The sequence below is a fragment of the Vicugna pacos genome, chromosome 11 (assembly GCF_048564905.1).
Source record: "Vicugna pacos chromosome 11, VicPac4, whole genome shotgun sequence".
In the NCBI taxonomy this organism is placed as follows: domain Eukaryota; kingdom Metazoa; phylum Chordata; class Mammalia; order Artiodactyla; family Camelidae; genus Vicugna; species Vicugna pacos.
The window spans coordinates 7,956,509-8,093,207 of NC_132997.1; the positions used below are offsets into that span (position 1 = coordinate 7,956,509).

Consider the following 136,699-nt stretch of genomic DNA (forward strand, 5'->3'; position numbering starts at 1 on the left):
TATAGCCCTCCTTGCCCTTACCTTGAGCCTTCTGTGATGTCAGCTGGTATTTGTGTAGTTCATTTCAGTGTGTCTATCTGTGTCCCCACTGAGACCATGAACTCCCGAAGCCCTGGCTGGAGTCCAGGCAGACGTGCACTACAGGAACCATTAAATAAACTCAAATGAGGAAGGCAGTGGGTCACTTTGGTGGAGTACAGGCATCAGAGGCAGACCTGGCTTCTAAATCTAGCTCTGTCACTTGCTGTGTGACCATGGGAAAATTACCTAACTTCTCTGAGCCTCACTTTCCTCATCTCTAAGGGTGATGGTGGTACTCGTTGGTTGTAAGGTTACTATAAGGATTATCACAAAATAATACCCACAGTGTGTAGCTTAATGCCTGGCACATAGTCAGTGCTTCAAAATGTTGCCTCCGAAGTGGCAAGAAGCTATGTGGGCAGTGCCTGAATTTCCCTGGTGAAGACAGATGAGAGAACAAAGCCTAGGAAAGGAAGGGTGAATGTTGCCCAGGCCACTCCACATAGTTCCCGTGGGTGGGAGCAGACTCGTGACTCTCTTAGAAACAGGTGGGAACTGACTCACACTAACCAAACTCATGAGAGACTGAGTTTTGGCTGAATACATGCCAGGCCAGCATATTAATTCACGGGGAGAAACCACTGCCTGGGCTCTCACATGCTCCTCCAATGAGAAATCCCAGTCCAGGAGTTCAATTTCAGCCAGCTTCTCTGTGAGCCAAGTGATTGGGAGCTTCCCACATCCATCGCTACAGGGGTGACCTTACTGGGTGGGCTTAAGGAGACTTCTTGATCACTGTTTGGAGCCTGCTCTGGAAAGAGGTCAGGGCTTGACCTCTCGCTGGCCTCCTCTGCTCTCTGTGCTTCCTTACTGGCCTCTGATTTCCATTCTCTCCTTCCTCTTGCCTTTGCCTCCCTTTCTCTCTTCTCATCCCCTCCCCTATAGGTGCCCCCACCCACAGATGTACACCATTAGGGAAGCAGCTCCAGCTGGACTCCACGCTTGATGAAGTGAGTTTGAAAAAAATTTACTGTATTTTCTGATTTGAAACTTTCAGATTTCTTCCCTGATGTCAGTAGTGCCCCTGGTTTTCTTCTAAATGAGTATTTTGTGTTTATATACTTTTCTATATAATTATAGATTTATATGATTTCATATTCTTTAATGATTCAAAAACATTTCATCTACTGCACACAGATACTTTGCAGACACAGATGAGGAAGGATGGGCACTAGACCATCCTCAGCAAACGGGCAGTTGCAGATTTATGACAGAGAGGAGGGAAAAAGACTGCGGAGGTCCTGGAGTAGCCAGAACTGTCTTTATACTTTTGGGGTAAACTGCTGAGATGACAGCTTGCAAAGAGGTCAGCTTGGGCATCTGCCCTGGGCAGGGCTGGCCTCATCAAGGAAGTGAATCCACATTCTTACGTGTTCTCTTACGTCTTTGCGGGTGTAGCTGTGGGGTACCCGTGACAGACTCCCCTTGTCTGGTCTGGCACCTGTCAGCACTCCCCTGCAGGAGGCCACAACGGCACCGTTTCCTCATCGGAGTATCTCACTCTCTTTTTCTTTGAAATCGAACCATTACTCAGTCATGAAACTTAGCATTACTTTCTGTGCACAGACTTGTCCTTAGAGTGTGTCTTTTTGATTTCTACTCTCAGTTCTTTGTTCAGTTCCAGGAACTCTTCTGCTGGGCTTCTGAAGATAGAGATGATCTGCTGTTTCTCGTGTCTTCTTTGGGGATAAGAGCCCCTGCAATGGGCTTCTTCCAGCATTTCCTCCTATATACTTGTCATCTTCCCCACTCATTTACTCTGTATCCTGGATATGCGTGGTAGACTGTCCTGTTGTTCAAAATCTCCTCTATGGGAGGATTTATTGGCTGCTCTGATGATGTCATTCCTGGTCACGTGACTTGCTTGGCCCAATGAGATAGGGGTGGGCATGACATAAGCCTCTTCTGAAGGGAAGCTTTAGGGGCCATCACGTGATTCTGGCATGTTTGTTGTTCTCTCTGCCGTGAGAGAGGAGAGTCGCTCCCTCAGCCGGGATCAAGAGAGCTGCAGCCAACCTGCAATACACATGCAGTGTGAGGGGAAAATAACCTTTTGTTGATTTAAGCCTCTGAGATTTTGGGGTCACTTGTTCTGACAGCACATCAACTTAAACTGACTAATACAATACTAACACCAATGTTTCTCAAGTGTGTTTTTTGTTTCACTGGTACAATTTTTTTGGTAGTGCCAATTATGTTTTTCACTGCTTCCAACAGTGGTTTTATTAGAATCACAGACATTAATTCTATTCTGAACCCTAGTTTTCAGTTGATGTAACATGTATATTTGTTTCTCTCTTCGAACACAACTGGTAGCATTTTTGGGAAAATCTTCTTGTGCTCTATGTATGAATCTATTTTAGGGTTGGCCATGACTCTGCTTTTTTTTTTTTTTTTACTTGGATTGAAGAGATTTTATTTTTTTTTTTAAAACTATTTACTCATCTTTACCTTTTTCTGTTGTTCCTTCCTGTTTTGCTGAGGAACCAGTAGACTCCTTGGGGTAGGAAGCTGCATTGTCAGGCTGGAGGGGGACACCCACCCCAGGACCTCGGTTGGCAGTTAAAGTGTGTGATTTGAGGCTGGGCCTGTTTTTCACTCACGGCTTTTGGTCTCCCAGTGATGCTCTTTCTCAGTGATTGCAGACGGTTTTAATTGGATCAGAGGGAGAAAGCCCTTGGCACTGCTCCCCCGCCCTTTGTTTTCCTGGAGATAATCCCTTTAGCTGCCTGGAGCCGGCTCTTATGCCACCTTCTCACCTGGCCTGCCTCTTCCCAGGGTCCCTCTGGTCCCCTCAGCCATGCCCCCTGGTGAGCGTCTGTGTCCTCTACACCTGGCCTGGTTGTCCCCTTCCAGGCCTTCCCCATAGCACCACTGTCCCTACTGAATTACAGCCCAGGGTGGAACTCAGCTCTCAGTTGATGTCTGGCCCGTTCCCTCCTTATCCTGGGTGTCCCACTGTTAATTCACCCAGCGATGGCCGCATCAGTCTGTTGACTCAAATTCAGCTTAAAGGTGGCTGAACCCAAATCTTTCTTTCACAAGCTTCTCACTGTGTCTTCACCTCTTTTTATGCCTTTGGCCTTCAAAACCTCCAGGCCTCGATCTGTGTCTGTTTGGCTGAATATGGTCCATTGCTCCTTATAACTGAGACCATTTTGGTGCCCAAACACTTCTGTTTGATATTGTAATGATCTCTTCAGAGAGATCAGTAGCAAACAATGTCCTCTGCCACATCATTCATAAAAATGTTGAACAGACAAGTCTTAGGACTGAGCCCTCAGGCACATCACTAGAGACCCTTTGCTGGTTGTTATGAACCATCCTACTTTGGATCTGGTTAGTTTCATCTCTGAATCCACCTAATGGTACTGGCATCTGGCCCACCTCAGTGGACTGTGGAATGCTTCGCTGAAATCCAACCCTACGTCAAAGGCTAAAGGTGTAGACTCTCCAGGTGAGGTCAGTGTTGGGCAAGAAACAGATCTAACATTCCCAAGGGTCATTGGGCAGAGGTGAATGAAGAGGAGCCAGCCAGGGATAAGGAAGCACTCAGGGACTGGCGGTTGCAGGGAGCTGCCCCATCTCTGGGCCTGAAGGGGTGGGGGCAGGGCAGTGTGTGACTGAGCCTGAGAGAAGGAGGCCACAGGGAGAGAGGGGCTGCCCAGGGGGAGCTATGTCCCAGATGGTGGAACACAGGTGCTGCAAATCCCGCTCCACCTCAGCCCTCTGATCGCCTGCTCATGCCTCCCAGCAGCTAAAGCTGAGTAGAAGCCAGGAACCAAGGAAGCCCAGGAGTGGAGTCCCCGGAGGCCAGGCTCACAGGGCACACAGCAGGTGGATCGGGAGGTGCGTGCAGAATAAGCAGCTCACCAGGTCAGGCGGTGCCCGTGTGCGCCTCCACAGCAGTGCAACTAAGCTCCATCTGGTGCAACACACAGTTACTTATAAACATCCCGGACAATCTCGTGAGTCACATGTTTGTTTGGGGGCTGATCCCCCGCAATGGAGAGAGGGCTTCTCTGCCTGTCATCACTTGTGGACTCTCTTGCCAACAAGGTGAATTTAATTGCAGTTGCGGAGATGTGTTGACATTTACATCATTTGGCAAATTAAATGCCTGTGGGAGCTAGCTGGACTGTTCTGAGCCCCTGCTTGGGCCAGACACGGTGGCCTCAGGCTGCCGAGACGGGGAAGAAGAGCAGGCAGAGCCCCCCGGAGTGGGAGGGGCTGGATGGGAGATCATGGAGTTGTCCCTCTGCCCAGGACTGTTCTGAGCAAGACATACAGACATGGTTCACATCCACACATCTGTGGGGCTGGGAGAACCATGTCTGCTTCTGGACAATTTCTGGAGCTGGACAGTTTCTGTTCCATGCCTACTTTCGAAGGAAAGGCAAGGGCGGGTTGTGATCTGAACGATCCTGGTTTCCTCTCTGGGAGCTTTAGTTACTGGCTGTCCTGTACATCCTAGGGGAGATGATAGAGTGGTTAGGGGTGTATAGAATGTAAGGAGCTGAAATGGAGTATGTGTTGGGTGGGCAGAGGAGGTGAGGGCCGTGGGACGCCCCTCAAGTTGTCTGCCAACCTGCCAACGCAGCCCAGCACAGGTGAGCAGACGTGGGCAGCCTCTCCAGCTGCCGTGTCCAGGGCCTCTGCCCAACAGGACCAAATTGAACTCCTATAGGCATGGTGCTGAGGATACCCCAGGACTCCTGGGGGCAATGCAGGACCCCTCTGAGGCCCAAGGCTGGCACTGGTGAAGAAAGCTGGTGACAGCAGGAGAAGGAGGGCCTCCTGAGCCAAGAGTGCTCAAGCCTATCCAGGTGTGCACACGGGTGCAAGGGAGCTCAGCCAAGGCACCCCAGGGTGCAGAGGCCAGGGCAGGTGTCCCTGAAGGAGCTGATGTGTTTGTGTGGGATTAACCTAAGCTGTGAAGCGAGTAGATAATTTGTACTAATCATTAATTTTAAAGTATAAATGCAGTATAATTATACGGCAGAGCTTTTGAAATAGGAAGGCAAGAGAAGACAGATTCTTACCATACAGCCTAACCCCACCAGCTTACATTTGGGCTTATTTCCTTCCAGGCCTTTCTCAGGTAATTGCAATTTCTCAGGGAGCAGAGGGCAGGGGTCACAGGGGGGTGACACTTATGTGAGTGGAGGGCCCACGGAGCAGGAGAGAAGCTGGCTACCAAGGACAGGCCTGGCCTTGGGCGTTGGGGGCCAGGCTCAAGCAGAACTTGTCCACAGTGGGTTCCCTCACGTGGCCCACCCTGGGAGCTGGTCCTTATCTGCATCCTTGAGGATCCCTCCTCCCCACCCCCCCATCAATGCAGGTGGCTGTCGATGAGGCAATGAGCCACAGCTAAGCATGTACAACCAGCGTGGGTCCCTCTGCAGCCCAGGCATTCCTGGCTGGGGTGGTGCAGCAGGTGTGGGTCTGGCCAGTGGTTCCCTGGGCAGTTTTGTGGCCTAGGTGGGGCCTGTCGGACATCAGACAGGTGGTGGCCAGTCTCAGGTGCTGGGTGGCTCTGCCGGCAGCACAGCTGGGGCCTCATTGGGCCCTGTCTTCCCTTCCCAAGAAGCACACAGCCCAGAACATGGCTCTCAGCTGCAGCTGCATGTTAGAGTCACCTGGGAACTTGTCAAATCAGTGACCCCCGGGTCCTCCATGCTGGGGGTGCAACCTGGCTGTCAGGGTTTTTGCAAGCTCCCAAAGGTGATTCTAAAGAACAGCCATTGTGGTTCTCAGATTTCATGTGCATCAGAATCATCTGGAAATCTTGCTAAAAACACAAATTACAGGGCCCCACTTCAAAAGTTTTGTTTCATCAGATTTGGGTCGGGCTAAGAATTTACAAGCAGTTGAACTTTGACAAGTTTCCAGGAAATACTGAAGCTGTTGATCTGGGGACCATACTTTGAGAACTGCTGGCTTAGAGGAAGGTGACTGCTGGAAGTCCTGGTATTTCTGGGTGGTGAGGGTAGGTATCACCCCTCCTGGGTGGTGAGGGCAGGTGTTGGCTGCCATGGAGAGGTGGTGAGAGAAGATGTTTGTCAAAGATGGGGAGGGAAGAGGTTGGCTGTCACAGGTGGTGAGGGAAGTAAGCAGGAAATGTGTTTGCCGTGACACGCAGGGAGGTGGTGCAGGAAGGTGTTGGCTGACACAGGGAGCAGAGGAGGGTGCTGGCTGGTATCAGGTGAGGAAAGCTGTAGGTAGCTGTAGGTATAGGAGGCAAAGAGCAGTGCTGGCTGTGACAGGGGGTGAAGGAAGGTGTCAGCATTAGTGAATGATGGATGAGGAAAGCTGGTGGCTTTCTGTAGAGCTGGCGAGGGCGGCACTGCTGTTGTGGGTAGAGAGGGAAGGTATTGGGTCACCAGGTGGTGAGGAAGGTGCTGGTGTCACACATGTGACACGAGGGAACTGCTGTCAGTTACAGGTGGAGAGGAAGGTGCTGGCCTAGAAGGCAGTGGACCTCCGAGGCCTCCAGTAGGAAGGGTGCATTTGGAGGGAGAGTTGTGACAGTTGGGTGGGAGATGGCAGTGAGTGTGGGGCTCTGTGGTGCTTTGCACAATAGTCCGCTGCCCGTAAATAATGCATCGTCCACCAAAGGCTGGCCCCAGGAAGCATAACTTCCTGGCACACATGCAGGGGGCACATTTCAATGCAGAAACCACATGAAGAGCACGTCCTTAGCTCTGTCTTTTATCATCATTTTCCAATCGAGAATCACAGCAGCCTGGGTCCTGGGGCTCCAGCCTGGTGTCTTTGGGGGAAACAATTTTCCCAGGAGCAGGCGGCAAAGATGCCAGATTTGGAGCCCGGTCTTTGGAGATGGCAACACGCAGATGAACCATTCTTGGGGGAAAAGACAGAGCTGTCAGCCGGGCTGAGTCTGATGGCTCTTGTTTCTATAGCTACAGTAAATGTAATCACCAAAGAGTAACCCTTTGCGGATTCCCTCGTAACCTCAGATAGTTAATGACATTTACTGGGTCTAGCAATCTGGGACAAAATGCTCATTTTGAATTTAACATGAGTAATGCCATTTTCCGTCTTAGTCAAGTACTTTGTGTCATAAAAGAGTTATCTGCACAGAGCCCCCAGCCCTTTCAGTAAGCACATCACAAACACCATCACCACTTATTTTCAGGATGAAAGATGTGGTAAAGCCCAGAGAAGCAGTTCTCCTTCACATTTACGATGCTTCTCGGAGACTCAGCAAACTCGATGTGAGATCATCACGGAGGTGATTCTGACCGCGCACGGATATCTCACACGTAGCTGGAGGCCCCCCAGCTCCGGAGATGGTGATGTTATCTCAGGCAGCACAAATTGTTTACATACATCCTTCCACCACCCAGCCACATGTCAGACGGTGTCACTTGGCTACCAGCACAGATGACGGATGCTGCGTGTCTTTGGTCCAGGAAAATGGAAGTCACTGACTGCAGCTTGTTAGTGGGGAGACGTGTTTCCTCTCTGTTCCTGGAGACATTAAGCATTTGCACACCAAATTGGAGTTGGTGCCAAAACACATGTGCGTTTGTTCATCCATTTTTTCATGCCGCATCAATAATCCTGTGTGTGCAGTGTGGTGGGGGCTCTGATGGAGGGGTCCCAGGAGTGCTGGGGCCAGAGCTAACATGAGATGAGGGAGACACCTGGAGTGCCTGGCAGAGGGCTGGGGTCCAGGCAGGTCCTTGGGGAAGGTGTCATTCAACCAGGGGCTGAGTGGATGTGAAGGAGCTGGGCTGCCGGGGGCTGATGGAAGACACTCCAGACTGAGCAGGCTAGTGGTGCTTTTCTTGGCCAAGTCTAAGGTCTCTGGCTGGAAGGAAGACCGACATCTCCCTGCCTGCCCTTGGGCTCATCACTACTTTAGAGGCCAGTGGGATGGAGGGAAGAGCCCCAGTGGGCCTGGGCTCTACACCCGACTCTGCCCCTCAGTAGCAGGGTCACTTCAGGTCAGGCCAGAGTCTCAGTGTCCCCAGGGATAAAGTACAGACACTCAGATCTACCTCCTGGAGCGGTAGTGACGATGACATGGAACAGCACACCGAGATGCAGGTGCCACTTCAGGTCTTGTTCAAGGTACCTCATTTAGGCAGTGGGAGCACCCATCAGGATGTGCACCGGGGAAGTTTGTGCTCTCAGAGCTTCCAGGACAGACCTTGGCCTAGCTGGACCTAGAGAAGCCTCAGCAGGTGCCTGGCCTTGAGCCGCCTCCCAGCTGCGGAGGTGTGTGGAAGACTTGAGTCCGTGCCAGGTGTCTGTGCTACCTTGATCCCTGGTGATACCTTGAGGGACCACGGCAGCTGCTGGGTGACTGAGGCCTGTTTCACTCTAGCTGCTGCCCCGTCCTGGCTCTGACTCTTGCAGGCAATGATTGGCAGACAAATTCCAAATTGCACCTTTGGGGAAGGTGCTCCTGGCTCCTGGATTGAGCAGATTTAGGTGACAGTGCCCACCCCTGACTCCAGACCTGCAGGCCAATCCATCTGGGGCCTGACATGCTGGGGAGCTGAGCAGAAGGATGCAAATCTAGGATTTTCTAAGGACAACTGGGTGGTGGCCCTGCAAGGCTTGGAGGTACCCGCTCCTGGCAAAGGTTAGGGGCCTGTGAGCTGCAGGTGTGGGGACTGGCTGCAGCCATGAAGCTGTGTAATTTGGTGTAATTTTGTCCTATTGTATATAAAAGTTTCTAAGGATTCTTGTTTTAATTCAAGTATAGTTGATTGACATTATGTTAGCTTCAGGCGTACAGCACAGTAACTCAATATTTTTATAGATTATATTCTATTTGAAGTTATTATAAAATATTGGCTATCTTCCCTATGCTGTACAGTATGTCCTTATGACTTATTTCATGCATAGTAGTTTGTGCCTCCTAATCCTTCACCCCTATATTGACCTCCCCTTCTCTCTCTTCATTGGCAACCACTCGTTTGTTCTCTATATCTGTAAAGTACACACGATTTTTAAACGATCCTTGGACAAGCCTGCTGAGTGTCCTGAGGGGGAGCTGAGAGGCAGCACATTTGCATAAGGAGCTGGATCTGTAGAGAAAGTCGGAGGCTCGGTGCCCCCGCGCTGCTCACTGAGAGCATTTCCCTTTGCCCACAAGACACCCCAATGCCAAGGGCTCCCCACACCACTCTTCTTCGGGAAGGCTGTGCACTGAGAACGTAACCGTGGAAACAAAGGGGCTGCTCAAGCAGCAGGAGGGAAAGCTTAATGCTGGAGGGATGCTGGAGAGGTCACCTCGTCCACCCCTGTGCCTCTGCCCTGCATGCCCTCAACAGAGAGAAATGCACCATATTTGCAGCTTGGTGGAGCTTTGTCTGCCGTGGAGGGAATCTTGGCCCTGGGAGAGAGTGTCCGTATTGGCTCCTGCCCTTGCATCTTCTTCATGTGGTATTCTTGTTGGACCTCTTCATCCATCCATTCAGGCCATCATTCATTCATCCATTTTTGCATTTATTCATTCATTCATTCATTCATCCATGCATCCTTTCGTGCAGTCATTCATTCATCCGTATGTTCATGCATTCATTCATCAAACACTGATGAGGCTCTCTGTGAGCCCCATCTGGTAACTGGGGATTGGAAGGATCTAGTATGGGAAGACAGACATACAAGCAAACATGCATAAGAGGACCTGGAGGCCTGGTGATTGGGTGGCAATTGGAGACTTTCTCAAGGAGCACATGCTTGGGTTGAGTCTGGAATTAAAGGCCGATTTATCACTGCAAAGCGGTGGTTGAGGTGAAGGAGTTCCAGGCAGAGGGGACCGCCTGGGCTAATGCCTTGGGTTCTGGAACAGCTTTCTCCTCTCCTTGTGGGGAGGAGGAGGAGGTGGGTGGAGAAATGTAGGTGAGTCGGGATCAGTGGGGGACAGATGGAGGTAGAGGGCAGTGGGAGGAGAGGCAGGGTGGTTGGCAAGATCCTCAACAAAGGTGTTAGCTATTGACCTTTTGGCCTGAGGGCTAAGCAGGGGGCACAGTCAGATCAGTGTTCAGTTACTTCTGTCTGATGTCAGAGACTGGAGAGGGTGGGAGGCATAGGGATGGGGGAGGATCTGACTCAAGGCCAGAGGAGGGGGCCTTAAAGGTCAGGCCTGCGGTGACCCCAGCTGGCCTGTAGTGGCCTAATGCTGGGCCCTCTCCTGCCTTCCAGTCCCATCCCCAGTGCACAGGTCCTACTGTCAGGCAGGGGCCCCCTGGGGACTCCCCTCCCCACCTCCTAAGGAATAGGGGAGGCCTTAGTAGGGGACCCTCTCTTCATCTGGTGACATCGTGGTAGTCAGAAGAGGAAGGTATTTGGGGACAGGAGGGTTTTCTGGGGGCCCTGTGTCAGGCCTTAGGCCCCTTGAGGTCTCGGCCCCTCCTGCAGAGCTGGGCAGGTGTCAGGGAGACCAGAGCCTTCCCCTGAGGAGGTGAGGGTGGGTGTGACTTCATTTCCTCGTTCCTGCAAACTGCCTCGGCCTGCGAGCTGATGGGATTGCTCTGCCTCCTTCAGTCCTGACAGCAGCTGGAGAGTGGGGACTGTCACACCCGGAGACAATCCGATTGAGATGCTGATTTATCCCAGGTTATAGGACCCGCAAAGAAGGTAAAGATTTCTTCCAAGTCTGCTAATTCCAAACAAAGCCCATGGGTGTTTTTGGGTGATTCCTGTAATATTGTTGTTTTAGCCCAGGCAGCATCCCCTCCCCTGCTGCCCTCCTCCCAGTTTGGTTCCGCAGATCTGCCTGAATATGGCCGCCTGTCTGAGGTGAGGCAACCTCCGGCCTCCTGGAGGGGGTGGGGGTGAAGGTGGGGGAAGGTGACTTTGGCAGAAGCCACCTCATTAGACAGCGCCTTTGCAGCTGAAGCTACTCCTTCTGTGCCGCCTCTATGCTTTGCTCATGGGTTTTGGGGAAGGAGTTTAATAAGCAAGGATGGGGATTCTGTTCATTCTTGGGGAAGTGGGAGACTGTGTGAGGGGTGGGAAGCCCCCTCTATTTGTGGTCCCTGGGTCCAAATATTCATTACTCAGGTTCTAGAAATGGGGTCCAAATTGAGGCCTGAGTCTCCTCAGACTCCTGTTCTGCTCAAAGGAGGAGGTCCAGCTCTGCCCAGCTCTGCCACCTGCTCCCTGGCCAAGCTAGCACTGACCTCACCTGGGCTCTGGGCCAATGCCTGTCCACTGCCCAGCCAAGCCGCGGCCTCTGGGGCAGGACTTGTTGATTGATCACCCATCTCTGCAGAGCTTGTGGTTGGCTGTCAGAGTGGTCAGAACCACATCCCAGACTTGCCCAGAGGGCCTTGTGACCAACAGACACAGCTACCAACTCATGCTCGGTGTTCAGAGGGCCTGGCATCGGGCCCACATTGGTCCTTTCAGACTCTGCCCGGCCCCCTCGAGGGGGGAGTTTGGCCCCATCCCAATTCTCCAGCTTATGGCTTGGTGCTCCTGGGGCCTCCTGGGGCCCAGCCTGTGTTGGTCTCTGCTCTGCCTGATGCCACTTATCCGTTCGCTCTCTGTCCCCTCCCCTTCTCCACCTCAGACTCCAGCTCCTGTGTCTCCCATCATGATCCTCCCACTTTGGAGAGACCCTCAGGGACCAGGCCTGACTGTCCAGGCCCCTTATGGATGGGCCTCTTTTCCTGGCCTGGTGCCCTTGGAGACAGTGTCCAGCCAACCCTTTGGATTTGGGGGCTGGTTGGAGTCTCTTTTTGGTAATTAGTTTGAGTTTATCTGTTCATCCCTCTGTCTGCTTGTCCATCTCTCTATTCTTACATCCTTCCACCCACTCATCCATCTGTCTATCTCTCCATCCATCCATCCATCCATCCATCCAGTCATCCACACAAGTATTTATTGATCCCCACAGGGTTCCAGGCACAGTGCCAGGCACCAGGGACTCTAAAGTAGTTGGGGCCTGTCTACATTGAAGAGGTGAGCCCTTTCCTTGTCTGTGCAGAGGGGCCATCAGTTACCCTCGGGGGCTGTTGAGAGGCCTTATTTAGTGACCCAAGGTTGTCACGGGCTTGATCAGAACTGCTGTCCCAGGGTTCTGAACAGGTGGGCTCATCACACTGGTTACTACTGGAGGCCGTGTGAGCTGGGCATGGAGGGTGGGGCACAGCTCTGGAGAGGTGGTCCCGGTGAGGACACCAAAGCCTGGAATAAGCTTTTGGGTGGTGTCAGGAGGACAAGTGGGTGCTCTGTGCAAGGTGCATGGGGTGGACAGGAGCTCTGGGCAGTGGTGACCCAGCACCCCTGGGAGGAGGGACAGGCCTGGGGGAGGCAGGGGCAGTGGGCTGGTGTGAAGGGCGCTGGGTGGCTGGTGCTGTGGGGGATGTCAGCTAGGGGGACCCTGGGCTCTGAGGCCTTGTGTGGCTGGGAGGACTCAGGTTCCTCCCAGGGTCACACTCCACCATCCTGTGAGCTGGGCCACAGGTGGCCACATTTGACGCACTGTAAGCCAGCAAGGGTCATGGTCAGGAGCGCCCCTCTTGTTCCTTCTGGGGGTGGCTGCAGCTCAGACAGGCCAGGGCTTCTCTCAGTTTCCAAACACACCATCCCTGTCACCAGACAGGCCCCAGGAGAGCAAGGGGACGTAGTCACATCAGGCCTTTAGGAAGCCCAGTTGGTCCAGGAAGCTTCCCTGGGGTCTTTGGCTTTGCCTGAGTGGCCCTGGTCAGAGAGGGTCAGGAAGCATCAGGGCCAGTGAGGAGAGGTGAGGGTAGAGCATCTTCTGACCCTCAGGCTGACCCTGAGCCAAAGCCAGAGAGACGAGGGGTGGGATGGTTCTAGCCAGTCCCGATCTCCAGTGGTGTGCCTTAAGCATCTGATACATGTTAGCTGTGAGTAATAGAGTAAAGCTGATGATAACAGGAGTCATGATAGTGTAATAATGACCCTCGGGAATAGTTGACCATCTGAGGGGAGGGATGGGTGCTGGGATGTGAGCACCTGGGTCGGTAGCATCTTGACCTCCCAGGACAGTCATCCATGTCCTGGGCCCCCTTGCCTGAGGGTTGTCTGTGCCAGCTCCACTGCTGGCAGGTGGATAACATCTCCTGCTCCCTCCCTGGGTGGAGTCAGTCCCGAGAGCCTGGGAGAGGAGCTTCCAGGTGTTGGGAGCTGAACACAAGCCCGTTGGTCAGCCAGGAACCCCTGGCTCTTTGCCAGGCCAGGTTCCTAGTGCCTAAGGTGCCTGCCGTTGCCTTGCGAAGAGAAAGGGAACAATGAAAATGCTGAATCCATGAGACAGGGGACTAATTACCTTGGGTAGCATCAAGCTTCCAATTTTGGGCACGGGTACTCCCTGTAATTTGGGGTATTTAAATATTTATCTGAAACTGAGGGGAAAAAATCTTTTGGGCTGCAAGGCTATTCTGGTAGCAGTGCACTGCGAAATTCATTAAACCATAGTTAATTAGGGGATGAAAGATACATATATAGGTCATTAGTTCAACCCACATAATTTACATCTCTGAGGATATTCTAGTACTAGCTCAGCTCAGGCTCTCAGAAATGCTGTCTTGAAACACAGCCTCTCACTATGGCTGCCTCTGGGATGGTGGGACTAGGGAGGGGGCCATGGCTGCCCTCTGTCTGTCTGTCCGTCCAAGAGAGGGAGGAGGTGCCGTGGGCCTCGCTGCCCCTCCTGTTTCCCACCGGAGCAGGTGTTGGCCTGGCTGGCAGTGCCTCTGCTGCCAGGGATGATAAACGAAGCAGCGCAGCCACCTCACAAGCCACACTGCTTAGCATAATGGTGTGATGTCTGAGCAGATTATAAGCTGTATCGAATCTGGTTCTGAGATCGGGGACATTATTCCCAATTTAATCTGTGGCAGTCAGGAATCAGGGCTGCAGCGTCCAATCCCTGTGTCTCTTCAACAGACTAATAGTGTTTGTTCTGGGGCCTGCCTGGGCCTCTGAGGGGCTGGGGGCTCCCTTGGCCTTGCTGAGCCCCGAGCCCAGCCTTGGACATGCAGCTGATCCCTGCATGGAGGAGAAGAGTCTGCTCTTCCCTGAGACCCCTCCTACAAGTCTGAGGCTACGATGGGATTACTGACATTGCGGAGGGTTCCCATTTAGTCAGCTATCTCTGGTGGGGAGCTGGGAGAAGGTGGTGTTGGTAGAAAGTGAGGTTGGTTCAGAAAAATGTCCTGTCTTGGTGGCACCACCCAGTGCTCACCCTGATTATGTCTGCAAGTTGGGAATAGAGACATGGAGAGAAAGGGAGGAGCCGTGAGTATGTCTGTGCTCATGTGCAGAGGGATGGCCGTGAGGGAAGGTGTGGCCCCTGTTCCACCCTGGCATCTGCCCGCGTTGTGCCAGGGGCCATGAGTGAAAGGAGAGTGATGGTCATCAGACTTGAGGGTGGGAATCCCGCATCAGCTAGCCAATGGCTGTGTATTTTTGGTAGGTAACTCTCACCTACAAGCCTTGGATTCCACATCTGCAAACTGGTAGCAATATCCTTAATTCAGAGGCTACATTTGAGAATTAAGGGAGATAATGCATTCAAAGCTCTTTCTCCATAGCCTAGCATAGAGCAACTGCTCAACAGTGTTAGCTCTTTTCATCATTATTTTGTGTTACCTGACCTCTCTGAGCCTCAGGTCCGTCATCTGCTAAATGAGGTTAACGCTACCTGGCTCACAGGGTGGTGTGCAGAGCTGAGCACCCACCGATGCCTGGCACACAGGACCCAGCAGGCCTGGTGGCCTGGGGGCCATGTGGATGGAAGTGGAACGGTGGGTGAAGGCCAGCAGTGTTTGGTTCCCCAGCCTGTGGTGGGGCTCTGGAGTGACTGAACCCCTAAAGGGTCCACCTGAGGACACCTGACTCCATCTCAGCCTCCCCCAGTGGAGACCTGCCCCACTGAGCTGTGGTCTTTCAAGCCAGACCTCCTCTTCTTCCTTGGGGGTGGTGCCTGTTCCTGACAGCACTACATCTGTGCTGGGTCTTTTGCTACAGACCACAAGCTCCACCATAGCAGCGCTGGCACCAAGAGTGACAGGTGACATGCACTGTGCTTGTGCCCTGTGATGGGCACTGTTCCTGGGACTGACATCCTCACCTTCACCCTGGGAAGTGGGCACCCATAAGACCTCTGTTTTACAGTTGAGGTCCAAGGAGCTTGAGCCTGGCCCCAGGCCATGCCAGTGGTGGGGAGAGCATGTGCAGGACTGGGTGAAAGGCCGTGTCCAGCTGTCCATTGACTATCAGGGTCAGATCCCCACCCTGCCACTTATCACTGTGACTATGGGCAAGTCATCTGTGCCTGAGCTTGCTTATCTGTGACCTGGGGTGTCATCATTTGGAGAGGATGGGGTGAGTTCACCCAGGTAAAACACCCACATCAGGCTCACGGAGAGCTCTGGTTATTGGTGGGGGTAGGGGATGGGCAAGTTTGTTCCTGGCGAAGGCCTCTCAGAAGAGGGGGCCTGGAGCTGGTGCTGAGGTCTTGGGGCAGCATGGGCTGCCTCCATCACTGAGGAGCCTCCCAGGCACCAGCCCTGCTCTCTGTCAGCTGTCTTCCCCATACGTACCTGTGGAAGTGATCCAAGGAGGACTGAACCAGGGCCTGCAGTGGGAGGCTTCCCACGAGGCGTCCCTCCTCTGACAGGCGGGCAGGCAGCTCCAGGACTGCCCTTCTCCCCCCACCCCCCACTCCCTCCTGGAAGTGGAAGTGTGCTGGGCCTCTGCTTGGCTGACCAGCAGCCTGGCTCCCTGGGGCCCTCAGGGACCATGTTGGGGTGGGGAGGAAGTCTCCTGTCCCTTTATGCCCTTCTCGGTGTCATGTGGGTTCTTGCCTCAAACACTCCCTCTGTGACCCACAAACTAACTGCAATTCCCTGGCCCGCCACTGTATTCCTGGCTCCGGGGCCTTGCACACGCTCTTCCTTCTGCCTGGATTTCTGATTCTGTTCTTTACTTGGTGAATAGAGCTCAGCTTTCAGAGCTCAGATCTTGCTTTTAGAAACCCCCAGCCCCCGCCAGGCAGGGTCATTGCCTACATCAGACTCCAGCGTGTATCCAGAACCTGGCACAGGGCTTGGCACATAGTAGATGCTCAACAAAGATTTGTGCAATTGAATTAGTGCACACTGTTCACTGAGTCACTTCTCTGTTGGCTCCATGTGAGCCCCTGAGGCAGATTCCCTTCCTTGAGGGTGGGGGCTGCCTGATCCCCCTGTCCAGGGATCTAGCATGGGCATCAGCACATGAGAAGCACTTCCTGAAGATCTCTGCAACCCAGCAAGGGACCACCCCCCAGGCTCTGGCCAGACTGGGCCACGTGTCCTCAAGCTCCTGGAAGGACATCTGCCTGCTGGTGCTGGCTTCCCCAGGGCAGTGGCCAGGGGTTGGCACCAGCAAGACTTTGAGTAGGAACTTGCATTTAAACACTCACAACTAATTAATTATATTGTGGACTTGAGACTCATTCCCGTTACTCACTGATGAGAAAATTAAAGACCTACTGATACTGTGATAATCAATTGAAAAAAAACTGGAAATAACTATGCAAGCTCTCTCTGGGGTTAAGTTGGTGCTGTTAACTCCCCAATAGTTAGATTGTAATGAAGAGCCCTGAGGAAGGGGACTGAGGGCTAGCCAAGGCCTGGGGACCCTGGTTGTCCATCAAGGATCCCCCCTTGCAGGCTGGTGATGGTAGTTTTTCTGGTCCTGTTGCCTGGACTTCAGCATCAGACTGTCTCCTCACGTGGATCTGTAAGATATGGTATCCACTCAGGCTGCAGGAATTCAGGGACCCGAGGGGCCTGACTTCGCCTGGCAAGTGGTGTTTGGAGGTGCTCAGTGGAAGGAAGGACACCTTCCATGCCTTTCCACGTGGTGCGATGCTGCTTTGCACCTGGCCCTCCTGCCGCTCTGTGCTTTGGGCTCCCGGAGGCTGGTCTGGGGCTCTCATCTTCTTGCTTCTGAAGCATGAAGGCCTGGGGAGGGGCACAGGTGAGCCACAGCTTGGTGGCGGGCTTGATGCTGTGGCTGGGATGTCGGAACACTCTGGTTGCTGCCCTGATGTGTCCTGCCAGGTGGGGAACCCCGGGCCAGCATGACCCTGGAGCTGGAGGGAGCCACGATTACCTCCTTGACTTCTAGGCCCATGTGCAACCCCCTTAAAGGCCTCACTGATGACCTCAGAACCCCAAGAAATCTTTGGGAGCCATACCTTGCTACCTCAGGTGGTGCCTTTAGGTGTTCTTTACGCCCAGGCAAGAGACCTGAGGACACATTTGGGGTCTTCATCTCCAGAGGGCCCTTTTGCCTGTGTCCAGACTCACTGACCAGCTACAAAAAGAAAGAAACTGATTCACAAAGAATAATTGTGATCTGAGGACAAACCCCAGACCCAGAGTCCAAGGCAGAGTCAGGACTTGAACTTCCCAGATGAGCCAGGTAGTCCAGATGTCAGTGAGTAACAGCTCACATTTGTCCAGCCCTCACTCTGAGCTGGGCACTGTGTAAGCACCTTAACTGCACCAGCTCACTTCATCATTAATAGGGCAACCCTTCGAGATGGGTTCATGCTATCCTTGTTTTACAGACAAGAAAATTATGGCTCAGAGAATTAAAGGGACTTGTTCCAGGCCATATGGCTGGTGAGTAGGGGGTTGGCCAGGTCTGATTCCCAAAGCCCAGGTGTCACAGCTCTGCTCACAGCCTCACGGTCTTCATGGTAAAGCTGTGGGGAGCGAACACTGCAGGTAGACTCTTTTCTTGATGCATAAGAACTTACTGAAGCATTGTTAGTAACAGCAGACATTGCCAACAACTTAAATGTCCCTCCCTTAGCAGATTGGTTACATATATTAGGATACATACATTTAATGGAAAATTGTGGTTCTTCATGTATTAAGAGGCCATAGTTCCAACACACGGTACTGTTAGCTCACGAAAGCAAAGCGAGAACAGTGACATGAGTATTGCTCTGTGTAAAAGCAAGCTCAGCCGTGTGTATTTGAGTACACACACACAGACCTAAGGAAGCGCTGTGCTAGGGAGGGAGGCACAATGACTTGAGACAAGGATGGAGATATATTTTTCACTGCAGATTTCTAAATACCTCTTAAGTTTTGTGTCAAGTGCAAAGAAAGAAGTAAATAAAAAAGGAAATGTGAGTTTTCATCCTTTCCTACTTACTGCCCATGCTGACTTCTCTGAGCTTCTGCTTCCTCATCTAAGGAACAGGGATGGTCTTTTCTGAGCTGCAGAGTAAAACCCTGCAGAGTTCCTGGCACATGGCAAGTAGTCTCTATGATAATAACAAATCACACTAGGCCAGGGAGGAGGCTGGGCAAGGGAGCGAGGGAGGGGCACGCGGGGCGCGGACACTCACCACATCATGCCGGAGGAGTCCTCGCCCGTGAGGTTGCTGGAGCGCGGCCCCGCGGCGACCAGCTCGGGGCCCGCGCCTGCCGCCGCCGCAGCCGCCGCCGCCGCGCGCGCTGAGCTCAATGTTTCGCGGCCGCCGCTCGGCCCGCGCTGGGCCTCCCGGAGGGACCGCGCGGCCGCAGCCGCTGCAGCCGCCGCCTCGGGAGAGCTGCTGAGCGGCGGAACCGCCCGCCGCTCGGACCAACTGCCAGCAGCCGCTCGCCTGCCTGGCCAACGGAGGGCGGGTGGCGGAGGGAGGGGCCCGGCCTAGGAAGGCTCCGGGGCGGGGCCGGGCAGCGAGCGCGCCGATTGGCTCCTGTGGCCCAGGGGCGGGGCTGCGCCCTTAGGATAGACACGTGTGTGAACTGGTGTCCACATAATTTGCATTCTTTTTTTTCTGTTAGGAATAATTTTGCTGTGAACATGTGTATACCAGTTTTGTGAGGATCTATATTTTCATTTCTCACAGCTATCTGCCTGAGATTGTCACGGCTGGGTTATAAGGAAACTCTATGGCCTTTTTAGAAACTGCCCGTTTCCCAAGTGGCTGCACGATTTTATATATTTCCACTAGTAGACTATGAGGGTTTCAGGTTATCTCTAAATTATAGCCAACATCTGTTACCATCTGTCTTTTGATGACAGTCATCCTCATGGTTGTAAAGTGGCATCTCCTTTTGGTTTTGGATTGTGCTTCCCTGATACTGAGCTTCTCTCATATGCTTTTTAGCCATTAGTTTTGTCTTCTTTGGAGCAACATGTATTAGCAATTTTATATTCTACACAAAAGACTTTTCAGAAATATGATTTGTAAAAAATATTCTCTCATTCTGTGGGGTGTCCATTACTTTCTTGAGAATGTCCTTTGAAGCAGAAAAATCATTTAATTTTGGTAAAGTTAATTTCTTTTTTCTATTCTTGCTTGTGTTTTCGTGTCATAGCTAAAGCTATGTTGACTTCCAAGTTCACATTTTGGCTCTTTTTACCTTCTAGCCTGGCACTGCCTCTTCCCCTCTCCAACCTGCTTGCCTTCCTGAATCAAAACTAACCATACCTTAATTGATCCATCCTAGCTCCAAAGTGGAAGCACATGATAAGGGTTTAAGCGTCAGCCCTTCCTACAGAATTTGTGTGTTAATGGCAATTACTGGCCTGATGCTGAAAGGATAAACCTGAGCAGGTGGAACGAGACTATCAGTCAGCAGGTGGGAGAGGATTTGGGCAAGGAAGGGGCAGGCCCAGGCTGCGGGGGGAGGACAGGGGGGAATAGCACTCCCACCTCCCTCTTTCCCTTCACCTTCGTTGACCTTGAGGTTCTGCATCCGTAATGGGATAATACAACCCAATCTGGCAAGGTGGTGATGACACTTTACTCATGTCATTTATGAGCAACTTCTTGATACTAAGTAGTGGTCGGTTAATTGTGACTTTTCATCTTGGTGTGGCTGATAACTGAAGTGGGCACCCCCTTAGCATGAGATTGAACCCCCTTTTAACTCAGTCTTCTTAGCCTTTCCACATGCTCTAGGATGCCCTGGTCCTGTCATGAGACAGAGAGCTTCATCTTCAAGATCTAAAGTTGTATGAAAAGTGTATCCAGGAGTTGGTTGTGAGGTAAGAGCCTTGTCAAAGCTGGCCACCATGATGGAGGGGAAGTGCCCTGTGTGGGTCGCTGTGGCACAGGAAGGGCAACAGTTTGGAGCTAGGCCCTTCTGAGTAAGATGCACTGTCCCCTGCTTGCTGGCACCTGAAGACCTTAATTAGCACTTCTAAGACCCAGGATTCTCTCTTGTAGAATGGGCTCAGAAAGAAACCCTGCTTCACTGTGAGGCATAAAAGAAATGACAGTTCAGAAAGGTTTTGCATAGAGTTTGTGTTCAATAAATGCATCCTCTTCTCCTTGTCAAACATACAAGTGTGAAGGGCTATTGTTTTAAGAATTCTTCTCAATACTTTTGGCTTCTGGCCTTGGCAATTCAAGACGGCAGCCTGTGCCCCAGCTGGACTTGTTACTGTCATTGTGTTTTCCTTCCTGCCCATCAGAAGAAACTAGTTCAAACTTCCACACCCCTGACAGCAGTCAGGGAGGGGAGGGTCAGATGAGGACCATCTGCTCCTTGTTCTCCTGCAGAAGGGCACTGGCCAGCCATGTTTAGTGTTCAAGTCTCCCCCTGTCAGGTCTTTCGGGCTTAGATCTCACATCCTGATGCTTTCAGAGGGGGCGGGGTAGAAAAGCTGGATCCCGCAGCAGTGTCACTTGAGCCCAGCACTTACCAGGTTTCACAGGTGAAACTGGAGAGGAGCCTGGGCCCTGCTCTCATGCCTGAGCTCATGTCCCAAGCTCAGTGACTTTAGACAAATTGCCTAAGCTCCCTGTGTCTCAGCTCACTCATCTTTAAAACAGAAGTCACAGAGATGAAAGTAACTCCCTCATACAATTTTTTTTTATGAAGACTGAGTTATGCAGGCAAAGTGCTTCATCTGGTGCCCAGAACATGGTCAATAGTTAATAAATGTTAGCTGTTTTCTTATGTTACTCATATCATCATCCTTGATCCATGCAAGCTGCCCAGGGCTTAAGCAGGCCATATGTGATGTATTCCTTTTCTAGAAAAGTAAACTGAGGCTGCAAGTTTCATGGCCAGGGAGCCCACAGGAACGAGTGGCCGAGCCTGGATCCCTGCAAGATACTGCATGACAACAGTGTCCACACCACTACTTGATCATGCCCAAACACTGTTTCACAGGCCTGCCTGCATGGGAAAATGCAGATGCCTGGGCTACTCCTCAGATCTACTGAGGAGCCAGAGCCTGGAAATCTGTCTTTGTAAAGTGCCTCTCAAGGAATCCCAATGCCTAGCTGCTGTTGGGGTCGCCATCTTCATCCCCGAGCACAATGCTCATGGGTCAGTGCAGGGCAGGGGGACAGGACAGGCACTCCTGAAATAACAAACAGCTTCACAGCCAGCAGCCCAGGTGGACAGTGCTGCCTGCACAATAAGTAGGAGCTTACCGAGTTGTCGGGGAGGGAGATGGTCACTTTAATGCACACCAATTTTCTTCCAGGTCAATGACTTCTTTCTAGATTAAATAATTTCATTGCATCCTGTGGCTTTGTAGAGAAAGTCTATTTGCATTGAATTGGAACATTCTTTGTCAAGATATTATATTTGCCCTGGACACGGCTAATTGCAAGGAGGTAGCCAAAACAAATGTGGCCCCTTGCAAGGGGCCCCTGGGGACACAGGTGATCCAAAAATGGCACTGTACCTGCCCTCCACAGGCATTGCTCCTGTAAAGGTGGAGGCGAATCTCCCCAGAGGGAAATGGCATTCACCCCACACTTGCTCTGACTTTGATCTGACCTACTTATAGAGAGGCCTGGACCCTTGGGCGCTTCTAGAAACACAAGGGCCCAAAGTCAGAGGGTGGCTCTGATTTTGAAGAGCTACACTTACCACAAAGTAACCTCGTGTACCAGAATGCTAAGGAAACACATTATGGCTCATTAGTATCCTTCTTCCATCACCCACAGCTAGGAGATGATTCTCCAAAGACACACCCTCAGGAAAGTCATCAGGTGTAGAGGGTCTGGCAGCTGAGGAAGGTGCCTATGTATGATGACCTGCTGTGGGGACAGATTCAGGAGAGTCCCTGTTTCAAATACATTTTCAGACCTGCCCTATTTTCCCTCATTCAGCAAAGCGAGCATGTCTTCTTGGCGATCTGCTTGGCATGACACCTTTAATACGCTCAAAACCTCGGCGAGGACTCCGCTCCCACGTGGCTGAGCATAGGTTATAATATAGCACAGGGAAGGCTGTTGTAGGCAAAGGATCAGGTAATGAAAGTCATAACCTGTCCCACTCCCATGGATCCTATCATCACTGTTCTTTATTCTGACCCTGATGCTCCTTAAGGATACACAGGATTTTAGCAGAGCTCCCCAGGGGAAAGCAGAATCAGTGCTCTGAAGATACAAGACAGTGTGGACCCACCTTGGCTGTGCTGAGCAGAGTTTTCCTTTGAAGTGACTCCCATTGAGGCCTACTGCCCTCCTTGAATTTCCTCCTAAGGATTGAGGGACAACCCCACTGTCCTGTGAGCAGAACACTTGCTCCCAAAGATCTACATCACACACACACTAAAGACAACATAATTTAAATATACCTACAACATTACACTTACCGTTAAAGTGTTTTAATTAAGTAGATACTTAGAGATGGTTGAAGGGAGAGAAAAAGGGTCAGAGGTAGACACAGATGGGGGCTGGACACAGAATTATATACTTGTATATATGTCACAAGGGCAGGGTCACAGGGAGTGTTGATGGAGGTCCTGAGCTGGGCCCTGGGTCCACAGCAGACAAGAGAGAGGAGATTGATGCCTCACAGGACCTGCAGGGAGAGAGTGGGAATGTGCTGGGGTCACTTGTCCACATCCCCACCCTGTGTGTCTGGTGCAGAGAAGTGAGTCTATCCAAACAAAGACACACATGGCCCTTTGCTGTTCACATTAACAATAAAATGTCAACACAGTTTTGAAATGTATCGCAAGTATCTTTGTCTAATTGAATCTAAAATGATGTTGAATTTGAAAAAAATGAGATGACCCTCTATTACCAGTCATTTTTTCACTTATCATGTGTAATGATCGTATCCACTGAAAATGCTAGAAAACATGACTTTCAAAAATGAATCATGTTCCTTGTCATCCCTTGTCCTTAAAGGACTTGCTTCTATTGCTCCTGCTGCCAGCTTCCTCCACAGCCATGTCTTCTTCATCTCTGAAAGCGGAGCCCTGTCCTGTCTTCCCCAGGCAGCTTCTAAATCTAGGATCCTTCCCTGTACTTTCTGAGCACGAGCCCTGCCCACTTTCCTAGGATGGCAGGCACTTCCCAGCATGTCTTCTCTCCTTTTGTGGATTCAGAGCTTCTCCCAGACCAGGAAGCTCCTCAATCAGTTGTCAGCCTGCTCTATGCTCAGGGCTTGACATACAGTAAATAGTCAAACAAGATTTGGACATCATTCACCTAAAGAAGTTATGCACTGTTTCTGATGTCATCCTAAAATTAGAATTAAATCCCAGAAAAGAATCAGGATGTCTTGAAGTAAAAGGGCTGGTTTGTTGTTTACAAGGTCTGCAAACCAGGAACACACAGTTTTCACCTGTAATGGACAGTATGAACCCCGGGGGTTGATGGGTTGAAGGATTGCTCAAAGCCAAACCACAGAATGCATAGGTGGGCGACTTGCAAGGGGATTGGACGGCCTGTGCAGCCTGACTACTGATCCTCACAGCTGAACCGCAAGCTTTCCATGACTGACTGACACTGGAACATCTCCTTAGAGATTTGACCAGGTGGGGCCCTTAGCAGAATCAAAGACAGGTGTTGTATGTGGTTTTCTAACAACTTGGAAGTATGTGAGTGAACCCCGGACCATCACGAACTACACAGTATCTCAAGCTTCCAAAACCTTGAAGTGGACATGGGGGGTCGTGGATTGTGTACTGAAGGCTTTTTCTCAAGGTGAATTTGGTTTTGCCTTCAGACTTGGGTGTGATCATTTCTGGCCACGTCCTACAAAGCGACACTGAGCCTGTGCTCTTAAGCATCAAGGTTGAGCCTCAGCTCAGGCAGGCATTCCCCTGGGTCCACTGATCTCTCCTTTGTCTGCTCCCAGTCGAATAAGGACTTTTATATTTCCCCCTTCAGGTAGAGCTCAGAATCTCCTCCATGTGAGGACATATGTTGCATGCATGGGGGCATCTATTTCAGGCAGAGAAAACAGAGGTCACTGAGCGTGGTCTCACTGAGTCACCTCAAAACACTGGATCCCCAGAATTTATTCTGATGGACATCATCGGTGACACCACCCCATATTTCTGGATTTGGGGGAAAGGCAGAGGTCCCTCCCCTGCAGAAGCTGAATGCATGGAAGCCGTTCCTGTAGACTGGAGAAGGGCGGGGCGGTGGGTCACTGCTGGGGGACACTGAGGGACAGGAAGGCATCTAAGCACCTCCCAGGATGCCTGGCCTGGGGACCGAAACTTCCTGCAGTTTCCCTGGCACGTGATACATTTTGCAAAGCATGTTTCTGTTCATCTGACCTCAAGTGGGTGCCACTGTTGCAAATAAATATCCCCTGAAGGGAACATATCAAAGAGCGTCCTAATCTTTAACGCAATATCCTGCCTTGATTTAAAGTTTTAGGTGTGTGAAACATAAACGAAAAAACAATGATAAACAATGTCTTCATCCATTACTGAGCCAGACACAACAGATAACAAGGAATATGTTATCACCTCAGAGAATAATCAGGAATTCTATTCACACACATGTCAGGAACAGTGGGCGTTCAGTCACTGAAAGCAGGGGAGGCAGCCAAGCCAGACTGATACTTACAGCACGTTCCTCTGCTCTGGCTCTGGCTCTGGCTCTGGCGCTGTCGCAGGCAGGAGAGCTGGAGCTGGCTCTCCACCCAGAGGGGTTTCCCCAGCGGGTTCTGGAGCTGGTGCTGTAGATCCAAGAAGGGAAACTCTCATCAATAGGACTGCTTTCCCACGTGTCTCCCAAAGCCAGGAGAGCCCTCACTGCTACACAATCAAATCTCACTTCAGGATTCCACTCCCAGGGAGTCTTCCCAGACTCTGCTCTGTGGGGTCCAGTGCCTTCCCCACCCCACCCACCAGATCCCCCACCCTGCATCTTCCTAACCATCACTGTCTGCCTCTGGGAGTTCGAGTTGCTCCAGCTGTGCCAGGAGGAGGTGGGACTGACGCTCCAGGTCTGAGCCAGGGATGCTGAGCTCGATGTAAGCAACAACAGTCTTCAGGCAGGGGAATTCTGGAGGCTGGTGGAAATAGTCTGGGTAATGGAACATCCAGCTGCCCAGGATGGAGGCCATGGTCCTGGGGGTAGTCAGGGGGACACCAGAGTCAGAGCCATGGCCGTTCCTACCACGTTGGGCTCCCAGGTTAGCCCTGCAGGGACCTGGGCCTTTTTGCCTTTGGCTCCTGCCCATCCAGAGGCCGGCTCTGCTCCATGTCCCATCTCAGCTGGCAGTGTGGGCAGAGGCGGGCTTGGACACAGAGGAGGGGCTGCTACAAGCCTTCTGAAGGGACAGCCCTGGCTCAATGGCGTGACCACCTGTCCACGACTTCAGGGACACTTGTCACACTGCTATGTCCCTCTCCCTGCCCCTCCCCACTGGATGGCACGTCTGTGAGGACAGGCAGGCTGTGTGCTCTGGCCACTGCCCACTAAGGGACACGGGAACTGCTCTATGAGTGCCTGAGCCAGGAGGGAACAGACAGGCTGTGTCGGCCATCCAGGCTGCCCACGGGCCTCCACACTTCTCAGACTATACCTCCTGCACCTGCTGGCTGCAGAATCCTCCAGGGACCCTGCCTGGGTCTCCTCATGCCCCTGCCACTCAGCATCATCAGGATGGGCTCAGCTGTCCCCTGAGGCTCCCTGGGTCCCCTGAGCACCAGCTGAGTCCCCACCATTGAGGCTCCCCTTGATGGTGGGCAGGATGCTCTCCACCCCTCGTGTTCTGTGTCTCCCAAAGGGTGTGTGGGCATGGATGGGATGGATAGGGGATGCTTGTGGGTTTTCTCCACTTTTGACTCTGTCCTCTGACCTCCCAGATGCCCCTCACAGTGCCACAGTCCCATCCACAGCTCTCTGGGTCTCGTCTCTTCTATGCCAGGGGAAGCCCTAGGACTTCTGCTCTCAAGCCAGACTCGCAGGATATGCGGGATCCAGGATTCCGCCCACCTCTGCCCAACCAGAGAGCCCAGAGTTTCACACACTATTTGGGGAAGGAGTCCTTCCCGCTTCAATCCAACAAACTCACTCTTTCAGCTGGTGCAGGGGTCCCTCATCATCTTCCGTAACAGGGAGGACGCATCCGTATCTAGAGGAGAGCAGGAAGGCGTCACATGCACTGTCCCGAGCACACTAGCTGGATGTGCTGTCTAGTGTGACAGTGTGACACCCGAGAGAATGGAAGCCCTGGAGGGCAGGGCTGATGTCTGCTCGATGCATTAAATGATGGTTGTTCCTAGAAAAGCCCCTGTCCCTGGGGGCCCTTCCTATACATTTGAGGAATGAGTGAGAGAGCCCACCTGGCCCCACGGCACATATCTGAGTGGGCCTGGGACCCCACTTGACCCTCCCAGGGATCCCTGCTCTCACTATCCCAGGACAGGGACAGCTAATGGCGTCACAGATCCCCTTTGAAATGGGAAAACAATTGCGCCCAAGGCCGAAGTCCCAGTGACACAGGAGGCAGACGCTAGCCCTTGGGCAGGAGGACAATGACAAATTTGCACAACCACAGCCCCATCAGCTGCCCTCTCCGTGAGCCAGGTCCCCGGAGAGCACCTTCCATGAAGGTCTCCGTCTGTTCCTACCCTCCTAGGGCCTGATCCACTCTTGACCCTAGTGTTCAGGGGGGACCCTGAGGCTCAGAGAGGTAGAGGAACAATGCCTCATGGCTCTGATGGTAGGTGGCCAGGTCCCCAATGTCCCATGAAGACACAGTGCTCACCTTCGGAACAGATGGTCCAGCACCTGCTGGGCAGTGGCAAAAGTTCGATAACTGCCCAGAAATGTGTTCATATAGGATGGCTGGCCACCCAGGACGGCAGGCACCAGTTTTGCCACCAGCTTCTCCAGGCTGTGTCGCCGGAGGCTCCAAGCCCTATAGGCCTCATCACTGCTCCCTGATGGTCCAGCTCACCCCTGGGGTGGAAAGAGGAGAGACATGAATCAGAGGCAGCACCGGGGACCCCCAGGCACTTCGGGCTGGAAATTAGACCGAATGCTCAAGCCTCAAGCTGTTGTGCCTGAGGTGGAACAGGGGAGCCCTGAGCAGATCCAAGGTTCTCGGCATCATCAGTACCAGGGGTGAAGGGCGATGATGAAATGCATCAGTGTCTCGGATCCCTGTGTCGGCACCGCAGTGCCGGCCCCTCCCTGCCTGCACCACTTCATCCCCGTGACTGCTGTCACAACACCCCGTTCAAGGGATGAGAACACAGCAGCTGAGCCTGGGCTGGGAGGGCTCAGGGTCTTCAGGTGAATGTGGACACTTGGGGATGGAGAAGAAACAGGACAACGTGTAGAAAAATGCAGAAATACCCTTGACTTTACGTATACTGAAGTTCTGTCCGAGTCTCTTTCTGAGATTCGGACTCATACGTGGGCACTGACTTTGCGTCTGGCCAAGGCAGGTCCTGGGTTGTGACGGCAGATGGGGGAGACGGGGCATCAGATCCCTTTGCCAGCAGCTCTCTTAAGAGGCAGCCCAGGGGAGAAGTGGGGCAGCAGCGGGGCCCGGGGCTTCCTGGGTGTGGAGTCTCCTCGCTCACACTCACCCTGAGCGCGTCCTGGGCTCTGCTGCTGTCGTGGGGCACCTGCGCCTCCTGCAGGGAGGTGGAGCGGGGATCTCCGTGGACCAGGTCCTGTCCCGTCCCGTGTGTGGAGTCCTGTAAATACAGTGCCCAGAGGCCAGGCAGGAGCCTCAGAGCCCTGTCTGCTTCTCCGACCCATAAGACATCTGCAGTCGTGACACACATCCACCACTGTCTGCACAGACCTCCTTCAGGGGCAGAAAAGCTGACAGAGTGGGAGCCTTGTATTCCCACTGACACAGAGAAGATGCCCCCCAGGGGTCCTCTATCCCCCTTATCAGCCCTGTCCTTGGGTGCGGCCATGACAGGACCCCCAGGTCACCAAGTGTTCAACAAGCCATTCCTGCCCAGAGGGGACACCTCCTCTCAAGTCCCCCTTCAGCGACATGGAGATGAGGGAAAGCGGGCCTGCCCAGGGAGGGCCCCCAATGGAGGCCGGTCCCAGACTGGCCTTCTCCAGGCCACCCAGCGTTACCTTAGGTGACCTCCTCAAAATAGGCCACAGGCGCCTGGGTGGAGGGTTCCACAGACGCCTGCAGCCACCGAAGAACCTCGCAGTCCAGGGTTTCCTGGCGGAGAAGCCCCGGGAGACCGGGAAACAAGAGGAGAACATCCTGTGTCTTCAACTGTCTCCAGCCAAGTGCACTGGCTCTGGAGCCGTCGTTAGAATGTGGGTGCCTGGTAACCAGGTTCCATTTCGGTTGGGGTCTGTTAAGGATGTGATGTCACTTCCTGGGGTCCACTTCCTGGAACCCCCTCCTCAGACAACACCTCCACACACAGCCCTCTGGGCTGCTGCCTGCTCACGCCCTTCTCCACGCGAACCCGCACCTTGCACAGTTAGAGCAGCCCCGCCGTCTCTATAGCTGCCGGGGAGGGTCTGCATGCAGCTTTGAGGAGACGCCCTGGCTTCCAGAATCCACTCCTCATCCTTACCTGTTCTCCATCCTGGGGAAGCCCTGGTGTGTGTCCAGGCCAGTGTGTCTCCCTAGCTGCCCAGTGGGAATGATTCTAGAAAGTACTTCTAGGGATGTCCTCAGGTGCAAGTGGAATAAGGCCTAAAAAATTGGAGAGTCATGTCACCTGTAGGTGTTGCCTGCGACCCAACTTATCTTCCTCTGACTTCCTCCTCCGTGTCTGTTCCTCTTATGATGGGACGCGATAATTCTTATTCAATGTCATTGTACACGGGTGTCAATGTGAGTGTCTTTGTGTGTGTGTGTGTGTGTGTGTGTGTGTGTGTGTGTATGTGTGTGTAAACCAGTGCTCACACTCTGTGTCGCCAGTAGGAAACAGTCCCCACACAGGAGAAATGGGCAATAGCATCCTGAGGTCTGAGGGTTTCGGTTCTCTAAGGCAAACCGAGTGAGAAAGCCTGAGGCCCTTGCTGGAAGGTTAGAGCTCATGAGTCAAGGTCACGCAGGTAGCAGGGCTGGAACTGGGATTAGAGACAGCCTGTGTCCACTGTGCACACTCAGTAGCACAGTCCTGGGAGCAGGAAAACTGTCCACTTGTCTGATTACACAGTCTGGCAGGCTGAACTTCTCCAGCTGGATATGCAGTGACCCAGGGACAGATGGGCAGATGGTGGCTCACATCAGTAGAGTGACGTGACCATCTCATAGGCTGCTTCCACGCATTCAGGGAGCTTCCGTCCAGGTAGGAGGAAGGCCAGCGAGTAAACTGAATGACAAGGAAGGATGTGATCAGGAAGTAATAATTGTTCTGATGGACTACAATGGGGACGTGAGAGAGAGCAAGGCCACGGGCAGCATGGCATGGAGGAAATGGCAGTAGGGGCCTCATGACCCGGGGGCCCAAGATTCTCAACTCGGCATCAGAGATAGCAAGGTCAGGGCGAGAGGGGGTGCCCACCCACAGGGAGCTGGCCTCTACCTCTAGCTCCGTGTGGCGGTCTGGCCTAGCTGCTTACCAAGGTCACGTCCTCCTGTTCGTGGGCACAGATGCAGCTGGACTCCATTTCCCGGCCTCCCTCGCAGTCGGGCATGCTCAGCTGTTGAGGTCTGACGGTGGCATGTGAACTTCAGCACAGCCCATGAAAATCTCCCACACGTTCTCCTTCACGTCCTTGAGACCTGAGAAGCCATATGTCGAAATGATAGATTCAGTGGATAAAATGAACCTGGATCCCTGAACTCTGGCTAGGAGAAGAGCTACCCACCAAGGAAGATAAACCCCTTTTGGACATTACGCAAGTGAAGAAAAGCCCGGGATTGTATTAAGCCACTGAGATAGTGGGGGTTCCATGTTCAGGCAGCTCACACGAGACTGATTCACGGAAGTCACTGTGTCATTGTCACGGCTGCTCATTTGGCCCGTTCTCAGCCTTATCATATTACCACTTACCTTTGTACTTTCAGGGCACTTTTCCTTCCTATAGGTCCCACTCCCTCAACTGGGATGGCAACAGGGCAGTCAGAGTTTTGCCCTTGTAAGGTGAGTGCTCTCTCTGGTCTCTGCTCCTTAGAGTGGATTCTGCCTTCACTGCTGTAGCATGTCAATGGATGCTCTTAGGGCCCTTGAAGCCATTTGTACTTTTCGGTGCTTTCTCTTTCAGCTCGCTTAGACGACTTGCTTTCTAGACTAGCACGAATACAGTCCTTATCTCAGTCCTTCCCCGAATTGTGATCATGTCTGAACTAGCGGGGCCCGGCTGAGTAGGACAGAACTGCCCAGACGCTGCTGTAGCTGCTTATTTCCATGTCCGACTGTACGCTTTTTCAGGAGAAGGAGTATTTCTTGGGCACCAGGCACAGTATCAGGCACACAGGAGGCGTTCAACGAATGCTCGCTGAAGGAACGAGTAGGGTCACTCCATGTGCTCAAACACACCGGGATGCTATGGAAAGAATCCGCAGCTTTTTCTTTCCCCCTCCCCTTTTTGGTATTTTATTTAAAAAGGTTGATTTATATAGACAGGTATTTGGGCAATTAATTAATCTTTCTTTATCATTTGGTCAATTTTCCGTGGAGAGCACAATGTTTCAGTGATACATGAACATACATATATTCTTTGGAAAATGTCTTTGGCTGTGAGCTACCACAAGATCTCGTATGTATTTCCCTGTGCTATACAGTATAATCTTGTTCATCTATTCTGCATCTGCCTGTCAGTATCTGCACATTCCAACTCCCAGGTTGTCCCGTCCCACGCCCCTCCCCCTTGGCAGCCACAAGTTTGTTTTCTATTTCTATGAGTGTGTCTGTTTTGTATTTATGCTGTTTTCTGTTTTTCCTTTTTTTTTTTTTTTTCCATCCAAACCATCTTTAAAGCGACAGCCTAGGGAAGCCTGCTCCCAAGATGTCGAAGGCGTGGCCTGGGCCGCGCGCGGAATTGGGGCGGGGCGGGGAGGGGCGGTATGAGCTGTGCCTGGAGGGCCAGAACAGGAGGGGAGAAATCTGCAGTGGAGGGGCAGGGGAAGGGGTGGGCCAGGAGCGGGGAGCCCGGTTGGGGCGGTCTAGGCTGGGCTGGGTGAGCCAGGGCGGCGGGCGGAGGCGGCTGCTGCGCAGGGAGCCTGGGGCTGGGTTCGTTCTCGGCCATGCCAGGCGAGCCTGGGCTTGGGGCGGGGGGCGATCTCGGCTGCAGCCGGACAGCTGGTGTGGGGGGCGGCCTTGGCCGCGCGGGGAGAGCCGGGACGCGGGGAGAGCCGGGGCCGGGGTCGTTCTCGGCCGCGCCGGGAGAGCCTGGGCATGGGGCGGGGGGCGATCACGGCTGCGGCGGGACAGCTGGGGCGGGGGTCGTTCTCGGCCGCGACGGGAAAGCCGCTGCATGCGGCGGGGGGCGATCTCGGCTGCAGCGGGACAGCTGGTGTTGGGGGCGGCCTTGGTCGCGCGGGGGGAGCCGCGGCGCAGGGACAGCTGGGGTGGGGGGCGTCCTCGGCCGCGCGGGGAGAGCCAAGGCAGGGAGCGGCCTCGGCCGGGCGTGGAGAGCCAGTGCGGGAGTCGTTCTCGGGCGCGCATGGAAAGCCGGGGCTGGGGCGGGGGGCGATCTCGGCTGCGGCTGTACAGTGTAGTACGGAGGTGGCCTCTGCCGCGCGGGCAGACCCTGGCCGCGTGGAGAGCAGGGGCGCGGGCGGCCTCCGCCGCGCCGGGGGAGCTGGGGCATGGGGCGGGGGCCGATCTCGGCTGCGGCGTGAGAGATGTGGTGGGAGGCGGCCTTGGCCGCGCGTGGAGAGCCCGGGCGCGGGGAGAGCCGGGGTCGGGGTCGTTCTCGGCCTCGCCGGGAGAGCCTGGGCATGGGGCGGGGGGCGATCACGCCTGCAGCGGGACAGCTGGGGCGGGGGTCGGTCTCGGCCGCGCCGGGAAAGCCATTGTGTGGGACGGGGCGATCTCGTCTGCGGCTGTACACTCTGGTCCGGGGGTGTCCTCTGCCGCGCAGGAATAGCCGGGGCGCGGGGAGAGCCGGGGCGCGGGGAGAGCCGGGCCGGGGGTCGTTCTCGGCCGCGCCGGGAAAGCCGGGGCATGGGGCGATGGGCGATTATGGCTGCGGCGGGACAGCTGGGGTGGGGGGCGGCCTTGTCGGCGCGGGGAGAGCCGGGGCGCCTGGAGAGCCGGGGCGGGGGTCAGTCTCCGCTGCGCAGATCATGGCGGGTTGGGCCTGCGGGCGGGATCCTGTGGGCAGAGCTGAGCTGCCTGCCGAGACTGTTGAGAGGCGCGGGACTCCCGGATGCTTGGCCTGAGGTGGCGGCTGGGGGCTCGGTGCCTGCCTGGAGGCCGCAGGGAGAAGGCGGGCCTGGGGCTGGGGCTGGGGCTGGGGCTGGCGTCCCTCCAGCTCCGAGAAGGGACCCGCGCCCGCGCACTACCAGCTAGTCTTCACCTGCAATGTATGTGGGACTGGGTCCTCCAAGCATATCTCCAAGCTTGCCTATCACCAGGGTGTGGTCATTGTGACCTGTCCTGCCTGCCAGACCCACCACACCATCCCCGACAACCTGGGGTGCTTCTCGGACCTGGATGGGAAGAGGAATATTAAAGAAATCCTGGCAGCCAGAAGGGAGAAGGTATGACAAGTGGCTGGCAAGGGGGTCCAGGAGCTTGTTTTAGAGGCTGCGGGGTCCCCCAAGCCACCAGTGCCGTGGCAGGTGCTGAGGACCAGGATCCCACCCAACCTGGCAAGAAGGAGGCCAGCTGACTCAACTTCTGCCTTCAAGAAGGATACTCTGGCCCTGGGCCGCTCTGGACGTGCCTATTTTTTTGTTGTTGTTTTTGTTATCAGTAGCTATCAGTTGCAGATGTGGGGCGTGGGGGTCTCCTGCTCTCCCTGGTTCTGGAGTCAAAACGACTCCCGAGAACCCTCTGTGGGCTGCAGCTGGGGCCTTCTGCAGCTACAGGCCATGTCCCAGTGGGAAGGGGCTGGACATGGAGTCTGAGTCCTTCCTGGCTGCGGCTGTGTGGCCTTGGGCAGGTCACTGTGCCCCTGTGAGCCTCTGTCTTCCTGTCTCCAGATGAGAATGCGCAGAGCGCCACCTTGTCAGGAGGACAGGCAGAAAGACAAGACTCAGGACAGACATGGGGTGGCTCAGTCCTGTCCCAAATGTCAAGGCGCCCATCTTGCTGGCTCTCAGGGATTCCAGGAAAGGACGGCCAGTTAGCCAGTGTACTTCCTGGGTGCAGGATCAGCACCCCCACACCCCTCTGCAGATCTTGTCCCTCTGGCCAGACACAAGGAGCCCCCACAGATCCTTCTGTGGCACCTGCTGTCCCCTGGACAGCACTGGTGGACAAGTGCCAACCTCAGCCCTGACTTTTGGCCACTGGCCAAGCGGTCAGGAAACCAGGCCACTCGCCGTCTCCACTGACAGGCCAGGCAGCCGTGGTGACAAAGGGAGTGGGTGCGAGGGGTGCTGTCTGACGGTTGGTGGGCCGCGTGCCGCGTGCCCTGCATTTGTCTCCCAGCCTTGTTTGACTGTTTCTCAGGAAGTTCCTGTGTTTATGAGAGCGTGTTTATTTCCAGAAGCCTTCTGGGCAGTGTGAGCGTCAGCATTAAACAGCAGCCACCATCTTACAGGATCCCGGCAGGATGCGCGCTCCCAGTTGCCGACCCCGACGGCCCTGGCCTCAGCATGGTTCTCCAGGCACTGGCAGTCTGTGCTCTGACTCGGTTACCCCCGTCCTTCCCGTGGCGAACAAGCCTGCATTATTCCAGCCCAGAGCCCCCCGTTCCATTTGTGAAGTCCAACCTGGAGGCTGAGCCAGCAGCCCCACCACGGCCTGCTCTCCCACAGAGGCCCCAGGCGACCCACTGGCCTTGAAATGCCTGAGCTGCAGGGCTGGGTAGTGGTGTGGCTGCCTAGCTGAGCCCAGACGCTTAGGACCAGAATTTGGGGAGGTCCTGGGAGCTGGCTGGACTCTGAGAGTGCAGGGCTGGGCCTTGGAGGGCCACTGAGACCAATCCCGCCCTCCACGGATGTGGAAACGGAGGCCTGTGGTTTGGACATGTATGCTAGCCGTTTTTTATTGTCTGTTTTCTGACACTTTGACACCTGGGTCCCACTGAGCCTGGAGGGGCTGCCCCTCCCAGGGCTAGTCAGTTCCTAGAGACAGTAGAAGATGCCAGTGAGCACACCCAGGGCGGGGACAGACAAGTAGGGGCAGCCCCTCCACCCAGAGATGCTTGAGTCCTCCCACCTGCTAGTCCTGCCTCCCTGTTGATCCCCATGGAAACCACAGGAGAGGCTCTTGCCCACTTTTCCCCTCCCCTGCCTCCTGACCCGCGAGGGCCCTGCTGATGCCCCTCCAAGGGCAGTGCCCCATCTGCACGGATGCTTCTCAGACCAGCCAGGGCCCGGCGGTCCAAGTGAGCCTACTTTGTGCGAGGCCAGGCTGCCACTGACTTCAAGACTTCAGAATGACATCTCAGATGCGAAGGGACACATCACAGGAATGTCCATCTAGTTTTCCTTCTAAGCCATGACTCAGGAGTAAAAGCAAAATATCATTGTGTTCAGATCCAAGAGACTCAGAGAGTTTGCCGCTGTCAGGCTGTCACTGAGAGTGAGAACGGGTGGATTGAAAAAAGAAGCGAATGAATCCCAGAAGGATCGAGTGGAGAGTGAGACACGGGGTGGGGGGAATGGGTGAGTGCAGGTCTGTCTGACAGTCATGACTGTGTAAATCAAGCATCAGGGGTTACTAAGAACAATTATCATGACTAATGAGAAGGCAAAACCCTCTGTGGTTCAGTGTTGTGTCCTGGCCACCACCAGCCACCCTACCAGGGCGCAGGAAGCCTGAGCTGAGGTAGAAAGGGCAGAAAAAAATCTATAAACTTGTCATTCGTACCCATCTGTGTAAGAAGAACTGCACACCATGAGCAAGTGGGATTGATTCCTGGAATGCAGGATGGCTTCACCTTAGAAAAATGCATGACTGTACTCCATTCCATTAACAGTGTGAGGAGAAAACACAGGACCATCTCAACGAATGCCGAGAAAGAAATGGGTGAGTTCACCACCATCTTCTGAATTTCCTGGAAACATGAGAAATTTCAAGAGTCATATTGAAATTCAAGGGTCACAAGGTTATTTTTTTTTCAATTACCCTAGCCCAACTGGATAATAACAATTTTTAGAAGTATCACAGCATTATATACTGCGTTATAGCACAATATCACTTCACTCCGTTCCTCATGTAATGCGTCAGGTCTTTTAGAGCCTCATCAGAGAAATGGCTAAATTTAGTAGGGATGCTCATTGCAAGAAAAACATGCTTCTTTTATGCCATCGATTTAACATGGATTGTTGCAGAGAAACCGCCCCCCCCCCCCCGCATTATGACAGTCATGCAGAGCGGTATTTCTCCATGTGGTGACTGATTCATAAATTCAGTCCCATCGTGAAACTTCAGGTCCGTAGGATCTAATATTCTGACTTTGGATCCCTGAGGGAGTCAGAGGTGTCCCCTGAGACCTAGAGTGCAGAGCCACACAGTAGGAGAGTCAAGGGGGCCAAAATGAGAACAGAAGTGAGAGCAGATGCTGAGATGTGATGTGGGAGAGCCCTGGGATCATGTGGGTCCTGGCTGAGGGGCTCTGTGGGAAGGTCTTCAGGAGTAAAGGGCCTGGCAGGGGAGGAAGGTGCCTAGGTTTGATGACTTCCTGTCAGGAAAGCTCCAGGAGAGTCCCCATTTCAAATACATTCCCCTAACCTGTCCTATCTTCCCTCCCAACTCTATTCACTCAGCAGTACACGTCCATCTTCTTGGCCAAGTGCTGGGCGAGAGACCTGTAATATGCTCAAGTCCAAGGTGTAGACTCTGCTCCCAGGTTGCTGAGCGTTCCTTATAATACAATCCAGGGAAAGCCGTTGTAGGTAGAGGAGCAGGTAATTGAAATCAAAACCTGTCCCTCTCCCACAGTTCTTATCATCACTGTTCTTTCTTCTGACACTTTAGGATACACGGGATTGTAGCAAAGCGCCCCAGGCGAAAGCAGACTCAGTGCTCTGGGGATAGAAGTCGATGAGGACCCACCTTGGCTGTGCTGAGCAGGAGACCTTCCCCGGTGAGTGACTCCCACTGAGACCTACTGCCCCGCTTCAATTGTCTCCTAGGGATTCAGGGACAACCCCACTGTCCTGTGAGCAGACCGCTTTCTACCCAAATCTACATCACACGCACACAAGGCAACATGAATTAAAATATCTCTTGTACATTGCACTGATTGTCAAAGTCTTTTATTTAAATAGATATTTACAAACGCAGACGGTTGGAGGGAGAGAGGAAGGGACAGAGGTGGACACAGATGGGGGCTGGACACAGAAGAACACACGTCTGTGTATCCCAAGTGACAACTTCCACTCAGTGGCTCAATTGCTGTTTGTGAATGAAGGTGTATTGAGATTAGACCTGAAACGAGATTGAAGGAAAAAACCAAACCTCTATAGCTTAAAGGAATCCTCACTTTCTAAAACATGTTCTGAGGAGGGCTAAATTGGGAAGGACCACTTTGGAATGGAACAGTGTTTCTCAGAAGCAGTGACATCCCTCCCTCTGGTGGCCGTATGGGGAATGGCATGTGAACCGCTGGCTCCATGGATGTCGGACAAACAGGCAACATTCACACAAACACAAAATCAGTCTCACTGCTGGGAAAAAACAAATCCTCTAAGATCAAAATTTGGGGTTGCCTTCTAAGTCCTTGTCTTGATCATGACATGGGCGGCCACTTACCAAGGGTGGGGTCTCAGGGAGTGTTGGCGGAGGCCCTGAGCTGGGCCCTGGGCCCACAGCAGACAAGAGAGAGGAGGCCGCTGCCTCACAGGACCTGCAGGGAGAGGGTGGGAATGTGCTGGGGCCACTTGGCCACATCCCCGCCCTGTGTGTCTGGTGCAGAGAAGTGAGTCTATCCAAACAGAGACATGTAGGGCACTTTGATGTTTCTATTAACAATAAAACACAGACACAACAAGCCGCAAGGAATATGTTATCACCTCTAAGAATAATCCGGAATTCTAAATCACAGACACCTCAAGGACAGTGGGCGTCCCGGCCCTGAAGGCGACGGGTGGCAGCCGAGCTGGACTGATACTTACAGCGCGTCCCTCTGCTCTGGATCTGGCTCTGGCTCTGGCTCTGGCTCTGGCGCTGTCGCAGGCGGGAGAGCTGGAGCTGGCTCTCCACCCAGAGGGGTTTCCCCAGCGGGTCCTGGAGCTGGTGCTGTAGCTCCAAGAAGGGAAACTCTCATCAGTAGGACTGCTTTCCCACGGGTCTCCCAAAGCCAGGGGAGCCCTCACTGCTACTCAGTCAAATCTCACTCCAGGATTCCACCCCCAGGGAGTCTTCCCAGACTCTGCTCTGTGGGGTCCAGTGCCTTCCCCTCCCCACCCACCAGATCCCCCACCCTGCATCCTCCTCACCATCACTGTCTGCCTCTGGGAGTTCCAGTTGCTCCAGCTGTGCCAGGAGGAGGTGGGCCTGCCGCTCCAGGTCTGAGCCAGGCATGCTGAGCTCGACGTAAGCAACAACGGTCTTCAAGCATGGGAATTCTGGAGGCTGGTGGAAATCGTCTGGGTACTGGAACATCCAGGTGCCCAGGATGGAGGCCATGGCCCTGGGGGTAGTCAGGGGGACACCAGAGTCAGAGCCTTGGCCGTTCCTACCACGTTGGGCTCCCAGGTTAGCCCTGCAGGGACCTGGGCCTTTTTGCCTTTGGCTCCTGCCCATCCAGAGGCCGGCTCTGCTCCATGTCCCATCTCAGCTGGCAGTGTGGGCAGAGGCGGGCTTGGACACAGAGGAGGGGCTGCTACAAGCCTTCTGAAGGGACAGCCCTGGCTCAATGGCGTGACCACCTGTCCACCGCTTCAGGGACACCTGTCACACTGCTATGTCCCTCTCCCTGCCCCTCCCCACTGGATGGCACGTCTGTGAGGACAGGCAGGCTGTGTGCTCTGGCCACTGCCCTCTAAGGGACACAGGAACTGCTCTATGAGTGCCTGAGCCAGGAGGGAACAGACAGGCTGTGTCGGCCATCCAGGCTGCCCACGGGCCTCCTCACTCCTCAGACTTTAGCTCCTGCACCTGCTGGCTGCAGAATCCTCCAGGGACCCTGCCTGGGTCTCCTCATGCCCCTGCCACTCAGCATCATCAGGATGGGCTCAGCTGTCCCCTGAGGCTCCCTGGGTCCCCTGAGCACCAGCTGAGTCCCCACCATTGAGGCTCCCCTAGATGGTGGGCAGGATGCTCTCCACCCCTCGTGTTCTGTGTCTCCCAAAGGGCGTGTGGGCAGGGATGGGATGGATAGGGGATGCTTGTGGGTTTTCTTCACTTTTGACTCTGTCCTCTGACCTCCCAGATGCCCCTCACAGCGCCACAGTCCCATCCACAGCTCTCTGGGTCTCGTCTCTTCTTTGCCAGGGGAAGCCCTAGGACTTCTGCTCTCAAGCCAGACTCGCAGGATATGCGGGATCCAGGATTCCGCCCACCTCTGCCCAACCAGAGAGCCCAGAGCTTCACACACTATTTGGGGAAGGAATCCTTCCCGCTTCAATCCAAGAGACTCACTCTTTCAGCTGGTGCAGGGGTCCCCCGTCCTCTTCTGTAACAGGGAGGACGCATCCGTATCTAGAGGAGAGCAGGAAGGCGTCACATGCACTGTCCCGAGCACACTAGCTGGATGTGCTGTCTAGTGTGACAGTGTGACACCCGAGAGAATGGAAGCCCTGGAGGGCAGGGCTGATGTCTGCTCGATGCATTAAATGATGGTTGTTCCTAGAAAAGCCCCTGTCCCTGGGGGCCCTTCCTATACATTTGAGGAATGAGTGAGTGAGCCCACCTGGCCCCACGGCGCACATCTGAGTGGGCCTGGGACCCCACTTGTCCCTCCCAGGGATCCCTGCTCTCACTCTCCCAGGACAGGGACAGCTAATGGCATCACAGATCCCCTTTGAAATGGGAAAACAGTTGCGCCCAAGGCCGAAGTCCCAGTGACACAGGAGGCAGACGCTAGCCCTTGGGCAGGAGGACAATGACAAATTCGCACAACCACAGCCCCGCCAGCTGCCCTTTCCGTGAGCCAGGTCCCTGGAGAGCACCTTCCATGAAGGTCTCCCTCTGTTCCTACCCTCCTAGGGCCTGATCCTCTCTTGACCCCAGTGTTCAGGGGGGACCCTGAGGCTCAGAGAGGTAGAGGAACAATGCCTCATGGCACTGCTGGTAGGTGGCCAGGTCCCCAATGTCCCATGAAGACACAGTGCTCACCTTCGGAACAGATGGTCCAGCACCTGCTGGGCGGTGGCAAAAGTTCGATAACTGCCCAGAAATGTGTTCACATAGGATGGCTGGCCGCCCAGGACGGCAGGCACCAGCTTTGCCACCAGCTTCTCCAGCCTGTGTCGCCGGAGGCTCCAAGCCCTGTAGGCCTCATCCCTGCTCCCTGATGGTCCAGCTCCCCCCTGGGGTGGAAGGAGGAGAGACATGAATCAGAGGCAGCACCGGGGACCCCCTGGCTCTTGGGGCTGGAGATTAGACCGAATGCTCAAGCCTCAAGCTGTTGTGCCTGAGGTGGAACAGGGGAGCCCTGAGCAGATCCAAGGTTCTCGGCATCATCAGTACCAGGGGTGAAGGGCGATGATGAAATGCATCAGTGTCTCGGATCCCTGTGTCGGCACCGCAGTGCCGGCCCCTCCCTGCCTGCACCACTTCATCCCCGTGACTGCTGTCACAACACCCCGTTCAAGGGATGAGAACACAGCAGCTGAGCCTGGGCTGGGAGGGCTCAGGGTCTTCAGGTGAATGTGGACACTTGGGGATGGAGAAGAAACAGGACAACGTGTAGAAAAATGCAGAAATACCCTTGACTTTACGTATACTGAAGTTCTGTCCGAGTCTCTTTCTGAGATTCGGACTCGTACGTGGGCACTGACTTTGCGTCTGGCCAAGGCAGGTCCTGGGTTGTGACGGCAGATGGGGGAGACGGGGCATCAGATCCCTTTGCCAGCAGCTCTCTTAAGAGGCAGCCCAGGGGAGAAGTGGGGCAGCAGCGGGGCCCGGGGCTTCCTGGGTGTGGAGTCTCCTCGCTCACACTCACCCTGAGCGCGTCCTGGGCTCTGCTGCTGTCGTGGGGCACCTGCGCCTCCTGCAGGGAGGTGGAGCGGGGATCTCCGTGGACCAGGTCCTGTCCCGTCCCGTGTGTGGAGTCCTGTAAATACAGTGCCCAGAGGCCAGGCAGGAGCCTCAGAGCCCTGTCTGCTTCTCCGACCCATAAGACATCTGCAGTCGTGACACACATCCACCACTGTCTGCACAGACCTCCTTCAGGGGCAGAAAAGCTGACAGAGTGGGAGCCTTGTATTCCCATTGACACAGAGAAGATGCCCCCCAGGGGTCCTCTATCCCCCTTATCAGCCCTGTCCTTGGGTGCGGCCATGACAGGACCCCCAGGTCACCAAGTGTTCAACAAGCCATTCCTGCCCAGAGGGGACACCTCCTCTCAAGTCCCCCTTCAGCGACATGGAGATGAGGGAAAGCGGGCCTGCCCAGGGAGGGCCCCCAATGGAGGCCGGTCCCAGACTGGCCTTCTCCAGGCCACCCAGCGTTACCTTAGGTGACCTCCTCAAAATAGGCCACAGGCGCCTGGGTGGAGGGTTCCACAGACGCCTGCAGCCACCGAAGAACCTCGCAGTCCAGGGTTTCCTGGCGGAGAAGCCCCGGGAGACCGGGAAACAAGAGGAGAACATCCTGTGTCTTCAACTGTCTCCAGCCAAGTGCACTGGCTCTGGAGCCGTCGTTAGAATGTGGGTGCCTGGTAACCAGGTTCCATTTCGGTTGGGGTCTGTTAAGGATGTGATGTCACTTCCTGGGGTCCACTTCCTGGAACCCCCTCCTCAGACAACACCTCCACACACAGCCCTCTGGGCTGCTGCCTGCTCACGCCCTTCTCCACGCGAACCCGCACCTTGCACAGTTAGAGCAGCCCCGCCGTCTCTATAGCTGCCGGGGAGGGTCTGCATGCAGCTTTGAGGAGACGCCCTGGCTTCCAGAATCCACTCCTCATCCTTACCTGTTCTCCATCCTGGGGAAGTCCTGGTGTGTGTCCAGGCCAGTGTGTCTCCCTAGCTGCCCAGTGGGAATGATTCTAGAAAGTACTTCTAGGGATGTCCTCAGGTGCAAGTGGAATAAGGCCTAAAAAATTGGAGAGTCATGTCACCTGTAGGTGTTGCCTGCGACCCAACTTATCTTCCTCTGACTTCCTCCTCCGTGTCTGTTCCTCTTATGATGGGACGCGATAATTCTTATTCAATGTCATTGTACACGGGTGTCAATGTGAGTGTCTTTGTGTGTGTGTGTGTGTGTGTGTGTGTGTGTGTATGTGTGTGTAAACCAGTGCTCACACTCTGTGTCGCCAGTAGGAAACAGTCCCCACACAGGAGAAATGGGCAATAGCATCCTGAGGTCTGAGGGTTTCGGTTCTCTAAGGCAAACCGAGTGAGAAAGCCTGAGGCCCTTGCTGGAAGGTTAGAGCTCATGAGTCAAGGTCACGCAGGTAGCAGGGCTGGAACTGGGATTAGAGACAGCCTGTGTCCACTGTGCACACTCAGTAGCACAGTCCTGGGAGCAGGAAAACTGTCCACTTGTCTGATTACACAGTCTGGCAGGCTGAACTTCTCCAGCTGGATATGCAGTGACCCAGGGACAGATGGGCAGATGGTGGCTCACATCAGTAGAGTGACGTGACCATCTCATAGGCTGCTTCCACGCATTCAGGGAGCTTCCGTCCAGGTAGGAGGAAGGCCAGCGAGTAAACTGAATGACAAGGAAGGATGTGATCAGGAAGTAATAATTGTTCTGATGGACTACAATGGGGACGTGAGAGAGAGCAAGGCCACGGGCAGCATGGCATGGAGGAAATGGCAGTAGGGGCCTCATGACCCGGGGGCCCAAGATTCTCAACTCGGCATCAGAGATAGCAAGGTCAGGGCGAGAGGGGGTGCCCACCCACAGGGAGCTGGCCTCTACCTCTAGCTCCGTGTGGCGGTCTGGCCTAGCTGCTTACCAAGGTCACGTCCTCCTGTTCGTGGGCACAGATGCAGCTGGACTCCATTTCCCGGCCTCCCTCGCAGTCGGGCATGCTCAGCTGTTGAGGTCTGACGGTGGCATGTGAACTTCAGCACAGCCCATGAAAATCTCCCACACGTTCTCCTTCACGTCCTTGAGACCTGAGAAGCCATATGTCGAAATGATAGATTCAGTGGATAAAATGAACCTGGATCCCTGAACTCTGGCTAGGAGAAGAGCTACCCACCAAGGAAGATAAACCCCTTTTGGACATTACGCAAGTGAAGAAAAGCCCGGGATTGTATTAAGCCACTGAGATAGTGGGGGTTCCATGTTCAGGCAGCTCACACGAGACTGATTCACGGAAGTCACTGTGTCATTGTCACGGCTGCTCATTTGGCCCGTTCTCAGCCTTATCATATTACCACTTACCTTTGTACTTTCAGGGCACTTTTCCTTCCTATAGGTCCCACTCCCTCAACTGGGATGGCAACAGGGCAGTCAGAGTTTTGCCCTTGTAAGGTGAGTGCTCTCTCTGGTCTCTGCTCCTTAGAGTGGATTCTGCCTTCACTGCTGTAGCATGTCAATGGATGCTCTTAGGGCCCTTGAAGCCATTTGTACTTTTCGGTGCTTTCTCTTTCAGCTCGCTTAGACGACTTGCTTTCTAGACTAGCACGAATACAGTCCTTATCTCAGTCCTTCCCCGAATTGTGATCATGTCTGAACTAGCGGGGCCCGGCTGAGTAGGACAGAACTGCCCAGACGCTGCTGTAGCTGCTTATTTCCATGTCCGACTGTACGCTTTTTCAGGAGAAGGAGTATTTCTTGGGCACCAGGCACAGTATCAGGCACACAGGAGGCGTTCAACGAATGCTCGCTGAAGGAACGAGTAGGGTCACTCCATGTGCTCAAACACACCGGGATGCTATGGAAAGAATCCGCAGCTTTTTCTTTCCCCCTCCCCTTTTTGGTATTTTATTTAAAAAGGTTGATTTATATAGACAGGTATTTGGGCAATTAATTAATCTTTCTTTATCATTTGGTCAATTTTCCGTGGAGAGCACAATGTTTCAGTGATACATGAACATACATATATTCTTTGGAAAATGTCTTTGGCTGTGAGCTACCACAAGATCTCGTATGTATTTCCCTGTGCTATACAGTATAATCTTGTTCATCTATTCTGCATCTGCCTGTCAGTATCTGCACATTCCAACTCCCAGGTTGTCCCGTCCCACGCCCCTCCCCCTTGGCAGCCACAAGTTTGTTTTCTATTTCTATGAGTGTGTCTGTTTTGTATTTATGCTGTTTTCTGTTTTTCCTTTTTTTTTTTTTTTTTCCATCCAAACCATCTTTAAAGCGACAGCCTAGGGAAGCCTGCTCCCAAGATGTCGAAGGCGTGGCCTGGGCCGCGCGCGGAATTGGGGCGGGGCGGGGAGGGGCGGTATGAGCTGTGCCTGGAGGGCCAGAACAGGAGGGGAGAAATCTGCAGTGGAGGGGCAGGGGAAGGGGTGGGCCAGGAGCGGGGAGCCCGGTTGGGGCGGTCTAGGCTGGGCTGGGTGAGCCAGGGCGGCGGGCGGAGGCGGCTGCTGCGCAGGGAGCCTGGGGCTGGGTTCGTTCTCGGCCATGCCAGGCGAGCCTGGGCTTGGGGCGGGGGGGCGATCTCGGCTGCAGCCGGACAGCTGGTGTGGGGGGCGGCCTTGGCCGCGCGGGGAGAGCCGGGACGCGGGGAGAGCCGGGGCCGGGGTCGTTCTCGGCCGCGCCGGGAGAGCCTGGGCATGGGGCGGGGGGCGATCACGGCTGCGGCGGGACAGCTGGGGCGGGGGTCGTTCTCGGCCGCGACGGGAAAGCCGCTGCATGCGGCGGGGGGCGATCTCGGCTGCAGCGGGACAGCTGGTGTTGGGGGCGGCCTTGGTCGCGCGGGGGGAGCCGCGGCGCAGGGACAGCTGGGGTGGGGGGCGTCCTCGGCCGCGCGGGGAGAGCCAAGGCAGGGAGCGGCCTCGGCCGGGCGTGGAGAGCCAGTGCGGGAGTCGTTCTCGGGCGCGCATGGAAAGCCGGGGCTGGGGCGGGGGGCGATCTCGGCTGCGGCTGTACAGTGTAGTACGGAGGTGGCCTCTGCCGCGCGGGCAGACCCTGGCCGCGTGGAGAGCAGGGGCGCGGGCGGCCTCCGCCGCGCCGGGGGAGCTGGGGCATGGGGCGGGGGCCGATCTCGGCTGCGGCGTGAGAGATGTGGTGGGAGGCGGCCTTGGCCGCGCGTGGAGAGCCCGGGCGCGGGGAGAGCCGGGGTCGGGGTCGTTCTCGGCCTCGCCGGGAGAGCCTGGGCATGGGGCGGGGGGCGATCACGCCTGCAGCGGGACAGCTGGGGCGGGGGTCGGTCTCGGCCGCGCCGGGAAAGCCATTGTGTGGGACGGGGCGATCTCGTCTGCGGCTGTACACTCTGGTCCGGGGGTGTCCTCTGCCGCGCAGGAATAGCCGGGGCGCGGGGAGAGCCGGGGCGCGGGGAGAGCCGGGCCGGGGGTCGTTCTCGGCCGCGCCGGGAAAGCCGGGGCATGGGGCGATGGGCGATTATGGCTGCGGCGGGACAGCTGGGGTGGGGGGCGGCCTTGTCGGCGCGGGGAGAGCCGGGGCGCCTGGAGAGCCGGGGCGGGGGTCAGTCTCCGCTGCGCAGATCATGGCGGGTTGGGCCTGCGGGCGGGATCCTGTGGGCAGAGCTGAGCTGCCTGCCGAGACTGTTGAGAGGCGCGGGACTCCCGGATGCTTGGCCTGAGGTGGCGGCTGGGGGCTCGGTGCCTGCCTGGAGGCCGCAGGGAGAAGGCGGGCCTGGGGCTGGGGCTGGGGCTGGGGCTGGCGTCCCTCCAGCTCCGAGAAGGGACCCGCGCCCGCGCACTACCAGCTAGTCTTCACCTGCAATGTATGTGGGACTGGGTCCTCCAAGCATATCTCCAAGCTTGCCTATCACCAGGGTGTGGTCATTGTGACCTGTCCTGCCTGCCAGACCCACCACACCATCCCCGACAACCTGGGGTGCTTCTCGGACCTGGATGGGAAGAGGAATATTAAAGAAATCCTGGCAGCCAGAAGGGAGAAGGTATGACAAGTGGCTGGCAAGGGGGTCCAGGAGCTTGTTTTAGAGGCTGCGGGGTCCCCCAAGCCACCAGTGCCGTGGCAGGTGCTGAGGACCAGGATCCCACCCAACCTGGCAAGAAGGAGGCCAGCTGACTCAACTTCTGCCTTCAAGAAGGATACTCTGGCCCTGGGCCGCTCTGGACGTGCCTATTTTTTTGTTGTTGTTTTTGTTATCAGTAGCTATCAGTTGCAGATGTGGGGCGTGGGGGTCTCCTGCTCTCCCTGGTTCTGGAGTCAAAACGACTCCCGAGAACCCTCTGTGGGCTGCAGCTGGGGCCTTCTGCAGCTACAGGCCATGTCCCAGTGGGAAGGGGCTGGACATGGAGTCTGAGTCCTTCCTGGCTGCGGCTGTGTGGCCTTGGGCAGGTCACTGTGCCCCTGTGAGCCTCTGTCTTCCTGTCTCCAGATGAGAATGCGCAGAGCGCCACCTTGTCAGGAGGACAGGCAGAAAGACAAGACTCAGGACAGACATGGGGTGGCTCAGTCCTGTCCCAAATGTCAAGGCGCCCATCTTGCTGGCTCTCAGGGATTCCAGGAAAGGACGGCCAGTTAGCCAGTGTACTTCCTGGGTGCAGGATCAGCACCCCCACACCCCTCTGCAGATCTTGTCCCTCTGGCCAGACACAAGGAGCCCCCACAGATCCTTCTGTGGCACCTGCTGTCCCCTGGACAGCACTGGTGGACAAGTGCCAACCTCAGCCCTGACTTTTGGCCACTGGCCAAGCGGTCAGGAAACCAGGCCACTCGCCGTCTCCACTGACAGGCCAGGCAGCCGTGGTGACAAAGGGAGTGGGTGCGAGGGGTGCTGTCTGACGGTTGGTGGGCCGCGTGCCGCGTGCCCTGCATTTGTCTCCCAGCCTTGTTTGACTGTTTCTCAGGAAGTTCCTGTGTTTATGAGAGCGTGTTTATTTCCAGAAGCCTTCTGGGCAGTGTGAGCGTCAGCATTAAACAGCAGCCACCATCTTACAGGATCCCGGCAGGATGCGCGCTCCCAGTTGCCGACCCCGACGGCCCTGGCCTCAGCATGGTTCTCCAGGCACTGGCAGTCTGTGCTCTGACTCGGTTACCCCCGTCCTTCCCGTGGCGAACAAGCCTGCATTATTCCAGCCCAGAGCCCCCCGTTCCATTTGTGAAGTCCAACCTGGAGGCTGAGCCAGCAGCCCCACCACGGCCTGCTCTCCCACAGAGGCCCCAGGCGACCCACTGGCCTTGAAATGCCTGAGCTGCAGGGCTGGGTAGTGGTGTGGCTGCCTAGCTGAGCCCAGACGCTTAGGACCAGAATTTGGGGAGGTCCTGGGAGCTGGCTGGACTCTGAGAGTGCAGGGCTGGGCCTTGGAGGGCCACTGAGACCAATCCCGCCCTCCACGGATGTGGAAACGGAGGCCTGTGGTTTGGACATGTATGCTAGCCGTTTTTTATTGTCTGTTTTCTGACACTTTGACACCTGGGTCCCACTGAGCCTGGAGGGGCTGCCCCTCCCAGGGCTAGTCAGTTCCTAGAGACAGTAGAAGATGCCAGTGAGCACACCCAGGGCGGGGACAGACAAGTAGGGGCAGCCCCTCCACCCAGAGATGCTTGAGTCCTCCCACCTGCTAGTCCTGCCTCCCTGTTGATCCCCATGGAAACCACAGGAGAGGCTCTTGCCCACTTTTCCCCTCCCCTGCCTCCTGACCCGCGAGGGCCCTGCTGATGCCCCTCCAAGGGCAGTGCCCCATCTGCACGGATGCTTCTCAGACCAGCCAGGGCCCGGCGGTCCAAGTGAGCCTACTTTGTGCGAGGCCAGGCTGCCACTGACTTCAAGACTTCAGAATGACATCTCAGATGCGAAGGGACACATCACAGGAATGTCCATCTAGTTTTCCTTCTAAGCCATGACTCAGGAGTAAAAGCAAAATATCATTGTGTTCAGATCCAAGAGACTCAGAGAGTTTGCCGCTGTCAGGCTGTCACTGAGAGTGAGAACGGGTGGATTGAAAAAAGAAGCGAATGAATCCCAGAAGGATCGAGTGGAGAGTGAGACACGGGGTGGGGGGAATGGGTGAGTGCAGGTCTGTCTGACAGTCATGACTGTGTAAATCAAGCATCAGGGGTTACTAAGAACAATTATCATGACTAATGAGAAGGCAAAACCCTCTGTGGTTCAGTGTTGTGTCCTGGCCACCACCAGCCACCCTACCAGGGCGCAGGAAGCCTGAGCTGAGGTAGAAAGGGCAGAAAAAAATCTATAAACTTGTCATTCGTACCCATCTGTGTAAGAAGAACTGCACACCATGAGCAAGTGGGATTGATTCCTGGAATGCAGGATGGCTTCACCTTAGAAAAATGCATGACTGTACTCCATTCCATTAACAGTGTGAGGAGAAAACACAGGACCATCTCAACGAATGCCGAGAAAGAAATGGGTGAGTTCACCACCATCTTCTGAATTTCCTGGAAACATGAGAAATTTCAAGAGTCATATTGAAATTCAAGGGTCACAAGGTTATTTTTTTTTCAATTACCCTAGCCCAACTGGATAATAACAATTTTTAGAAGTATCACAGCATTATATACTGCGTTATAGCACAATATCACTTCACTCCGTTCCTCATGTAATGCGTCAGGTCTTTTAGAGCCTCATCAGAGAAATGGCTAAATTTAGTAGGGATGCTCATTGCAAGAAAAACATGCTTCTTTTATGCCATCGATTTAACATGGATTGTTGCAGAGAAACCGCCCCCCCCCCCCCGCATTATGACAGTCATGCAGAGCGGTATTTCTCCATGTGGTGACTGATTCATAAATTCAGTCCCATCGTGAAACTTCAGGTCCGTAGGATCTAATATTCTGACTTTGGATCCCTGAGGGAGTCAGAGGTGTCCCCTGAGACCTAGAGTGCAGAGCCACACAGTAGGAGAGTCAAGGGGGCCAAAATGAGAACAGAAGTGAGAGCAGATGCTGAGATGTGATGTGGGAGAGCCCTGGGATCATGTGGGTCCTGGCTGAGGGGCTCTGTGGGAAGGTCTTCAGGAGTAAAGGGCCTGGCAGGGGAGGAAGGTGCCTAGGTTTGATGACTTCCTGTCAGGAAAGCTCCAGGAGAGTCCCCATTTCAAATACATTCCCCTAACCTGTCCTATCTTCCCTCCCAACTCTATTCACTCAGCAGTACACGTCCATCTTCTTGGCCAAGTGCTGGGCGAGAGACCTGTAATATGCTCAAGTCCAAGGTGTAGACTCTGCTCCCAGGTTGCTGAGCGTTCCTTATAATACAATCCAGGGAAAGCCGTTGTAGGTAGAGGAGCAGGTAATTGAAATCAAAACCTGTCCCTCTCCCACAGTTCTTATCATCACTGTTCTTTCTTCTGACACTTTAGGATACACGGGATTGTAGCAAAGCGCCCCAGGCGAAAGCAGACTCAGTGCTCTGGGGATAGAAGTCGATGAGGACCCACCTTGGCTGTGCTGAGCAGGAGACCTTCCCCGGTGAGTGACTCCCACTGAGACCTACTGCCCCGCTTCAATTGTCTCCTAGGGATTCAGGGACAACCCCACTGTCCTGTGAGCAGACCGCTTTCTACCCAAATCTACATCACACGCACACAAGGCAACATGAATTAAAATATCTCTTGTACATTGCACTGATTGTCAAAGTCTTTTATTTAAATAGATATTTACAAACGCAGACGGTTGGAGGGAGAGAGGAAGGGACAGAGGTGGACACAGATGGGGGCTGGACACAGAAGAACACACGTCTGTGTATCCCAAGTGACAACTTCCACTCAGTGGCTCAATTGCTGTTTGTGAATGAAGGTGTATTGAGATTAGACCTGAAACGAGATTGAAGGAAAAAACCAAACCTCTATAGCTTAAAGGAATCCTCACTTTCTAAAACATGTTCTGAGGAGGGCTAAATTGGGAAGGACCACTTTGGAATGGAACAGTGTTTCTCAGAAGCAGTGACATCCCTCCCTCTGGTGGCCGTATGGGGAATGGCATGTGAACCGCTGGCTCCATGGATGTCGGACAAACAGGCAACATTCACACAAACACAAAATCAGTCTCACTGCTGGGAAAAAACAAATCCTCTAAGATCAAAATTTGGGGTTGCCTTCTAAGTCCTTGTCTTGATCATGACATGGGCGGCCACTTACCAAGGGTGGGGTCTCAGGGAGTGTTGGCGGAGGCCCTGAGCTGGGCCCTGGGCCCACAGCAGACAAGAGAGAGGAGGCCGCTGCCTCACAGGACCTGCAGGGAGAGGGTGGGAATGTGCTGGGGCCACTTGGCCACATCCCCGCCCTGTGTGTCTGGTGCAGAGAAGTGAGTCTATCCAAACAGAGACATGTAGGGCACTTTGATGTTTCTATTAACAATAAAACACAGACACAACAAGCCGCAAGGAATATGTTATCACCTCTAAGAATAATCCGGAATTCTAAATCACAGACACCTCAAGGACAGTGGGCGTCCCGGCCCTGAAGGCGACGGGTGGCAGCCGAGCTGGACTGATACTTACAGCGCGTCCCTCTGCTCTGGATCTGGCTCTGGCTCTGGCTCTGGCTCTGGCGCTGTCGCAGGCGGGAGAGCTGGAGCTGGCTCTCCACCCAGAGGGGTTTCCCCAGCGGGTCCTGGAGCTGGTGCTGTAGCTCCAAGAAGGGAAACTCTCATCAGTAGGACTGCTTTCCCACGGGTCTCCCAAAGCCAGGGGAGCCCTCACTGCTACTCAGTCAAATCTCACTCCAGGATTCCACCCCCAGGGAGTCTTCCCAGACTCTGCTCTGTGGGGTCCAGTGCCTTCCCCTCCCCACCCACCAGATCCCCCACCCTGCATCCTCCTCACCATCACTGTCTGCCTCTGGGAGTTCCAGTTGCTCCAGCTGTGCCAGGAGGAGGTGGGCCTGCCGCTCCAGGTCTGAGCCAGGCATGCTGAGCTCGACGTAAGCAACAACGGTCTTCAAGCATGGGAATTCTGGAGGCTGGTGGAAATCGTCTGGGTACTGGAACATCCAGGTGCCCAGGATGGAGGCCATGGCCCTGGGGGTAGTCAGGGGGACACCAGAGTCAGAGCCTTGGCCGTTCCTACCACGTTGGGCTCCCAGGTTAGCCCTGCAGGGACCTGGGCCTTTTTGCCTTTGGCTCCTGCCCATCCAGAGGCCGGCTCTGCTCCATGTCCCATCTCAGCTGGCAGTGTGGGCAGAGGCGGGCTTGGACACAGAGGAGGGGCTGCTACAAGCCTTCTGAAGGGACAGCCCTGGCTCAATGGCGTGACCACCTGTCCACCGCTTCAGGGACACCTGTCACACTGCTATGTCCCTCTCCCTGCCCCTCCCCACTGGATGGCACGTCTGTGAGGACAGGCAGGCTGTGTGCTCTGGCCACTGCCCTCTAAGGGACACAGGAACTGCTCTATGAGTGCCTGAGCCAGGAGGGAACAGACAGGCTGTGTCGGCCATCCAGGCTGCCCACGGGCCTCCTCACTCCTCAGACTTTAGCTCCTGCACCTGCTGGCTGCAGAATCCTCCAGGGACCCTGCCTGGGTCTCCTCATGCCCCTGCCACTCAGCATCATCAGGATGGGCTCAGCTGTCCCCTGAGGCTCCCTGGGTCCCCTGAGCACCAGCTGAGTCCCCACCATTGAGGCTCCCCTAGATGGTGGGCAGGATGCTCTCCACCCCTCGTGTTCTGTGTCTCCCAAAGGGCGTGTGGGCAGGGATGGGATGGATAGGGGATGCTTGTGGGTTTTCTTCACTTTTGACTCTGTCCTCTGACCTCCCAGATGCCCCTCACAGCGCCACAGTCCCATCCACAGCTCTCTGGGTCTCGTCTCTTCTTTGCCAGGGGAAGCCCTAGGACTTCTGCTCTCAAGCCAGACTCGCAGGATATGCGGGATCCAGGATTCCGCCCACCTCTGCCCAACCAGAGAGCCCAGAGCTTCACACACTATTTGGGGAAGGAATCCTTCCCGCTTCAATCCAAGAGACTCACTCTTTCAGCTGGTGCAGGGGTCCCCCGTCCTCTTCTGTAACAGGGAGGACGCATCCGTATCTAGAGGAGAGCAGGAAGGCGTCACATGCACTGTCCCGAGCACACTAGCTGGATGTGCTGTCTAGTGTGACAGTGTGACACCCGAGAGAATGGAAGCCCTGGAGGGCAGGGCTGATGTCTGCTCGATGCATTAAATGATGGTTGTTCCTAGAAAAGCCCCTGTCCCTGGGGGCCCTTCCTATACATTTGAGGAATGAGTGAGTGAGCCCACCTGGCCCCACGGCGCACATCTGAGTGGGCCTGGGACCCCACTTGTCCCTCCCAGGGATCCCTGCTCTCACTCTCCCAGGACAGGGACAGCTAATGGCATCACAGATCCCCTTTGAAATGGGAAAACAGTTGCGCCCAAGGCCGAAGTCCCAGTGACACAGGAGGCAGACGCTAGCCCTTGGGCAGGAGGACAATGACAAATTCGCACAACCACAGCCCCGCCAGCTGCCCTTTCCGTGAGCCAGGTCCCTGGAGAGCACCTTCCATGAAGGTCTCCCTCTGTTCCTACCCTCCTAGGGCCTGATCCTCTCTTGACCCCAGTGTTCAGGGGGGACCCTGAGGCTCAGAGAGGTAGAGGAACAATGCCTCATGGCACTGCTGGTAGGTGGCCAGGTCCCCAATGTCCCATGAAGACACAGTGCTCACCTTCGGAACAGATGGTCCAGCACCTGCTGGGCGGTGGCAAAAGTTCGATAACTGCCCAGAAATGTGTTCACATAGGATGGCTGGCCGCCCAGGACGGCAGGCACCAGCTTTGCCACCAGCTTCTCCAGCCTGTGTCGCCGGAGGCTCCAAGCCCTGTAGGCCTCATCCCTGCTCCCTGATGGTCCAGCTCCCCCCTGGGGTGGAAGGAGGAGAGACATGAATCAGAGGCAGCACCGGGGACCCCCTGGCTCTTGGGGCTGGAGATTAGACCGAATGCTCAAGCCTCAAGCTGTTGTGCCTGAGGTGGAACAGGGGAGCCCTGAGCAGATCCAAGGTTCTCAGCATCATCAGTACCAGGGGTGAAGGGCGATGATGAAATGCATCAGTGTCTCGGATCCCTGTGTCGGCACCGCAGTGCCGGCCCCTCCCTGCCTGCACCACTTCATCCCCGTGACTGCTGTCACAACACCCCGTTCAAGGGATGAGAACACAGCAGCTGAGCCTGGGCTGGGAGGGCTCAGGGTCTTCAGGTGAATGTGGACACTTGGGGATGGAGAAGAAACAGGACAACGTGTAGAAAAATGCAGAAATACCCTTGACTTTACGTATACTGAAGTTCTGTCCGAGTCTCTTTCTGAGATTCGGACTCGTACGTGGGCACTGACTTTGCGTCTGGCCAAGGCAGGTCCTGGGTTGTGACGGCAGATGGGGGAGACGGGGCATCAGATCCCTTTGCCAGCAGCTCTCTTAAGAGGCAGCCCAGGGGAGAAGTGGGGCAGCAGCGGGGCCCGGGGCTTCCTGGGTGTGGAGTCTCCTCGCTCACACTCACCCTGAGCGCGTCCTGGGCTCTGCTGCTGTCGTGGGGCACCTGCGCCTCCTGCAGGGAGGTGGAGCGGGGATCTCCGTGGACCAGGTCCTGTCCCGTCCCGTGTGTGGAGTCCTGTAAATACAGTGCCCAGAGGCCAGGCAGGAGCCTCAGAGCCCTGTCTGCTTCTCCGACCCATAAGACATCTGCAGTCGTGACACACATCCACCACTGTCTGCACAGACCTCCTTCAGGGGCAGAAAAGCTGACAGAGTGGGAGCCTTGTATTCCCATTGACACAGAGAAGATGCCCCCCAGGGGTCCTCTATCCCCCTTATCAGCCCTGTCCTTGGGTGCGGCCATGACAGGACCCCCAGGTCACCAAGTGTTCAACAAGCCATTCCTGCCCAGAGGGGACACCTCCTCTCAAGTCCCCCTTCAGCGACATGGAGATGAGGGAAAGCGGGCCTGCCCAGGGAGGGCCCCCAATGGAGGCCGGTCCCAGACTGGCCTTCTCCAGGCCACCCAGCGTTACCTTAGGTGACCTCCTCAAAATAGGCCACAGGCGCCTGGGTGGAGGGTTCCACAGACGCCTGCAGCCACCGAAGAACCTCGCAGTCCAGGGTTTCCTGGCGGAGAAGCCCCGGGAGACCGGGAAACAAGAGGAGAACATCCTGTGTCTTCAACTGTCTCCAGCCAAGTGCACTGGCTCTGGAGCCGTCGTTAGAATGTGGGTGCCTGGTAACCAGGTTCCATTTCGGTTGGGGTCTGTTAAGGATGTGATGTCACTTCCTGGGGTCCACTTCCTGGAACCCCCTCCTCAGACAACACCTCCACACACAGCCCTCTGGGCTGCTGCCTGCTCACGCCCTTCTCCACGCGAACCCGCACCTTGCACAGTTAGAGCAGCCCCGCCGTCTCTATAGCTGCCGGGGAGGGTCTGCATGCAGCTTTGAGGAGACGCCCTGGCTTCCAGAATCCACTCCTCATCCTTACCTGTTCTCCATCCTGGGGAAGTCCTGGTGTGTGTCCAGGCCAGTGTGTCTCCCTAGCTGCCCAGTGGGAATGATTCTAGAAAGTACTTCTAGGGATGTCCTCAGGTGCAAGTGGAATAAGGCCTAAAAAATTGGAGAGTCATGTCACCTGTAGGTGTTGCCTGCGACCCAACTTATCTTCCTCTGACTTCCTCCTCCGTGTCTGTTCCTCTTATGATGGGACGCGATAATTCTTATTCAATGTCATTGTACACGGGTGTCAATGTGAGTGTCTTTGTGTGTGTGTGTGTGTGTGTGTGTGTGTGTGTGTGTATGTGTGTGTAAACCAGTGCTCACACTCTGTGTCGCCAGTAGGAAACAGTCCCCACACAGGAGAAATGGGCAATAGCATCCTGAGGTCTGAGGGTTTCGGTTCTCTAAGGCAAACCGAGTGAGAAAGCCTGAGGCCCTTGCTGGAAGGTTAGAGCTCATGAGTCAAGGTCACGCAGGTAGCAGGGCTGGAACTGGGATTAGAGACAGCCTGTGTCCACTGTGCACACTCAGTAGCACAGTCCTGGGAGCAGGAAAACTGTCCACTTGTCTGATTACACAGTCTGGCAGGCTGAACTTCTCCAGCTGGATATGCAGTGACCCAGGGACAGATGGGCAGATGGTGGCTCACATCAGTAGAGTGACGTGACCATCTCATAGGCTGCTTCCACGCATTCAGGGAGCTTCCGTCCAGGTAGGAGGAAGGCCAGCGAGTAAACTGAATGACAAGGAAGGATGTGATCAGGAAGTAATAATTGTTCTGATGGACTACAATGGGGACGTGAGAGAGAGCAAGGCCACGGGCAGCATGGCATGGAGGAAATGGCAGTAGGGGCCTCATGACCCGGGGGCCCAAGATTCTCAACTCGGCATCAGAGATAGCAAGGTCAGGGCGAGAGGGGGTGCCCACCCACAGGGAGCTGGCCTCTACCTCTAGCTCCGTGTGGCGGTCTGGCCTAGCTGCTTACCAAGGTCACGTCCTCCTGTTCGTGGGCACAGATGCAGCTGGACTCCATTTCCCGGCCTCCCTCGCAGTCGGGCATGCTCAGCTGTTGAGGTCTGACGGTGGCATGTGAACTTCAGCACAGCCCATGAAAATCTCCCACACGTTCTCCTTCACGTCCTTGAGACCTGAGAAGCCATATGTCGAAATGATAGATTCAGTGGATAAAATGAACCTGGATCCCTGAACTCTGGCTAGGAGAAGAGCTACCCACCAAGGAAGATAAACCCCTTTTGGACATTACGCAAGTGAAGAAAAGCCCGGGATTGTATTAAGCCACTGAGATAGTGGGGGTTCCATGTTCAGGCAGCTCACACGAGACTGATTCACGGAAGTCACTGTGTCATTGTCACGGCTGCTCATTTGGCCCGTTCTCAGCCTTATCATATTACCACTTACCTTTGTACTTTCAGGGCACTTTTCCTTCCTATAGGTCCCACTCCCTCAACTGGGATGGCAACAGGGCAGTCAGAGTTTTGCCCTTGTAAGGTGAGTGCTCTCTCTGGTCTCTGCTCCTTAGAGTGGATTCTGCCTTCACTGCTGTAGCATGTCAATGGATGCTCTTAGGGCCCTTGAAGCCATTTGTACTTTTCGGTGCTTTCTCTTTCAGCTCGCTTAGACGACTTGCTTTCTAGACTAGCACGAATACAGTCCTTATCTCAGTCCTTCCCCGAATTGTGATCATGTCTGAACTAGCGGGGCCCGGCTGAGTAGGACAGAACTGCCCAGACGCTGCTGTAGCTGCTTATTTCCATGTCCGACTGTACGCTTTTTCAGGAGAAGGAGTATTTCTTGGGCACCAGGCACAGTATCAGGCACACAGGAGGCGTTCAACGAATGCTCGCTGAAGGAACGAGTAGGGTCACTCCATGTGCTCAAACACACCGGGATGCTATGGAAAGAATCCGCAGCTTTTTCTTTCCCCCTCCCCTTTTTGGTATTTTATTTAAAAAGGTTGATTTATATAGACAGGTATTTGGGCAATTAATTAATCTTTCTTTATCATTTGGTCAATTTTCCGTGGAGAGCACAATGTTTCAGTGATACATGAACATACATATATTCTTTGGAAAATGTCTTTGGCTGTGAGCTACCACAAGATCTCGTATGTATTTCCCTGTGCTATACAGTATAATCTTGTTCATCTATTCTGCATCTGCCTGTCAGTATCTGCACATTCCAACTCCCAGGTTGTCCCGTCCCACGCCCCTCCCCCTTGGCAGCCACAAGTTTGTTTTCTATTTCTATGAGTGTGTCTGTTTTGTATTTATGCTGTTTTCTGTTTTTCCTTTTTTTTTTTTTTTCCATCCAAACCATCTTTAAAGCGACAGCCTAGGGAAGCCTGCTCCCAAGATGTCGAAGGCGTGGCCTGGGCCGCGCGCGGAATTGGGGCGGGGCGGGGAGGGGCGGTATGAGCTGTGCCTGGAGGGCCAGAACAGGAGGGGAGAAATCTGCAGTGGAGGGGCAGGGGAAGGGGTGGGCCAGGAGCGGGGAGCCCGGTTGGGGCGGTCTAGGCTGGGCTGGGTGAGCCAGGGCGGCGGGCGGAGGCGGCTGCTGCGCAGGGAGCCTGGGGCTGGGTTCGTTCTCGGCCATGCCAGGCGAGCCTGGGCTTGGGGCGGGGGGCGATCTCGGCTGCAGCCGGACAGCTGGTGTGGGGGGCGGCCTTGGCCGCGCGGGGAGAGCCGGGACGCGGGGAGAGCCGGGGCCGGGGTCGTTCTCGGCCGCGCTGGGAGAGCCTGGGCATGGGGCGGGGGGCGATCACGGCTGCGGCGGGACAGCTGGGGCGGGGGTCGTTCTCGGCCGCGACGGGAAAGCCGCTGCATGCGGCGGGGGGCGATCTCGGCTGCAGCGGGACAGCTGGTGTTGGGGGCGGCCTTGGTCGCGCGGGGGGAGCCGCGGCGCAGGGACAGCTGGGGTGGGGGGCGTCCTCGGCCGCGCGGGGAGAGCCAAGGCAGGGAGCGGCCTCGGCCGGGCGTGGAGAGCCAGTGCGGGAGTCGTTCTCGGGCGCGCATGGAAAGCCGGGGCTGGGGCGGGGGGCGATCTCGGCTGCGGCTGTACAGTGTAGTACGGAGGTGGCCTCTGCCGCGCGGGCAGACCCTGGCCGCGTGGAGAGCAGGGGCGCGGGCGGCCTCCGCCGCGCCGGGGGAGCTGGGGCATGGGGCGGGGGCCGATCTCGGCTGCGGCGTGAGAGATGTGGTGGGAGGCGGCCTTGGCCGCGCGTGGAGAGCCCGGGCGCGGGGAGAGCCGGGGTCGGGGTCGTTCTCGGCCTCGCCGGGAGAGCCTGGGCATGGGGCGGGGGGCGATCACGCCTGCAGCGGGACAGCTGGGGCGGGGGTCGGTCTCGGCCGCGCCGGGAAAGCCATTGTGTGGGACGGGGCGATCTCGTCTGCGGCTGTACACTCTGGTCCGGGGGTGTCCTCTGCCGCGCAGGAATAGCCGGGGCGCGGGGAGAGCCGGGGCGCGGGGAGAGCCGGGCCGGGGGTCGTTCTCGGCCGCGCCGGGAAAGCCGGGGCATGGGGCGATGGGCGATTATGGCTGCGGCGGGACAGCTGGGGTGGGGGGCGGCCTTGTCGGCGCGGGGAGAGCCGGGGCGCCTGGAGAGCCGGGGCGGGGGTCAGTCTCCGCTGCGCAGATCATGGCGGGTTGGGCCTGCGGGCGGGATCCTGTGGGCAGAGCTGAGCTGCCTGCCGAGACTGTTGAGAGGCGCGGGACTCCCGGATGCTTGGCCTGAGGTGGCGGCTGGGGGCTCGGTGCCTGCCTGGAGGCCGCAGGGAGAAGGCGGGCCTGGGGCTGGGGCTGGGGCTGGGGCTGGCGTCCCTCCAGCTCCGAGAAGGGACCCGCGCCCGCGCACTACCAGCTAGTCTTCACCTGCAATGTATGTGGGACTGGGTCCTCCAAGCATATCTCCAAGCTTGCCTATCACCAGGGTGTGGTCATTGTGACCTGTCCTGCCTGCCAGACCCACCACACCATCCCCGACAACCTGGGGTGCTTCTCGGACCTGGATGGGAAGAGGAATATTAAAGAAATCCTGGCAGCCAGAAGGGAGAAGGTATGACAAGTGGCTGGCAAGGGGGTCCAGGAGCTTGTTTTAGAGGCTGCGGGGTCCCCCAAGCCACCAGTGCCGTGGCAGGTGCTGAGGACCAGGATCCCACCCAACCTGGCAAGAAGGAGGCCAGCTGACTCAACTTCTGCCTTCAAGAAGGATACTCTGGCCCTGGGCCGCTCTGGACGTGCCTATTTTTTTGTTGTTGTTTTTGTTATCAGTAGCTATCAGTTGCAGATGTGGGGCGTGGGGGTCTCCTGCTCTCCCTGGTTCTGGAGTCAAAACGACTCCCGAGAACCCTCTGTGGGCTGCAGCTGGGGCCTTCTGCAGCTACAGGCCATGTCCCAGTGGGAAGGGGCTGGACATGGAGTCTGAGTCCTTCCTGGCTGCGGCTGTGTGGCCTTGGGCAGGTCACTGTGCCCCTGTGAGCCTCTGTCTTCCTGTCTCCAGATGAGAATGCGCAGAGCGCCACCTTGTCAGGAGGACAGGCAGAAAGACAAGACTCAGGACAGACATGGGGTGGCTCAGTCCTGTCCCAAATGTCAAGGCGCCCATCTTGCTGGCTCTCAGGGATTCCAGGAAAGGACGGCCAGTTAGCCAGTGTACTTCCTGGGTGCAGGATCAGCACCCCCACACCCCTCTGCAGATCTTGTCCCTCTGGCCAGACACAAGGAGCCCCCACAGATCCTTCTGTGGCACCTGCTGTCCCCTGGACAGCACTGGTGGACAAGTGCCAACCTCAGCCCTGACTTTTGGCCACTGGCCAAGCGGTCAGGAAACCAGGCCACTCGCCGTCTCCACTGACAGGCCAGGCAGCCGTGGTGACAAAGGGAGTGGGTGCGAGGGGTGCTGTCTGACGGTTGGTGGGCCGCGTGCCGCGTGCCCTGCATTTGTCTCCCAGCCTTGTTTGACTGTTTCTCAGGAAGTTCCTGTGTTTATGAGAGCGTGTTTATTTCCAGAAGCCTTCTGGGCAGTGTGAGCGTCAGCATTAAACAGCAGCCACCATCTTACAGGATCCCGGCAGGATGCGCGCTCCCAGTTGCCGACCCCGACGGCCCTGGCCTCAGCATGGTTCTCCAGGCACTGGCAGTCTGTGCTCTGACTCGGTTACCCCCGTCCTTCCCGTGGCGAACAAGCCTGCATTATTCCAGCCCAGAGCCCCCCGTTCCATTTGTGAAGTCCAACCTGGAGGCTGAGCCAGCAGCCCCACCACGGCCTGCTCTCCCACAGAGGCCCCAGGCGACCCACTGGCCTTGAAATGCCTGAGCTGCAGGGCTGGGTAGTGGTGTGGCTGCCTAGCTGAGCCCAGACGCTTAGGACCAGAATTTGGGGAGGTCCTGGGAGCTGGCTGGACTCTGAGAGTGCAGGGCTGGGCCTTGGAGGGCCACTGAGACCAATCCCGCCCTCCACGGATGTGGAAACGGAGGCCTGTGGTTTGGACATGTATGCTAGCCGTTTTTTATTGTCTGTTTTCTGACACTTTGACACCTGGGTCCCACTGAGCCTGGAGGGGCTGCCCCTCCCAGGGCTAGTCAGTTCCTAGAGACAGTAGAAGATGCCAGTGAGCACACCCAGGGCGGGGACAGACAAGTAGGGGCAGCCCCTCCACCCAGAGATGCTTGAGTCCTCCCACCTGCTAGTCCTGCCTCCCTGTTGATCCCCATGGAAACCACAGGAGAGGCTCTTGCCCACTTTTCCCCTCCCCTGCCTCCTGACCCGCGAGGGCCCTGCTGATGCCCCTCCAAGGGCAGTGCCCCATCTGCACGGATGCTTCTCAGACCAGCCAGGGCCCGGCGGTCCAAGTGAGCCTACTTTGTGCGAGGCCAGGCTGCCACTGACTTCAAGACTTCAGAATGACATCTCAGATGCGAAGGGACACATCACAGGAATGTCCATCTAGTTTTCCTTCTAAGCCATGACTCAGGAGTAAAAGCAAAATATCATTGTGTTCAGATCCAAGAGACTCAGAGAGTTTGCCGCTGTCAGGCTGTCACTGAGAGTGAGAACGGGTGGATTGAAAAAAGAAGCGAATGAATCCCAGAAGGATCGAGTGGAGAGTGAGACACGGGGTGGGGGGAATGGGTGAGTGCAGGTCTGTCTGACAGTCATGACTGTGTAAATCAAGCATCAGGGGTTACTAAGAACAATTATCATGACTAATGAGAAGGCAAAACCCTCTGTGGTTCAGTGTTGTGTCCTGGCCACCACCAGCCACCCTACCAGGGCGCAGGAAGCCTGAGCTGAGGTAGAAAGGGCAGAAAAAAATCTATAAACTTGTCATTCGTACCCATCTGTGTAAGAAGAACTGCACACCATGAGCAAGTGGGATTGATTCCTGGAATGCAGGATGGCTTCACCTTAGAAAAATGCATGACTGTACTCCATTCCATTAACAGTGTGAGGAGAAAACACAGGACCATCTCAACGAATGCCGAGAAAGAAATGGGTGAGTTCACCACCATCTTCTGAATTTCCTGGAAACATGAGAAATTTCAAGAGTCATATTGAAATTCAAGGGTCACAAGGTTATTTTTTTTTCAATTACCCTAGCCCAACTGGATAATAACAATTTTTAGAAGTATCACAGCATTATATACTGCGTTATAGCACAATATCACTTCACTCCGTTCCTCATGTAATGCGTCAGGTCTTTTAGAGCCTCATCAGAGAAATGGCTAAATTTAGTAGGGATGCTCATTGCAAGAAAAACATGCTTCTTTTATGCCATCGATTTAACATGGATTGTTGCAGAGAAACCGCCCCCCCCCCCCCGCATTATGACAGTCATGCAGAGCGGTATTTCTCCATGTGGTGACTGATTCATAAATTCAGTCCCATCGTGAAACTTCAGGTCCGTAGGATCTAATATTCTGACTTTGGATCCCTGAGGGAGTCAGAGGTGTCCCCTGAGACCTAGAGTGCAGAGCCACACAGTAGGAGAGTCAAGGGGGCCAAAATGAGAACAGAAGTGAGAGCAGATGCTGAGATGTGATGTGGGAGAGCCCTGGGATCATGTGGGTCCTGGCTGAGGGGCTCTGTGGGAAGGTCTTCAGGAGTAAAGGGCCTGGCAGGGGAGGAAGGTGCCTAGGTTTGATGACTTCCTGTCAGGAAAGCTCCAGGAGAGTCCCCATTTCAAATACATTCCCCTAACCTGTCCTATCTTCCCTCCCAACTCTATTCACTCAGCAGTACACGTCCATCTTCTTGGCCAAGTGCTGGGCGAGAGACCTGTAATATGCTCAAGTCCAAGGTGTAGACTCTGCTCCCAGGTTGCTGAGCGTTCCTTATAATACAATCCAGGGAAAGCCGTTGTAGGTAGAGGAGCAGGTAATTGAAATCAAAACCTGTCCCTCTCCCACAGTTCTTATCATCACTGTTCTTTCTTCTGACACTTTAGGATACACGGGATTGTAGCAAAGCGCCCCAGGCGAAAGCAGACTCAGTGCTCTGGGGATAGAAGTCGATGAGGACCCACCTTGGCTGTGCTGAGCAGGAGACCTTCCCCGGTGAGTGACTCCCACTGAGACCTACTGCCCCGCTTCAATTGTCTCCTAGGGATTCAGGGACAACCCCACTGTCCTGTGAGCAGACCGCTTTCTACCCAAATCTACATCACACGCACACAAGGCAACATGAATTAAAATATCTCTTGTACATTGCACTGATTGTCAAAGTCTTTTATTTAAATAGATATTTACAAACGCAGACGGTTGGAGGGAGAGAGGAAGGGACAGAGGTGGACACAGATGGGGGCTGGACACAGAAGAACACACGTCTGTGTATCCCAAGTGACAACTTCCACTCAGTGGCTCAATTGCTGTTTGTGAATGAAGGTGTATTGAGATTAGACCTGAAACGAGATTGAAGGAAAAAACCAAACCTCTATAGCTTAAAGGAATCCTCACTTTCTAAAACATGTTCTGAGGAGGGCTAAATTGGGAAGGACCACTTTGGAATGGAACAGTGTTTCTCAGAAGCAGTGACATCCCTCCCTCTGGTGGCCGTATGGGGAATGGCATGTGAACCGCTGGCTCCATGGATGTCGGACAAACAGGCAACATTCACACAAACACAAAATCAGTCTCACTGCTGGGAAAAAACAAATCCTCTAAGATCAAAATTTGGGGTTGCCTTCTAAGTCCTTGTCTTGATCATGACATGGGCGGCCACTTACCAAGGGTGGGGTCTCAGGGAGTGTTGGCGGAGGCCCTGAGCTGGGCCCTGGGCCCACAGCAGACAAGAGAGAGGAGGCCGCTGCCTCACAGGACCTGCAGGGAGAGGGTGGGAATGTGCTGGGGCCACTTGGCCACATCCCCGCCCTGTGTGTCTGGTGCAGAGAAGTGAGTCTATCCAAACAGAGACATGTAGGGCACTTTGATGTTTCTATTAACAATAAAACACAGACACAACAAGCCGCAAGGAATATGTTATCACCTCTAAGAATAATCCGGAATTCTAAATCACAGACACCTCAAGGACAGTGGGCGTCCCGGCCCTGAAGGCGACGGGTGGCAGCCGAGCTGGACTGATACTTACAGCGCGTCCCTCTGCTCTGGATCTGGCTCTGGCTCTGGCTCTGGCTCTGGCGCTGTCGCAGGCGGGAGAGCTGGAGCTGGCTCTCCACCCAGAGGGGTTTCCCCAGCGGGTCCTGGAGCTGGTGCTGTAGCTCCAAGAAGGGAAACTCTCATCAGTAGGACTGCTTTCCCACGGGTCTCCCAAAGCCAGGGGAGCCCTCACTGCTACTCAGTCAAATCTCACTCCAGGATTCCACCCCCAGGGAGTCTTCCCAGACTCTGCTCTGTGGGGTCCAGTGCCTTCCCCTCCCCACCCACCAGATCCCCCACCCTGCATCCTCCTCACCATCACTGTCTGCCTCTGGGAGTTCCAGTTGCTCCAGCTGTGCCAGGAGGAGGTGGGCCTGCCGCTCCAGGTCTGAGCCAGGCATGCTGAGCTCGACGTAAGCAACAACGGTCTTCAAGCATGGGAATTCTGGAGGCTGGTGGAAATCGTCTGGGTACTGGAACATCCAGGTGCCCAGGATGGAGGCCATGGCCCTGGGGGTAGTCAGGGGGACACCAGAGTCAGAGCCTTGGCCGTTCCTACCACGTTGGGCTCCCAGGTTAGCCCTGCAGGGACCTGGGCCTTTTTGCCTTTGGCTCCTGCCCATCCAGAGGCCGGCTCTGCTCCATGTCCCATCTCAGCTGGCAGTGTGGGCAGAGGCGGGCTTGGACACAGAGGAGGGGCTGCTACAAGCCTTCTGAAGGGACAGCCCTGGCTCAATGGCGTGACCACCTGTCCACCGCTTCAGGGACACCTGTCACACTGCTATGTCCCTCTCCCTGCCCCTCCCCACTGGATGGCACGTCTGTGAGGACAGGCAGGCTGTGTGCTCTGGCCACTGCCCTCTAAGGGACACAGGAACTGCTCTATGAGTGCCTGAGCCAGGAGGGAACAGACAGGCTGTGTCGGCCATCCAGGCTGCCCACGGGCCTCCTCACTCCTCAGACTTTAGCTCCTGCACCTGCTGGCTGCAGAATCCTCCAGGGACCCTGCCTGGGTCTCCTCATGCCCCTGCCACTCAGCATCATCAGGATGGGCTCAGCTGTCCCCTGAGGCTCCCTGGGTCCCCTGAGCACCAGCTGAGTCCCCACCATTGAGGCTCCCCTAGATGGTGGGCAGGATGCTCTCCACCCCTCGTGTTCTGTGTCTCCCAAAGGGCGTGTGGGCAGGGATGGGATGGATAGGGGATGCTTGTGGGTTTTCTTCACTTTTGACTCTGTCCTCTGACCTCCCAGATGCCCCTCACAGCGCCACAGTCCCATCCACAGCTCTCTGGGTCTCGTCTCTTCTTTGCCAGGGGAAGCCCTAGGACTTCTGCTCTCAAGCCAGACTCGCAGGATATGCGGGATCCAGGATTCCGCCCACCTCTGCCCAACCAGAGAGCCCAGAGCTTCACACACTATTTGGGGAAGGAATCCTTCCCGCTTCAATCCAAGAGACTCACTCTTTCAGCTGGTGCAGGGGTCCCCCGTCCTCTTCTGTAACAGGGAGGACGCATCCGTATCTAGAGGAGAGCAGGAAGGCGTCACATGCACTGTCCCGAGCACACTAGCTGGATGTGCTGTCTAGTGTGACAGTGTGACACCCGAGAGAATGGAAGCCCTGGAGGGCAGGGCTGATGTCTGCTCGATGCATTAAATGATGGTTGTTCCTAGAAAAGCCCCTGTCCCTGGGGGCCCTTCCTATACATTTGAGGAATGAGTGAGTGAGCCCACCTGGCCCCACGGCGCACATCTGAGTGGGCCTGGGACCCCACTTGTCCCTCCCAGGGATCCCTGCTCTCACTCTCCCAGGACAGGGACAGCTAATGGCATCACAGATCCCCTTTGAAATGGGAAAACAGTTGCGCCCAAGGCCGAAGTCCCAGTGACACAGGAGGCAGACGCTAGCCCTTGGGCAGGAGGACAATGACAAATTCGCACAACCACAGCCCCGCCAGCTGCCCTTTCCGTGAGCCAGGTCCCTGGAGAGCACCTTCCATGAAGGTCTCCCTCTGTTCCTACCCTCCTAGGGCCTGATCCTCTCTTGACCCCAGTGTTCAGGGGGGACCCTGAGGCTCAGAGAGGTAGAGGAACAATGCCTCATGGCACTGCTGGTAGGTGGCCAGGTCCCCAATGTCCCATGAAGACACAGTGCTCACCTTCGGAACAGATGGTCCAGCACCTGCTGGGCGGTGGCAAAAGTTCGATAACTGCCCAGAAATGTGTTCACATAGGATGGCTGGCCGCCCAGGACGGCAGGCACCAGCTTTGCCACCAGCTTCTCCAGCCTGTGTCGCCGGAGGCTCCAAGCCCTGTAGGCCTCATCCCTGCTCCCTGATGGTCCAGCTCCCCCCTGGGGTGGAAGGAGGAGAGACATGAATCAGAGGCAGCACCGGGGACCCCCTGGCTCTTGGGGCTGGAGATTAGACCGAATGCTCAAGCCTCAAGCTGTTGTGCCTGAGGTGGAACAGGGGAGCCCTGAGCAGATCCAAGGTTCTCGGCATCATCAGTACCAGGGGTGAAGGGCGATGATGAAATGCATCAGTGTCTCGGATCCCTGTGTCGGCACCGCAGTGCCGGCCCCTCCCTGCCTGCACCACTTCATCCCCGTGACTGCTGTCACAACACCCCGTTCAAGGGATGAGAACACAGCAGCTGAGCCTGGGCTGGGAGGGCTCAGGGTCTTCAGGTGAATGTGGACACTTGGGGATGGAGAAGAAACAGGACAACGTGTAGAAAAATGCAGAAATACCCTTGACTTTACGTATACTGAAGTTCTGTCCGAGTCTCTTTCTGAGATTCGGACTCGTACGTGGGCACTGACTTTGCGTCTGGCCAAGGCAGGTCCTGGGTTGTGACGGCAGATGGGGGAGACGGGGCATCAGATCCCTTTGCCAGCAGCTCTCTTAAGAGGCAGCCCAGGGGAGAAGTGGGGCAGCAGCGGGGCCCGGGGCTTCCTGGGTGTGGAGTCTCCTCGCTCACACTCACCCTGAGCGCGTCCTGGGCTCTGCTGCTGTCGTGGGGCACCTGCGCCTCCTGCAGGGAGGTGGAGCGGGGATCTCCGTGGACCAGGTCCTGTCCCGTCCCGTGTGTGGAGTCCTGTAAATACAGTGCCCAGAGGCCAGGCAGGAGCCTCAGAGCCCTGTCTGCTTCTCCGACCCATAAGACATCTGCAGTCGTGACACACATCCACCACTGTCTGCACAGACCTCCTTCAGGGGCAGAAAAGCTGACAGAGTGGGAGCCTTGTATTCCCATTGACACAGAGAAGATGCCCCCCAGGGGTCCTCTATCCCCCTTATCAGCCCTGTCCTTGGGTGCGGCCATGACAGGACCCCCAGGTCACCAAGTGTTCAACAAGCCATTCCTGCCCAGAGGGGACACCTCCTCTCAAGTCCCCCTTCAGCGACATGGAGATGAGGGAAAGCGGGCCTGCCCAGGGAGGGCCCCCAATGGAGGCCGGTCCCAGACTGGCCTTCTCCAGGCCACCCAGCGTTACCTTAGGTGACCTCCTCAAAATAGGCCACAGGCGCCTGGGTGGAGGGTTCCACAGACGCCTGCAGCCACCGAAGAACCTCGCAGTCCAGGGTTTCCTGGCGGAGAAGCCCCAGGAGACCGGGAAACAAGAGGAGAACATCCTGTGTCTTCAACTGTCTCCAGCCAAGTGCACTGGCTCTGGAGCCGTCGTTAGAATGTGGGTGCCTGGTAACCAGGTTCCATTTCGGTTGGGGTCTGTTAAGGATGTGATGTCACTTCCTGGGGTCCACTTCCTGGAACCCCCTCCTCAGACAACACCTCCACACACAGCCCTCTGGGCTGCTGCCTGCTCACGCCCTTCTCCACGCGAACCCGCACCTTGCACAGTTAGAGCAGCCCCGCCGTCTCTATAGCTGCCGGGGAGGGTCTGCATGCAGCTTTGAGGAGACGCCCTGGCTTCCAGAATCCACTCCTCATCCTTACCTGTTCTCCATCCTGGGGAAGTCCTGGTGTGTGTCCAGGCCAGTGTGTCTCCCTAGCTGCCCAGTGGGAATGATTCTAGAAAGTACTTCTAGGGATGTCCTCAGGTGCAAGTGGAATAAGGCCTAAAAAATTGGAGAGTCATGTCACCTGTAGGTGTTGCCTGCGACCCAACTTATCTTCCTCTGACTTCCTCCTCCGTGTCTGTTCCTCTTATGATGGGACGCGATAATTCTTATTCAATGTCATTGTACACGGGTGTCAATGTGAGTGTCTTTGTGTGTGTGTGTGTGTGTGTGTGTGTGTGTGTGTGTGTGTGTATGTGTGTGTAAACCAGTGCTCACACTCTGTGTCGCCAGTAGGAAACAGTCCCCACACAGGAGAAATGGGCAATAGCATCCTGAGGTCTGAGGGTTTCGGTTCTCTAAGGCAAACCGAGTGAGAAAGCCTGAGGCCCTTGCTGGAAGGTTAGAGCTCATGAGTCAAGGTCACGCAGGTAGCAGGGCTGGAACTGGGATTAGAGACAGCCTGTGTCCACTGTGCACACTCAGTAGCACAGTCCTGGGAGCAGGAAAACTGTCCACTTGTCTGATTACACAGTCTGGCAGGCTGAACTTCTCCAGCTGGATATGCAGTGACCCAGGGACAGATGGGCAGATGGTGGCTCACATCAGTAGAGTGACGTGACCATCTCATAGGCTGCTTCCACGCATTCAGGGAGCTTCCGTCCAGGTAGGAGGAAGGCCAGCGAGTAAACTGAATGACAAGGAAGGATGTGATCAGGAAGTAATAATTGTTCTGATGGACTACAATGGGGACGTGAGAGAGAGCAAGGCCACGGGCAGCATGGCATGGAGGAAATGGCAGTAGGGGCCTCATGACCCGGGGGCCCAAGATTCTCAACTCGGCATCAGAGATAGCAAGGTCAGGGCGAGAGGGGGTGCCCACCCACAGGGAGCTGGCCTCTACCTCTAGCTCCGTGTGGCGGTCTGGCCTAGCTGCTTACCAAGGTCACGTCCTCCTGTTCGTGGGCACAGATGCAGCTGGACTCCATTTCCCGGCCTCCCTCGCAGTCGGGCATGCTCAGCTGTTGAGGTCTGACGGTGGCATGTGAACTTCAGCACAGCCCATGAAAATCTCCCACACGTTCTCCTTCACGTCCTTGAGACCTGAGAAGCCATATGTCGAAATGATAGATTCAGTGGATAAAATGAACCTGGATCCCTGAACTCTGGCTAGGAGAAGAGCTACCCACCAAGGAAGATAAACCCCTTTTGGACATTACGCAAGTGAAGAAAAGCCCGGGATTGTATTAAGCCACTGAGATAGTGGGGGTTCCATGTTCAGGCAGCTCACACGAGACTGATTCACGGAAGTCACTGTGTCATTGTCACGGCTGCTCATTTGGCCCGTTCTCAGCCTTATCATATTACCACTTACCTTTGTACTTTCAGGGCACTTTTCCTTCCTATAGGTCCCACTCCCTCAACTGGGATGGCAACAGGGCAGTCAGAGTTTTGCCCTTGTAAGGTGAGTGCTCTCTCTGGTCTCTGCTCCTTAGAGTGGATTCTGCCTTCACTGCTGTAGCATGTCAATGGATGCTCTTAGGGCCCTTGAAGCCATTTGTACTTTTCGGTGCTTTCTCTTTCAGCTCGCTTAGACGACTTGCTTTCTAGACTAGCACGAATACAGTCCTTATCTCAGTCCTTCCCCGAATTGTGATCATGTCTGAACTAGCGGGGCCCGGCTGAGTAGGACAGAACTGCCCAGACGCTGCTGTAGCTGCTTATTTCCATGTCCGACTGTACGCTTTTTCAGGAGAAGGAGTATTTCTTGGGCACCAGGCACAGTATCAGGCACACAGGAGGCGTTCAACGAATGCTCGCTGAAGGAACGAGTAGGGTCACTCCATGTGCTCAAACACACCGGGATGCTATGGAAAGAATCCGCAGCTTTTTCTTTCCCCCTCCCCTTTTTGGTATTTTATTTAAAAAGGTTGATTTATATAGACAGGTATTTGGGCAATTAATTAATCTTTCTTTATCATTTGGTCAATTTTCCGTGGAGAGCACAATGTTTCAGTGATACATGAACATACATATATTCTTTGGAAAATGTCTTTGGCTGTGAGCTACCACAAGATCTCGTATGTATTTCCCTGTGCTATACAGTATAATCTTGTTCATCTATTCTGCATCTGCCTGTCAGTATCTGCACATTCCAACTCCCAGGTTGTCCCGTCCCACGCCCCTCCCCCTTGGCAGCCACAAGTTTGTTTTCTATTTCTATGAGTGTGTCTGTTTTGTATTTATGCTGTTTTCTGTTTTTCCTTTTTTTTTTTTTTTTCCATCCAAACCATCTTTAAAGCGACAGCCTAGGGAAGCCTGCTCCCAAGATGTCGAAGGCGTGGCCTGGGCCGCGCGCGGAATTGGGGCGGGGCGGGGAGGGGCGGTATGAGCTGTGCCTGGAGGGCCAGAACAGGAGGGGAGAAATCTGCAGTGGAGGGGCAGGGGAAGGGGTGGGCCAGGAGCGGGGAGCCCGGTTGGGGCGGTCTAGGCTGGGCTGGGTGAGCCAGGGCGGCGGGCGGAGGCGGCTGCGGCGCAGGGAGCCTGGGGCTGGGTTCGTTCTCGGCCATGCCAGGCGAGCCTGGGCTTGGGGCGGGGGGCGATCTCGGCTGCAGCCGGACAGCTGGTGTGGGGGGCGGCCTTGGCCGCGCGGGGAGAGCCGGGACGCGGGGAGAGCCGGGGCCGGGGTCGTTCTCGGCCGCGCCGGGAGAGCCTGGGCATGGGGCGGGGGGCGATCACGGCTGCGGCGGGACAGCTGGGGCGGGGGTCGTTCTCGGCCGCGACGGGAAAGCCGCTGCATGCGGCGGGGGGCGATCTCGGCTGCAGCGGGACAGCTGGTGTTGGGGGCGGCCTTGGTCGCGCGGGGGGAGCCGCGGCGCAGGGACAGCTGGGGTGGGGGGCGTCCTCGGCCGCGCGGGGAGAGCCAAGGCAGGGAGCGGCCTCGGCCGGGCGTGGAGAGCCAGTGCGGGAGTCGTTCTCGGGCGCGCATGGAAAGCCGGGGCTGGGGCGGGGGGCGATCTCGGCTGCGGCTGTACAGTGTAGTACGGAGGTGGCCTCTGCCGCGCGGGCAGACCCTGGCCGCGTGGAGAGCAGGGGCGCGGGCGGCCTCCGCCGCGCCGGGGGAGCTGGGGCATGGGGCGGGGGCCGATCTCGGCTGCGGCGTGAGAGATGTGGTGGGAGGCGGCCTTGGCCGCGCGTGGAGAGCCCGGGCGCGGGGAGAGCCGGGGTCGGGGTCGTTCTCGGCCTCGCCGGGAGAGCCTGGGCATGGGGCGGGGGGCGATCACGCCTGCAGCGGGACAGCTGGGGCGGGGGTCGGTCTCGGCCGCGCCGGGAAAGCCATTGTGTGGGACGGGGCGATCTCGTCTGCGGCTGTACACTCTGGTCCGGGGGTGTCCTCTGCCGCGCAGGAATAGCCGGGGCGCGGGGAGAGCCGGGGCGCGGGGAGAGCCGGGCCGGGGGTCGTTCTCGGCCGCGCCGGGAAAGCCGGGGCATGGGGCGATGGGCGATTATGGCTGCGGCGGGACAGCTGGGGTGGGGGGCGGCCTTGTCGGCGCGGGGAGAGCCGGGGCGCCTGGAGAGCCGGGGCGGGGGTCAGTCTCCGCTGCGCAGATCATGGCGGGTTGGGCCTGCGGGCGGGATCCTGTGGGCAGAGCTGAGCTGCCTGCCGAGACTGTTGAGAGGCGCGGGACTCCCGGATGCTTGGCCTGAGGTGGCGGCTGGGGGCTCGGTGCCTGCCTGGAGGCCGCAGGGAGAAGGCGGGCCTGGGGCTGGGGCTGGGGCTGGGGCTGGCGTCCCTCCAGCTCCGAGAAGGGACCCGCGCCCGCGCACTACCAGCTAGTCTTCACCTGCAATGTATGTGGGACTGGGTCCTCCAAGCATATCTCCAAGCTTGCCTATCACCAGGGTGTGGTCATTGTGACCTGTCCTGCCTGCCAGACCCACCACACCATCCCCGACAACCTGGGGTGCTTCTCGGACCTGGATGGGAAGAGGAATATTAAAGAAATCCTGGCAGCCAGAAGGGAGAAGGTATGACAAGTGGCTGGCAAGGGGGTCCAGGAGCTTGTTTTAGAGGCTGCGGGGTCCCCCAAGCCACCAGTGCCGTGGCAGGTGCTGAGGACCAGGATCCCACCCAACCTGGCAAGAAGGAGGCCAGCTGACTCAACTTCTGCCTTCAAGAAGGATACTCTGGCCCTGGGCCGCTCTGGACGTGCCTATTTTTTTGTTGTTGTTTTTGTTATCAGTAGCTATCAGTTGCAGATGTGGGGCGTGGGGGTCTCCTGCTCTCCCTGGTTCTGGAGTCAAAACGACTCCCGAGAACCCTCTGTGGGCTGCAGCTGGGGCCTTCTGCAGCTACAGGCCATGTCCCAGTGGGAAGGGGCTGGACATGGAGTCTGAGTCCTTCCTGGCTGCGGCTGTGTGGCCTTGGGCAGGTCACTGTGCCCCTGTGAGCCTCTGTCTTCCTGTCTCCAGATGAGAATGCGCAGAGCGCCACCTTGTCAGGAGGACAGGCAGAAAGACAAGACTCAGGACAGACATGGGGTGGCTCAGTCCTGTCCCAAATGTCAAGGCGCCCATCTTGCTGGCTCTCAGGGATTCCAGGAAAGGACGGCCAGTTAGCCAGTGTACTTCCTGGGTGCAGGATCAGCACCCCCACACCCCTCTGCAGATCTTGTCCCTCTGGCCAGACACAAGGAGCCCCCACAGATCCTTCTGTGGCACCTGCTGTCCCCTGGACAGCACTGGTGGACAAGTGCCAACCTCAGCCCTGACTTTTGGCCACTGGCCAAGCGGTCAGGAAACCAGGCCACTCGCCGTCTCCACTGACAGGCCAGGCAGCCGTGGTGACAAAGGGAGTGGGTGCGAGGGGTGCTGTCTGACGGTTGGTGGGCCGCGTGCCGCGTGCCCTGCATTTGTCTCCCAGCCTTGTTTGACTGTTTCTCAGGAAGTTCCTGTGTTTATGAGAGCGTGTTTATTTCCAGAAGCCTTCTGGGCAGTGTGAGCGTCAGCATTAAACAGCAGCCACCATCTTACAGGATCCCGGCAGGATGCGCGCTCCCAGTTGCCGACCCCGACGGCCCTGGCCTCAGCATGGTTCTCCAGGCACTGGCAGTCTGTGCTCTGACTCGGTTACCCCCGTCCTTCCCGTGGCGAACAAGCCTGCATTATTCCAGCCCAGAGCCCCCCGTTCCATTTGTGAAGTCCAACCTGGAGGCTGAGCCAGCAGCCCCACCACGGCCTGCTCTCCCACAGAGGCCCCAGGCGACCCACTGGCCTTGAAATGCCTGAGCTGCAGGGCTGGGTAGTGGTGTGGCTGCCTAGCTGAGCCCAGACGCTTAGGACCAGAATTTGGGGAGGTCCTGGGAGCTGGCTGGACTCTGAGAGTGCAGGGCTGGGCCTTGGAGGGCCACTGAGACCAATCCCGCCCTCCACGGATGTGGAAACGGAGGCCTGTGGTTTGGACATGTATGCTAGCCGTTTTTTATTGTCTGTTTTCTGACACTTTGACACCTGGGTCCCACTGAGCCTGGAGGGGCTGCCCCTCCCAGGGCTAGTCAGTTCCTAGAGACAGTAGAAGATGCCAGTGAGCACACCCAGGGCGGGGACAGACAAGTAGGGGCAGCCCCTCCACCCAGAGATGCTTGAGTCCTCCCACCTGCTAGTCCTGCCTCCCTGTTGATCCCCATGGAAACCACAGGAGAGGCTCTTGCCCACTTTTCCCCTCCCCTGCCTCCTGACCCGCGAGGGCCCTGCTGATGCCCCTCCAAGGGCAGTGCCCCATCTGCACGGATGCTTCTCAGACCAGCCAGGGCCCGGCGGTCCAAGTGAGCCTACTTTGTGCGAGGCCAGGCTGCCACTGACTTCAAGACTTCAGAATGACATCTCAGATGCGAAGGGACACATCACAGGAATGTCCATCTAGTTTTCCTTCTAAGCCATGACTCAGGAGTAAAAGCAAAATATCATTGTGTTCAGATCCAAGAGACTCAGAGAGTTTGCCGCTGTCAGGCTGTCACTGAGAGTGAGAACGGGTGGATTGAAAAAAGAAGCGAATGAATCCCAGAAGGATCGAGTGGAGAGTGAGACACGGGGTGGGGGGAATGGGTGAGTGCAGGTCTGTCTGACAGTCATGACTGTGTAAATCAAGCATCAGGGGTTACTAAGAACAATTATCATGACTAATGAGAAGGCAAAACCCTCTGTGGTTCAGTGTTGTGTCCTGGCCACCACCAGCCACCCTACCAGGGCGCAGGAAGCCTGAGCTGAGGTAGAAAGGGCAGAAAAAAATCTATAAACTTGTCATTCGTACCCATCTGTGTAAGAAGAACTGCACACCATGAGCAAGTGGGATTGATTCCTGGAATGCAGGATGGCTTCACCTTAGAAAAATGCATGACTGTACTCCATTCCATTAACAGTGTGAGGAGAAAACACAGGACCATCTCAACGAATGCCGAGAAAGAAATGGGTGAGTTCACCACCATCTTCTGAATTTCCTGGAAACATGAGAAATTTCAAGAGTCATATTGAAATTCAAGGGTCACAAGGTTATTTTTTTTTCAATTACCCTAGCCCAACTGGATAATAACAATTTTTAGAAGTATCACAGCATTATATACTGCGTTATAGCACAATATCACTTCACTCCGTTCCTCATGTAATGCGTCAGGTCTTTTAGAGCCTCATCAGAGAAATGGCTAAATTTAGTAGGGATGCTCATTGCAAGAAAAACATGCTTCTTTTATGCCATCGATTTAACATGGATTGTTGCAGAGAAACCGCCCCCCCCCCCGCATTATGACAGTCATGCAGAGCGGTATTTCTCCATGTGGTGACTGATTCATAAATTCAGTCCCATCGTGAAACTTCAGGTCCGTAGGATCTAATATTCTGACTTTGGATCCCTGAGGGAGTCAGAGGTGTCCCCTGAGACCTAGAGTGCAGAGCCACACAGTAGGAGAGTCAAGGGGGCCAAAATGAGAACAGAAGTGAGAGCAGATGCTGAGATGTGATGTGGGAGAGCCCTGGGATCATGTGGGTCCTGGCTGAGGGGCTCTGTGGGAAGGTCTTCAGGAGTAAAGGGCCTGGCAGGGGAGGAAGGTGCCTAGGTTTGATGACTTCCTGTCAGGAAAGTTCCAGGAGAGTCCCCATTTCAAATACATTCCCCTAACCTGTCCTATCTTCCCTCCCAACTCTATTCACTCAGCAGTACACGTCCATCTTCTTGGCCAAGTGCTGGGCGAGAGACCTGTAATATGCTCAAGTCCAAGGTGTAGACTCTGCTCCCAGGTTGCTGAGCGTTCCTTATAATACAATCCAGGGAAAGCCGTTGTAGGTAGAGGAGCAGGTAATTGAAATCAAAACCTGTCCCTCTCCCACAGTTCTTATCATCACTGTTCTTTCTTCTGACACTTTAGGATACACGGGATTGTAGCAAAGCGCCCCAGGCGAAAGCAGACTCAGTGCTCTGGGGATAGAAGTCGATGAGGACCCACCTTGGCTGTGCTGAGCAGGAGACCTTCCCCGGTGAGTGACTCCCACTGAGACCTACTGCCCCGCTTCAATTGTCTCCTAGGGATTCAGGGACAACCCCACTGTCCTGTGAGCAGACCGCTTTCTACCCAAATCTACATCACACGCACACAAGGCAACATGAATTAAAATATCTCTTGTACATTGCACTGATTGTCAAAGTCTTTTATTTAAATAGATATTTACAAACGCAGACGGTTGGAGGGAGAGAGGAAGGGACAGAGGTGGACACAGATGGGGACTGGACACAGAAGAACACACGTCTGTGTATCCCAAGTGACAACTTCCACTCAGTGGCTCAATTGCTGTTTGTGAATGAAGGTGTATTGAGATTAGACCTGAAACGAGATTGAAGGAAAAAACCAAACCTCTATAGCTTAAAGGAATCCTCACTTTCTAAAACATGTTCTGAGGAGGGCTAAATTGGGAAGGACCACTTTGGAATGGAACAGTGTTTCTCAGAAGCAGTGACATCCCTCCCTCTGGTGGCCGTATGGGGAATGGCATGTGAACCGCTGGCTCCATGGATGTCGGACAAACAGGCAACATTCACACAAACACAAAATCAGTCTCACTGCTGGGAAAAAACAAATCCTCTAAGATCAAAATTTGGGGTTGCCTTCTAAGTCCTTGTCTTGATCATGACATGGGCGGCCACTTACCAAGGGTGGGGTCTCAGGGAGTGTTGGCGGAGGCCCTGAGCTGGGCCCTGGGCCCACAGCAGACAAGAGAGAGGAGGCCGCTGCCTCACAGGACCTGCAGGGAGAGGGTGGGAATGTGCTGGGGCCACTTGGCCACATCCCCGCCCTGTGTGTCTGGTGCAGAGAAGTGAGTCTATCCAAACAGAGACATGTAGGGCACTTTGATGTTTCTATTAACAATAAAACACAGACACAACAAGCCGCAAGGAATATGTTATCACCTCTAAGAATAATCCGGAATTCTAAATCACAGACACCTCAAGGACAGTGGGCGTCCCGGCCCTGAAGGCGACGGGTGGCAGCCGAGCTGGACTGATACTTACAGCGCGTCCCTCTGCTCTGGATCTGGCTCTGGCTCTGGCTCTGGCTCTGGCGCTGTCGCAGGCGGGAGAGCTGGAGCTGGCTCTCCACCCAGAGGGGTTTCCCCAGCGGGTCCTGGAGCTGGTGCTGTAGCTCCAAGAAGGGAAACTCTCATCAGTAGGACTGCTTTCCCACGGGTCTCCCAAAGCCAGGGGAGCCCTCACTGCTACTCAGTCAAATCTCACTCCAGGATTCCACCCCCAGGGAGTCTTCCCAGACTCTGCTCTGTGGGGTCCAGTGCCTTCCCCTCCCCACCCACCAGATCCCCCACCCTGCATCCTCCTCACCATCACTGTCTGCCTCTGGGAGTTCCAGTTGCTCCAGCTGTGCCAGGAGGAGGTGGGCCTGCCGCTCCAGGTCTGAGCCAGGCATGCTGAGCTCGACGTAAGCAACAACGGTCTTCAAGCATGGGAATTCTGGAGGCTGGTGGAAATCGTCTGGGTACTGGAACATCCAGGTGCCCAGGATGGAGGCCATGGCCCTGGGGGTAGTCAGGGGGACACCAGAGTCAGAGCCTTGGCCGTTCCTACCACGTTGGGCTCCCAGGTTAGCCCTGCAGGGACCTGGGCCTTTTTGCCTTTGGCTCCTGCCCATCCAGAGGCCGGCTCTGCTCCATGTCCCATCTCAGCTGGCAGTGTGGGCAGAGGCGGGCTTGGACACAGAGGAGGGGCTGCTACAAGCCTTCTGAAGGGACAGCCCTGGCTCAATGGCGTGACCACCTGTCCACCGCTTCAGGGACACCTGTCACACTGCTATGTCCCTCTCCCTGCCCCTCCCCACTGGATGGCACGTCTGTGAGGACAGGCAGGCTGTGTGCTCTGGCCACTGCCCTCTAAGGGACACAGGAACTGCTCTATGAGTGCCTGAGCCAGGAGGGAACAGACAGGCTGTGTCGGCCATCCAGGCTGCCCACGGGCCTCCTCACTCCTCAGACTTTAGCTCCTGCACCTGCTGGCTGCAGAATCCTCCAGGGACCCTGCCTGGGTCTCCTCATGCCCCTGCCACTCAGCATCATCAGGATGGGCTCAGCTGTCCCCTGAGGCTCCCTGGGTCCCCTGAGCACCAGCTGAGTCCCCACCATTGAGGCTCCCCTAGATGGTGGGCAGGATGCTCTCCACCCCTCGTGTTCTGTGTCTCCCAAAGGGCGTGTGGGCAGGGATGGGATGGATAGGGGATGCTTGTGGGTTTTCTTCACTTTTGACTCTGTCCTCTGACCTCCCAGATGCCCCTCACAGCGCCACAGTCCCATCCACAGCTCTCTGGGTCTCGTCTCTTCTTTGCCAGGGGAAGCCCTAGGACTTCTGCTCTCAAGCCAGACTCGCAGGATATGCGGGATCCAGGATTCCGCCCACCTCTGCCCAACCAGAGAGCCCAGAGCTTCACACACTATTTGGGGAAGGAATCCTTCCCGCTTCAATCCAAGAGACTCACTCTTTCAGCTGGTGCAGGGGTCCCCCGTCCTCTTCTGTAACAGGGAGGACGCATCCGTATCTAGAGGAGAGCAGGAAGGCGTCACATGCACTGTCCCGAGCACACTAGCTGGATGTGCTGTCTAGTGTGACAGTGTGACACCCGAGAGAATGGAAGCCCTGGAGGGCAGGGCTGATGTCTGCTCGATGCATTAAATGATGGTTGTTCCTAGAAAAGCCCCTGTCCCTGGGGGCCCTTCCTATACATTTGAGGAATGAGTGAGTGAGCCCACCTGGCCCCACGGCGCACATCTGAGTGGGCCTGGGACCCCACTTGTCCCTCCCAGGGATCCCTGCTCTCACTCTCCCAGGACAGGGACAGCTAATGGCATCACAGATCCCCTTTGAAATGGGAAAACAGTTGCGCCCAAGGCCGAAGTCCCAGTGACACAGGAGGCAGACGCTAGCCCTTGGGCAGGAGGACAATGACAAATTCGCACAACCACAGCCCCGCCAGCTGCCCTTTCCGTGAGCCAGGTCCCTGGAGAGCACCTTCCATGAAGGTCTCCCTCTGTTCCTACCCTCCTAGGGCCTGATCCTCTCTTGACCCCAGTGTTCAGGGGGGACCCTGAGGCTCAGAGAGGTAGAGGAACAATGCCTCATGGCACTGCTGGTAGGTGGCCAGGTCCCCAATGTCCCATGAAGACACAGTGCTCACCTTCGGAACAGATGGTCCAGCACCTGCTGGGCGGTGGCAAAAGTTCGATAACTGCCCAGAAATGTGTTCACATAGGATGGCTGGCCGCCCAGGACGGCAGGCACCAGCTTTGCCACCAGCTTCTCCAGCCTGTGTCGCCGGAGGCTCCAAGCCCTGTAGGCCTCATCCCTGCTCCCTGATGGTCCAGCTCCCCCCTGGGGTGGAAGGAGGAGAGACATGAATCAGAGGCAGCACCGGGGACCCCCTGGCTCTTGGGGCTGGAGATTAGACCGAATGCTCAAGCCTCAAGCTGTTGTGCCTGAGGTGGAACAGGGGAGCCCTGAGCAGATCCAAGGTTCTCGGCATCATCAGTACCAGGGGTGAAGGGCGATGATGAAATGCATCAGTGTCTCGGATCCCTGTGTCGGCACCGCAGTGCCGGCCCCTCCCTGCCTGCACCACTTCATCCCCGTGACTGCTGTCACAACACCCCGTTCAAGGGATGAGAACACAGCAGCTGAGCCTGGGCTGGGAGGGCTCAGGGTCTTCAGGTGAATGTGGACACTTGGGGATGGAGAAGAAACAGGACAACGTGTAGAAAAATGCAGAAATACCCTTGACTTTACGTATACTGAAGTTCTGTTCGAGTCTCTTTCTGAGATTCGGACTCATACGTGGGCACTGACTTTGCGTCTGGCCAAGGCAGGTCCTGGGTTGTGACGGCAGATGGGGGAGATGGGGCATCAGATCCCTTTGCCAGCAGCTCTCTTAAGAGGCAGCCCAGGGGAGAAGTGGGGCAGCAGCGGGGCCCGGGGCTTCCTGGGTGTGGAGTCTCCTCGCTCACACTCACCCTGAGCGCGTCCTGGGCTCTGCTGCTGTCGTGGGGCACCTGCGCCTCCTGCAGGGAGGTGGAGCGGGGATCTCCGTGGACCAGGTCCTGTCCCGTCCCGTGTGTGGAGTCCTGTAAATACAGTGCCCAGAGGCCAGGCAGGAGCCTCAGAGCCCTGTCTGCTTCTCCGACCCATAAGACATCTGCAGTCGTGACACACATCCACCACTGTCTGCACAGACCTCCTTCAGGGGCAGAAAAGCTGACAGAGTGGGAGCCTTGTATTCCCATTGACACAGAGAAGATGCCCCCCAGGGGTCCTCTATCCCCCTTATCAGCCCTGTCCTTGGGTGCGGCCATGACAGGACCCCCAGGTCACCAAGTGTTCAACAAGCCATTCCTGCCCAGAGGGGACACCTCCTCTCAAGTCCCCCTTCAGCGACATGGAGATGAGGGAAAGCGGGCCTGCCCAGGGAGGGCCCCCAATGGAGGCCGGTCCCAGACTGGCCTTCTCCAGGCCACCCAGCGTTACCTTAGGTGACCTCCTCAAAATAGGCCACAGGCGCCTGGGTGGAGGGTTCCACAGACGCCTGCAGCCACCGAAGAACCTCGCAGTCCAGGGTTTCCTGGCGGAGAAGCCCCGGGAGACCGGGAAACAAGAGGAGAACATCCTGTGTCTTCAACTGTCTCCAGCCAAGTGCACTGGCTCTGGAGCCGTCGTTAGAATGTGGGTGCCTGGTAACCAGGTTCCATTTCGGTTGGGGTCTGTTAAGGATGTGATGTCACTTCCTGGGGTCCACTTCCTGGAACCCCCTCCTCAGACAACACCTCCACACACAGCCCTCTGGGCTGCTGCCTGCTCACGCCCTTCTCCACGCGAACCCGCACCTTGCACAGTTAGAGCAGCCCCGCCGTCTCTATAGCTGCCGGGGAGGGTCTGCATGCAGCTTTGAGGAGACGCCCTGGCTTCCAGAATCCACTCCTCATCCTTACCTGTTCTCCATCCTGGGGAAGTCCTGGTGTGTGTCCAGGCCAGTGTGTCTCCCTAGCTGCCCAGTGGGAATGATTCTAGAAAGTACTTCTAGGGATGTCCTCAGGTGCAAGTGGAATAAGGCCTAAAAAATTGGAGAGTCATGTCACCTGTAGGTGTTGCCTGCGACCCAACTTATCTTCCTCTGACTTCCTCCTCCGTGTCTGTTCCTCTTATGATGGGACGCGATAATTCTTATTCAATGTCATTGTACACGGGTGTCAATGTGAGTGTCTTTGTGTGTGTGTGTGTGTGTGTGTGTGTGTGTGTGTGTGTGTGTATGTGTGTGTAAACCAGTGCTCACACTCTGTGTCGCCAGTAGGAAACAGTCCCCACACAGGAGAAATGGGCAATAGCATCCTGAGGTCTGAGGGTTTCGGTTCTCTAAGGCAAACCGAGTGAGAAAGCCTGAGGCCCTTGCTGGAAGGTTAGAGCTCATGAGTCAAGGTCACGCAGGTAGCAGGGCTGGAACTGGGATTAGAGACAGCCTGTGTCCACTGTGCACACTCAGTAGCACAGTCCTGGGAGCAGGAAAACTGTCCACTTGTCTGATTACACAGTCTGGCAGGCTGAACTTCTCCAGCTGGATATGCAGTGACCCAGGGACAGATGGGCAGATGGTGGCTCACATCAGTAGAGTGACGTGACCATCTCATAGGCTGCTTCCACGCATTCAGGGAGCTTCCGTCCAGGTAGGAGGAAGGCCAGCGAGTAAACTGAATGACAAGGAAGGATGTGATCAGGAAGTAATAATTGTTCTGATGGACTACAATGGGGACGTGAGAGAGAGCAAGGCCACGGGCAGCATGGCATGGAGGAAATGGCAGTAGGGGCCTCATGACCCGGGGGCCCAAGATTCTCAACTCGGCATCAGAGATAGCAAGGTCAGGGCGAGAGGGGGTGCCCACCCACAGGGAGCTGGCCTCTACCTCTAGCTCCGTGTGGCGGTCTGGCCTAGCTGCTTACCAAGGTCACGTCCTCCTGTTCGTGGGCACAGATGCAGCTGGACTCCATTTCCCGGCCTCCCTCGCAGTCGGGCATGCTCAGCTGTTGAGGTCTGACGGTGGCATGTGAACTTCAGCACAGCCCATGAAAATCTCCCACACGTTCTCCTTCACGTCCTTGAGACCTGAGAAGCCATATGTCGAAATGATAGATTCAGTGGATAAAATGAACCTGGATCCCTGAACTCTGGCTAGGAGAAGAGCTACCCACCAAGGAAGATAAACCCCTTTTGGACATTACGCAAGTGAAGAAAAGCCCGGGATTGTATTAAGCCACTGAGATAGTGGGGGTTCCATGTTCAGGCAGCTCACACGAGACTGATTCACGGAAGTCACTGTGTCATTGTCACGGCTGCTCATTTGGCCCGTTCTCAGCCTTATCATATTACCACTTACCTTTGTACTTTCAGGGCACTTTTCCTTCCTATAGGTCCCACTCCCTCAACTGGGATGGCAACAGGGCAGTCAGAGTTTTGCCCTTGTAAGGTGAGTGCTCTCTCTGGTCTCTGCTCCTTAGAGTGGATTCTGCCTTCACTGCTGTAGCATGTCAATGGATGCTCTTAGGGCCCTTGAAGCCATTTGTACTTTTCGGTGCTTTCTCTTTCAGCTCGCTTAGACGACTTGCTTTCTAGACTAGCACGAATACAGTCCTTATCTCAGTCCTTCCCCGAATTGTGATCATGTCTGAACTAGCGGGGCCCGGCTGAGTAGGACAGAACTGCCCAGACGCTGCTGTAGCTGCTTATTTCCATGTCCGACTGTACGCTTTTTCAGGAGAAGGAGTATTTCTTGGGCACCAGGCACAGTATCAGGCACACAGGAGGCGTTCAACGAATGCTCGCTGAAGGAACGAGTAGGGTCACTCCATGTGCTCAAACACACCGGGATGCTATGGAAAGAATCCGCAGCTTTTTCTTTCCCCCTCCCCTTTTTGGTATTTTATTTAAAAAGGTTGATTTATATAGACAGGTATTTGGGCAATTAATTAATCTTTCTTTATCATTTGGTCAATTTTCCGTGGAGAGCACAATGTTTCAGTGATACATGAACATACATATATTCTTTGGAAAATGTCTTTGGCTGTGAGCTACCACAAGATCTCGTATGTATTTCCCTGTGCTATACAGTATAATCTTGTTCATCTATTCTGCATCTGCCTGTCAGTATCTGCACATTCCAACTCCCAGGTTGTCCCGTCCCACGCCCCTCCCCCTTGGCAGCCACAAGTTTGTTTTCTATTTCTATGAGTGTGTCTGTTTTGTATTTATGCTGTTTTCTGTTTTTCCTTTTTTTTTTTTTTTCCATCCAAACCATCTTTAAAGCGACAGCCTAGGGAAGCCTGCTCCCAAGATGTCGAAGGCGTGGCCTGGGCCGCGCGCGGAATTGGGGCGGGGCGGGGAGGGGCGGTATGAGCTGTGCCTGGAGGGCCAGAACAGGAGGGGAGAAATCTGCAGTGGAGGGGCAGGGGAAGGGGTGGGCCAGGAGCGGGGAGCCCGGTTGGGGCGGTCTAGGCTGGGCTGGGTGAGCCAGGGCGGCGGGCGGAGGCGGCTGCTGCGCAGGGAGCCTGGGGCTGGGTTCGTTCTCGGCCATGCCAGGCGAGCCTGGGCTTGGGGCGGGGGGCGATCTCGGCTGCAGCCGGACAGCTGGTGTGGGGGGCGGCCTTGGCCGCGCGGGGAGAGCCGGGACGCGGGGAGAGCCGGGGCCGGGGTCGTTCTCGGCCGCGCCGGGAGAGCCTGGGCATGGGGCGGGGGGCGATCACGGCTGCGGCGGGACAGCTGGGGCGGGGGTCGTTCTCGGCCGCGACGGGAAAGCCGCTGCATGCGGCGGGGGGCGATCTCGGCTGCAGCGGGACAGCTGGTGTTGGGGGCGGCCTTGGTCGCGCGGGGGGAGCCGCGGCGCAGGGACAGCTGGGGTGGGGGGCGTCCTCGGCCGCGCGGGGAGAGCCAAGGCAGGGAGCGGCCTCGGCCGGGCGTGGAGAGCCAGTGCGGGAGTCGTTCTCGGGCGCGCATGGAAAGCCGGGGCTGGGGCGGGGGGCGATCTCGGCTGCGGCTGTACAGTGTAGTACGGAGGTGGCCTCTGCCGCGCGGGCAGACCCTGGCCGCGTGGAGAGCAGGGGCGCGGGCGGCCTCCGCCGCGCCGGGGGAGCTGGGGCATGGGGCGGGGGCCGATCTCGGCTGCGGCGTGAGAGATGTGGTGGGAGGCGGCCTTGGCCGCGCGTGGAGAGCCCGGGCGCGGGGAGAGCCGGGGTCGGGGTCGTTCTCGGCCTCGCCGGGAGAGCCTGGGCATGGGGCGGGGGGCGATCACGCCTGCAGCGGGACAGCTGGGGCGGGGGTCGGTCTCGGCCGCGCCGGGAAAGCCATTGTGTGGGACGGGGCGATCTCGTCTGCGGCTGTACACTCTGGTCCGGGGGTGTCCTCTGCCGCGCAGGAATAGCCGGGGCGCGGGGAGAGCCGGGGCGCGGGGAGAGCCGGGCCGGGGGTCGTTCTCGGCCGCGCCGGGAAAGCCGGGGCATGGGGCGATGGGCGATTATGGCTGCGGCGGGACAGCTGGGGTGGGGGGCGGCCTTGTCGGCGCGGGGAGAGCCGGGGCGCCTGGAGAGCCGGGGCGGGGGTCAGTCTCCGCTGCGCAGATCATGGCGGGTTGGGCCTGCGGGCGGGATCCTGTGGGCAGAGCTGAGCTGCCTGCCGAGACTGTTGAGAGGCGCGGGACTCCCGGATGCTTGGCCTGAGGTGGCGGCTGGGGGCTCGGTGCCTGCCTGGAGGCCGCAGGGAGAAGGCGGGCCTGGGGCTGGGGCTGGGGCTGGGGCTGGCGTCCCTCCAGCTCCGAGAAGGGACCCGCGCCCGCGCACTACCAGCTAGTCTTCACCTGCAATGTATGTGGGACTGGGTCCTCCAAGCATATCTCCAAGCTTGCCTATCACCAGGGTGTGGTCATTGTGACCTGTCCTGCCTGCCAGACCCACCACACCATCCCCGACAACCTGGGGTGCTTCTCGGACCTGGATGGGAAGAGGAATATTAAAGAAATCCTGGCAGCCAGAAGGGAGAAGGTATGACAAGTGGCTGGCAAGGGGGTCCAGGAGCTTGTTTTAGAGGCTGCGGGGTCCCCCAAGCCACCAGTGCCGTGGCAGGTGCTGAGGACCAGGATCCCACCCAACCTGGCAAGAAGGAGGCCAGCTGACTCAACTTCTGCCTTCAAGAAGGATACTCTGGCCCTGGGCCGCTCTGGACGTGCCTATTTTTTTGTTGTTGTTTTTGTTATCAGTAGCTATCAGTTGCAGATGTGGGGCGTGGGGGTCTCCTGCTCTCCCTGGTTCTGGAGTCAAAACGACTCCCGAGAACCCTCTGTGGGCTGCAGCTGGGGCCTTCTGCAGCTACAGGCCATGTCCCAGTGGGAAGGGGCTGGACATGGAGTCTGAGTCCTTCCTGGCTGCGGCTGTGTGGCCTTGGGCAGGTCACTGTGCCCCTGTGAGCCTCTGTCTTCCTGTCTCCAGATGAGAATGCGCAGAGCGCCACCTTGTCAGGAGGACAGGCAGAAAGACAAGACTCAGGACAGACATGGGGTGGCTCAGTCCTGTCCCAAATGTCAAGGCGCCCATCTTGCTGGCTCTCAGGGATTCCAGGAAAGGACGGCCAGTTAGCCAGTGTACTTCCTGGGTGCAGGATCAGCACCCCCACACCCCTCTGCAGATCTTGTCCCTCTGGCCAGACACAAGGAGCCCCCACAGATCCTTCTGTGGCACCTGCTGTCCCCTGGACAGCACTGGTGGACAAGTGCCAACCTCAGCCCTGACTTTTGGCCACTGGCCAAGCGGTCAGGAAACCAGGCCACTCGCCGTCTCCACTGACAGGCCAGGCAGCCGTGGTGACAAAGGGAGTGGGTGCGAGGGGTGCTGTCTGACGGTTGGTGGGCCGCGTGCCGCGTGCCCTGCATTTGTCTCCCAGCCTTGTTTGACTGTTTCTCAGGAAGTTCCTGTGTTTATGAGAGCGTGTTTATTTCCAGAAGCCTTCTGGGCAGTGTGAGCGTCAGCATTAAACAGCAGCCACCATCTTACAGGATCCCGGCAGGATGCGCGCTCCCAGTTGCCGACCCCGACGGCCCTGGCCTCAGCATGGTTCTCCAGGCACTGGCAGTCTGTGCTCTGACTCGGTTACCCCCGTCCTTCCCGTGGCGAACAAGCCTGCATTATTCCAGCCCAGAGCCCCCCGTTCCATTTGTGAAGTCCAACCTGGAGGCTGAGCCAGCAGCCCCACCACGGCCTGCTCTCCCACAGAGGCCCCAGGCGACCCACTGGCCTTGAAATGCCTGAGCTGCAGGGCTGGGTAGTGGTGTGGCTGCCTAGCTGAGCCCAGACGCTTAGGACCAGAATTTGGGGAGGTCCTGGGAGCTGGCTGGACTCTGAGAGTGCAGGGCTGGGCCTTGGAGGGCCACTGAGACCAATCCCGCCCTCCACGGATGTGGAAACGGAGGCCTGTGGTTTGGACATGTATGCTAGCCGTTTTTTATTGTCTGTTTTCTGACACTTTGACACCTGGGTCCCACTGAGCCTGGAGGGGCTGCCCCTCCCAGGGCTAGTCAGTTCCTAGAGACAGTAGAAGATGCCAGTGAGCACACCCAGGGCGGGGACAGACAAGTAGGGGCAGCCCCTCCACCCAGAGATGCTTGAGTCCTCCCACCTGCTAGTCCTGCCTCCCTGTTGATCCCCATGGAAACCACAGGAGAGGCTCTTGCCCACTTTTCCCCTCCCCTGCCTCCTGACCCGCGAGGGCCCTGCTGATGCCCCTCCAAGGGCAGTGCCCCATCTGCACGGATGCTTCTCAGACCAGCCAGGGCCCGGCGGTCCAAGTGAGCCTACTTTGTGCGAGGCCAGGCTGCCACTGACTTCAAGACTTCAGAATGACATCTCAGATGCGAAGGGACACATCACAGGAATGTCCATCTAGTTTTCCTTCTAAGCCATGACTCAGGAGTAAAAGCAAAATATCATTGTGTTCAGATCCAAGAGACTCAGAGAGTTTGCCGCTGTCAGGCTGTCACTGAGAGTGAGAACGGGTGGATTGAAAAAAGAAGCGAATGAATCCCAGAAGGATCGAGTGGAGAGTGAGACACGGGGTGGGGGGAATGGGTGAGTGCAGGTCTGTCTGACAGTCATGACTGTGTAAATCAAGCATCAGGGGTTACTAAGAACAATTATCATGACTAATGAGAAGGCAAAACCCTCTGTGGTTCAGTGTTGTGTCCTGGCCATCACCAGCCACCCTACCAGGGCGCAGGAAGCCTGAGCTGAGGTAGAAAGGGCAGAAAAAAATCTATAAACTAGTCATTCGTACCCATCTGTGTAAGAAGAACTGCACACCATGAGCAAGTGGGATTGATTCCTGGAATGCAGGATGGCTTCACCTTAGAAAAATGCATGACTGTACTCCATTCCATTAACAGTGTGAGGAGAAAACACAGGACCATCTCAACGAATGCCGAGAAAGAAATGGGTGAGTTCACCACCATCTTCTGAATTTCCTGGAAACATGAGAAATTTCAAGAGTCATATTGAAATTCAAGGGTCACAAGGTTATTTTTTTTTCAATTACCCTAGCCCAACTGGATAATAACAATTTTTAGAAGTATCACAGCATTATATACTGCGTTATAGCACAATATCACTTCACTCCGTTCCTCATGTAATGCGTCAGGTCTTTTAGAGCCTCATCAGAGAAATGGCTAAATTTAGTAGGGATGCTCATTGCAAGAAAAACATGCTTCTTTTATGCCATCGATTTAACATGGATTGTTGCAGAGAAACCGCCCCCCCCCCCGCATTATGACAGTCATGCAGAGCGGTATTTCTCCATGTGGTGACTGATTCATAAATTCAGTCCCATCGTGAAACTTCAGGTCCGTAGGATCTAATATTCTGACTTTGGATCCCTGAGGGAGTCAGAGGTGTCCCCTGAGACCTAGAGTGCAGAGCCACACAGTAGGAGAGTCAAGGGGGCCAAAATGAGAACAGAAGTGAGAGCAGATGCTGAGATGTGATGTGGGAGAGCCCTGGGATCATGTGGGTCCTGGCTGAGGGGCTCTGTGGGAAGGTCTTCAGGAGTAAAGGGCCTGGCAGGGGAGGAAGGTGCCTAGGTTTGATGACTTCCTGTCAGGAAAGCTCCAGGAGAGTCCCCATTTCAAATACATTCCCCTAACCTGTCCTATCTTCCCTCCCAACTCTATTCACTCAGCAGTACACGTCCATCTTCTTGGCCAAGTGCTGGGCGAGAGACCTGTAATATGCTCAAGTCCAAGGTGTAGACTCTGCTCCCAGGTTGCTGAGCGTTCCTTATAATACAATCCAGGGAAAGCCGTTGTAGGTAGAGGAGCAGGTAATTGAAATCAAAACCTGTCCCTCTCCCACAGTTCTTATCATCACTGTTCTTTCTTCTGACACTTTAGGATACACGGGATTGTAGCAAAGCGCCCCAGGCGAAAGCAGACTCAGTGCTCTGGGGATAGAAGTCGATGAGGACCCACCTTGGCTGTGCTGAGCAGGAGACCTTCCCCGGTGAGTGACTCCCACTGAGACCTACTGCCCCGCTTCAATTGTCTCCTAGGGATTCAGGGACAACCCCACTGTCCTGTGAGCAGACCGCTTTCTACCCAAATCTACATCACACGCACACAAGGCAACATGAATTAAAATATCTCTTGTACATTGCACTGATTGTCAAAGTCTTTTATTTAAATAGATATTTACAAACGCAGACGGTTGGAGGGAGAGAGGAAGGGACAGAGGTGGACACAGATGGGGGCTGGACACAGAAGAACACACGTCTGTGTATCCCAAGTGACAACTTCCACTCAGTGGCTCAATTGCTGTTTGTGAATGAAGGTGTATTGAGATTAGACCTGAAACGAGATTGAAGGAAAAAACCAAACCTCTATAGCTTAAAGGAATCCTCACTTTCTAAAACATGTTCTGAGGAGGGCTAAATTGGGAAGGACCACTTTGGAATGGAACAGTGTTTCTCAGAAGCAGTGACATCCCTCCCTCTGGTGGCCGTATGGGGAATGGCATGTGAACCGCTGGCTCCATGGATGTCGGACAAACAGGCAACATTCACACAAACACAAAATCAGTCTCACTGCTGGGAAAAAACAAATCCTCTAAGATCAAAATTTGGGGTTGCCTTCTAAGTCCTTGTCTTGATCATGACATGGGCGGCCACTTACCAAGGGTGGGGTCTCAGGGAGTGTTGGCGGAGGCCCTGAGCTGGGCCCTGGGCCCACAGCAGACAAGAGAGAGGAGGCCGCTGCCTCACAGGACCTGCAGGGAGAGGGTGGGAATGTGCTGGGGCCACTTGGCCACATCCCCGCCCTGTGTGTCTGGTGCAGAGAAGTGAGTCTATCCAAACAGAGACATGTAGGGCACTTTGATGTTTCTATTAACAATAAAACACAGACACAACAAGCCGCAAGGAATATGTTATCACCTCTAAGAATAATCCGGAATTCTAAATCACAGACACCTCAAGGACAGTGGGCGTCCCGGCCCTGAAGGCGACGGGTGGCAGCCGAGCTGGACTGATACTTACAGCGCGTCCCTCTGCTCTGGATCTGGCTCTGGCTCTGGCTCTGGCTCTGGCGCTGTCGCAGGCGGGAGAGCTGGAGCTGGCTCTCCACCCAGAGGGGTTTCCCCAGCGGGTCCTGGAGCTGGTGCTGTAGCTCCAAGAAGGGAAACTCTCATCAGTAGGACTGCTTTCCCACGGGTCTCCCAAAGCCAGGGGAGCCCTCACTGCTACTCAGTCAAATCTCACTCCAGGATTCCACCCCCAGGGAGTCTTCCCAGACTCTGCTCTGTGGGGTCCAGTGCCTTCCCCTCCCCACCCACCAGATCCCCCACCCTGCATCCTCCTCACCATCACTGTCTGCCTCTGGGAGTTCCAGTTGCTCCAGCTGTGCCAGGAGGAGGTGGGCCTGCCGCTCCAGGTCTGAGCCAGGCATGCTGAGCTCGACGTAAGCAACAACGGTCTTCAAGCATGGGAATTCTGGAGGCTGGTGGAAATCGTCTGGGTACTGGAACATCCAGGTGCCCAGGATGGAGGCCATGGCCCTGGGGGTAGTCAGGGGGACACCAGAGTCAGAGCCTTGGCCGTTCCTACCACGTTGGGCTCCCAGGTTAGCCCTGCAGGGACCTGGGCCTTTTTGCCTTTGGCTCCTGCCCATCCAGAGGCCGGCTCTGCTCCATGTCCCATCTCAGCTGGCAGTGTGGGCAGAGGCGGGCTTGGACACAGAGGAGGGGCTGCTACAAGCCTTCTGAAGGGACAGCCCTGGCTCAATGGCGTGACCACCTGTCCACCGCTTCAGGGACACCTGTCACACTGCTATGTCCCTCTCCCTGCCCCTCCCCACTGGATGGCACGTCTGTGAGGACAGGCAGGCTGTGTGCTCTGGCCACTGCCCTCTAAGGGACACAGGAACTGCTCTATGAGTGCCTGAGCCAGGAGGGAACAGACAGGCTGTGTCGGCCATCCAGGCTGCCCACGGGCCTCCTCACTCCTCAGACTTTAGCTCCTGCACCTGCTGGCTGCAGAATCCTCCAGGGACCCTGCCTGGGTCTCCTCATGCCCCTGCCACTCAGCATCATCAGGATGGGCTCAGCTGTCCCCTGAGGCTCCCTGGGTCCCCTGAGCACCAGCTGAGTCCCCACCATTGAGGCTCCCCTAGATGGTGGGCAGGATGCTCTCCACCCCTCGTGTTCTGTGTCTCCCAAAGGGCGTGTGGGCAGGGATGGGATGGATAGGGGATGCTTGTGGGTTTTCTTCACTTTTGACTCTGTCCTCTGACCTCCCAGATGCCCCTCACAGCGCCACAGTCCCATCCACAGCTCTCTGGGTCTCGTCTCTTCTTTGCCAGGGGAAGCCCTAGGACTTCTGCTCTCAAGCCAGACTCGCAGGATATGCGGGATCCAGGATTCCGCCCACCTCTGCCCAACCAGAGAGCCCAGAGCTTCACACACTATTTGGGGAAGGAATCCTTCCCGCTTCAATCCAAGAGACTCACTCTTTCAGCTGGTGCAGGGGTCCCCCGTCCTCTTCTGTAACAGGGAGGACGCATCCGTATCTAGAGGAGAGCAGGAAGGCGTCACATGCACTGTCCCGAGCACACTAGCTGGATGTGCTGTCTAGTGTGACAGTGTGACACCCGAGAGAATGGAAGCCCTGGAGGGCAGGGCTGATGTCTGCTCGATGCATTAAATGATGGTTGTTCCTAGAAAAGCCCCTGTCCCTGGGGGCCCTTCCTATACATTTGAGGAATGAGTGAGTGAGCCCACCTGGCCCCACGGCGCACATCTGAGTGGGCCTGGGACCCCACTTGTCCCTCCCAGGGATCCCTGCTCTCACTCTCCCAGGACAGGGACAGCTAATGGCATCACAGATCCCCTTTGAAATGGGAAAACAGTTGCGCCCAAGGCCGAAGTCCCAGTGACACAGGAGGCAGACGCTAGCCCTTGGGCAGGAGGACAATGACAAATTCGCACAACCACAGCCCCGCCAGCTGCCCTTTCCGTGAGCCAGGTCCCTGGAGAGCACCTTCCATGAAGGTCTCCCTCTGTTCCTACCCTCCTAGGGCCTGATCCTCTCTTGACCCCAGTGTTCAGGGGGGACCCTGAGGCTCAGAGAGGTAGAGGAACAATGCCTCATGGCACTGCTGGTAGGTGGCCAGGTCCCCAATGTCCCATGAAGACACAGTGCTCACCTTCGGAACAGATGGTCCAGCACCTGCTGGGCGGTGGCAAAAGTTCGATAACTGCCCAGAAATGTGTTCACATAGGATGGCTGGCCGCCCAGGACGGCAGGCACCAGCTTTGCCACCAGCTTCTCCAGCCTGTGTCGCCGGAGGCTCCAAGCCCTGTAGGCCTCATCCCTGCTCCCTGATGGTCCAGCTCCCCCCTGGGGTGGAAGGAGGAGAGACATGAATCAGAGGCAGCACCGGGGACCCCCTGGCTCTTGGGGCTGGAGATTAGACCGAATGCTCAAGCCTCAAGCTGTTGTGCCTGAGGTGGAACAGGGGAGCCCTGAGCAGATCCAAGGTTCTCAGCATCATCAGTACCAGGGGTGAAGGGCGATGATGAAATGCATCAGTGTCTCAGATCCCTGTGTCGGCACCGCAGTGCCGGCCCCTCCCTGCCTGCACCACTTCATCCCCGTGACTGCTGTCACAACACCCCGTTCAAGGGATGAGAACACAGCAGCTGAGCCTGGGCTGGGAGGGCTCAGGGTCTTCAGGTGAATGTGGACACTTGGGGATGGAGAAGAAACAGGACAACGTGTAGAAAAATGCAGAAATACCCTTGACTTTACGTATACTGAAGTTCTGTCCGAGTCTCTTTCTGAGATTCGGACTCATACGTGGGCACTGACTTTGCGTCTGGCCAAGGCAGGTCCTGGGTTGTGACGGCAGATGGGGGAGACGGGGCATCAGATCCCTTTGCCAGCAGCTCTCTTAAGAGGCAGCCCAGGGGAGAAGTGGGGCAGCAGCGGGGCCCGGGGCTTCCTGGGTGTGGAGTCTCCTCGCTCACACTCACCCTGAGCGCGTCCTGGGCTCTGCTGCTGTCGTGGGGCACCTGCGCCTCCTGCAGGGAGGTGGAGCGGGGATCTCCGTGGACCAGGTCCTGTCCCGTCCCGTGTGTGGAGTCCTGTAAATACAGTGCCCAGAGGCCAGGCAGGAGCCTCAGAGCCCTGTCTGCTTCTCCGACCCATAAGACATCTGCAGTCGTGACACACATCCACCACTGTCTGCACAGACCTCCTTCAGGGGCAGAAAAGCTGACAGAGTGGGAGCCTTGTATTCCCATTGACACAGAGAAGATGCCCCCCAGGGGTCCTCTATCCCCCTTATCAGCCCTGTCCTTGGGTGCGGCCATGACAGGACCCCCAGGTCACCAAGTGTTCAACAAGCCATTCCTGCCCAGAGGGGACACCTCCTCTCAAGTCCCCCTTCAGCGACATGGAGATGAGGGAAAGCGGGCCTGCCCAGGGAGGGCCCCCAATGGAGGCCGGTCCCAGACTGGCCTTCTCCAGGCCACCCAGCGTTACCTTAGGTGACCTCCTCAAAATAGGCCACAGGCGCCTGGGTGGAGGGTTCCACAGACGCCTGCAGCCACCGAAGAACCTCGCAGTCCAGGGTTTCCTGGCGGAGAAGCCCCGGGAGACCGGGAAACAAGAGGAGAACATCCTGTGTCTTCAACTGTCTCCAGCCAAGTGCACTGGCTCTGGAGCTGTCGTTAGAATGTGGGTGCCTGGTAACCAGGTTCCATTTCGGTTGGGGTCTGTTAAGGATGTGATGTCACTTCCTGGGGTCCACTTCCTGGAACCCCCTCCTCAGACAACACCTCCACACACAGCCCTCTGGGCTGCTGCCTGCTCACGCCCTTCTCCACGCGAACCCGCACCTTGCACAGTTAGAGCAGCCCCGCCGTCTCTATAGCTGCCGGGGAGGGTCTGCATGCAGCTTTGAGGAGACGCCCTGGCTTCCAGAATCCACTCCTCATCCTTACCTGTTCTCCATCCTGGGGAAGTCCTGGTGTGTGTCCAGGCCAGTGTGTCTCCCTAGCTGCCCAGTGGGAATGATTCTAGAAAGTACTTCTAGGGATGTCCTCAGGTGCAAGTGGAATAAGGCCTAAAAAATTGGAGAGTCATGTCACCTGTAGGTGTTGCCTGCGACCCAACTTATCTTCCTCTGACTTCCTCCTCCGTGTCTGTTCCTCTTATGATGGGACGCGATAATTCTTATTCAATGTCATTGTACACGGGTGTCAATGTGAGTGTCTTTGTGTGTGTGTGTGTGTGTGTGTGTGTGTGTGTGTGTGTATGTGTGTGTAAACCAGTGCTCACACTCTGTGTCGCCAGTAGGAAACAGTCCCCACACAGGAGAAATGGGCAATAGCATCCTGAGGTCTGAGGGTTTCGGTTCTCTAAGGCAAACCGAGTGAGAAAGCCTGAGGCCCTTGCTGGAAGGTTAGAGCTCATGAGTCAAGGTCACGCAGGTAGCAGGGCTGGAACTGGGATTAGAGACAGCCTGTGTCCACTGTGCACACTCAGTAGCACAGTCCTGGGAGCAGGAAAACTGTCCACTTGTCTGATTACACAGTCTGGCAGGCTGAACTTCTCCAGCTGGATATGCAGTGACCCAGGGACAGATGGGCAGATGGTGGCTCACATCAGTAGAGTGACGTGACCATCTCATAGGCTGCTTCCACGCATTCAGGGAGCTTCCGTCCAGGTAGGAGGAAGGCCAGCGAGTAAACTGAATGACAAGGAAGGATGTGATCAGGAAGTAATAATTGTTCTGATGGACTACAATGGGGACGTGAGAGAGAGCAAGGCCACGGGCAGCATGGCATGGAGGAAATGGCAGTAGGGGCCTCATGACCCGGGGGCCCAAGATTCTCAACTCGGCATCAGAGATAGCAAGGTCAGGGCGAGAGGGGGTGCCCACCCACAGGGAGCTGGCCTCTACCTCTAGCTCCGTGTGGCGGTCTGGCCTAGCTGCTTACCAAGGTCACGTCCTCCTGTTCGTGGGCACAGATGCAGCTGGACTCCATTTCCCGGCCTCCCTCGCAGTCGGGCATGCTCAGCTGTTGAGGTCTGACGGTGGCATGTGAACTTCAGCACAGCCCATGAAAATCTCCCACACGTTCTCCTTCACGTCCTTGAGACCTGAGAAGCCATATGTCGAAATGATAGATTCAGTGGATAAAATGAACCTGGATCCCTGAACTCTGGCTAGGAGAAGAGCTACCCACCAAGGAAGATAAACCCCTTTTGGACATTACGCAAGTGAAGAAAAGCCCGGGATTGTATTAAGCCACTGAGATAGTGGGGGTTCCATGTTCAGGCAGCTCACACGAGACTGATTCACGGAAGTCACTGTGTCATTGTCACGGCTGCTCATTTGGCCCGTTCTCAGCCTTATCATATTACCACTTACCTTTGTACTTTCAGGGCACTTTTCCTTCCTATAGGTCCCACTCCCTCAACTGGGATGGCAACAGGGCAGTCAGAGTTTTGCCCTTGTAAGGTGAGTGCTCTCTCTGGTCTCTGCTCCTTAGAGTGGATTCTGCCTTCACTGCTGTAGCATGTCAATGGATGCTCTTAGGGCCCTTGAAGCCATTTGTACTTTTCGGTGCTTTCTCTTTCAGCTCGCTTAGACGACTTGCTTTCTAGACTAGCACGAATACAGTCCTTATCTCAGTCCTTCCCCGAATTGTGATCATGTCTGAACTAGCGGGGCCCGGCTGAGTAGGACAGAACTGCCCAGACGCTGCTGTAGCTGCTTATTTCCATGTCCGACTGTACGCTTTTTCAGGAGAAGGAGTATTTCTTGGGCACCAGGCACAGTATCAGGCACACAGGAGGCGTTCAACGAATGCTCGCTGAAGGAACGAGTAGGGTCACTCCATGTGCTCAAACACACCGGGATGCTATGGAAAGAATCCGCAGCTTTTTCTTTCCCCCTCCCCTTTTTGGTATTTTATTTAAAAAGGTTGATTTATATAGACAGGTATTTGGGCAATTAATTAATCTTTCTTTATCATTTGGTCAATTTTCCGTGGAGAGCACAATGTTTCAGTGATACATGAACATACATATATTCTTTGGAAAATGTCTTTGGCTGTGAGCTACCACAAGATCTCGTATGTATTTCCCTGTGCTATACAGTATAATCTTGTTCATCTATTCTGCATCTGCCTGTCAGTATCTGCACATTCCAACTCCCAGGTTGTCCCGTCCCACGCCCCTCCCCCTTGGCAGCCACAAGTTTGTTTTCTATTTCTATGAGTGTGTCTGTTTTGTATTTATGCTGTTTTCTGTTTTTCCTTTTTTTTTTTTTTCCATCCAAACCATCTTTAAAGCGACAGCCTAGGGAAGCCTGCTCCCAAGATGTCGAAGGCGTGGCCTGGGCCGCGCGCGGAATTGGGGCGGGGCGGGGAGGGGCGGTATGAGCTGTGCCTGGAGGGCCAGAACAGGAGGGGAGAAATCTGCAGTGGAGGGGCAGGGGAAGGGGTGGGCCAGGAGCGGGGAGCCCGGTTGGGGCGGTCTAGGCTGGGCTGGGTGAGCCAGGGCGGCGGGCGGAGGCGGCTGCTGCGCAGGGAGCCTGGGGCTGGGTTCGTTCTCGGCCATGCCAGGCGAGCCTGGGCTTGGGGCGGGGGGCGATCTCGGCTGCAGCCGGACAGCTGGTGTGGGGGGCGGCCTTGGCCGCGCGGGGAGAGCCGGGACGCGGGGAGAGCCGGGGCCGGGGTCGTTCTCGGCCGCGACGGGAAAGCCGCTGCATGCGGCGGGGGGCTATCTCGGCTGCAGCGGGACAGCTGGTGTTGGGGGCGGCCTTGGTCGCGCGGGGGGAGCCGCGGCGCAGGGACAGCTGGGGTGGGGGGCGTCCTTGGCCGCCTGGGAGAGCCAAGGCAGGGAGCAGCCTCGGCCGGGCGTGGAGAGCCAGTGCGGGAGTCGTTCTCGGGCGCGCATGGAAAGCCGGGGCTGGGGCGGGGGGCGATCTCGGCTGCGGCTGTACAGTGTAGTACGGAGGTGGCCTCTGCCGCGCGGGCAGACCCTGGCCGCGTGGAGAGCAGGGGCGCGGGCGGCCTCCGCCGCGCCGGGGGAGCTGGGGCATGGGGCGGGGGCCGATCTCGGCTGCGGCGTGAGAGATGTGGTGGGAGGCGGCCTTGGCCGCGCGTGGAGAGCCCGGGCGCGGGGAGAGCCGGGGTCGGGGTCGTTCTCGGCCTCGCCGGGAGAGCCTGGGCATGGGGCGGGGGGCGATCACGCCTGCAGCGGGACAGCTGGGGCGGGGGTCGGTCTCGGCCGCGCCGGGAAAGCCATTGTGTGGGACGGGGCGATCTCGTCTGCGGCTGTACACTCTGGTCCGGGGGTGTCCTCTGCCGCGCAGGAATAGCCGGGGCGCGGGGAGAGCCGGGGCGCGGGGAGAGCCGGGCCGGGGGTCGTTCTCGGCCGCGCCGGGAAAGCCGGGGCATGGGGCGATGGGCGATTATGGCTGCGGCGGGACAGCTGGGGTGGGGGGCGGCCTTGTCGGCGCGGGGAGAGCCGGGGCGCCTGGAGAGCCGGGGCGGGGGTCAGTCTCCGCTGCGCAGATCATGGCGGGTTGGGCCTGCGGGCGGGATCCTGTGGGCAGAGCTGAGCTGCCTGCCGAGACTGTTGAGAGGCGCGGGACTCCCGGATGCTTGGCCTGAGGTGGCGGCTGGGGGCTCGGTGCCTGCCTGGAGGCCGCAGGGAGAAGGCGGGCCTGGGGCTGGGGCTGGGGCTGGGGCTGGCGTCCCTCCAGCTCCGAGAAGGGACCCGCGCCCGCGCACTACCAGCTAGTCTTCACCTGCAATGTATGTGGGACTGGGTCCTCCAAGCATATCTCCAAGCTTGCCTATCACCAGGGTGTGGTCATTGTGACCTGTCCTGCCTGCCAGACCCACCACACCATCCCCGACAACCTGGGGTGCTTCTCGGACCTGGATGGGAAGAGGAATATTAAAGAAATCCTGGCAGCCAGAAGGGAGAAGGTATGACAAGTGGCTGGCAAGGGGGTCCAGGAGCTTGTTTTAGAGGCTGCGGGGTCCCCCAAGCCACCAGTGCCGTGGCAGGTGCTGAGGACCAGGATCCCACCCAACCTGGCAAGAAGGAGGCCAGCTGACTCAACTTCTGCCTTCAAGAAGGATACTCTGGCCCTGGGCCGCTCTGGACGTGCCTATTTTTTTGTTGTTGTTTTTGTTATCAGTAGCTATCAGTTGCAGATGTGGGGCGTGGGGGTCTCCTGCTCTCCCTGGTTCTGGAGTCAAAACGACTCCCGAGAACCCTCTGTGGGCTGCAGCTGGGGCCTTCTGCAGCTACAGGCCATGTCCCAGTGGGAAGGGGCTGGACATGGAGTCTGAGTCCTTCCTGGCTGCGGCTGTGTGGCCTTGGGCAGGTCACTGTGCCCCTGTGAGCCTCTGTCTTCCTGTCTCCAGATGAGAATGCGCAGAGCGCCACCTTGTCAGGAGGACAGGCAGAAAGACAAGACTCAGGACAGACATGGGGTGGCTCAGTCCTGTCCCAAATGTCAAGGCGCCCATCTTGCTGGCTCTCAGGGATTCCAGGAAAGGACGGCCAGTTAGCCAGTGTACTTCCTGGGTGCAGGATCAGCACCCCCACACCCCTCTGCAGATCTTGTCCCTCTGGCCAGACACAAGGAGCCCCCACAGATCCTTCTGTGGCACCTGCTGTCCCCTGGACAGCACTGGTGGACAAGTGCCAACCTCAGCCCTGACTTTTGGCCACTGGCCAAGCGGTCAGGAAACCAGGCCACTCGCCGTCTCCACTGACAGGCCAGGCAGCCGTGGTGACAAAGGGAGTGGGTGCGAGGGGTGCTGTCTGACGGTTGGTGGGCCGCGTGCCGCGTGCCCTGCATTTGTCTCCCAGCCTTGTTTGACTGTTTCTCAGGAAGTTCCTGTGTTTATGAGAGCGTGTTTATTTCCAGAAGCCTTCTGGGCAGTGTGAGCGTCAGCATTAAACAGCAGCCACCATCTTACAGGGTCCCGGCAGGATGCGCGCTCCCAGTTGCCGACCCCGACGGCCCTGGCCTCAGCATGGTTCTCCAGGCACTGGCAGTCTGTGCTCTGACTCGGTTACCCCCGTCCTTCCCGTGGCGAACAAGCCTGCATTATTCCAGCCCAGAGCCCCCCGTTCCATTTGTGAAGTCCAACCTGGAGGCTGAGCCAGCAGCCCCACCACGGCCTGCTCTCCCACAGAGGCCCCAGGCGACCCACTGGCCTTGAAATGCCTGAGCTGCAGGGCTGGGTAGTGGTGTGGCTGCCTAGCTGAGCCCAGACGCTTAGGACCAGAATTTGGGGAGGTCCTGGGAGCTGGCTGGACTCTGAGAGTGCAGGGCTGGGCCTTGGAGGGCCACTGAGACCAATCCCGCCCTCCACGGATGTGGAAACGGAGGCCTGTGGTTTGGACATGTATGCTAGCCGTTTTTTATTGTCTGTTTTCTGACACTTTGACACCTGGGTCCCACTGAGCCTGGAGGGGCTGCCCCTCCCAGGGCTAGTCAGTTCCTAGAGACAGTAGAAGATGCCAGTGAGCACACCCAGGGCGGGGACAGACAAGTAGGGGCAGCCCCTCCACCCAGAGATGCTTGAGTCCTCCCACCTGCTAGTCCTGCCTCCCTGTTGATCCCCATGGAAACCACAGGAGAGGCTCTTGCCCACTTTTCCCCTCCCCTGCCTCCTGACCCGCGAGGGCCCTGCTGATGCCCCTCCAAGGGCAGTGCCCCATCTGCACGGATGCTTCTCAGACCAGCCAGGGCCCGGCGGTCCAAGTGAGCCTACTTTGTGCGAGGCCAGGCTGCCACTGACTTCAAGACTTCAGAATGACATCTCAGATGCGAAGGGACACATCACAGGAATGTCCATCTAGTTTTCCTTCTAAGCCATGACTCAGGAGTAAAAGCAAAATATCATTGTGTTCAGATCCAAGAGACTCAGAGAGTTTGCCGCTGTCAGGCTGTCACTGAGAGTGAGAACGGGTGGATTGAAAAAAGAAGCGAATGAATCCCAGAAGGATCGAGTGGAGAGTGAGACACGGGGTGGGGGGAATGGGTGAGTGCAGGTCTGTCTGACAGTCATGACTGTGTAAATCAAGCATCAGGGGTTACTAAGAACAATTATCATGACTAATGAGAAGGCAAAACCCTCTGTGGTTCAGTGTTGTGTCCTGGCCATCACCAGCCACCCTACCAGGGCGCAGGAAGCCTGAGCTGAGGTAGAAAGGGCAGAAAAAAATCTATAAACTAGTCATTCGTACCCATCTGTGTAAGAAGAACTGCACACCATGAGCAAGTGGGATTGATTCCTGGAATGCAGGATGGCTTCACCTTAGAAAAATGCATGACTGTACTCCATTCCATTAACAGTGTGAGGAGAAAACACAGGACCATCTCAACGAATGCCGAGAAAGAAATGGGTGAGTTCACCACCATCTTCTGAATTTCCTGGAAACATGAGAAATTTCAAGAGTCATATTGAAATTCAAGGGTCACAAGGTTATTTTTTTTTCAATTACCCTAGCCCAACTGGATAATAACAATTTTTAGAAGTATCACAGCATTATATACTGCGTTATAGCACAATATCACTTCACTCCGTTCCTCATGTAATGCGTCAGGTCTTTTAGAGCCTCATCAGAGAAATGGCTAAATTTAGTAGGGATGCTCATTGCAAGAAAAACATGCTTCTTTTATGCCATCGATTTAACATGGATTGTTGCAGAGAAACCGCCCCCCCCCCCCGCATTATGACAGTCATGCAGAGCGGTATTTCTCCATGTGGTGACTGATTCATAAATTCAGTCCCATCGTGAAACTTCAGGTCCGTAGGATCTAATATTCTGACTTTGGATCCCTGAGGGAGTCAGAGGTGTCCCCTGAGACCTAGAGTGCAGAGCCACACAGTAGGAGAGTCAAGGGGGCCAAAATGAGAACAGAAGTGAGAGCAGATGCTGAGATGTGATGTGGGAGAGCCCTGGGATCATGTGGGTCCTGGCTGAGGGGCTCTGTGGGAAGGTCTTCAGGAGTAAAGGGCCTGGCAGGGGAGGAAGGTGCCTAGGTTTGATGACTTCCTGTCAGGAAAGCTCCAGGAGAGTCCCCATTTCAAATACATTCCCCTAACCTGTCCTATCTTCCCTCCCAACTCTATTCACTCAGCAGTACACGTCCATCTTCTTGGCCAAGTGCTGGGCGAGAGACCTGTAATATGCTCAAGTCCAAGGTGTAGACTCTGCTCCCAGGTTGCTGAGCGTTCCTTATAATACAATCCAGGGAAAGCCGTTGTAGGTAGAGGAGCAGGTAATTGAAATCAAAACCTGTCCCTCTCCCACAGTTCTTATCATCACTGTTCTTTCTTCTGACACTTTAGGATACACGGGATTGTAGCAAAGCGCCCCAGGCGAAAGCAGACTCAGTGCTCTGGGGATAGAAGTCGATGAGGACCCACCTTGGCTGTGCTGAGCAGGAGACCTTCCCCGGTGAGTGACTCCCACTGAGACCTACTGCCCCGCTTCAATTGTCTCCTAGGGATTCAGGGACAACCCCACTGTCCTGTGAGCAGACCGCTTTCTACCCAAATCTACATCACACGCACACAAGGCAACATGAATTAAAATATCTCTTGTACATTGCACTGATTGTCAAAGTCTTTTATTTAAATAGATATTTACAAACGCAGACGGTTGGAGGGAGAGAGGAAGGGACAGAGGTGGACACAGATGGGGGCTGGACACAGAAGAACACACGTCTGTGTATCCCAAGTGACAACTTCCACTCAGTGGCTCAATTGCTGTTTGTGAATGAAGGTGTATTGAGATTAGACCTGAAACGAGATTGAAGGAAAAAACCAAACCTCTATAGCTTAAAGGAATCCTCACTTTCTAAAACATGTTCTGAGGAGGGCTAAATTGGGAAGGACCACTTTGGAATGGAACAGTGTTTCTCAGAAGCAGTGACATCCCTCCCTCTGGTGGCCGTATGGGGAATGGCATGTGAACCGCTGGCTCCATGGATGTCGGACAAACAGGCAACATTCACACAAACACAAAATCAGTCTCACTGCTGGGAAAAAACAAATCCTCTAAGATCAAAATTTGGGGTTGCCTTCTAAGTCCTTGTCTTGATCATGACATGGGCGGCCACTTACCAAGGGTGGGGTCTCAGGGAGTGTTGGCGGAGGCCCTGAGCTGGGCCCTGGGCCCACAGCAGACAAGAGAGAGGAGGCCGCTGCCTCACAGGACCTGCAGGGAGAGGGTGGGAATGTGCTGGGGCCACTTGGCCACATCCCCGCCCTGTGTGTCTGGTGCAGAGAAGTGAGTCTATCCAAACAGAGACATGTAGGGCACTTTGATGTTTCTATTAACAATAAAACACAGACACAACAAGCCGCAAGGAATATGTTATCACCTCTAAGAATAATCCGGAATTCTAAATCACAGACACCTCAAGGACAGTGGGCGTCCCGGCCCTGAAGGCGACGGGTGGCAGCCGAGCTGGACTGATACTTACAGCGCGTCCCTCTGCTCTGGATCTGGCTCTGGCTCTGGCTCTGGCTCTGGCGCTGTCGCAGGCGGGAGAGCTGGAGCTGGCTCTCCACCCAGAGGGGTTTCCCCAGCGGGTCCTGGAGCTGGTGCTGTAGCTCCAAGAAGGGAAACTCTCATCAGTAGGACTGCTTTCCCACGGGTCTCCCAAAGCCAGGGGAGCCCTCACTGCTACTCAGTCAAATCTCACTCCAGGATTCCACCCCCAGGGAGTCTTCCCAGACTCTGCTCTGTGGGGTCCAGTGCCTTCCCCTCCCCACCCACCAGATCCCCCACCCTGCATCCTCCTCACCATCACTGTCTGCCTCTGGGAGTTCCAGTTGCTCCAGCTGTGCCAGGAGGAGGTGGGCCTGCCGCTCCAGGTCTGAGCCAGGCATGCTGAGCTCGACGTAAGCAACAACGGTCTTCAAGCATGGGAATTCTGGAGGCTGGTGGAAATCGTCTGGGTACTGGAACATCCAGGTGCCCAGGATGGAGGCCATGGCCCTGGGGGTAGTCAGGGGGACACCAGAGTCAGAGCCTTGGCCGTTCCTACCACGTTGGGCTCCCAGGTTAGCCCTGCAGGGACCTGGGCCTTTTTGCCTTTGGCTCCTGCCCATCCAGAGGCCGGCTCTGCTCCATGTCCCATCTCAGCTGGCAGTGTGGGCAGAGGCGGGCTTGGACACAGAGGAGGGGCTGCTACAAGCCTTCTGAAGGGACAGCCCTGGCTCAATGGCGTGACCACCTGTCCACCGCTTCAGGGACACCTGTCACACTGCTATGTCCCTCTCCCTGCCCCTCCCCACTGGATGGCACGTCTGTGAGGACAGGCAGGCTGTGTGCTCTGGCCACTGCCCTCTAAGGGACACAGGAACTGCTCTATGAGTGCCTGAGCCAGGAGGGAACAGACAGGCTGTGTCGGCCATCCAGGCTGCCCACGGGCCTCCTCACTCCTCAGACTTTAGCTCCTGCACCTGCTGGCTGCAGAATCCTCCAGGGACCCTGCCTGGGTCTCCTCATGCCCCTGCCACTCAGCATCATCAGGATGGGCTCAGCTGTCCCCTGAGGCTCCCTGGGTCCCCTGAGCACCAGCTGAGTCCCCACCATTGAGGCTCCCCTAGATGGTGGGCAGGATGCTCTCCACCCCTCGTGTTCTGTGTCTCCCAAAGGGCGTGTGGGCAGGGATGGGATGGATAGGGGATGCTTGTGGGTTTTCTTCACTTTTGACTCTGTCCTCTGACCTCCCAGATGCCCCTCACAGCGCCACAGTCCCATCCACAGCTCTCTGGGTCTCGTCTCTTCTTTGCCAGGGGAAGCCCTAGGACTTCTGCTCTCAAGCCAGACTCGCAGGATATGCGGGATCCAGGATTCCGCCCACCTCTGCCCAACCAGAGAGCCCAGAGCTTCACACACTATTTGGGGAAGGAATCCTTCCCGCTTCAATCCAAGAGACTCACTCTTTCAGCTGGTGCAGGGGTCCCCCGTCCTCTTCTGTAACAGGGAGGACGCATCCGTATCTAGAGGAGAGCAGGAAGGCGTCACATGCACTGTCCCGAGCACACTAGCTGGATGTGCTGTCTAGTGTGACAGTGTGACACCCGAGAGAATGGAAGCCCTGGAGGGCAGGGCTGATGTCTGCTCGATGCATTAAATGATGGTTGTTCCTAGAAAAGCCCCTGTCCCTGGGGGCCCTTCCTATACATTTGAGGAATGAGTGAGTGAGCCCACCTGGCCCCACGGCGCACATCTGAGTGGGCCTGGGACCCCACTTGTCCCTCCCAGGGATCCCTGCTCTCACTCTCCCAGGACAGGGACAGCTAATGGCATCACAGATCCCCTTTGAAATGGGAAAACAGTTGCGCCCAAGGCCGAAGTCCCAGTGACACAGGAGGCAGACGCTAGCCCTTGGGCAGGAGGACAATGACAAATTCGCACAACCACAGCCCCGCCAGCTGCCCTTTCCGTGAGCCAGGTCCCTGGAGAGCACCTTCCATGAAGGTCTCCCTCTGTTCCTACCCTCCTAGGGCCTGATCCTCTCTTGACCCCAGTGTTCAGGGGGGACCCTGAGGCTCAGAGAGGTAGAGGAACAATGCCTCATGGCACTGCTGGTAGGTGGCCAGGTCCCCAATGTCCCATGAAGACACAGTGCTCACCTTCGGAACAGATGGTCCAGCACCTGCTGGGCGGTGGCAAAAGTTCGATAACTGCCCAGAAATGTGTTCACATAGGATGGCTGGCCGCCCAGGACGGCAGGCACCAGCTTTGCCACCAGCTTCTCCAGCCTGTGTCGCCGGAGGCTCCAAGCCCTGTAGGCCTCATCCCTGCTCCCTGATGGTCCAGCTCCCCCCTGGGGTGGAAGGAGGAGAGACATGAATCAGAGGCAGCACCGGGGACCCCCTGGCTCTTGGGGCTGGAGATTAGACCGAATGCTCAAGCCTCAAGCTGTTGTGCCTGAGGTGGAACAGGGGAGCCCTGAGCAGATCCAAGGTTCTCGGCATCATCAGTACCAGGGGTGAAGGGCGATGATGAAATGCATCAGTGTCTCGGATCCCTGTGTCGGCACCGCAGTGCCGGCCCCTCCCTGCCTGCACCACTTCATCCCCGTGACTGCTGTCACAACACCCCGTTCAAGGGATGAGAACACAGCAGCTGAGCCTGGGCTGGGAGGGCTCAGGGTCTTCAGGTGAATGTGGACACTTGGGGATGGAGAAGAAACAGGACAACGTGTAGAAAAATGCAGAAATACCCTTGACTTTACGTATACTGAAGTTCTGTCCGAGTCTCTTTCTGAGATTCGGACTCGTACGTGGGCACTGACTTTGCGTCTGGCCAAGGCAGGTCCTGGGTTGTGACGGCAGATGGGGGAGACGGGGCATCAGATCCCTTTGCCAGCAGCTCTCTTAAGAGGCAGCCCAGGGGAGAAGTGGGGCAGCAGCGGGGCCCGGGGCTTCCTGGGTGTGGAGTCTCCTCGCTCACACTCACCCTGAGCGCGTCCTGGGCTCTGCTGCTGTCGTGGGGCACCTGCGCCTCCTGCAGGGAGGTGGAGCGGGGATCTCCGTGGACCAGGTCCTGTCCCGTCCCGTGTGTGGAGTCCTGTAAATACAGTGCCCAGAGGCCAGGCAGGAGCCTCAGAGCCCTGTCTGCTTCTCCGACCCATAAGACATCTGCAGTCGTGACACACATCCACCACTGTCTGCACAGACCTCCTTCAGGGGCAGAAAAGCTGACAGAGTGGGAGCCTTGTATTCCCATTGACACAGAGAAGATGCCCCCCAGGGGTCCTCTATCCCCCTTATCAGCCCTGTCCTTGGGTGCGGCCATGACAGGACCCCCAGGTCACCAAGTGTTCAACAAGCCATTCCTGCCCAGAGGGGACACCTCCTCTCAAGTCCCCCTTCAGCGACATGGAGATGAGGGAAAGCGGGCCTGCCCAGGGAGGGCCCCCAATGGAGGCCGGTCCCAGACTGGCCTTCTCCAGGCCACCCAGCGTTACCTTAGGTGACCTCCTCAAAATAGGCCACAGGCGCCTGGGTGGAGGGTTCCACAGACGCCTGCAGCCACCGAAGAACCTCGCAGTCCAGGGTTTCCTGGCGGAGAAGCCCCGGGAGACCGGGAAACAAGAGGAGAACATCCTGTGTCTTCAACTGTCTCCAGCCAAGTGCACTGGCTCTGGAGCCGTCGTTAGAATGTGGGTGCCTGGTAACCAGGTTCCATTTCGGTTGGGGTCTGTTAAGGATGTGATGTCACTTCCTGGGGTCCACTTCCTGGAACCCCCTCCTCAGACAACACCTCCACACACAGCCCTCTGGGCTGCTGCCTGCTCACGCCCTTCTCCACGCGAACCCGCACCTTGCACAGTTAGAGCAGCCCCGCCGTCTCTATAGCTGCCGGGGAGGGTCTGCATGCAGCTTTGAGGAGACGCCCTGGCTTCCAGAATCCACTCCTCATCCTTACCTGTTCTCCATCCTGGGGAAGTCCTGGTGTGTGTCCAGGCCAGTGTGTCTCCCTAGCTGCCCAGTGGGAATGATTCTAGAAAGTACTTCTAGGGATGTCCTCAGGTGCAAGTGGAATAAGGCCTAAAAAATTGGAGAGTCATGTCACCTGTAGGTGTTGCCTGCGACCCAACTTATCTTCCTCTGACTTCCTCCTCCGTGTCTGTTCCTCTTATGATGGGACGCGATAATTCTTATTCAATGTCATTGTACACGGGTGTCAATGTGAGTGTCTTTGTGTGTGTGTGTGTGTGTGTGTGTGTGTGTGTGTGTATGTGTGTGTAAACCAGTGCTCACACTCTGTGTCGCCAGTAGGAAACAGTCCCCACACAGGAGAAATGGGCAATAGCATCCTGAGGTCTGAGGGTTTCGGTTCTCTAAGGCAAACCGAGTGAGAAAGCCTGAGGCCCTTGCTGGAAGGTTAGAGCTCATGAGTCAAGGTCACGCAGGTAGCAGGGCTGGAACTGGGATTAGAGACAGCCTGTGTCCACTGTGCACACTCAGTAGCACAGTCCTGGGAGCAGGAAAACTGTCCACTTGTCTGATTACACAGTCTGGCAGGCTGAACTTCTCCAGCTGGATATGCAGTGACCCAGGGACAGATGGGCAGATGGTGGCTCACATCAGTAGAGTGACGTGACCATCTCATAGGCTGCTTCCACGCATTCAGGGAGCTTCCGTCCAGGTAGGAGGAAGGCCAGCGAGTAAACTGAATGACAAGGAAGGATGTGATCAGGAAGTAATAATTGTTCTGATGGACTACAATGGGGACGTGAGAGAGAGCAAGGCCACGGGCAGCATGGCATGGAGGAAATGGCAGTAGGGGCCTCATGACCCGGGGGCCCAAGATTCTCAACTCGGCATCAGAGATAGCAAGGTCAGGGCGAGAGGGGGTGCCCACCCACAGGGAGCTGGCCTCTACCTCTAGCTCCGTGTGGCGGTCTGGCCTAGCTGCTTACCAAGGTCACGTCCTCCTGTTCGTGGGCACAGATGCAGCTGGACTCCATTTCCCGGCCTCCCTCGCAGTCGGGCATGCTCAGCTGTTGAGGTCTGACGGTGGCATGTGAACTTCAGCACAGCCCATGAAAATCTCCCACACGTTCTCCTTCACGTCCTTGAGACCTGAGAAGCCATATGTCGAAATGATAGATTCAGTGGATAAAATGAACCTGGATCCCTGAACTCTGGCTAGGAGAAGAGCTACCCACCAAGGAAGATAAACCCCTTTTGGACATTACGCAAGTGAAGAAAAGCCCGGGATTGTATTAAGCCACTGAGATAGTGGGGGTTCCATGTTCAGGCAGCTCACACGAGACTGATTCACGGAAGTCACTGTGTCATTGTCACGGCTGCTCATTTGGCCCGTTCTCAGCCTTATCATATTACCACTTACCTTTGTACTTTCAGGGCACTTTTCCTTCCTATAGGTCCCACTCCCTCAACTGGGATGGCAACAGGGCAGTCAGAGTTTTGCCCTTGTAAGGTGAGTGCTCTCTCTGGTCTCTGCTCCTTAGAGTGGATTCTGCCTTCACTGCTGTAGCATGTCAATGGATGCTCTTAGGGCCCTTGAAGCCATTTGTACTTTTCGGTGCTTTCTCTTTCAGCTCGCTTAGACGACTTGCTTTCTAGACTAGCACGAATACAGTCCTTATCTCAGTCCTTCCCCGAATTGTGATCATGTCTGAACTAGCGGGGCCCGGCTGAGTAGGACAGAACTGCCCAGACGCTGCTGTAGCTGCTTATTTCCATGTCCGACTGTACGCTTTTTCAGGAGAAGGAGTATTTCTTGGGCACCAGGCACAGTATCAGGCACACAGGAGGCGTTCAACGAATGCTCGCTGAAGGAACGAGTAGGGTCACTCCATGTGCTCAAACACACCGGGATGCTATGGAAAGAATCCGCAGCTTTTTCTTTCCCCCTCCCCTTTTTGGTATTTTATTTAAAAAGGTTGATTTATATAGACAGGTATTTGGGCAATTAATTAATCTTTCTTTATCATTTGGTCAATTTTCCGTGGAGAGCACAATGTTTCAGTGATACATGAACATACATATATTCTTTGGAAAATGTCTTTGGCTGTGAGCTACCACAAGATCTCGTATGTATTTCCCTGTGCTATACAGTATAATCTTGTTCATCTATTCTGCATCTGCCTGTCAGTATCTGCACATTCCAACTCCCAGGTTGTCCCGTCCCACGCCCCTCCCCCTTGGCAGCCACAAGTTTGTTTTCTATTTCTATGAGTGTGTCTGTTTTGTATTTATGCTGTTTTCTGTTTTTCCTTTTTTTTTTTTTTTCCATCCAAACCATCTTTAAAGCGACAGCCTAGGGAAGCCTGCTCCCAAGATGTCGAAGGCGTGGCCTGGGCCGCGCGCGGAATTGGGGCGGGGCGGGGAGGGGCGGTATGAGCTGTGCCTGGAGGGCCAGAACAGGAGGGGAGAAATCTGCAGTGGAGGGGCAGGGGAAGGGGTGGGCCAGGAGCGGGGAGCCCGGTTGGGGCGGTCTAGGCTGGGCTGGGTGAGCCAGGGCGGCGGGCGGAGGCGGCTGCTGCGCAGGGAGCCTGGGGCTGGGTTCGTTCTCGGCCATGCCAGGCGAGCCTGGGCTTGGGGCGGGGGGCGATCTCGGCTGCAGCCGGACAGCTGGTGTGGGGGGCGGCCTTGGCCGCGCGGGGAGAGCCGGGACGCGGGGAGAGCCGGGGCCGGGGTCGTTCTCGGCCGCGCTGGGAGAGCCTGGGCATGGGGCGGGGGGCGATCACGGCTGCGGCGGGACAGCTGGGGCGGGGGTCGTTCTCGGCCGCGACGGGAAAGCCGCTGCATGCGGCGGGGGGCGATCTCGGCTGCAGCGGGACAGCTGGTGTTGGGGGCGGCCTTGGTCGCGCGGGGGGAGCCGCGGCGCAGGGACAGCTGGGGTGGGGGGCGTCCTCGGCCGCGCGGGGAGAGCCAAGGCAGGGAGCGGCCTCGGCCGGGCGTGGAGAGCCAGTGCGGGAGTCGTTCTCGGGCGCGCATGGAAAGCCGGGGCTGGGGCGGGGGGCGATCTCGGCTGCGGCTGTACAGTGTAGTACGGAGGTGGCCTCTGCCGCGCGGGCAGACCCTGGCCGCGTGGAGAGCAGGGGCGCGGGCGGCCTCCGCCGCGCCGGGGGAGCTGGGGCATGGGGCGGGGGCCGATCTCGGCTGCGGCGTGAGAGATGTGGTGGGAGGCGGCCTTGGCCGCGCGTGGAGAGCCCGGGCGCGGGGAGAGCCGGGGTCGGGGTCGTTCTCGGCCTCGCCGGGAGAGCCTGGGCATGGGGCGGGGGGCGATCACGCCTGCAGCGGGACAGCTGGGGCGGGGGTCGGTCTCGGCCGCGCCGGGAAAGCCATTGTGTGGGACGGGGCGATCTCGTCTGCGGCTGTACACTCTGGTCCGGGGGTGTCCTCTGCCGCGCAGGAATAGCCGGGGCGCGGGGAGAGCCGGGGCGCGGGGAGAGCCGGGCCGGGGGTCGTTCTCGGCCGCGCCGGGAAAGCCGGGGCATGGGGCGATGGGCGATTATGGCTGCGGCGGGACAGCTGGGGTGGGGGGCGGCCTTGTCGGCGCGGGGAGAGCCGGGGCGCCTGGAGAGCCGGGGCGGGGGTCAGTCTCCGCTGCGCAGATCATGGCGGGTTGGGCCTGCGGGCGGGATCCTGTGGGCAGAGCTGAGCTGCCTGCCGAGACTGTTGAGAGGCGCGGGACTCCCGGATGCTTGGCCTGAGGTGGCGGCTGGGGGCTCGGTGCCTGCCTGGAGGCCGCAGGGAGAAGGCGGGCCTGGGGCTGGGGCTGGGGCTGGGGCTGGCGTCCCTCCAGCTCCGAGAAGGGACCCGCGCCCGCGCACTACCAGCTAGTCTTCACCTGCAATGTATGTGGGACTGGGTCCTCCAAGCATATCTCCAAGCTTGCCTATCACCAGGGTGTGGTCATTGTGACCTGTCCTGCCTGCCAGACCCACCACACCATCCCCGACAACCTGGGGTGCTTCTCGGACCTGGATGGGAAGAGGAATATTAAAGAAATCGTGGCAGCCAGAAGGGAGAAGGTATGACAAGTGGCTGGCAAGGGGGTCCAGGAGCTTGTTTTAGAGGCTGCGGGGTCCCCCAAGCCACCAGTGCCGTGGCAGGTGCTGAGGACCAGGATCCCACCCAACCTGGCAAGAAGGAGGCCAGCTGACTCAACTTCTGCCTTCAAGAAGGATACTCTGGCCCTGGGCCGCTCTGGACGTGCCTATTTTTTTGTTGTTGTTTTTGTTATCAGTAGCTATCAGTTGCAGATGTGGGGCGTGGGGGTCTCCTGCTCTCCCTGGTTCTGGAGTCAAAACGACTCCCGAGAACCCTCTGTGGGCTGCAGCTGGGGCCTTCTGCAGCTACAGGCCATGTCCCAGTGGGAAGGGGCTGGACATGGAGTCTGAGTCCTTCCTGGCTGCGGCTGTGTGGCCTTGGGCAGGTCACTGTGCCCCTGTGAGCCTCTGTCTTCCTGTCTCCAGATGAGAATGCGCAGAGCGCCACCTTGTCAGGAGGACAGGCAGAAAGACAAGACTCAGGACAGACATGGGGTGGCTCAGTCCTGTCCCAAATGTCAAGGCGCCCATCTTGCTGGCTCTCAGGGATTCCAGGAAAGGACGGCCAGTTAGCCAGTGTACTTCCTGGGTGCAGGATCAGCACCCCCACACCCCTCTGCAGATCTTGTCCCTCTGGCCAGACACAAGGAGCCCCCACAGATCCTTCTGTGGCACCTGCTGTCCCCTGGACAGCACTGGTGGACAAGTGCCAACCTCAGCCCTGACTTTTGGCCACTGGCCAAGCGGTCAGGAAACCAGGCCACTCGCCGTCTCCACTGACAGGCCAGGCAGCCGTGGTGACAAAGGGAGTGGGTGCGAGGGGTGCTGTCTGACGGTTGGTGGGCCGCGTGCCGCGTGCCCTGCATTTGTCTCCCAGCCTTGTTTGACTGTTTCTCAGGAAGTTCCTGTGTTTATGAGAGCGTGTTTATTTCCAGAAGCCTTCTGGGCAGTGTGAGCGTCAGCATTAAACAGCAGCCACCATCTTACAGGATCCCGGCAGGATGCGCGCTCCCAGTTGCCGACCCCGACGGCCCTGGCCTCAGCATGGTTCTCCAGGCACTGGCAGTCTGTGCTCTGACTCGGTTACCCCCGTCCTTCCCGTGGCGAACAAGCCTGCATTATTCCAGCCCAGAGCCCCCCGTTCCATTTGTGAAGTCCAACCTGGAGGCTGAGCCAGCAGCCCCACCACGGCCTGCTCTCCCACAGAGGCCCCAGGCGACCCACTGGCCTTGAAATGCCTGAGCTGCAGGGCTGGGTAGTGGTGTGGCTGCCTAGCTGAGCCCAGACGCTTAGGACCAGAATTTGGGGAGGTCCTGGGAGCTGGCTGGACTCTGAGAGTGCAGGGCTGGGCCTTGGAGGGCCACTGAGACCAATCCCGCCCTCCACGGATGTGGAAACGGAGGCCTGTGGTTTGGACATGTATGCTAGCCGTTTTTTATTGTCTGTTTTCTGACACTTTGACACCTGGGTCCCACTGAGCCTGGAGGGGCTGCCCCTCCCAGGGCTAGTCAGTTCCTAGAGACAGTAGAAGATGCCAGTGAGCACACCCAGGGCGGGGACAGACAAGTAGGGGCAGCCCCTCCACCCAGAGATGCTTGAGTCCTCCCACCTGCTAGTCCTGCCTCCCTGTTGATCCCCATGGAAACCACAGGAGAGGCTCTTGCCCACTTTTCCCCTCCCCTGCCTCCTGACCCGCGAGGGCCCTGCTGATGCCCCTCCAAGGGCAGTGCCCCATCTGCACGGATGCTTCTCAGACCAGCCAGGGCCCGGCGGTCCAAGTGAGCCTACTTTGTGCGAGGCCAGGCTGCCACTGACTTCAAGACTTCAGAATGACATCTCAGATGCGAAGGGACACATCACAGGAATGTCCATCTAGTTTTCCTTCTAAGCCATGACTCAGGAGTAAAAGCAAAATATCATTGTGTTCAGATCCAAGAGACTCAGAGAGTTTGCCGCTGTCAGGCTGTCACTGAGAGTGAGAACGGGTGGATTGAAAAAAGAAGCGAATGAATCCCAGAAGGATCGAGTGGAGAGTGAGACACGGGGTGGGGGGAATGGGTGAGTGCAGGTCTGTCTGACAGTCATGACTGTGTAAATCAAGCATCAGGGGTTACTAAGAACAATTATCATGACTAATGAGAAGGCAAAACCCTCTGTGGTTCAGTGTTGTGTCCTGGCCACCACCAGCCACCCTACCAGGGCGCAGGAAGCCTGAGCTGAGGTAGAAAGGGCAGAAAAAAATCTATAAACTTGTCATTCGTACCCATCTGTGTAAGAAGAACTGCACACCATGAGCAAGTGGGATTGATTCCTGGAATGCAGGATGGCTTCACCTTAGAAAAATGCATGACTGTACTCCATTCCATTAACAGTGTGAGGAGAAAACACAGGACCATCTCAACGAATGCCGAGAAAGAAATGGGTGAGTTCACCACCATCTTCTGAATTTCCTGGAAACATGAGAAATTTCAAGAGTCATATTGAAATTCAAGGGTCACAAGGTTATTTTTTTTTCAATTACCCTAGCCCAACTGGATAATAACAATTTTTAGAAGTATCACAGCATTATATACTGCGTTATAGCACAATATCACTTCACTCCGTTCCTCATGTAATGCGTCAGGTCTTTTAGAGCCTCATCAGAGAAATGGCTAAATTTAGTAGGGATGCTCATTGCAAGAAAAACATGCTTCTTTTATGCCATCGATTTAACATGGATTGTTGCAGAGAAACCGCCCCCCCCCCGCATTATGACAGTCATGCAGAGCGGTATTTCTCCATGTGGTGACTGATTCATAAATTCAGTCCCATCGTGAAACTTCAGGTCCGTAGGATCTAATATTCTGACTTTGGATCCCTGAGGGAGTCAGAGGTGTCCCCTGAGACCTAGAGTGCAGAGCCACACAGTAGGAGAGTCAAGGGGGCCAAAATGAGAACAGAAGTGAGAGCAGATGCTGAGATGTGATGTGGGAGAGCCCTGGGATCATGTGGGTCCTGGCTGAGGGGCTCTGTGGGAAGGTCTTCAGGAGTAAAGGGCCTGGCAGGGGAGGAAGGTGCCTAGGTTTGATGACTTCCTGTCAGGAAAGCTCCAGGAGAGTCCCCATTTCAAATACATTCCCCTAACCTGTCCTATCTTCCCTCCCAACTCTATTCACTCAGCAGTACACGTCCATCTTCTTGGCCAAGTGCTGGGCGAGAGACCTGTAATATGCTCAAGTCCAAGGTGTAGACTCTGCTCCCAGGTTGCTGAGCGTTCCTTATAATACAATCCAGGGAAAGCCGTTGTAGGTAGAGGAGCAGGTAATTGAAATCAAAACCTGTCCCTCTCCCACAGTTCTTATCATCACTGTTCTTTCTTCTGACACTTTAGGATACACGGGATTGTAGCAAAGCGCCCCAGGCGAAAGCAGACTCAGTGCTCTGGGGATAGAAGTCGATGAGGACCCACCTTGGCTGTGCTGAGCAGGAGACCTTCCCCGGTGAGTGACTCCCACTGAGACCTACTGCCCCGCTTCAATTGTCTCCTAGGGATTCAGGGACAACCCCACTGTCCTGTGAGCAGACCGCTTTCTACCCAAATCTACATCACACGCACACAAGGCAACATGAATTAAAATATCTCTTGTACATTGCACTGATTGTCAAAGTCTTTTATTTAAATAGATATTTACAAACGCAGACGGTTGGAGGGAGAGAGGAAGGGACAGAGGTGGACACAGATGGGGGCTGGACACAGAAGAACACACGTCTGTGTATCCCAAGTGACAACTTCCACTCAGTGGCTCAATTGCTGTTTGTGAATGAAGGTGTATTGAGATTAGACCTGAAACGAGATTGAAGGAAAAAACCAAACCTCTATAGCTTAAAGGAATCCTCACTTTCTAAAACATGTTCTGAGGAGGGCTAAATTGGGAAGGACCACTTTGGAATGGAACAGTGTTTCTCAGAAGCAGTGACATCCCTCCCTCTGGTGGCCGTATGGGGAATGGCATGTGAACCGCTGGCTCCATGGATGTCGGACAAACAGGCAACATTCACACAAACACAAAATCAGTCTCACTGCTGGGAAAAAACAAATCCTCTAAGATCAAAATTTGGGGTTGCCTTCTAAGTCCTTGTCTTGATCATGACATGGGCGGCCACTTACCAAGGGTGGGGTCTCAGGGAGTGTTGGCGGAGGCCCTGAGCTGGGCCCTGGGCCCACAGCAGACAAGAGAGAGGAGGCCGCTGCCTCACAGGACCTGCAGGGAGAGGGTGGGAATGTGCTGGGGCCACTTGGCCACATCCCCGCCCTGTGTGTCTGGTGCAGAGAAGTGAGTCTATCCAAACAGAGACATGTAGGGCACTTTGATGTTTCTATTAACAATAAAACACAGACACAACAAGCCGCAAGGAATATGTTATCACCTCTAAGAATAATCCGGAATTCTAAATCACAGACACCTCAAGGACAGTGGGCGTCCCGGCCCTGAAGGCGACGGGTGGCAGCCGAGCTGGACTGATACTTACAGCGCGTCCCTCTGCTCTGGATCTGGCTCTGGCTCTGGCTCTGGCTCTGGCGCTGTCGCAGGCGGGAGAGCTGGAGCTGGCTCTCCACCCAGAGGGGTTTCCCCAGCGGGTCCTGGAGCTGGTGCTGTAGCTCCAAGAAGGGAAACTCTCATCAGTAGGACTGCTTTCCCACGGGTCTCCCAAAGCCAGGGGAGCCCTCACTGCTACTCAGTCAAATCTCACTCCAGGATTCCACCCCCAGGGAGTCTTCCCAGACTCTGCTCTGTGGGGTCCAGTGCCTTCCCCTCCCCACCCACCAGATCCCCCACCCTGCATCCTCCTCACCATCACTGTCTGCCTCTGGGAGTTCCAGTTGCTCCAGCTGTGCCAGGAGGAGGTGGGCCTGCCGCTCCAGGTCTGAGCCAGGCATGCTGAGCTCGACGTAAGCAACAACGGTCTTCAAGCATGGGAATTCTGGAGGCTGGTGGAAATCGTCTGGGTACTGGAACATCCAGGTGCCCAGGATGGAGGCCATGGCCCTGGGGGTAGTCAGGGGGACACCAGAGTCAGAGCCTTGGCCGTTCCTACCACGTTGGGCTCCCAGGTTAGCCCTGCAGGGACCTGGGCCTTTTTGCCTTTGGCTCCTGCCCATCCAGAGGCCGGCTCTGCTCCATGTCCCATCTCAGCTGGCAGTGTGGGCAGAGGCGGGCTTGGACACAGAGGAGGGGCTGCTACAAGCCTTCTGAAGGGACAGCCCTGGCTCAATGGCGTGACCACCTGTCCACCGCTTCAGGGACACCTGTCACACTGCTATGTCCCTCTCCCTGCCCCTCCCCACTGGATGGCACGTCTGTGAGGACAGGCAGGCTGTGTGCTCTGGCCACTGCCCTCTAAGGGACACAGGAACTGCTCTATGAGTGCCTGAGCCAGGAGGGAACAGACAGGCTGTGTCGGCCATCCAGGCTGCCCACGGGCCTCCTCACTCCTCAGACTTTAGCTCCTGCACCTGCTGGCTGCAGAATCCTCCAGGGACCCTGCCTGGGTCTCCTCATGCCCCTGCCACTCAGCATCATCAGGATGGGCTCAGCTGTCCCCTGAGGCTCCCTGGGTCCCCTGAGCACCAGCTGAGTCCCCACCATTGAGGCTCCCCTAGATGGTGGGCAGGATGCTCTCCACCCCTCGTGTTCTGTGTCTCCCAAAGGGCGTGTGGGCAGGGATGGGATGGATAGGGGATGCTTGTGGGTTTTCTTCACTTTTGACTCTGTCCTCTGACCTCCCAGATGCCCCTCACAGCGCCACAGTCCCATCCACAGCTCTCTGGGTCTCGTCTCTTCTTTGCCAGGGGAAGCCCTAGGACTTCTGCTCTCAAGCCAGACTCGCAGGATATGCGGGATCCAGGATTCCGCCCACCTCTGCCCAACCAGAGAGCCCAGAGCTTCACACACTATTTGGGGAAGGAATCCTTCCCGCTTCAATCCAAGAGACTCACTCTTTCAGCTGGTGCAGGGGTCCCCCGTCCTCTTCTGTAACAGGGAGGACGCATCCGTATCTAGAGGAGAGCAGGAAGGCGTCACATGCACTGTCCCGAGCACACTAGCTGGATGTGCTGTCTAGTGTGACAGTGTGACACCCGAGAGAATGGAAGCCCTGGAGGGCAGGGCTGATGTCTGCTCGATGCATTAAATGATGGTTGTTCCTAGAAAAGCCCCTGTCCCTGGGGGCCCTTCCTATACATTTGAGGAATGAGTGAGTGAGCCCACCTGGCCCCACGGCGCACATCTGAGTGGGCCTGGGACCCCACTTGTCCCTCCCAGGGATCCCTGCTCTCACTCTCCCAGGACAGGGACAGCTAATGGCATCACAGATCCCCTTTGAAATGGGAAAACAGTTGCGCCCAAGGCCGAAGTCCCAGTGACACAGGAGGCAGACGCTAGCCCTTGGGCAGGAGGACAATGACAAATTCGCACAACCACAGCCCCGCCAGCTGCCCTTTCCGTGAGCCAGGTCCCTGGAGAGCACCTTCCATGAAGGTCTCCCTCTGTTCCTACCCTCCTAGGGCCTGATCCTCTCTTGACCCCAGTGTTCAGGGGGGACCCTGAGGCTCAGAGAGGTAGAGGAACAATGCCTCATGGCACTGCTGGTAGGTGGCCAGGTCCCCAATGTCCCATGAAGACACAGTGCTCACCTTCGGAACAGATGGTCCAGCACCTGCTGGGCGGTGGCAAAAGTTCGATAACTGCCCAGAAATGTGTTCACATAGGATGGCTGGCCGCCCAGGACGGCAGGCACCAGCTTTGCCACCAGCTTCTCCAGCCTGTGTCGCCGGAGGCTCCAAGCCCTGTAGGCCTCATCCCTGCTCCCTGATGGTCCAGCTCCCCCCTGGGGTGGAAGGAGGAGAGACATGAATCAGAGGCAGCACCGGGGACCCCCTGGCTCTTGGGGCTGGAGATTAGACCGAATGCTCAAGCCTCAAGCTGTTGTGCCTGAGGTGGAACAGGGGAGCCCTGAGCAGATCCAAGGTTCTCGGCATCATCAGTACCAGGGGTGAAGGGCGATGATGAAATGCATCAGTGTCTCGGATCCCTGTGTCGGCACCGCAGTGCCGGCCCCTCCCTGCCTGCACCACTTCATCCCCGTGACTGCTGTCACAACACCCCGTTCAAGGGATGAGAACACAGCAGCTGAGCCTGGGCTGGGAGGGCTCAGGGTCTTCAGGTGAATGTGGACACTTGGGGATGGAGAAGAAACAGGACAACGTGTAGAAAAATGCAGAAATACCCTTGACTTTACGTATACTGAAGTTCTGTCCGAGTCTCTTTCTGAGATTCGGACTCGTACGTGGGCACTGACTTTGCGTCTGGCCAAGGCAGGTCCTGGGTTGTGACGGCAGATGGGGGAGACGGGGCATCAGATCCCTTTGCCAGCAGCTCTCTTAAGAGGCAGCCCAGGGGAGAAGTGGGGCAGCAGCGGGGCCCGGGGCTTCCTGGGTGTGGAGTCTCCTCGCTCACACTCACCCTGAGCGCGTCCTGGGCTCTGCTGCTGTCGTGGGGCACCTGCGCCTCCTGCAGGGAGGTGGAGCGGGGATCTCCGTGGACCAGGTCCTGTCCCGTCCCGTGTGTGGAGTCCTGTAAATACAGTGCCCAGAGGCCAGGCAGGAGCCTCAGAGCCCTGTCTGCTTCTCCGACCCATAAGACATCTGCAGTCGTGACACACATCCACCACTGTCTGCACAGACCTCCTTCAGGGGCAGAAAAGCTGACAGAGTGGGAGCCTTGTATTCCCATTGACACAGAGAAGATGCCCCCCAGGGGTCCTCTATCCCCCTTATCAGCCCTGTCCTTGGGTGCGGCCATGACAGGACCCCCAGGTCACCAAGTGTTCAACAAGCCATTCCTGCCCAGAGGGGACACCTCCTCTCAAGTCCCCCTTCAGCGACATGGAGATGAGGGAAAGCGGGCCTGCCCAGGGAGGGCCCCCAATGGAGGCCGGTCCCAGACTGGCCTTCTCCAGGCCACCCAGCGTTACCTTAGGTGACCTCCTCAAAATAGGCCACAGGCGCCTGGGTGGAGGGTTCCACAGACGCCTGCAGCCACCGAAGAACCTCGCAGTCCAGGGTTTCCTGGCGGAGAAGCCCCGGGAGACCGGGAAACAAGAGGAGAACATCCTGTGTCTTCAACTGTCTCCAGCCAAGTGCACTGGCTCTGGAGCTGTCGTTAGAATGTGGGTGCCTGGTAACCAGGTTCCATTTCGGTTGGGGTCTGTTAAGGATGTGATGTCACTTCCTGGGGTCCACTTCCTGGAACCCCCTCCTCAGACAACACCTCCACACACAGCCCTCTGGGCTGCTGCCTGCTCACGCCCTTCTCCACGCGAACCCGCACCTTGCACAGTTAGAGCAGCCCCGCCGTCTCTATAGCTGCCGGGGAGGGTCTGCATGCAGCTTTGAGGAGACGCCCTGGCTTCCAGAATCCACTCCTCATCCTTACCTGTTCTCCATCCTGGGGAAGTCCTGGTGTGTGTCCAGGCCAGTGTGTCTCCCTAGCTGCCCAGTGGGAATGATTCTAGAAAGTACTTCTAGGGATGTCCTCAGGTGCAAGTGGAATAAGGCCTAAAAAATTGGAGAGTCATGTCACCTGTAGGTGTTGCCTGCGACCCAACTTATCTTCCTCTGACTTCCTCCTCCGTGTCTGTTCCTCTTATGATGGGACGCGATAATTCTTATTCAATGTCATTGTACACGGGTGTCAATGTGAGTGTCTTTGTGTGTGTGTGTGTGTGTGTGTGTGTGTGTATGTGTGTGTAAACCAGTGCTCACACTCTGTGTCGCCAGTAGGAAACAGTCCCCACACAGGAGAAATGGGCAATAGCATCCTGAGGTCTGAGGGTTTCGGTTCTCTAAGGCAAACCGAGTGAGAAAGCCTGAGGCCCTTGCTGGAAGGTTAGAGCTCATGAGTCAAGGTCACGCAGGTAGCAGGGCTGGAACTGGGATTAGAGACAGCCTGTGTCCACTGTGCACACTCAGTAGCACAGTCCTGGGAGCAGGAAAACTGTCCACTTGTCTGATTACACAGTCTGGCAGGCTGAACTTCTCCAGCTGGATATGCAGTGACCCAGGGACAGATGGGCAGATGGTGGCTCACATCAGTAGAGTGACGTGACCATCTCATAGGCTGCTTCCACGCATTCAGGGAGCTTCCGTCCAGGTAGGAGGAAGGCCAGCGAGTAAACTGAATGACAAGGAAGGATGTGATCAGGAAGTAATAATTGTTCTGATGGACTACAATGGGGACGTGAGAGAGAGCAAGGCCACGGGCAGCATGGCATGGAGGAAATGGCAGTAGGGGCCTCATGACCCGGGGGCCCAAGATTCTCAACTCGGCATCAGAGATAGCAAGGTCAGGGCGAGAGGGGGTGCCCACCCACAGGGAGCTGGCCTCTACCTCTAGCTCCGTGTGGTGGACTGGCCTAGCTGCTTACCAAGGTCACTTCCTCCTGTTCGTGGGCACAGATGCAGCTGGACTCCATTTCCCGGCCTCCCTCGCAGTCGGGCATGCTCAGCTGTTGAGGTCTGACGGTGGCATGTGAACTTCAGCACAGCCCATGAAAATCTCCCACACGTTCTCCTTCACGTCCTTGAGACCTGAGAAGCCATATGTCGAAATGATAGATTCAGTGGATAAAATGAACCTGGATCCCTGAACTCTGGCTAGGAGAAGAGCTACCCACCAAGGAAGATAAACCCCTTTTGGACATTACGCAAGTGAAGAAAAGCCCGGGATTGTATTAAGCCACTGAGATAGTGGGGGTTCCATGTTCAGGCAGCTCACACGAGACTGATTCACGGAAGTCACTGTGTCATTGTCACGGCTGCTCATTTGGCCCGTTCTCAGCCTTATCATATTACCACTTACCTTTGTACTTTCAGGGCACTTTTCCTTCCTATAGGTCCCACTCCCTCAACTGGGATGGCAACAGGGCAGTCAGAGTTTTGCCCTTGTAAGGTGAGTGCTCTCTCTGGTCTCTGCTCCTTAGAGTGGATTCTGCCTTCACTGCTGTAGCATGTCAATGGATGCTCTTAGGGCCCTTGAAGCCATTTGTACTTTTCGGTGCTTTCTCTTTCAGCTCGCTTAGACGACTTGCTTTCTAGACTAGCACGAATACAGTCCTTATCTCAGTCCTTCCCCGAATTGTGATCATGTCTGAACTAGCGGGGCCCGGCTGAGTAGGACAGAACTGCCCAGACGCTGCTGTAGCTGCTTATTTCCATGTCCGACTGTACGCTTTTTCAGGAGAAGGAGTATTTCTTGGGCACCAGGCACAGTATCAGGCACACAGGAGGCGTTCAACGAATGCTCGCTGAAGGAACGAGTAGGGTCACTCCATGTGCTCAAACACACCGGGATGCTATGGAAAGAATCCGCAGCTTTTTCTTTCCCCCTCCCCTTTTTGGTATTTTATTTAAAAAGGTTGATTTATATAGACAGGTATTTGGGCAATTAATTAATCTTTCTTTATCATTTGGTCAATTTTCCGTGGAGAGCACAATGTTTCAGTGATACATGAACATACATATATTCTTTGGAAAATGTCTTTGGCTGTGAGCTACCACAAGATCTCGTATGTATTTCCCTGTGCTATACAGTATAATCTTGTTCATCTATTCTGCATCTGCCTGTCAGTATCTGCACATTTCCAACTCCCAGGTTGTCCCGTCCCACGCCCCTCCCCCTTGGCAGCCACAAGTTTGTTTTCTATTTCTATGAGTGTGTCTGTTTTGTATTTATGCTGTTTTCTGTTTTTCCTTTTTTTTTTTTTTTCCATCCAAACCATCTTTAAAGCGACAGCCTAGGGAAGCCTGCTCCCAAGATGTCGAAGGCGTGGCCTGGGCCACGCGCGGAATTGGGGCGGGGCGGGGAGGGGCGGTATGAGCTGTGCCTGGAGGGCCAGAACAGGAGGGGAGAAATCTGCAGTGGAGGGGCAGGGGAAGGGGTGGGCCAGGAGCGGGGAGCCCGGTTGGGGCGGTCTAGGCTGGGCTGGGTGAGCCAGGGCGGCGGGCGGAGGCGGCTGCTGCGCAGGGAGCCTGGGGCTGGGTTCGTTCTCGGCCATGCCAGGCGAGCCTGGGCTTGGGGCGGGGGGCGATCTCGGCTGCAGCCGGACAGCTGGTGTGGGGGGCGGCCTTGGCCGCGCGGGGAGAGCCGGGACGCGGGGAGAGCCGGGGCCGGGGTCGTTCTCGGCCGCGCCGGGAGAGCCTGGGCATGGAGCGGGGGGCGATCACGGCTGCGGCCTTACAGCTGGAGTGTGGGGCGGCCTGGGCCTGGCGGGGAGAGATGGGGCGGGGAGAGCCGTGGCGGGGGTCGGTCTTGGCCGCGCCGGGCGAGCAGGGGCATGGGGCGAAGGGCGATCTCGGCTGCGGTCCGACAGTCTGGTCCGGAGGTGGCCTCTGCCGCGCGGGGAGAGCCGGGGCGGGGGTCGGTCTCCGCTGCGCAGATCATGGCGCGTGGGGCCTGCGGGCGGGCGGGATCCTGTGGACAGCGCTGAGACGCCTGCCGAGACTGTTGAGAGGCGCGGGACTCCCGGATGCTTGGCCTGAGGTGGCGGCTGGGGGCTCGGTGCCTGCCTGGAGGCCGCAGGGTGAAGGCGGGCCTGGGGCTGGGGCTGGGGCTGGCGTCCCTCCAGCTCTGAGAAGGGACCCGCGCCCGCGCACTACCAGCTAGGCATCACCTGCAATGTCTCTGGGACTAGGTCCTCCAAGCGTATCTCCAAGCTTGCCTATCACCAGGGTGTGGTCATTGTGACCTGTCCTGGCTGCCAGACACACCACACCATCCCCGACAACCTAGGGTGGTTCTCGGACCTGGATGGGAAGAGGAATATTAAAGAAATGCTGGCAGCCAGAAGGGAGAAGGTATGCCAAGTGGCTGGCAAGGGGGTCCAGGAGCTTGTTTTAGAGGCTGCGGGGTCCCCCAAACCCACCAGTGCTGTGGCAGGGGCTGAGGACCAGGATCCCACCCTACCTGGCAAGAAGGAAGCCAGCTGACCCACCTTCTGCCTTCAAGAAGGATACTCTGGCCCTGGGCCGCTCTGGACGTGACTGTTTTTGTTGTTGTTGTTGTCGTTGTTGTTGTTGTTGTTGTTGTTGTTGTTGTTATCAATAGCTATCAGTTGCAGATGTGGGGCCTGGGAGTCTCCTGCTCTCCCTGGCTCTGGAGTCAAAATGACTCCCGAGAACCCTCTGTGGGCTGCAGCTGGGGCCTTCTGCAGCTGCAGGCCATGTCCCAGTGGGAAGGGGCTGGACATGGGAGTCTGAGCCCCTCCTGGCTGCGGCTGTGTGGCCTTGGGCAGGTCACTTTGCCCCTGTGAGCCTCTGTCTTCCTGTCTCCAGATGAAAATGCTCAGAGCGCCACCTTGTCAGGAGGACAGGCAGAAAGACAAGACTCAGAAGAGACATGGGGTGGCTCAGTCCTGTCCCAAATGTCAAGGCGCCCATCTTGCTGGCTCTCAGGGATTCCAGGAAAGGACGGCCAGTTAGCCAGTGAACTTTCTGGGTGCAGGATCAGCACCCCCACACCCCTCTGCAGATCTTGTCTCTCTGGCCAGACACAAGGAGGCCCCGCAGATCCTTCTGTGGCACCTGCTGTCCCCTGGACAGCACTGGTGAACAAGTGCCAACCTCAGCCCTGACTTTTGGCCACTGGCCAAGCGGTCAGGAAACCAGGCCACTCGCTGTCTCCACTGACAGGCCAGGTAGCCGTGGTGACAAAGGGAGTGGGTGCGAGGGGTGCTGTCTGATGGGCGGTGGGCCGCGTGCCCTGCATTTGCCTCCCAGCCTTGTTTGGCTGTCTTCTCAGGATGTTCCTGTGTTTATGAGGGCATGTTTATTTGCAGAAGCCTTCTGGGCAGTGTGAGCTTCAGCATTAAACAGCAGCCACCATCTTACAGGGTCCCGGCAGGATGCGCGCTCCCAGTTGCCGATCCCGTCGGCCCTGGGCCTCAGCATGGTTCTCCAGGCACTGGCAGTCTGTGCTCTGACTCGGTTACCCCCGTCCTTCCCGTGGCGAACAAGCCTGCATTATTCCAGCCCAGAGCCCCTTGTTCCATTTGTGAAGTCCAACCTGGAGGCTGAGCCAGCAGCCCCACCACGGCCTGCTCTCCCACAGAGGCCCCAGGCGACCCACTGGCCTTGAAATGCCTGAGCTGCAGGGCTGGGTAGTGGCTTGGCTGCCTAGCTGACCCCAGACGCTTAGGACCAGAATTTGGGGAGGTCCTGGGAGCTGGCTGGACTCTGAGAGTGCAGGGCTGGGCCTTGGGGGGCCACTGAGACCAATCCCGCCCTCCACGGATGCGAAAATGGAGGCCTGTGGTTTGGACATGTATGCTAGCCGTTTTTTATTGTCTGGTTTCTGACACTTTGACATCTGGGTCCCACTGAGCCTGGAGGGGCTGCCCCTCCCAGGGCTAGTCAGTTCCTAGAGACAGTAGAAGATGCCAGTGAGCACACCCAGGGCGGGGACAGACAAGTAGGGGCAGCCCCTCCACCCAGAGATGCTTGAGTCCTCCCACCTGCTAGTCCTGCCTCCCTGTTGCTCCCCATGGAAACCACAGGAGAGGCTCACGCCCACTTTTCCCCTCCCCTGCCACCTGACCCGCGAGGGCCCTGCTGATGCCCCTCCAAGGGCAGTGCCCCATCTGCATGGATGCTTCTCAGCCCAGCCAGGGCCCAGTGGTCCAAGTGAGCCTACTTTGTGCGAGGCCAGGCTGCCACTGACTTCAAGTCTTCAGAATGACATCTCAGATGTGAATGGACACATCACAGGAATGTCCATCTAGTTTTCCTTCTAAGCCATGACTCAGGAGTAAAAGCAAAATAACACTGTGTTCAGATCCAAGAGACTCAGAGAGTTTGCCGCTCGCTGTCAGGCTGTCACTGAGAGTGAGGACGGGTGGGTTGAAGGAAGAAGTGAATGAATCCCAGAAGGAACGAGTGGAGAGTGAGACACGAGGGTGGGAAATGGGTGAGTGCAGGTCTGTCTGACAGTCATGACTGTGTAAATGAAGCATCAGGGGTTAGTAAGAACAATTATCATGACTAATGAGAAGGCAAAAACCTCTGTGGTTCAGTGTTGTGTCCTGGCCATCACCGGCCACCCTGCCAGGGCTCAGGAAGCCTGAGCTGAGGTAGAAAGGGCAGAAAAAGTCTATACACTAGTCATTCCTATCCATCTGTGTAAGAAGAATTGCACACCATGAGCAAGTGGGAATGATTCCTGGAATGCAGGATGGCTTCACCCTAGCAAAATGCATGACAGTGTGAGGAGAAAAAACAGGATCATCTCAATGAATGCTGAGAAAGGAATGGATGAATTCACCAGCATCTTCTGAATTTCATGGAAACATGAGAAATTTAAAGGGTCATATTCACACAATGTTTTTTTTTTTCCAGTAACTCTAGCCCAACTGGATAATAACAATTTTTAGAAGTATCACAGCATTCTATACCGTGTTACAGCACAATATCACTTCACTCTGTTCCTCATGCTATGGGTCAGGTCTTTTAGAGCCTCATCAGAGAAATGGCTCAATTTAGTAGGGATGCTCATTGCAAGAAAAACATGCTTCTATTATGCCATCGATTTAACATGGATTGTTCAAGAGAAACCCCCCCCCCATTATGACAGTCATGCAGAGCGGTATTTCTCCATGTGGTGACTGATTCATAAATTCAGTCCCATCGTGAACCTTCAGGTCCGTAGGATCTAATATTCTGACTTTGTATCCCTGAGGGAGTCCAAAGTGTCCCCTGAGACCTAGGGAGCAGAGCCACACAGTAGGAGAGTCAAGGGGACCAAAATGAGAACAGAAGTGAGAGCAGATGGCGAGATGTGACGTGGGAGAGCCCTGGGATGAGTCTTTAGAGTCCACATATGAGCGATGTCATATGGTATTTTTCTTTCTCTTTCTGGCTTATTTCACTTAGAATGACATTCTCTAGGAGCATCCATGTTGCTGCAAATGGCGTTATGTTGTTGGTTTTTATGGCTGAGTAGTATTCCATTGTATAAATATACCACCTCTTCTTTATCCAGTCACCTGTTGATGGACATTTAGGCTATTTCCATGTTTTGGCTATTGTAAATAGTGCTGCTATGAACATTGGAGTGCAGGTGTCATCCTGAAGTAGATTTCCTTCTGGATACAAGCCCAGGAGTGGGATTCCTGGGTCATATGGTAAGTCTATTCCTAGTCTTTTGAGGAATCTCCACACTGTTTTCCATAGTGGCTGCACCAAACTGCATTCCCACCAGCAGTGTAGGAGGGTTCCGCTTTCTCCACAGCCTCTCCATCATTTGTCATTTTTGGATTTTTGAATGACGGCCATTCTGAGGGGTGTGAGGTGAAATTTCTCTGATAATTAGTGATATTGAGCATCTTTTCATGTGCTTTTTGATCATTTGTATGTCTTCCTTGGAGAATTGCTTGTTTAGGTCTTCTGCCCATTTTTGGATTGGGTTGTTTATTTTTTCCTTATTGAGTCGTATGAGCTGCTTATATATTTTGGAGATCAAGCCCTTGTTGGTTTCACTTGCAAAAATTTTCTCCCATTCCGTCTTCTCATTCATTTATACATACATATATACAATATATATGAGAGTGTTTATGACAGAATATACATTGTGTATACATATATGTGTATATATATATACATACATACACTGTAGTTATGGTATATCCTACATTTATGTGGGTTCTTTTAATTTCTTTCAGTGGTGTTTTATAGTTTTCATATTAACCACTAGATTTATTCCTGAACCCTTAGTATTTTTGATGAAACTGGGAATGGTTTTTCACATTTAATTTTTTGTTGTTGATGCTGATACATGAAAATAAAATTGGTATTTGTATAATGATCATTTTCCAATGAGCTTGCTTGCATAAATTCATTTATGGATTCTAAGAGTTTACCTGAAGATTCATTCAGCTATTAGAACAAAAATAAATGTTTCTGTTTCTTATTCCTTTATTTCTTTTCCTTGCCTGATTGCACTGTCCCCATTAGTGGAATTCTGAATAAAAGTGATGATGTTCAAACATTTGCTTATGTGATTATGAGAAAGATTGGTCTTTAATGTTTTTCTTTTAATGCCCTTGTCATGTTTATTCCAACTTCCTAATATACGGTAGGAACCATTCCCTCTTTTTCTACTCTCCAAATATTCCGTGTGTCACTAATTATTTTGTCTTTAAATATCTGGAACAAACTATGAATTAAATACTATTATTTACCCATTTTAAAAATGAGGAAAATAAGACAATGTTAAAAATGCTCCAGATTACAAAGTATCTTGGGCATTTATCCAAAATACACATCCTGGCAATGAGAACCCTCACCTACTGCTGCTAGGATTTTTAAACCAGTTCAGCAGGGCTCTTAGAGGGTTCACATAATTCATGACTAAGCAATTTTAAGAACTGGCAATTCCTCCATTATACCAGAGAAATTCTCATAACTTTTTACAAGGAAACATGTTAATTAATTTTACTCAACTTTTCAACAGTGAAGATTTGAGAGCAACTATTGTGTTAATTATCAGAGGTATCAGAAACAAAATGTGGAATATGCACAAGATGGATTCGTAGGCCGATGTCAAGATTTACATAAAGCAACATAGATATATCTCAAATGCATAATATTACTTAAAATGTCAGAAACGGAATGAGATTTGTAATAAGAAAATAAATGTAAATTAAGATCTTACATATAGAACTTTAAAGAATGGAAATAATTCCTAATCAATGGTTTGAAAATATATTTTAAAGAATGGAAATAATTCCTAATAAATGGTTTGAAAAAACTGTAAGAATACACAGTGAATATTCAAGAGAATGGAAATGATGAATAAAGTTGAAAATAATAAAATAAAATAAAATAACACAAGAGAAAGCACAGCTTTATGTGCACTGATATAGATTTTCACACCTTTAATTTAGAGGTAAGAATAGCTTATTTCTCTACTTTAAAAATAAAACAAATTACTATGGAAGAAAGCTGCCTTGACAGATAAGGAAATACATTATTATGGTATTACACCAAAATAATATGAAAAAAAGATAAGTCAATGAAAAAGAATAAAGCATACAGAAATAAACAAAAAGTGATATGCAAACTTGCTATATAATAGAAAAGAAAATTAAAATATGTGAGGAAAATCCACATTATTAAAAAATGGATGTCAATAACTAGTCTTTCATTCAGGAAAATAAATAAAATTCTATGATCAACATTTTCAAAAATTATAGTAAGTACTATTATTATTCATATTTTATGAATAAATAAAATAACTATAGGGGATATATATATTTATTATATATTTATTTATTTATTATATATTTATACATATCTTTCAATGGATTGTCAAACTTAAAATGGTTTCCATCATATATGTCATGAAACCATTTTAAGTTTGACAATCCATTTTAACTTTGATTTTCATTGATATATACCATGTAAACCATTTTAAGTTTGGCTCTTCCATTAAAATTTCACAAAGAAAATATAAACAAATGACATTGTGTACTCTAAAACATGTATAACATCACAAACCTCAAAGAAATGTAAGACAACCTACTGAGAAACTGAGAAACAAAATTCAGCAGTACCACATTCAAAGTTTTTGTCCCTAATTAATTTTATCGATATTAATTAGATATATAGACAAAGAACATGAAAAAGAAGGCCAATAAAATTCAAATAGTTCATAACTATGTAATGAGATACTAATCTAACTAATTTATTCAAAGAAATATAAATTCAAAAAATAAAATTTTATTTTTCTCCTATTATCAATCTAATAAAATATACAATAATATAAAATTTTGTTAGTGTATTGGAAAGAAAATGCCCTCTAAATCTATATGGATTAATAAACGTCAATTCTTTGGAATAAAATTTGCCTTATCAATAAAAATTAAATATAATGTATCCTTAAGATTTTCATTTTTAAAAATTTATCATATAGATACCATTTGTAAATTGATAAAAAAGCATTTGTAAAATTGCAATGTTGCTTACATTAGGAAAATTGTTTATAGATTAGTTCCATGATTAATTAAGCCCTAAAAGGAATAGTGTATGTCCCTTGAAATAGTACCTCATGCTCATGCTTATCACACATATGCCAACATATATGAATGGAAAAACCTAGTTACAGAAATAATACTGTATATTGTATACAGAAAAGGATATGAAAAGATACCTTTTTTTTATAGGGAGTAGAATGAGTAAGTTAGGATGAGTGGGTTGGGATACCTTTGAGCCATATCAATATATTGTAAATATTACTTTGCCATTTCTAATTTAACATGACAAAAATAAGAACTCTTGTATCTACTCAAAGACTGGGCGTGATAGAAAGAAGAAGAAAGAAAAATCCACACAAAATGGCTGAATACGCATCCCTTTCCTTTGCAGCAAGCACATTATCTGGCTTGATGTTGGTGTCAATGCTTAGAGACTGTTCCCTGAGCACACTGGATGGTGTGGTGTTCCAACAGAGAGTTGTCTGCTGTTTTGTGAGCAGAAGTTGTTAATGCCTGCAAACTGATGCTATTCTCCAGTCTCGGGTTATAAAGAGAAAGCAGATGTTCATGTGCAACTAACCCAAACACATTGAGAAAGGCTACAGACATTTTCCCATTTCAATTACCATAATTTAATGTCTAGAATACATGCCCAAAAGCTTTTCATGGCAGAGGATCAGCAAATCCCCTGTAATGCAAACCAAGTCCCCAAAGTCTTCTGTATGCATTGCTCATTTTCGGAGACAAATCATTACACTGAATATGAGTTCAATGTTCTGAAGTGCTTTTGTTCATATATTCTCAAAGACTACAAAGTTTTATTATCCAGTAATTTTCATTATAGATTCTTTATAAGAGTTGTTTACTTTTTAACATTTTCATACTGCAATTTTTTGCAATTGCTAATATTGAGCTGAATTTTCTAGACCATTTCTCAAGCAATTACAATCATGTCTCATTACCTTATGCTTCTCTTTCCAGGAAGTTGTAATTCAATGGCAGAGATGGAGAGGTGGGATCAAGATGGTAGAATAGGAAGATCCTGAGCTCCACCGTCTCCCATGGACACACCAAAGCTACAATTGCATATAGAACAACTCTCTCCAAGAATGACCTGAAGACTAGCAGCACAGCTCCTCCACAGTAAAGGATATGAAGCAAAAAACACATCAGAAAGGGTTGGAGGGGCAGAGATGCAATCTAGTCAGGACTCATACCCTCAGCACGGCAACCCACCAGTGAGACGGGATATTACAAACTCAGGGGTCATCCCAAAGAAGTCAGAGGTTCGAGCCCCACATTATGCTCCCTAGCCTTGAGGGCCAGCACTGGGAAGATGAGCCACTATAACTGGCTTTGAAAGCCACTGGGGTTTATGACAGGGAGAGCTGGAGGGCTGTAGGAAACCAAGACTCTGCTTTTAATGGGCTTGTACACAAGCTTACTTATTTTGAGTCACAATGCAGAAGCCGCAGATTGAAAAGCATCTGGTGTTCCAGCTCGCATGCCCACTGGCTCATGTCTGGTTCTAGCTTTAGTCCTTCAACCAAGTTTGTAGCCCCAGATGCACCCAGGGAATAATCCAGGCTTCATCCGGATCCAGCTTTAGATCACCTAAAAAAGGCGGTGGTCTCAGTGTGCTCTGGCAAAAGGCCTGGCCCACACACATTCCAACCTCGACCCTTCCAGACAAAGCCACTGGGCACAGCAGTTTACACGGGGAAGCTCCTACACCAGGCGACACCTACCAGGCTGAGAGAAGTAAAAGTTTTCCTAATTCATAGAAACAAACACAGAAAGTCAAACAAAATGAGAAGACAGGCGAGTTTGTTTCAAACAAAAGAACAAGGTAAAATCCAAGAAAAACATTAATAATACAAAGATAAGTATTTTATCTGATAAAGTTCAAAGTTCAGAGTTCAAGCAATGGTCATAAAGATGGTCAATGAACTAGGGAGAAAATGGAAGAACAATGAGAACTTCAACAAAGAGTTAGAAAGCATAAGACAAACACAGTCAGAGCTAAACAATACAATAACTGAAATAAACATACACTAGAAAAAAACCAACAGTAGATTAGATGACACAGAGGAACAGATCAATTAACTAAGACTGAGTAGGAGAAGTCACTCAAGCTGAACAGAAAAAAAAGAATAAATAATTTAAACAGCGATATAGTTTAAGAGACCTCTGAAACAGCATCAAGCACACAAACATTTGCTTTATACGGGTCCCAGGAGGAGAAGACAGAGAGAAAGATGCAGATAAATTACTTGAAGAAACAATAACTGAAAACTTCCCTAACCAGGGAAACAGAACAAAAATCTGCGCCTAGGAAGCATAGAGAATCCCAAACAAGATGAACCCAAGGATCCATACCTAGACACTTTATAATTAAAATGGAAAAAAAAAAGATAAAGAAAGAATATTAAAGACAGCGAGAAAAAAGCAACTAGTTACATATAAGAGAACTCCCATAAAGACATCAACTGACTTTCAGCAGAAACTCTGGAGGCCAGAAGGGAGTGACACAATATTTTCAAAGTGATGAAAGGAAAAAACCTACAACCAAGAATACTCTATTAGGCACGGCTGTCATTCCAAATCAAAGTAAAGATAAAAAAGTTTACAGACAAACAAAATCTAAAAGAGTTCAGCATCATTAAATCAACTTTACAAGAAATGCTAAAGTGACTTCTCTAAATGGAAGAGTAATGACAACAACTAGAAAGAAAAAACATACGAAAGGAAAAATATCATTGGTAAAGGCAAACATAAAAGTAAAGGTAGTAGATCAACCAATTATAAATCACTACGGAAGTCTAAAAGACAAAAGTGGTAAAAAATAAATCTATATCCACAATAAGGAGTTAAGGGATACACAAAGGAAAAGGTATGAAGAACAATGCTACAACATTAAATGTCAGGGGGAGTAAAAGTGCAGTTATTAGAATGTGTTCAGACTTAAGACCATCAGCTTAAAATAATCATATATAAAAGTATATATAGTGACATAAGAAACACATGGACCTAGAGATTGTCATTTTAAGTGAAGTTAAGCCAGAAAGAGAAAGAAAAATACCATATGATATCAGTCATGTGTGGAATCTAGGAAAAAAAAAAAGGACACAAATAAGCTTATTTACAAAACAGAGACAGACTCACAGACATAGAAACCAACTATGGTTGCCAGGGGTTATATGGGGTGGGAAGGGATAAATTGGGAGTTCGAGATTGTAGATACAAACTACTATATATAAAATAGGTAAACAACAAGGTCCTGCTGTATAGCACAGGGAACTATATTCCATATCTTGTAATGGCCTATAATCAAAAAAGACTATAACTAGAAATATATACATATATATGTATAAATGAGTCACCATGCTATACATCAGAACTTGACCACATTATAAATTGACTATACTTCATTTAAGAAAAAGAAACAAATGGTAATAAATCTATAATAGCTACACACACAAAAAAGAGAGAATCAAACATAACACTAAAAAGAGTCAACAAATCACAAGGGAAGAGAGCAAAATAAGAAGAAAGGAACAAAAAAGAAAAAAAAAATAACCAAAAAACAATTAAGAAAATGGCAATAAGTATACCTGTCAATAATTACTTTAACTATAATAATCTCTGAGGGGCTATGTTAGCCATAGAGGTCCTCATGGGGTCAGCTGAGGTGAGGCTGCCATTGTGTTTGCATCACTGTCCAACTTCTCTCTCTGCCCTCCATTGCTTCCTTCCTCTTCCTTCAACAGATGTGGAGCCCAAGGACATTCCTTCATAAACACCCTGCACACTAAATTCTGAATCAGAATTTGCTTCCTGAAGAGTTCAACCCATGTACCTCACACACACACACAGCATATACAGACACAGTTGAGATCCTCTTTAAATCTTCCTTAATCCTATATACATCCTATCCAGAGGTAAGTTCACGCCTCAAGTAGATCTGTGTCCATATATAATATTTCATATGTATATTTTACTAAATATATATCTGTAAATAAGGTAAATTATACATTATCATAAATAATGTAAATTATATTATTTTTACTATTTGCCCATTCTAAATTTTCTAAGAACAGCATCAATATATATCACCACTTATTTTTTTCACTGACTTTTTTCAGATTCAATTATTTTGATAGGAATGGCTTAGCTCATTTATTTTACCTGCTGTAAGGTATCCCATCATATAAATATATCTAACCATCCTGCTGATGGTCAAATAAGCTGTTTTTTGTTGTTCACTATCAGGTATATTTTTCCTTATGCATATGTACAAGAGTTTCTCTGCAGTACATATAACTAGGAATGGAAATTCTTGTTGAAACAGATAAGAATCTTTGTTACTAGAAGAATTCCAAATTTCTAAAAATAAAATTTCACAAATGTTCTAATTCTAAAACACATTCTCCAAATAATTTCTTGCCCATTCATGAAATAGGCAATTGGATGGAAAAACCATCTGTCATTAAACTAGATACCAGTTGCACAGTGGGTGGAAGATGGATTTGTGATGTTAGCCCTATTAAAGTCAGTGTTTTCCTCCCACTCCCTGAGGTAGGACGTTCGAAAGCCACCTTTGGAAGGCTTTAATTGTTCTATAATCAAATTTCTAATACTCACTGCTTATCACTGAACCTTTTTTTTCTCCATTAACCTCATAACTATCATGCTGTAATAAGTTTGAGGTTCTGGCCTTTTTTTTTACAAGCATCATTAGCTTTTGTGTTAGAAAAAGCCTTCAGGCTAATTTGGCTCTCCTAAGATCTTAGAATTCAAGATATTTTTGCACTTGCTGTCTTCAATTAAAACAAAGGAGCAAACAAATCTTTCCAAAGGTACTTTTTTTCAACGTTTAATTGTGAAAGCATGTAAAAACTGGATTTTGCGTCTCCTCCCTGTTCCTAAGACACTAAGCTGTACCCAATCTTCATACTTTAACTTTTCGGTGAGAACCTTTATCTGGGAGTCAAATATGCCAGGAAAAAAGTACTTATGGTGTCTTTGCAGACTCTTTATCACACCATTTCATGAACAGCTTTTATGGAAATAAACCTCCTCTAACAAAGCAGCTCTTCTTCCCACTATAGTTAATAATTATGAAAAATCTAGTTTCTCTGCCTCACGGTTGCCCAAACTGAAGGATTAGCTTGTTCCTTAATGCAGGTTCCTATAAGCAAGCACATATACAACTGGATGTCACTGAACTTCCCCTGAAAAGAATGTGAAATGGTGGAATAAGAAAGAGATGAGTTTGAATCCTGCCTTCTCCACTCAGTGCGTGTGTGCATTCAGATATGTTAACCGAACTTCTCAAATTTTCAGTTGCTTTATCTGCAAAATGACAGTATTTTAACCTCTCAGGCTATTTGTGAGGATTAACTAGAAAAACTTATGTGAACATTTCTAAAGGAGTATCTGGCATACAGTAGGCACTTAATAATTGCTAGCTTTCTTTCTTGTTTTGTTTTTCTTGCATTTCTGAAATCATTTCTCATGTACCTTTGATTAAATGGAAAACTCTTATTTGATTCAAAAATATTTAAAATTAATAAAAATGTTTAAAATAGTAAAATCTGAGACAATTTAAAGGACCCAAACATTTACCTGTAAACAAAAATAACTGCATTTAAATTCTTCCGCATCAAATTAGTTCATGTATGTTTTTTACTTACATACTTTGTAGACTTGATATTTATGTTAATATTCTTGGTTTTGTCTTATGTCCTGCCCAATTCTATTTATACTCCATGTTGATAATGATATTTCAAATATGCTTACTTTTTTTACACTTCAGTTTGTCTCATATCAGGTCAAATATTTCTCTCATAAATCCAGTAAGATTTCTAGTTTCCAATATTTTAAAGATTCACCAGGTAACTTTATTATGCCTTCCGTGACTTATCTTGAAAAATAGCCTCTTTTAAAAGAAAAAACTGTTATCATTGTATTTAAAAAAGATTAGTGCCTACAGCTTGTCACTTCAAAATGGGACAATGCGTTTATGAATATATAATTTACTTCCATTTTGATAAAGTTTTTATACTAGTTATATTTCATTTTTAGATTACTCCCTCCCTTTAGAAAAAACAAAAAATTCAAACAGGTAGCAATATATTTATCCATGTTGTTGTAATTAAATGTTTTTGAGAATGCTGCACAAGAAATATGCAAACTTTTATAAAAGTGCATGAGGAAAAAAATGAGAAGAAATCTACACTTTGGCATCTAAATGAACTTTGAAAATGAGGAGGGGAGCTAAAAATATATCACATTTGTAGATAAATGCTTCAAGAGAAAGGATGTTTATATAATATTGAATATGACATGGACCATACTACCATTGCAGAGCATATGCTCTTTGGAAGTAAGAGAACATAAACCCACTATATATATAAAAGTAGCAAATTTTGGAATCACATGAGAAAAATGCTCAGCTTCTAAACTTTAACGGATCTATAATCAACTTGCAAATTGAGAATTAACACCTGTTCTGGATCATTATCACTAGTAAAGTGCCAAGTGGAGACTTGTTTATATGTGGGAAATGCTATTATTTTTCAAGGTCAGCTGCTAATATGTGTCATTCACATAAATGTTTCTATTAGCAACCTCATATCAATTTGGAAAAAAAGAAAAAGTAGAGTATGACTTATTTGCCATTTTTTTCTACTAGTATACATTAGGAGAGTTATTTATTCAGTCACTGACCAAAAAAATTCCTCAGCTGTGACTAGGATAATGCTACCTAGGAAAAAATGACAGATGAACAAATGATGCCTAAGTCTTTAGTCATGTTCAGGAGAACTATATAGGGTGCTGACCATGAGAATAGCAAGGGTGTGGAAAGAATTGTCTCAGTACTTTTCAGGAGGGATAAGAGCAAATAAATGACTCCTCTATGCATCAGAAACATACTTCCAAGTGCATTCCCAAAATATAACATCAAAGAAAAAAGGTCTATAATCAATTTACTCCTAAATAATTTACTCTTAAATAGCAATGTGTTGCCCATACCTGCCAATGACAAGTTTGAGACATATGAAGGGATAAAAGAGAAAAATAAAAAATGGGTCAAAAAGGAAGGAAGGAGGAAAAGGAAGAGGTAGGTATGTGGGGAGGCAGTGATGCATCTCTGCCTCTTCGTATTGTAAGTACCCAGAAGACCACAGTTTAAACAGATATATATTGATAATTTCAGATGGCAGTTAAGCAGAGAAAAGTGAGAAGTAATTCTCAGTCAGAAATAGTTTAATTCTATCAGTTAAAGAATCTCACACATTTTAAGAGTTCTTTCAGTGAGGGAATTCTTAGTTTCAACTACACCTTAACCTTGTTAGAAATTCTATTCATTTACAAGTAGTCACAGTCGATATCTTAAAAGTTATTTAGTCCAACTGGGAGCCACAACCTGAGCAAAATATACTTATTAGAGAAAGTGTAATGATCTTTTGATATAGAAAACACTCTGATTGCAGATGTAGAAATATTGTCTTTTACTGATGATCAGAAAGTAAAGAACCGTGGATAAACATTTACTGTATTAACATTTCAGTATCCATCTTGTGCAAGGCAACATAACAGACAACTTGAGTGATTTAGACACATGAACTATGATCACTGATGTCAAAGAGGTAAAGCGTCATAAAAGAAATGATACCTATACCTGAGCAATGACAGCTCGGAGTTTAAAGTTTTAAGAAACGAAAGATACAGAAAAATAAGTGGCTGTGTGAATTCAGAGAAGACAGGGAGTTTATGGGAAGTCCCAAACAAAAGGGAAATTGTAGCTGCTGGAAATGATGGGTGAGCAAGCTTTCAAAAGATTATTTCCCTAGGAACACTAAGGCAAAAGGAGCAAAAGGAGGAAGACGGGGCACATAGCCAGCAGAGAACAACTGAAGACTGAAAGAAGGGGTTGGTTATTATGAGTGATCTCACTGCCCCACACTTTCCCTCTAGGGGACTCCGAATCTCCTTTCCTGGCTAGTACCTTCTCTCCACCTGGATTCTGCTCTTCCTCTTCTTCGAGACACAATCCTGGTGTCACTACCAGCCTGAATCTTAAGGTCAAATCCCTGTTTTTCCAAAACAGTCTCTCAGAAGTAAGGAACTGGGATAAAGTAATAATATCTCCTCAATCCATATTGTTTGAATACAGAAGAATATTTAAGGAGTTGCTGAAAAACACCTTCGTTTGTTATCAGTTCTCTAAGGCTTATGAAAAACAGGAAGGTTCAAAAAAAATCATAGTTAAAACAGTCACATACTTTGATTGTCTTTAGCAAAGTTAACCAACTTAGAAGCAGCAGTGAGAAAACAGATGTTGGATTGAGAAGATAAACTGGAATGAGAGAAAGAATGAGAGAGAGAAGAGATGCCTGGCACAGCTGAGTCACTACTTTTATTCTGTAATTCTAATGCACCCTGTTTGCTTTCTTCTGTCTTCATGTGTTTATTTACTTGCTTTCTGACCAGCTTTCTTATTACATAGTCAGCTCAATGATGGTCAGTACTTGCTTTTTATTACCACTTATCATCAGAACACAGCATAGTGCCAGAAACATAGGATTTCATCCATTACTTTTTAAGAGAATTACTTCTAATGAGGGCTGGTAATGGTTGTAATGTTTGACCTTAAGATCCAGGCTGGTAGTAACACCAGAAGGTCTAGAGAAAGAAAAGAAGTTACCATTTCTCAATAATCTACTACATGTCTCTACTGTATATTTTTACCTTATGAAATCTTCACAAAACCATGTTAAAGATAAAACATGTTTTATCCATTTCTCCCTTTCCCAGTGAACAAACTGAACTTAGAGAGCAAGAAAAATGTGTTACCAAATTGCAACATGAATAAAAAGAAGAGCCATGGTTCTAGGACTTCATACTCACATTACACTGGCTAAAAATTCTAAATGAAGTCCATCATATTGATGATTTCCAGACATTAGTGGGGAGGCAATTTGCAGGGTTGATAAAGGCAATTCCATCAGATCAAGAAAAGGTAGAAAGATGTGAAGTTAATATTATTATAATACTTATGTATTAGGCTGGACCACATGAAATTATCATTTTTGTTTTTGTCAAAACTAGTTGATAATATGCTTGCAGATTTTATTCCTTTAATTTGTTAGACTGACAGCATTTAAAGACTGTTGGAAAGGTTTCTGCGATATATCTAAATGACTTCTGTCAATAGCCATCCTTTATCTTTACCACACTGCTAACTGTAGCTAATGACAAGAAAAAGAAACAGAAAAAAAATTCCTAAACTTTGACAGCACATTTCAGTCAACGATGTGCTTCTATCTGCCCATATGTGGGTATTAAATTTTCTGTTACTTATAATCATGGGTTCCTTTTCACCCACAGCTATAGAGTTTCGATGAAACAGTCTCATTAAATTACAACACATTTTTGGTTTCATTTCTTAGATTGGTTTGAAGTGAACCCAAAAAAGATGATGTATTAGAAATCAAGCATTAGCACTGTCATATTAGATATATCTCTATAAGAATTTTGTTTTTAATTTAGGGGGAAAATTTTTAGATTTACAGAAAAATTGCAAAAATAGTACAAAATTCACGTATGCACCTCATTCAACCTTCTCCATTATTTGTCTCTTGTGTTACTGTGGTACAAACTAGGTTTTGTCAAAATAAACCAACATTGGTAATGCCTACTAACTAAACTCCAGATTTATTTAGATGGTCTTTCCATTAATGTCTTCTTTCTGTTACAAAGTCCAATCCAGGGTACCACATTGCATTTATAAATCTTGTCTCCTCCTTATTTTCTGGTCTGTGACAGTTTCTTAGTGTTTGTTTATCAAAACCCTGACATTCTTAAGAAGTGCTATCCAGGTACCCTGCATAATCTCCTCCATTCTAGATTTGTCTAATATTTATCACATGATTAAATTAGAGCTATGATTATTTTGGAAAGAGTCTCAAAGTAATGAAGTGACCTTCTCATCACATCATATCAGGGTGTACAGGATGTACACTTGACATCACTGGGTAAGGTAAGTGTTTACCAGGTTTCTCCCTTGTAAAGTTACTATTTTTCCATTTCTAAACTTGATTATTTAGGAGCACGGTTTATGTTAATGCACCTTAAAACCTGTCACATTACACATTTGTTTCTAGCAATCCTGCCCTGTGCTTGGCCTGGAAAAAATATTCAGATACCTTAACTTCAGTATCCCATGTGTGTTCATATATATAAACACAGATTTCTTTTCATACATACACACACACACA

The 136,699-nt window shown here is 53.9% G+C and overlaps 8 protein-coding genes and 1 long non-coding RNA gene across 15 annotated transcripts; all 9 read right to left on the bottom strand.

Annotated features, from left to right (window-relative positions):
• Window positions 1-16,627: 16,627 nt before the first annotated feature.
• Window positions 16,628-18,686, bottom strand: LOC140699136 (uncharacterized). 3 transcript variants are annotated; one of them, XR_012077142.1, is made up of 4 exons: window positions 18,452-18,686; window positions 18,256-18,367; window positions 17,285-17,403; window positions 16,628-17,048 (listed from the first exon to the last, which is right to left on the bottom strand). It is a non-coding gene; the product is annotated as an uncharacterized lncRNA (long non-coding RNA). The 3 variants fall into 3 exon arrangements; XR_012077143.1 differs by lacking the exon at window positions 18,256-18,367; XR_012077141.1 differs by lacking the exon at window positions 18,452-18,686 and having other exon boundaries at window positions 18,256-18,442.
• Window positions 18,687-22,670: 3,984 nt separating this feature from the next.
• Window positions 22,671-27,119, bottom strand: LOC140699138 (ral guanine nucleotide dissociation stimulator-like). Its single transcript, XM_072970895.1, has 5 exons — window positions 27,045-27,119; window positions 26,349-26,408; window positions 25,205-25,398; window positions 24,893-25,004; window positions 22,671-22,883 (listed from the first exon to the last, which is right to left on the bottom strand). Exons 1-5 carry the CDS (start codon window positions 27,113-27,115, stop codon window positions 22,787-22,789), a joined length of 534 nt encoding a protein of 177 aa, XP_072826996.1. The 5' UTR covers window positions 27,116-27,119; the 3' UTR covers window positions 22,671-22,786.
• Window positions 27,120-34,975: 7,856 nt separating this feature from the next.
• LOC116279528 (ral guanine nucleotide dissociation stimulator-like) lies at window positions 34,976-41,184 on the bottom strand. Of its 2 annotated transcripts, none has more exons than XM_072970893.1 (8): window positions 40,965-41,184; window positions 40,454-40,564; window positions 39,625-39,818; window positions 38,929-38,988; window positions 37,785-37,978; window positions 37,461-37,584; window positions 37,099-37,192; window positions 34,976-35,398 (listed from the first exon to the last, which is right to left on the bottom strand). In XM_072970893.1, the coding sequence occupies exons 1-8, from the start codon at window positions 41,100-41,102 to the stop codon at window positions 35,141-35,143; spliced, it is 1,173 nt and encodes a 390-aa protein (XP_072826994.1). In that variant the 5' UTR covers window positions 41,103-41,184; the 3' UTR covers window positions 34,976-35,140. The 2 variants fall into 2 exon arrangements, with proteins under 2 accessions (XP_072826994.1, XP_072826995.1); XM_072970894.1 differs by lacking the exon at window positions 34,976-35,398 and adding an exon at window positions 36,587-36,774.
• A 6,369-nt stretch (window positions 41,185-47,553) lies between these two features.
• LOC107035233 (ral guanine nucleotide dissociation stimulator-like) lies at window positions 47,554-53,762 on the bottom strand. 2 transcript variants are annotated; one of them, XM_072970896.1, is made up of 8 exons: window positions 53,543-53,762; window positions 53,032-53,142; window positions 52,203-52,396; window positions 51,507-51,566; window positions 50,363-50,556; window positions 50,039-50,162; window positions 49,677-49,770; window positions 47,554-47,976 (listed from the first exon to the last, which is right to left on the bottom strand). In XM_072970896.1, exons 1-8 carry the CDS (start codon window positions 53,678-53,680, stop codon window positions 47,719-47,721), a joined length of 1,173 nt encoding a protein of 390 aa, XP_072826997.1. In that variant the 5' UTR covers window positions 53,681-53,762; the 3' UTR covers window positions 47,554-47,718. The 2 variants fall into 2 exon arrangements, with proteins under 2 accessions (XP_072826997.1, XP_072826998.1); XM_072970897.1 differs by lacking the exon at window positions 47,554-47,976 and adding an exon at window positions 49,165-49,352.
• Window positions 53,763-61,743: 7,981 nt separating this feature from the next.
• On the bottom strand, window positions 61,744-66,259 carry LOC140699537 (ral guanine nucleotide dissociation stimulator-like). Its single transcript, XM_072972206.1, has 8 exons — window positions 66,122-66,259; window positions 65,611-65,721; window positions 64,782-64,975; window positions 64,086-64,145; window positions 62,942-63,135; window positions 62,618-62,741; window positions 62,256-62,349; window positions 61,744-61,931 (listed from the first exon to the last, which is right to left on the bottom strand). Exons 1-8 carry the CDS (start codon window positions 66,257-66,259, stop codon window positions 61,926-61,928), a joined length of 921 nt encoding a protein of 306 aa, XP_072828307.1. The 3' UTR covers window positions 61,744-61,925.
• A 6,459-nt stretch (window positions 66,260-72,718) lies between these two features.
• On the bottom strand, window positions 72,719-78,913 carry LOC140699139 (ral guanine nucleotide dissociation stimulator-like). 2 transcript variants are annotated; one of them, XM_072970898.1, is made up of 8 exons: window positions 78,706-78,913; window positions 78,195-78,305; window positions 77,366-77,559; window positions 76,670-76,729; window positions 75,526-75,719; window positions 75,202-75,325; window positions 74,840-74,933; window positions 72,719-73,141 (listed from the first exon to the last, which is right to left on the bottom strand). In XM_072970898.1, exons 1-8 carry the CDS (start codon window positions 78,841-78,843, stop codon window positions 72,884-72,886), a joined length of 1,173 nt encoding a protein of 390 aa, XP_072826999.1. In that variant the 5' UTR covers window positions 78,844-78,913; the 3' UTR covers window positions 72,719-72,883. The 2 variants fall into 2 exon arrangements, with proteins under 2 accessions (XP_072826999.1, XP_072827000.1); XM_072970899.1 differs by lacking the exon at window positions 72,719-73,141 and adding an exon at window positions 74,430-74,515.
• Window positions 78,914-86,910: 7,997 nt separating this feature from the next.
• LOC140699140 (ral guanine nucleotide dissociation stimulator-like) lies at window positions 86,911-91,451 on the bottom strand. Its single transcript, XM_072970900.1, has 8 exons — window positions 91,289-91,451; window positions 90,778-90,888; window positions 89,949-90,142; window positions 89,253-89,312; window positions 88,109-88,302; window positions 87,785-87,908; window positions 87,423-87,516; window positions 86,911-87,098 (listed from the first exon to the last, which is right to left on the bottom strand). Exons 1-8 carry the CDS (start codon window positions 91,424-91,426, stop codon window positions 87,093-87,095), a joined length of 921 nt encoding a protein of 306 aa, XP_072827001.1. The 5' UTR covers window positions 91,427-91,451; the 3' UTR covers window positions 86,911-87,092.
• A 7,958-nt stretch (window positions 91,452-99,409) lies between these two features.
• Window positions 99,410-103,974, bottom strand: LOC140699142 (ral guanine nucleotide dissociation stimulator-like). Its single transcript, XM_072970901.1, has 8 exons — window positions 103,788-103,974; window positions 103,277-103,387; window positions 102,448-102,641; window positions 101,752-101,811; window positions 100,608-100,801; window positions 100,284-100,407; window positions 99,922-100,015; window positions 99,410-99,597 (listed from the first exon to the last, which is right to left on the bottom strand). The coding sequence occupies exons 1-8, from the start codon at window positions 103,923-103,925 to the stop codon at window positions 99,592-99,594; spliced, it is 921 nt and encodes a 306-aa protein (XP_072827002.1). The 5' UTR covers window positions 103,926-103,974; the 3' UTR covers window positions 99,410-99,591.
• Window positions 103,975-110,397: 6,423 nt separating this feature from the next.
• Window positions 110,398-116,526, bottom strand: LOC140699146 (ral guanine nucleotide dissociation stimulator-like). Of its 2 annotated transcripts, none has more exons than XM_072970904.1 (8): window positions 116,364-116,526; window positions 115,853-115,963; window positions 115,024-115,217; window positions 114,328-114,387; window positions 113,184-113,377; window positions 112,860-112,983; window positions 112,498-112,591; window positions 110,398-110,800 (listed from the first exon to the last, which is right to left on the bottom strand). In XM_072970904.1, exons 1-8 carry the CDS (start codon window positions 116,499-116,501, stop codon window positions 110,543-110,545), a joined length of 1,173 nt encoding a protein of 390 aa, XP_072827005.1. In that variant the 5' UTR covers window positions 116,502-116,526; the 3' UTR covers window positions 110,398-110,542. The 2 variants fall into 2 exon arrangements, with proteins under 2 accessions (XP_072827005.1, XP_072827006.1); XM_072970905.1 differs by lacking the exon at window positions 110,398-110,800 and adding an exon at window positions 111,986-112,173.
• Between the last annotated feature and the right edge of the window lie 20,173 nt (window positions 116,527-136,699).

Bases quoted from the DNA above. Each gene is read 5' to 3' on its own strand.
- LOC140699537 (XM_072972206.1), bottom strand. From the start codon at position 66,259: ATGTTCTCCTCTTGTTTCCCGGTCTCCTGGGGCTTCTCCGCCAGGAAA. The intron at 64,976-65,610 runs GTGAGTGTGAGC...CTTCCACCCCAG, and splicing joins GAGCCCAGGACGCGCTCAGG to GGGGGAGCTGGACCATCAGG. The intron at 63,136-64,085 runs GTGAGTCTCTTG...GACTACCCCCAG, and splicing joins CCCCTGCACCAGCTGAAAGA to GGCCATGGCCTCCATCCTGG.
- LOC140699140 (XM_072970900.1), bottom strand. From the start codon at position 91,426: ATGTTCTCCTCTTGTTTCCCGGTCTCCCGGGGCTTCTCCGCCAGGAAA. The intron at 90,143-90,777 runs GTGAGTGTGAGC...CTTCCACCCCAG, and splicing joins GAGCCCAGGACGCGCTCAGG to GGGGGAGCTGGACCATCAGG. The intron at 87,909-88,108 runs GTGAGGAGGATG...TTGGAGCTACAG, and splicing joins CCCAGAGGCAGACAGTGATG to CACCAGCTCCAGGACCCGCT.
- LOC107035233 (XM_072970896.1), bottom strand. From the start codon at position 53,680: ATGTTCTCCTCTTGTTTCCCGGTCTCCCGGGGCTTCTCCGCCAGGAAA. The intron at 50,557-51,506 runs GTGAGTCTCTTG...GACTACCCCCAG, and splicing joins CCCCTGCACCAGCTGAAAGA to GGCCATGGCCTCCATCCTGG. The intron at 50,163-50,362 runs GTGAGGAGGATG...TTGGAGCTACAG, and splicing joins CCCAGAGGCAGACAGTGATG to CACCAGCTCCAGGACCCGCT.
- LOC116279528 (XM_072970893.1), bottom strand. From the start codon at position 41,102: ATGTTCTCCTCTTGTTTCCCGGTCTCCCGGGGCTTCTCCGCCAGGAAA. The intron at 37,585-37,784 runs GTGAGGAGGATG...TTGGAGCTACAG, and splicing joins CCCAGAGGCAGACAGTGATG to CACCAGCTCCAGGACCCGCT. The intron at 37,193-37,460 runs GTAAGTATCAGT...CTCTCCCTGCAG, and splicing joins CCAGAGCAGAGGGACGCGCT to GTCCTGTGAGGCAGCGGCCT.
- LOC140699139 (XM_072970898.1), bottom strand. From the start codon at position 78,843: ATGTTCTCCTCTTGTTTCCCGGTCTCCCGGGGCTTCTCCGCCAGGAAA. The intron at 76,730-77,365 runs GTGAGCACTGTG...GCTCTCCTCTAG, and splicing joins CTGGACCATCTGTTCCGAAG to ATACGGATGCGTCCTCCCTG. The intron at 75,326-75,525 runs GTGAGGAGGATG...TTGGAGCTACAG, and splicing joins CCCAGAGGCAGACAGTGATG to CACCAGCTCCAGGACCCGCT.
- LOC140699142 (XM_072970901.1), bottom strand. From the start codon at position 103,925: ATGTTCTCCTCTTGTTTCCCGGTCTCCCGGGGCTTCTCCGCCAGGAAA. The intron at 102,642-103,276 runs GTGAGTGTGAGC...CTTCCACCCCAG, and splicing joins GAGCCCAGGACGCGCTCAGG to GGGGGAGCTGGACCATCAGG. The intron at 100,408-100,607 runs GTGAGGAGGATG...TTGGAGCTACAG, and splicing joins CCCAGAGGCAGACAGTGATG to CACCAGCTCCAGGACCCGCT.
- LOC140699138 (XM_072970895.1), bottom strand. From the start codon at position 27,115: ATGAACACATTTCTGGGCAGTTATCGAACTTTTGCCACTGCCCAGCAG. The intron at 25,399-26,348 runs GTGAGTTTGTTG...GACTACCCCCAG, and splicing joins CCCCTGCACCAGCTGAAAGA to GACCATGGCCTCCATCCTGG. The intron at 22,884-24,892 runs GTAAGTATCAGT...CTCTCCCTGCAG, and splicing joins CCAGAGCAGAGGAACGTGCT to GTCCTGTGAGGCATCAATCT.
- LOC140699146 (XM_072970904.1), bottom strand. From the start codon at position 116,501: ATGTTCTCCTCTTGTTTCCCGGTCTCCCGGGGCTTCTCCGCCAGGAAA. The intron at 115,964-116,363 runs GTAACGCTGGGT...CTGTATTTACAG, and splicing joins TTTTGAGGAGGTCACCTAAG to GACTCCACACACGGGACGGG. The intron at 114,388-115,023 runs GTGAGCACTGTG...GCTCTCCTCTAG, and splicing joins CTGGACCATCTGTTCCGAAG to ATACGGATGCGTCCTCCCTG.